Source organism: Mauremys reevesii, linkage group 2 (genome assembly GCF_016161935.1).
Source record: "Mauremys reevesii isolate NIE-2019 linkage group 2, ASM1616193v1, whole genome shotgun sequence".
Taxonomy (NCBI): domain Eukaryota; kingdom Metazoa; phylum Chordata; order Testudines; family Geoemydidae; genus Mauremys; species Mauremys reevesii.
Genome location: NC_052624.1, coordinates 259988439 through 260132617, shown reverse-complemented (window position 1 = coordinate 260132617; position 144179 = coordinate 259988439). Strand labels below are relative to the sequence as shown.

General features: G+C 41.9%; 1 long non-coding RNA gene across 2 annotated transcripts; it reads right to left on the bottom strand.

Annotated features, from left to right (window-relative positions):
- Positions 1 to 29275: 29275 nt before the first annotated feature.
- Positions 29276 to 99387, bottom strand: LOC120399034. Of its 2 annotated transcripts, none has more exons than XR_005594892.1 (5): positions 99260 to 99387; positions 98195 to 98435; positions 81316 to 81416; positions 80060 to 80163; positions 29276 to 29732 (listed from the first exon to the last, which is right to left on the bottom strand). It is a non-coding gene; the product is annotated as an uncharacterized LOC120399034 (long non-coding RNA). The 2 variants fall into 2 exon arrangements; XR_005594893.1 differs by having other exon boundaries at positions 99301 to 99362.
- Positions 99388 to 144179: the final 44792 nt, after the last annotated feature.

Genomic DNA, 144179 nt, shown 5'->3' with positions numbered 1-144179 from the left:
AGTCACAGTGTAGGGGGAGATCTTGGTAGACCAACAAAAAAACTGGACTATTAATGATAATTGTAATATCAATTATCATGCATATTGCCCAAAGCAGCTAAATTAGTAGGTCTTGGGAAGCCTCTGCAACAGCCTTGGTATATCTAAACAAGAAGCCAGGAGGGAAGAGGTCAAGGGGAGAGCCTTATCCTCTGTCCTTCCTGATGTGATCTCTGTTGAAATTGCTGAGGTCTGTGTTTCGGAAAAACAGGAAGTTTATCTATATCTGCCCTTTGGAATGTGTTTGTCATGGCCCTCAAGACACAAGGACTCTGCAAAAACACATTTGTCTAATTAATGGTTTGGGGAAACCTCTTGCTTATACTTTGAAGTTGTTTGCTTAACAATTTTTTTTTAATTGAAATGCTATTTCACTAACCCAATAAATAAGGGGAGAAAGTATAGGGTAGGGACAGAGGCACTTCATGGACACAGTTTACGGTCCCCAACAGCAGCTGGGAGATGGGCCAATCAGACGGCTGTTGTTGTACCACTCAAAGACTGCCCCAGACACCGATAATTATTGATTTGTGAGGTGTTTTACTAACCTGTTGTGGATGTGTAAGTGCTTGAGAGTAAAGTGAAGTGAAGCTTTAAATGAAAGTGCTCTTGTATTGTATTTTTTGTGCTAGCCACTTATCGGTCAAACGGCTGTGTCTCCATTGATGTATTTCCTGCCATCGTCTTGCCAAGATTAATAGTTACCAATAGATTTGGATGTTAAGAACCATGGTAGCAACAGACCCCATTGCTCAAGAGGAAAGACAAGATAGGATGGAAGCCAAGGGAACTCCACATGGTAGGACCCTTAGGTGTGCAGAACAATTGCCCAGTACACCTCTTCATATGCTCAGAAAGGAAGGAATGGAGCCAGCTAGGAGCAGTCCCACCCATTTCCACGACAGACAACAGGCAAGTCAATAATCCCTCATGATCAATGATCTCAAAGGCAGCTGAAAAATCTAACAATATGAGCATGGAAATCCAGATTTCATTCATCAGTGCCACCAGTTTCTGTTCCATGCACAAGTCCATACCCAGACAGAGAAGAGTCAAAGAGGCTAGAAACATATGGTTTACTATGAAATTTGTCTGATCATAACCTTCTCTATAATCCTAACCAAAAATGGGATGCTGGACAATAATCAACCAGGATGTCAGCATTAGATGATAGTTTCTTGAGTTCAACAGCTTTCTAAAGAGGAGCAGAACCTTGCCCTCCCTCAGAGGAGATAACAATCCCCAGCTGCAATAGATAATACATTATCTGTTTTAAACTGGCTCATCTAATACAGTTTTATTACTGCAGACATTGTTATTGTTTGTATTATTTTATTTATTTACGCCATACCCAAAGGAGTGCTACTGGAGGTGCCTCACAGAACATATAGCTACACAGATCCCTGCCCCATGAGGCTTGCAGTTTGGAATTTGGACATCACCTAGAAAGAAGGGAAAGGAATTGGGACTGGACATGGTTACAAAAATAAGACTGTGGAGACTAAGACTAGGTGGAGACAGCCATTTTGTGTACACATGTGAGTAAACATTGTTTTATTTTAGTATAAAAGGAATGAGTTCATCCTCAGTAAGCTTCGTGTCAGAAGTGAATCTTTAGGTGGGATTTGAATCAGGTATGGATGTTAATTTTGCAAGAAGTTTCGGGAGAGCAGTTAGTAGTGTAATTGAGTTTAGTGCAGGTTGTTCCTTCCCTGTACCACAACATATCTAGGCCCTTTGAGTAAGATTTTTCAGGCTCTCTTTTTTCTTAAACAGCATGGATGATTCTTAAAAAAATAAAAATATCTGAATAAATATCTATCTATATGAAAGAGGAAAAAAACCCAGACACCAAAAAGGCTTCCAAAAGAAGAATACTCACAAAGATTAAACTAAAAAAGGGAAAATTCGCATTGATTCGAAAGGGGTAGTGTGAGGCTCATGCTAGAAAAAGAGTAGCATTCCCAATAGATTACGCATTAAAATGTTGCAGTGAGGATAACAGTGACACATATGAGCTCTGATATTTATCACTAGATCCAAACGAGGCAATGACTCCCACATATTAATAAACCATGTGTTACTGCACATATCAAAACAATGAACAAAGCAAGAGGCGTAAAACTCTGCTAAAGCCTTTTCTCAAAATTCTAAATCCAAAAAATAAGTCCTTAAATTACAGGGAAAAGGAAAAATGTCCTAATGTGGCTTTTCATTAGGATAGGAAAGATTCATGACCTATACTAAAATCTTACACTTACCAGCCTGGCTTTTTTATTATGGTGCTTTACAACTTTTCTGAGGCTGATTCCCTGCAGTCCAATTTGTTCTGCTAAGAGTTTAAAATGCAGCAGGTCCAGTTTTTCACTTCCCTTACATGGCCAAGTCAAGCAATACTGCAGTCAATACAGCACCAGAGTTTCTTTGTTAGATATAGGGAAATAATAGATTAAAGAATATTTAAATAAAGTAGATGTATTTAAGTCAGCAGAGCCTGATGAAATTTACCCTAGAGTACTTAAGCTACTAACCAAATCAATCTCTGAAATATTAGTGATTATCTTTGAGAACTCATGGAGGACAGGTGAAGTCCCAGAGGACTGGAGAAAGACAAACATAGTACTGATCTTCAAAAAGGGGAAAAAGAAGGACCAAGAAATTAGAGACTAGACAGCCTAACTTCAATACCTGGAAAGATACTGCAACAAACTATTAAAACACACAATTTGTTGAAACCTAGAGGATAATAAGATAAGTAATAGCCAGCAGAGATTTGTAAACAAAAAAATATGCCAGACCAACTTAATTTCCTTCTTTGACCTACTGGATAGAGACAAATTATACGAGGTTTAGAAAACATGACCTATGAGGAAAGGTTGAAAGAATTGGGCATGTTTAGTCTAGAGAAAAGACTAATGGGGGAAATGAGAGTCTTCACATGTGTAAAAGGTTATCACAAAGAGTATGGTGATCAATTGTTCTTTATGCCCACTGATGGTAGGCCAAGAAATATTCTGTTTAGTTTGCAGCAAGGGAGATTTAGGCTAGATATTAGGAAAAAACTTTCTAACTATAAGGATAGTTAGGCACTGGAGCTGGTTACTTACATATGTTGTGGAATCTCTGTCACTGGAGAACAGGTTAGACAAACTCCTGTAGATAAACTCAAAATATACGTAATCCAGACTCAGTGCAAGGGGATGGATTAGATGACATCTTGTGGTCCATTTTAGCCCTACATTTCTATGATTCCATTATATAATTTGATCCCTTCCACCTAAACTGGAAGTATTCTTTATTCTCTTCACAAGAGGAAAACAAACAACACCTAGCCTACATGAACAATCTCATCCAGGCTGTCTCCACTGAATTCTAAGTGAAGTAAAAAAGCCTCCAAATTACACTGTAACGGGTAACTTCATTATAGATTGTATTTTCCAGTATGAAGCACCATAGTTGTATTGAAAGTGAGTTTCCTGATGCAAAATGAATAATACAATACTATTTAGTAATTTTTCATCCTACTATAAGCCATTTAATAAGTCACTCCCTGCTTCAGTGTGATTAAATTACTATCATAGATCTGAAGTGACTGTCGCTGCTTTCCATATTCAATTTGTCTTTTAAACTGTGTCTTCATAAATCTGTACAGGATAATGTGCATGATTTAATAAGATTAAGACATATGCATGAAAAAGGGTTTTTTTTTTGTTTCCTTTTCAAAATCATTATCTGGCTAAAATGCATGATATGTAAATTTGATTTTATCAAGTTAGATTAAAATGGCTGATCATAAAACATGCAGATGAATTCAAACAACTTTACACTATCAACAACGGCTTTTTATATATAATGTACATAATGAATATTATGGTATATGAAATTGTGTTTTGTTCTTAAATGTACTGCAAACTTAAAAGCTTTTCTGTTATTTTGCAAATGTAGTTTCTTTTTTTTAATGACAAACCTGCAAAAAAGATGTTCAATGTCTCATTCCAAAATTGAGTCCTTTTGGTGACAAGTATATACAATAACAACACTTTTAAATTTACAAATTATTTACAGTAACCATCCTTTGTTCATGACATTCCCCAGACTAGGGCTTGATCCAACAAACCAGTGCTGGCCAAAACACTAGAATTAATTTTGGGAAAATTTTCTATTTTTGTTTTTATTCTGCATCAAACAAAAATTAGAACTTTCAATACTTTTATTTTTGCAGAGCGAGAGAAACACCCCAAACTAGCCAACATCTCACTCGTTATGATACTCACCTGGGAGATGGGAGACCTAGAGTCAAGGCCCTCTGAATCAGGCAGGTCAAGGACTTCAACCTAGATCTCCCACATCAGAGGTCAATGCCCTATTCAGTGGGCTTTTGGCTAATCTGGAATAGGTCTGTGGAGGTCTCTTTTTCACCAGAAATTCCATCCTGGACCAGAGACATCTCGACTAAAGGTTTGTTGATGAAAAAAACATTTCATCAAAAAATTCCCATGCTGCTATAATACAGAGTGCTGAGCACTTTGTCTTCAATTCAGCAAGGTACTTAAGCAAATGCTTATCTTTAAGCACACAAATAGACTCATTGGCTTACATGAAACTAATTGAAAACTTGAAGTTAGATATGAACTTAAGTGCTTTGCTGGATCACATCTAGAATGCTCAGCACTTAGCAGGTCTGAGCCCGTAGTGAACTATTTTTACTCAATATACGGAAGCATGAAAAACAGCTATTGGAGTGTATCTATAATATCTACAGCTTGCTGTAGATGTCATAATATTTTTGACATTGGTCTGTTCTCAAAATTGAAACAATAAGATTACGTTTTGCAATTTCTGGAGAAAAAATTGTATGAAAAATTTTGCTTCAAAGATGGTTGCAAACCTTTTTCTGGGTGAATTCCACATTTCAAGATTAGATTTATTTGGTCACATAAGTCTTTCCCTGATTATTTGAAACTGCCCACTGTGATCAGGAGAGTTAGCTGAAGCTATTTAGACTCATTTTCTCAGGAAGGGCTGGATTGGGTGTGCTCTTCAAACCAGTTAGTAAATAATTAAAAAAATCATCATCAGCAGCAGGTATTTCTATGCGTGCTCCTAGCTGCAGTGTCATCAGAAGGCCTGCTTAACCACTCATCCCTTCTCCAAAGACAATTCTGTATTTTAATGTAAGAGTGGTCCTTGCAAACACCAGTGGGGAAAGCAGTCTGTCCACTAGAGACGCTGGAGTTGAGCATTGAGTTGAGCCAGGCCAGTTTTCCTCATAAGAAGACACCCTTTGGTAGCGTGGGATGCTACTCACATGGTAACAGAGAGAAATTCTGAGAATTAAAAATCAAGGTAAAGTGAATTGGGACAAATATTCAAACAAAATTTCACAAATAAAATTTCAATAATGTTGACCCTGATGCATCTTAACACCCTTCATTCTGGTTCCTTCTAAAATGAAATTATTGTAATATGAGTAAAGATTGTTATTTATCTCATAATTGGATAACAACGCATCTTTCTCTCCTAGTATACATATCAATCTCTCAAGTTCTATGCCACTTTATGTCTATTGAATTCTCATTTGAAAATATCTTTTCTCCTTTGTCTGTGTCTCTTATTTTACTCTGTAGGGTATCATTTATTATGCAGCTCTTTGTATGTAGTGTTTAGCTCACCATCAAATTTTGGAATCCAGATACTGATCTTGACCCTTTACCACCCCAATCAGACAAAAGCCTTCATTGTACTCAACATTTTCAAAAATGACTTGCAATTTTAAGTGTCCAACTTAAGACAACCTAAAAAAGCCTGATCTTCAGAGAGTGGCTGCTCAGTGCTTTCTGAAACACAAGCCCCTTTATGGTTGGGTACTTAAGAACTGAGGTATCCAATACCATTAGTCACCTTCCAATATCTTGACCCTTGGTGTTTTATCTGAGTAAAGACAGTGGTATTGAGTCCACAATATGTATGAAAGATGCTAAGCAAAATAAAGTTTTCTTTTTGTTGTACTGTATTGCTGTGGCGATCCCTAAGCAATCACCCCCAGGTGATATCTCCAAGGAATGCATAAACTAACTATTAAACATTTAGCTGTAAGGTACTGATATGGGTATCTGAATTAAATGTTTATGAACAAGTTGCTGAACATCATGGAATAAATTCTTATAATGGCAGTGTCTTCACTCATGAATTGCTACAACTATTCACTGAAGAAAGGCATAAGGTGCTTATCCTAACTTTATTCTTTCTCTCTATCATGGGATTCAGCCTTGGCTTAGATGACAATTTAAAAGATGTGTAATCTCCCAGTAATATCTGATTCTTGTAGCTTGCTGGTCACTTTGTCAGTCATTCTAGCTTTTGATAGTCATTCAGGATCTTGGAGGACTTTTCAGTGAGAACTATACTCATTCTAATGGCATAGCAATGCAGTAGGATGCTAAACAATTCTGCAAAATATGCAGACTAACTCCTGTCAGGAACAGTTCTACTGCAATTCATTAAAATTGTCAACAAGGACATTGCAGAATGACCCCTCTTGGTAAATAATATACATTAGTTCTATGGGGGTTTGTTAAACATGCTAAAATGTATGTGCTAGTTTACCAATAAACCAGGATTTGTACACAAATTATATTTTTTATGTAAAAAATGATGATTGTGAAGTTTTATCTAACTTAGGAGTACTTGAAATGGAGGATCATAGAAGCACAGAATTCAACATACCACAATAGACCGTAAGCCTTACCTACTTTAGTATCCAGCCTCCATCATTGGCCAGTCCATGACACCATGAAGGAAGGCAATCATTATTCTTGTAGTCCTGGCTTGGCATAAGTAACTGGACAGGTGAAGCATGACTTTGACCCAGTCATCCAGAGCAGGTAACATATACACCCTTTCGTGTGAGGGTCACAATCTAGCATGAAGGGAAATGACAGCAGAAGGATTTAAATATAAATAAGTTAGTACCAAGCTGGAGAAGAAGGTTAAATCCTTCCAGGCCAATGGGGGCTGTGGGAAGTGGCAGCCAGGACATCCCTCGGCCCACACCACTTCCCACAGCCCCCATTGGTGTGTAACGGCAAACCCTGGCCAGTGGGAGCTGCGATCAGCTGAACCTATGCGCTGAGGCTCCAGGAGAGGGGCGGAGCCCACACCACTTCCCACAGCCCCCATTGGTGTGTAACGGCAAACCCTGGCCAGTGGGAGCTGCGATCAGCTGAACCTGTGGATGCTGAAGGTAAACAAACCGTCCAGGCCTCCCAGTGGATTTTCCTGACGGGCTGCATGCCAAAGCTTGCCGATCCCTGCTCTAGGGTATCAAGTACTGGCAAGTGACAGAGTGTGGCCTATAGTGGGCTATCCTGGAGACAATAAGCTTCCATCCTGTGGTTTGGACAGTAAGCTTACTTTTAAGGGTTATACAATTAGTAACCACCATTGTGGGCTTAAAAATATGTTGCTGGACAGGACAGTAAACGTTTTATAAAAAGCACAGAAAGACAAAAATATTCCATGAATTAAACAAAAGGTAATATTAAAAAAAAGGAAAACAAAAGTAATGGAATGTAGGCCTGGCTTGACAGGCGTATTGGACATGGGTAAGGCCTCATATCTTGGGAAACCGAAATAGGGAGGCAAATGGATCAGCTGGCTGTAAACAGAATGTCAGTACTAGCTAAGATAAGCGGAACACCAAGAGAACCATTTACAATGGACAAGATAAGCCTGGAACCTAAAATGAGGTAGAGTAAATCATACAGGGATAGTGTGTGGACAGAATATGCTGTACAGAGACTGGTTCCTATGAAGTGATCAAGCCAAGCCAAAAATGTGTGATGCAATGTATAGTAAATTAATATACAGGAAGAAGTTTGCTGTGTAACTTTGGATGTGTGGCATGCCCTGTACCCACCCTCTAGGCTTAAACTTGATCAACTCAAGTGTAGCTTGATTGTATGCCAGTAAAGAACTACAGTGATGAGGTTGGAGTCAAGCTAAATTCTTGGGGAACCAAGTGGAAGAAGTCTCAGGGGAATCCCAGCAATTCTCCCTATAAATGCACCTAAGCAATGATTCAGTGCTATGTAGAGGGGAAAAAATTACTTGCTGTCCTTTGTAACACCATGAAATATAATTAGAACAATCTTACATTTATATAGTAACTTTCATCCCAAGGCTCCCAACAAGCTTAAAGGGTAAGTAAGTGAGAAGTAGGATTCACCAGTGAAATGCAGCCACTTTTATAGTGAAAGGTGCAAACTAACAGCTCACAGTGACACTACACAATAATTTATAGGACAGAAAAAGAAGAAAATAGAAGGTTATGTAAGACTATGCCATGTGTGGAATAAGAGTCTACTACACAGGGTGTGCATAGCAGGAAAGATTTTTGGAGGTCACACAGATTCTGCAACATTAGAATGTGGCATAGCACAGCTTCTTGTTAGCAATCTGGACCCCAGTACACAGAAAAAGTTTTGAGGAATGATGTGGCAGGTCTTTCAGCAACTACACTGACTACCACTATACTCCACAGGGGATGAGAGTGGTGAAACATGCACAGTGGCTACTGATGTCCTGAGGTTAGGGTGACCAGACACCAAGTGTGAAAAATCAGGACAGGAGTGGGGTGGTAATAGGTATATAAGAAAAAGACCCCAAAATTGGGACTGTCCCTATAAAATCAGGACATCTGGTCACCCTACCTGAGGTTGCAGTAGTTATCATGGAGGGAGAGGATCCTAGTTGTGGGGAGAGGATCCTTCTATGATAATTTCAGAGAACCCTTGTACGAAACCTATATAGTCAGACTTGGTGTTGGGTATAAGGCATGGACCTATATGCTCTATAAAGAAGGATTTTCTTATTGCTCTTCATTTAATTGCGTGTCCCAGGATCTTGTGGGATATGCATATTACGGGGGTGGAGAAGAAGGCGGATGGAGATTATTTCAAAGGATCAAGAGTTTGAAGAAATACAGCCTATTGGCTCTGCAGCAAGAACAATGCATCTTATATGTGATGTAATCGTGAAATCTGAAGACATATAAGAATAGAGGAGATTATAGTATTTCAAAAGATTTTGTATTGATTTGCTGTTGAAGAGGAATATGTAACCAGAACGAGTCATATACAGACCAGTGAGGCTTTTGTCTGGAACTTTTGGTGTTTGACTCTATTCATGAAGGTACCAGGGGAAAATAATATATCCAGATAGAAACCTTAGACTAGATCATAGTAGTGGGAAAACTCTCAAATAACTAACACTCCTGGATGACTTAAAAATGAGACATTAAATACAAAGAATTGCTGAGCTGGTATTAGTTCAAATTCTAGTCACTGAACAGTGTGTGATGGAATTGCTAATTTAACACACTTTTTTTTTAGTTCAATGTAAGAGTGAGAAGAAAAGATAATAGAAAAATACAAAAAGCCCTACAACAGTTCAGTTATCATCCTCTTGAGACAAAGCAACCAAATCATTTAGTACTGTTGGTTCTCTAATCCACAAAGAGTGCCTGTGGTAACTGATTTTTTTCCCCTCAAAAATGACCTTCAGCTTTTCATAGTACATATAGTAAGTACTTGGCCTTGACATATTACTCTGACAACAAACAGTGTCTTGATTAAAAGCTTGGCTTGCCTTTTCGATTGCTTGGATAAGCTAAGATCTGAGAAAAAGAAAATTCAGTTGTTTGGTTTTTACTGTTTACGTACTGAGCCTCTTTTCATTTTTAGCACCATCAAGGTGATAATTTTCTTCCCTCTTGCAGAAGTTATGCATAAAATGGTGTTCACCATTCTTTGGCATAATGTTGCTGATCTCATTTGCATTGCTGCAATCAGGAATAACAGTAATGAAGTCAATGGAATTACAATTTCTGAATTATAGGTGATGCATTTTTTTTTAAGCAAAACTACATGTTTTTTCCTGATCTCATTCTTGGAAACAGATGAACCATTTTAGCTGAAACTTTCCCAGAAAAATTCACCCTGAGGCAGAAACCCAGTGTGGAAAAAGTCAGCCCAAATGGTTAAAGTCTGGCATACCTATAAGCAACTACAAATGGTCTGTAATATGAAGTGATGGGCAACCTTAATCATAGGAGATGCTACTAGCTCTGCCTATAATGAGTTTATATTCAGATGTTTTCCTCTGAAGTCTGTAAGTCCTCATTCTGAATATACAGGGCTAACTGTAATATTACACAGAAATACCTTGAGGAGATAAGTAGAGGTATTAAGGTTGTCTTGGCACTTAGTATTCAGAAGTCTGCCAATACCAACATCATGGGTTGTCACTTGATTGTCAGAAAATATCAAGCAGTAGGTTAGTGCCTTGTTTGGTTTCTATTGTTCTATGTACTCTGAAAGATGATCGATCCTAGGGGTCATATTCCTTCACTCCAAGAGTCACTTGAATTGTAACATCCTTAATACTCCTAATCCAATTCATAAATTATTCCTAGAACTCGTAGTTCATCAAATTATGCATCATGAGTTCATCACAACATCTATTAAATGCTACATTTTAAAATTAAGTTTCACCTATTGAAAAGATAGAACAATTCTAGATAGTCACTGATGACTGCAGAACTAGTTCAGATAAAAGAAAGACAGCCCCAAAGCTTTCACCCCCCAAAATTCAAACCTATGTAGAAACTTATTTGAAGTTTAAACACATTCCATTAATCCTTTTGAATGACCAACTTCAGCCTAGACCTAAAGCAAAAAAATATTAAAATGCCATTCTCAGTATGCTTTTAACCAGGACAAATCCAAGAAGTACTAGTTGTTTTCTTCACTGCTGCCCAGGGCTTTTTGACACCAGTGGTGAGAGGCACCCCCTACCTCCTCCTGCATCTGGCTGGATGGCTGGGCTAGGCGACAAAGCAAGATAGGGAACACCACCTCTTGCTGTGTCTCCTCCAGCCCCAAGCTGGGCAGGAATGCCCACTGCCAGCTGGAGTTCTACCACCCCAAACCCAATCTGAGCCACGAGGATATGGGCTGCAATCTGTAGCAGATCAGCAACTGGGAGAACATAGATGGTAAGAGGGGTCCCTGTAAACAGGAGAGCTGGGGAAATCCCTCTACAGGTTCCCTGGGGCCAGGGAAATCTATGATACCTCAAACAACAGGATTCTGGTTTGTTGTAGAACAAGAACTTTTATATAAGGAGACTCTTTCTGGTGGACACCAGGAAGACTGGCATCCTCAAAGACAGTTGGTAGTTCCAACTAAGTACTGGGTAAAGCTCTTGAGCTTAGCTCATGATCATCCTAGTGGTCATTCTGGGGTGAACAGAACCAAAGACCGATTGGGGAAGTCCTTCCACTGGGAGGGAATGGGCAAGGACGTTGCTAATTATGTCCGGTCTTGTGAGGTGTGCCAACGAGTGGGAAAACCCCAAGACCAGGTCAAAGCCCCTCTCCATCCATTCCCCATAATTGAGGTGCCCTTTCATCAAGTAGCTGTGGATATTCTGGGTCCTTTTTCCAAAAAAAGACACCCAGAGGAAAATAATACATACTAACTTTCATGTATTTTGCCACCCGATGGCTGGAAGCAGTACCCTTAAGCAACACCAGGGCTAAAAGTGTGTGCCAGGCATTAGCAAACATTTTTGCCAGGATAGGTTGGCCCTCTGACATCCTTATAGATTCGAGAACTAATTTCCTAGCAGGGACCATGAAAAACCGGTGGGAAACTCATGGGTTGAACCATTTGGTTGCCATCCCTTACCACCATCAAACCAATGGCCTGGTGGAGAGGTTTAATGGAACTTTGGGGGCCATGATAAATAAATTCATAAATGAACACTCCAATGATTGGGACCTAGTGTTGCAGCAGTTGCTTTTTGCCTACAGGGCTGTACCACATCCCAGTTTAGGGTTTTCACCATTTGAACTTGTGTATGGCCACGAGGTTAAGGGGCCATTACAGTTGGTGAAGCAGCAATGGGAGGGGTTTATGCCTTCTCCAGGACTTTGTAAGCAACCTACAAAGCACCCTCCCACACTCTTTAGCCCTTGCTAAAGAAAACCTAAAGGATGCTCAGGAAGAGCAAAAGGCCTGGTATGATAAACATTCCAGAGAACGGTCCTTCAAAGTAGGAGACCAAGTCATGGTCTTAAAGGCGCTCCAGGAAGCGTCATGGGAAGGGCCATTCACGGTCCAGGAGCGCCAAGGAGCTACCAACTATCTCATAGCATCCCCCACCTCCAAAATAAAGCCTAAAGTGTACCATGTTAATTCTCTTAAGCCCTTTTATTCCAGAGAATTAAAGGTTTTCCAGTTTACAGCCCAGGGAACAGATGATGCGGAGTGGCCTGAAGGTGTCTACTACAAAGGAAAAAGTGAAGATGGCATGGAAGAGGTGAACCTCTCCATGACCCTTGGACGTCTGCAGCGACAGCAGATCAAGGAGCTGTGCACTAGCTTTGCACCAATGTGCTCAGCCAACCCAGGGCAGACCAAACGGGCAGACTACTCCATTGACACAGGTAATGCTCACCCAATTAGAACCCCACCCTACCGGGTGTCTCCTCATGCCAAAACTGCTATAGAACGGGAGATCCAGGACATGCTACAGATGGGTATAATCCGCCCCTCTACCAGTGCATGGGCATCTCCAGTGGTTCTAGTTTCTAAACCAGATGGGGAAATACGCTTTTGCGTGGACTACCGTAAGCTAAATGCTGTAACTCGTCCCGACAACTATCCAATGCCACGCACAGATGAACTACTGGAGAAGTTAGGACATGCCCAATTCATCTCTACCTTAGACTTAACCAAGGGGTACTGGCAAGTACCACTAGATAAACCCACCAAGGAAAGGTCAGTCTTCGTCACCCATGCCGGGGTGTATGAATTTAATGTGCTCCCTTTTGGGCTGCGAAATGCACCCACCACCTTACAAAGACTTGTAGATGGTCTCCTAGTGGGATTGAGAGAATCTGCAGTTGCCTACCTCGATGATGTGGCCATTTTTTCTGATTCATGGGCAGAACACCTGGAGCACCTGGAAAAAGTCTTTGAGCGCATCAGGCAGGCAGGACTAACTGTTAAGGCTAAAAAGTGTCAAACAGGCCTAAACAGAGTGACTTACCTTGGACACCAGGTGGGTCAAGGAACTATAAATCCCCTACAGGCCAAAGTGGATGCTATCCAAAAGTGGCCTATCCCAAAGTCAAAGAAACAGGTCCAATCCTTCTTAGGCTTGGCCGGATATTATAGGCAATTTGCACCACACTACAGCCAAATCGCTGCCCCACTGACAGACCTGACCAAAAAGATACAGCCAAATGCACTTCAGTGGACTGATGAGTGTCAGAAGGCTTTTAACCAGCTTAAGGCGACACTCATGTCTGACCCTGTGCGAAGGGCCCCAGACTTTGGCAAACCATTCCTAGTTACCACAGATGCATCCGAGCGTGGTGTGGGGGCAGTTTTAATGCAGGAAGGACCGGATCAAGAATTCCATCCTGTCGTATTGCTCAGCAAGAAAGTATCTGAAAGGGAAAGCTACTGGTCAATCAGCAAAAGAGAATGCTACGCCATTGTGTACGTGCTGGAAATGCTACGCCCATACATTTGGGGACAGTGTTTCCAGCTACAAACCGACCAGGCTGCGCTAAAGTGGCTTCATACCGCCAAGGGAAATAACAAAAAACTTCTTCAGTGGAGTATAGCTCTCCAAGATTTTGATTTTGAAATACAACACATTTCAGGAGCTTCTAACAAAGTGGCTGATTCACTCTCCCATGAAAGTTTCCCAGAACGTCCTTGAAATGTGAAAAATCTTAGTTTTTACATAAGCAGTAGTATATGTAAAGGTGCATGTGTTTTATTATTAATCTGTTTATTCTATAGTTCTAGGAAGAAAATCACAGCCAGTGTGCAGGGCCAGCTTTAGGAAGTGCGGGGCCCAATTCGAACATTTTCGGCGGGGCCCTGGCAGGGATGACTAAAAAAAAAGTGTAAAAAAAAAAGCCTTTCATTTCTTCCATGTATTATTTACTTTCCATATATAAATAATAAAATTATATATTATGTACATTGCATCATATATGCTGTTGATTGGTTATTAATGACCACCGTTTCACATGTGTGGGTCCCCACCAATCCCAGGGGGTGTGCACATGTGTGGGTCCCAGCTGCTCCCTGCCCCCCTCATTGAAGCAGGTGTGCAGGGTTGCTGCCCTGGGAACTGCAGGGCAGCAGTGGACATGGGGCTGGTTGGAGGCAGGGCAGGGGCTGACTGGAGGTAGGGTCTGGCTGCAGGCAGGGCAAGGGGTGTGGGGCTGGCTGGAGACAGGGGTGTGTGGGGCGGGCTGGCTTCAGGCAGGGCCACAGGGGAGTGCAGCAGGGGTTGGCAGGGCTGGAGACAGAGAAGTGCGGGACTGGCTGGCTTCAGGCAGGGGGGTGCAGCAGGGTTTGGCTGGAGACAGAGCAGGGGGTGCAGGGCTGGGTGCGGGCAGGGGTGTGTGTAGGGCTGGCTGGCTTTGGGCAGGGCTGCAGGGGTGTGTGGCAGGGGTTGGCTGGAGACAGGGCAGGGGGTTTGACAGGGGCTGGCTGTGGGCAAGGGGTGCAGAGCTGGCTGCAGGCACGGGGGGCGGGGCTTGTGCGGGCAGGGCAGGGGATGCAGCAGAGGCAGCTGGAGCCCTGGCCCTTTAAATAGCCCCCAAGCCCCCTGCTATCCCAGGGCTCTGGGGGCTATTTAAAGGGCCTGGGGCTCCCCTGCTTCTACCCCACCCCAGACCTTTTAAATAACCCCCAGAGCCCTGGGGAATGCATGGGGGCGACGGGGCTCTGGGGGCTATTTAAAGGACCGGGGTGGCAGAGGCAACTGGATCCTTGGCCCTTTAAATAGTCCCCAGAGCCCCCCACTTCCCCAGGGCCCAGAGCGCCAACTGGGATAGCGGGGCTGCAGGATAGGGCTTGCCGTGCTCTGGCCGGAGCTCCAGACTGGGCCAGCCGCACTCCGGCCGGAGTTCCAGCTGGGAGAGTGGGGCCACGGGGCTTGCCGCGCTCCAGCCGGAGTTCCAACCGGGGCCGCGGGGCTTGCTGCGCTCCAGCCAGAGCTCCAGCTGGGACAGTGGGGCTGTGGGGCAGCCGCGCTCCCGCCTGGGCTTTGGTCAGGGGAGTGGGGCCACGGAAGACCCCGGAGCAGACAGACGGCAGCCGGAGTAAGTAAAAAAAAATTAAAAAGGCGCCAAAGGCACAGGGCCCTCTTAGGCACGGGGCCCGATTCCCAGGAATCGGGCGAATCGGCCTAAAGCCGGCCCTGCCAGTGTGGTCCAGCACGCTCTATGATTTGGGGTGTGTGTCATAAATAGACAGTAAAAGGCTAAGAAGTTTACCTAGCCTAGCTGACACCTGACCAGAGGAACCAATGGAGGGATAAGATGTTTCAAGAGGAAGGAGGGAAGTTATTCCTTTGTTCTGCCCATTAAGTTCTGTGCCGGAGTGAAAAGATCAAAGAATCACCCAGGGTAGTGAGTATTAGAGAAGGAATGAATTAGCTTATGTTTATTTCCTTTTATGACTTTGTCTTTTTGCATTAGAGCGATAATCAAATTGGGTTTTCTTTTGTGCAATTATGGTTTTCCCCAGAGGAACATCCTCTGTGTTTTGAATTTGTTGTCTGTGAGAGTAGCTTGTATGCTAATCTCTCAGAGGTATTTCTTTTACCCCTTTTCCTTAATTAAAAGTCTTCATTTAAGAATCTGATTGATTTTTTCCTTGTTTTAAGATCCAAGGGGTTTGGATCAGTGTTCACCAGGAAACTGGTGGAGAAGTCTCTCAAGGTTACCCAGGGAAGGGTTACAGTACTTGGGAGGGAGAGAATTTGTGGAAGACAGAGTTTCCAAAATGACTCGTAAACAGCTGTTTTAAACGATTTGGTTAGTGGCAGCAACCAGATCTATGCTGGTAATTAAGCTTAGGGGGTCTCATGCAGGTCCCCACATCTGTACCCTAAAGTTCAGAGTGGGGGCAAAACCTATGACTCCCTCTATAGGAAGGATGGGCTCCACCTAAACCAAAATGGAACCAGATTGCTGGCTTTTACAATTAAAAAAGGCATAAAGGAGTTTTAAACTAAGGGCTGGGGGAAAGCCAATAGGAGCACACTGTTTGGACAGAGACATCCCTTAGGGGAGGATCTATTAATGGCTATTCTCTACATGCTAGTAGGGAGGAGAGGATAGAAGCTGATAAAGTACAGGTAAGAATTGAAGAGAAACAGTCAAATGAAAAAGAGTCCCATTCAATTACATCACATAATGGCAGACAGTTAAAAAGCCAAAAAGCAAATTTTGTAAGTGCTTCTATACAGTTGGTAGAAGTTCAAATACTAAGATGGGTGAACTTGAATGCCTGGTATTAAATGAGGATATTGATATAATAGGCATCACATAAACTTGGTGTAATGATGATAATCAATGGTACATGGTAATACCGGGGTACAAAATATATAGGGATGACAGAGTAGGTCGTGCCTGTGAGGGAGTGGCGCTATAGGTAAAAAAAAAAAAGCATAGAGTCAAATATAAGACAAATCTTAAATAAATCAAACTATACCATAGAATAACTATGGATAGACATTCCTTGTTTGAATAATAAGAGTATAACAGTAGGAATATACTACCAACCATCTAACTAGGATGGTGATAGTGATTGTGAAATGCTCCAGGACATTAGAGAGATTATAACAATAGAAAACTCTACAATAATGAGGGATTTCAACTATCCCCATATTGCCTGGGTACATGCCACCTCAAGATGGGATGAAGAGTTGAAATTTCTTGACACTATAAATGACTGCTTCTTGGTGCAGCTAGTCCTGGAACCCACGAAGGGAGAGGCAATTCTTGACTTAGTCCTAAATAGAGTTCAGGATCTGGTCCAAGAGGTGAATATACCTGAACTTCTAGGTAATAGTGACCATAATATAATTAAATTTAACATCATTGATGGGGGGCAAAAACCATAATAGCATTTAACTTCAGAAAGGGGAACTACACAAAAATGAGGAAGCTAGTTAAACAGAAATTAAAAGGTACTGTCACAAAAGTGAAATGCCTGCAAGCTACATGGAACACCATAACAGAGGCAGAAATTAAATATGTACCCCAAATTTAAAAACTTAGCAAGAGGACCAAAACAGTGCCACCAGTGTTAAACAACAACGTAAAAGAAGCAGTTTGAGGCAAAAAGGCATCCTTTAAAAATTGGAAGCCAAAGTTTACTGAGGAAAATAGAAAGGCACATCAACTCTGGAAAATCAAGTATAAAAACATAATAAGGCAAACCAAAAAAAGAATTTAAAGAGCAAAATAACCAAAGACTCAAAAGCTAACAGCAAAAGAAAGTTCAGTACATCAGAAACAGGAAGCCTGCCAAACGGTGAGTGGGACCACAGGTTAATCATGGAGATAAAGGATCACTCAAGGAAGATAAGGCCATTGCAGAGAAGCTAAATGAATTCTTTGCCTCGGTCTTCACTGAAGATGTGAGAGAGATTCTCACAGTTGAGCCATTCTTTTTTAGGTGACAAATCTGAGAAAATGTCCCATATTGAGGTGTTAATACGGAGGTTTAGGAACAAATTGATAAATTAAACTGTAATAAGTCACCAGGAGCAGATGGTATTCACCCAAGAGTTCTGAAATAACTCATATATGAGAGTTCAGAACTACTAAATGAGGTATGTAACCTATCACTTAAATCAGCTTCTGTACTAGATGACTGGAGGATAGCTAATGTGATACCATTTTTTTAGAAAAGGCTCCAGAGGTGATCCTGGCCGATTAAAGGCCAGTAAGCCTAAATTTAATACCAGGCCAATTGGTTTTAACTATAGTAAAGAACAGAATTATCAGATAGATAAATGAACATGATTTGTTGGGGAAGAGTCAACACGGCTTTTGTAAAGGGAAATCATGCCTCACCAATCTACTAGAATTCTTTGAGGGAGTCAACAAACATGTGGACAAGAGTGGAGAAGAGATGTGGTGAGCAGCCAGCAGGGTGGCTGGCAGAGAGGGGCAGAGCAGAGCCCTTCAGAAAGGGGTGGCAAGTGAGTGTTCAAGCAGAGGAGTAAGGAGCCTCTTTACCCCTCCTATACCCGGGGTGGGAGGTGAACTCTGCAGATGCACCTCTGAATTCTGCATCTGCTCTGACCAAGGACAGCAACTGTGAGTGGGGTGCAGAGAAGGATTGGGCACATGAAAGGAACTTTTGGGTTGCTGGACTTAAGAACCTGAGGAGAAAAGGAAACTGCCCAACTTATGTGGGGGTGGGTCTTTTTCTCTTGGCTTATGTTTATGAACCCTGTTTGTGGTGTTTTCTCAAATTAATGCTAAGTTACTTCCCTCCTTTTATAATATGTTTCTTTTCTATGCTCAGACTCTGTGCTTGCAAGTGAGGAAGTATTGCCTCTCAGAGCCACCCAGGGGTGGTGTATAATTTTCCCAGGTTACTGGATGGGGGCTCGAACCAGTCCTGTGCCAATCAAAAGAGAGAGAGAGGCATTTTTACAGCTTGGAGCACAAACCCATGGATTTTCAGATATGGCAGATCATGCTTTTAGCTCTGAAGGTCCTTGATTTAGTTCCTGATGTGTTGATCAAGAAGGTGGCTATCAAGCATGCATGTAAGCACACATCACACATTTCTCACCAATTTAGTGTTGTGTATGACTTATTTGGTGTGTGTAAAACAATTAAAATGTAACATAGTTTTCAGTTTGTACTATAAGACTACAAATACAAGGTACTCTTACAAACAAGGCAAAAACAAAATCTTTGTGTAATTCTTTCAAAGCAGATAATAGTTATCACTGCGTTTAACTCCACTTCCTACTGGAACAAAAGGTAATTATCTGGAACCAAATATCTGGTCCACACCCTGCTCCTCTAATGGTTGAAAAGTGGGTTAAACAGCATTATTACAACACCATGAACTTTGCACAAAGTTACAAGGATACAATTATGGTATCTGTTCCCAGAATCTCAGCTACTGAGCCTAGCTGCAAATTATCTATCCTGCAATATGGTCTTTCTTTCTTTTCCTTCTGTTGACTGCCAAGGTCCCCTATTATGCTTTTGCATTATTACAATTATAGGAAATCCTATGCAAAGGACAGTGAGCCAACAAGGATGGAGACAAATATTAGGATTTTTTTTCTAAGTGGCTACAACTTTATTAAGCCTTTATTTTTTTGAAGAGGATAACTGCTAAAGGCTGCACTGGAAGGAGGAAAAGTAACATTCGCCTTAAACTGTCCCCCAGACCTTCCTCCTTTCGAGGCTCAAATCCAAAACATACTTTGCTCAGGTTTAACCAGCCCACATAAATTCAAAGTCCCACCAGGCCCACATCATTCTAATGTGTAACCAAGGCCTTCAGTCATTCTATGGCCTGAGGGAGCAGGAAGAGGCCTGTTCCCACTTGGTTCTAACTTTTATGATCAGTGCAGCAACACTTGCCTTCCAATCCCAGTGCTTGTTAGAAGCGCTGGAGTTGACCAATACCATCCATCCTAACAGGGGAAGTGCCTTTGCCTTTGACAAGCAAGCACAGCAAATTAGATGACAGCAAACTCATCTGACACCAAATTAGTTAGATAAGGCTCCTTAATTTCTCAAGTCTGTTTCTCATTTCTCAAGACTGCTAACACAAGTCACACCTAGCTTATTAAAAGTGAAAAAAAATCAAAACAATTCATCTAAATCATGAAATTTCAATATATGCTGGATGCTGCAAAGTGCTGAATGCCTTGTGTGAGATATGAATGCCCTCAAATCACATTGAAGTCAATGGTATTTCAGAGTGCTTAGCATTTTGAACGGTTCTGGCATTCACAGAATTGTAGAAATGTAGGGTTAGAAGGGACCTCAAGAATTCATCAAGTCCAGACCCCTGTGTTGAAGCAGGACTAAGTAAACCTAGACCATGCCTGGCAGTTGTTTGTCCAACCTGCTGTTAAAAACCCCAATAATCGGAATTACACAACTTCCTTAGAAGCCTATTCCAGTGTTTAACTGCCTGTATAGTTATAATGTTTTCTAAATGTAAACAAACCTCTCAGAGTAGGCTTATTGTGTTATAATTTGAAATACATCTGAGGGATGGTGTACTTCATTAGGAACCTGATGCTCGGGGTGGGGACGGGGGAAGATATATGTGATAAAAGATTATTTCATGGTAGATGAGATGATAAAACTGGTTGTCAAAAAATAACATAACAGGGATTTTATTTCAACTGGAACAAATGGACCTTGATTCCACCTACCTACAATAACAGTAGATGAAAATATATAAAAATTATAACAATACAAATATATATAGATATATACTCTAATTTACTACTCAGTGCACTTAACTAAATATAACCGTCTAAATAAAGAAATATATCTATATGTATCTCTGTGTGCAAAAACTTCTATCTTATAGGTTATTCATTATTATGTATTTATTATTTTGATTCAAGGTTCCCCTTTCCCCAAATGTCTCACTGGGTATTAACCCTGAAGTCAGTCATTAAGGCTCAAGTGCCTCTCATGACTTCCTGAAGCCGTGGACTCAACTTCAGTGGTGCTTGCTTGCAGGGGTGCACAGACCCATGGGATCTGAAGGACTTTGGGTTCTCCTGTTCCAGATCTCCAGGGTGGCATGAATCAATGATAGGGAATGACTGGAACCAATGGTCAGGAATAAACAAGAGCTGATGCTCAGGAACATGCCATCAAACATGGACTGACTTGACCAGCCAACTTTAAACTGAAGGGACCCTCTTCTGTATATCTGTCTGTCCTGCTCAATCTCAACCTCTCCACTTTAGGTTTCTCTCAGTCCTGGTTTCCCCCGGCTGTCCTCTCTCTTCACCCTGTTCTTTCCATTTAATCACAGCCTCTTTGTTTCTTTCTGTCACTCTCTTTTAGACTCACCCTACCTGTCTCTGACACTCAACTGCTCCCTCGTCTCCAACTGTCACTTCTTCTCCCTCTGAGGGGAGCAGCCTCAACCTCCTTTCACTTTCTCGGAGGGAGTGGCTACCTCATCTCCATAGAAAACTGACAATTTATTCATCCTGAACACATCATATATCCCCAACCAAGTCAAGTCCCTTTTGCGTATTTACACTAATATCGCCTTGCTGCAGAATAAACCCATTACTTCTGTCCTACTTTCAATGGACATGGAGAACAATTGATCAAAGTCCTCTTTATAGTAACCTTTAACATATTTGAAGACTGTTATCAGCTCCCCTTCTCTCTTTTCTCAAAAATAAACATGGCCAGTTTTTTTAACCTTTCCTCATAGTCAGGTTTTCTAAATCTTTTATCATTTTTGGTTGCTCACTTCTGAATTACCTCCAATTTTTCCACATTTTTCCTAAAGTGTGGTTTAGAACAGGAAAATAACCTCCTGTGTCTTACATACAACACACTTGTTAACATGCCCCAGAAAGATATATGCCTTTTTTTGCAACTGCATCTCATTGACTCATATTCAATTTGTGATTCACTATAACCCCCAGATCATTTTCAGAAGTACTGCCACCTAGCCAGTTATTCCCTAATTTGTATTTGCACATTTCATTTTTCCCTCCTAAGTCTTTTGTACTTGTCTTTATTGAATTTCATGTTGTTGAATTCAGACCCATTCTCCAATTTGTCAAGGTCATTTGAATTCAAATCCTGTCCTCCAAAGTTCTTGCAACCCCTCTGAGTTTGGTGTCATCTGTAAATTTTATAAACATACTCTACACTCTCTTATGCAAATCATTAGTGAAAATATTGAATAGTACTGGACCCAGGACTGACATCTGCAGGACCCCACTAGATACGTCCTTTCAGTTTGACAACAAACTATTGATAACTGTTCTTTGAGTACAGTCTTTCAACCCCTTGTGCACCCATCTTATAGTAATTTCATCTAGACCTCATTTCCCTAGTTTGTTTATGAGAATGTTATGTCAAAAGCCTTATTAAAATCAAGATGTATCATGTCTACTGCTTCCTCTCTATCCTTTAGGCCAATAACCAGATCAAGAAGGAAAGTAGGGTGGTTTGTTATGATTCATTCTTATTCTTAATTATATATTCCTATTTCTTATAAACATATAGTCCCTATAGGTGCTTACAAATGAATTGTTCAATAATTTGTTCCAGTACATTTCCAGGTATTGAAGTTAAGAAGACTGGTCTCAAATATCTCACATCCTCTTTGTTCCCTTTTTAAAAATAGGTACTATGTTTATCCTTCTTCAATCCTCTGGGATGTCATCCACCCTCCAAGTTCTCAAAGGTAATCTTGAATAATTCTGAGATTGCTTCAGCTAGTTCCTGAAGTACCATAGGATGAATTTCATAAGGCCCTGCCAACTGGAATACATCTAACTTATCTAAATATTCTTTAACCTTTTCTTTCCCTGTTTTGTTTACATTCCTTCCACCTTTTAGTAAAATGATACTGTAAATTAGTAATGGACAGAGGTGGAAGAATATTCAGTACTTAGCAGTGAGCCTATAGGAGGTAAAACAGGAAGAAGAATGGGGCTTATAAAATGAAAACAAGGGAATCCTGCTGTACAGAACATTTGTGTTTAGAGAACATTACCTCAAAAAGCTATAAGAAGCTCATGAAGCTAGGAAAATGCCCCATAGGACCAGAAAAGAGTTAAGAAAAGGAGTAGGCAAATAAGTAAAAGACATTTGGAAGGAACCATTCTGACTTTGGGTCTAGGGCAGCCTCTTTGCTCTTTTATATTTTCTTTTCCAGGTGAGTTGAATAGCCCTGTAGCCTTATTGGAAAACTCAGGAGGTGGGTGGGCTTGTGCCCACCCACATCTAAAGGCCCCTCCCCCAGCCTAAGGGGAGGGACCACTGGACCCAGGGACCATATGAGTATGGGGAACAACAAATGGTTCAAAACGAGGGTACCGGATGGGGACACCGAGCAGAGAACCCCGGACAGCACCCACTGCTCCTCAAAGGAGTCGAGGGAGCCAGTGGACACTGCCCAGTGGAACTCTGCCCGGATGCATGAAACTAGAGAGGAATGGAAATAGGCCCTACAGTTGCAGAGCACCCCTCGTCCAGCATCCTCCTCCTGGTAGTGTAGATGGAGAGTTTGGCGAGGGCCAGGAGGAGGTGGACGAGGAGGTCTTGCGACTTCATGGGGCCATTGATGGGGTGTGCAAAAAGGAACAGGTGCAGGGAAAAGTGCAGCCAGAACCTCAACAAGAGGAAGTCTCCAACTCTAGTGGTTTCTGCTAGGACCAACCTCCGGCGCATCGAGGGAGACTCCGCCACCTGCACACGTAGATCGGGGTTGTGTAGCAGGGGCTCCATGAGGCGGTCTGCCCCCTCGGTAGCCACAAAGGACTTGGTCGCTGAAAAGAGCTTCCAGGTCTGGAGGAGGTCTGGGTAGAAGACCAGCAGCTCTGAAAGGTCTCGCAGAAGACTCCCTGGGTGGAGAAAAAAGAGCTGCCGGTCATATCAGAGCCCTCAGAGGTGACGGAGGAAGGTGTGCACCAACGTGCTCCACGCTGGACTACCTGCGCCGTAAAGGAGTCTCTGCAGGGCCTGGAGGCAGAAGACATGGACCTGGCTGTGAAGGCAGACCAGGCCCTGCCCTCCCTCTTCCATGGGAAGACTAAAAACCCCTGCAGAGACCCAATGCAGCCCCGGACAGAAGAACTCCAGGGCCATCCTGTGGAGCCTGGCCAGGATCCCTGGGGCCGGGCTCAGGGTGTTGAGCCGGTGCCAGAGCATGGACAGGACTAGCTGGTTCAGCACCAGCGCCCTCCCTCACAGGGAGAGACACCGGAGAAGTCCTGTCCATCTCCGCAGCCGGTCACCCACCCTGGCCTCCAAATCCTGCCAGTTCTCTGGCAGAGAAGGATATGTGGCAGATAGATAAACACCAAGATAGAGCAGCGGACCCACGCTCCACTAGATGGCTTCAAGCGCGGGTGGGAGGGAGCTCACTTGCCACCTGTCCCCAATCACCAGGCCAGAGCTCTTGACCCAGTTGACCCGGGCGGAGGAGGCCGCCGAGTAAATGGCCTGGCAGGCCTTCACCCACACCAGGTCGCCTGGGTCCTGGACCGCGAGGAGCACGTTGTCGGCTTATGCTGACAGGACCAGCTGCAGCTCCGGCTCCCAAAGCACCAACCCCACCAACCTCTGGCGGAGGAGACAGAGGAAGGACTCGATCGCCAGAGCATACAGCTGACCTGAGAGGGGGCACCCCTGCCGTACTCTCCACCCAAAGCTGACCGGCTCGGTCAGGGTCCAGCTGAGCCTGACCAGACACTCTGCATCAGCGTACAGCACCAGGAGAAAGCCCACAAACTGGGGCCTGAAGCTGAACGCCCACAGAGTGCCCAGGAGATACCTATGGTCCATCCTGTTGAATGTCTTCTCCTGGTCCAGGGACAGGAGGGTGAACGACAGACCATCCCTTCGCCTCAGCTTTAAGAGGTGCTGGACCAAATACAAGTTATGGAATATGGTCTGGCCCGGGACAGTGTAGGTCTGGTCAGGATGGACCATGTCTGCCAGCATGGATCCCAGCCACAGCGAGATGGCCTTCGCTACGACCTTATAGTCTGTGCTGAGGAGCGAGACGGGACACCAGTTCCATAGGTTGAGGAGGTCCTCCTTCAGCAATAAGGCAAGCACGGCTCGCTTGCATGAGAGAGAGGGAGGACCCCGCTGTGCAAGGACTTGCCCCAGATGGTGATGAGGTCCAGGTCGAGGACATCCCAGAACATGCGGTGGAACTCCACGGTCAGCCCATCCATGCCCGGGGATTTGTTGGTGGGCATAAGACAGAGGACTTCCAAGATCTTGGTCAGAGAGATTGGCAGCTCCAGCCGGTCTCGGTCACCCGCGCTGACCATAAGGAGTTCGGTCCAGAGCATCCTGCAGGCTTCGACGTCGGTCGGATCCAGGCCCAGATCTGTGAGAGGGATGCCGTCCCCCGCCAGGAGGCAGGTGACTTGCTTTTTGGGCCCCCTCTTTTTCTCCAGGGCATAGAAGAAGCGGGAGCCGTGATCCATCTCCCAAAGGAGATGGATGTGGGATCGAACGAAGGCACCCCAGGCCCAATGGCCCTTCAGGGCCCGGAGCTCCTCCCACTTCTCCTGGTATGCTGCGCAGAGGAGTGGGTCCTTGGGGCTGGAGGCCAGATGCCTCTCTAGCTGTAAGACCTCCCGCTCCAACTGCCCTATCACCACATCTCTCCGCCGGCTGGCGCCTCGGGAGTAGTCGCAGCAGAAGAGCCGTGCGTGCACCTTCCCCACATCCCACCGCTGCCTTGCCGAGGGAGAGGCACGCTGCTGCCCCCACGAGGCCGGCCAGAACTCCTGGCAGGACGCCACGAAGCCCACGTCCTCCAGCAAGCTGTTGTTAAAATGCCAATAGGCCTCCCTGGCCTCTCCAAACTGAGAGAGGTCGTCACAGTTACCAGGTGGTGATCCGGCTGTAGTTGGATCTGGACCTGCTGGCGGAAGGACAGGATGTGATGGAGGGTGGGGTCCTTACAGTCCAGCGGGAGAGGGCTAAAGATGGAAATGGGCTTCCCCAGGGTGGAGAGGGAAGGCAACAGGGCAGCTTTAGGAAGGAAGGGCAGGATGGAGGTTAACACCACCCCTACGCCCAGTTCCTCCAGGGGTTCCAAGGAAACAAACACCCCCCCCCCACCGCCAGGCCCTTCTAGACCACCTCCCACACTGCGGCCTCCGACGCCAGGAAGAATACGACCTTCCTGTACAATGGCCCCACCACCCTCGCCCACGCCTGCACGTACATTTCGACGTGGGGCAAGGCGGGCACCAGGAGGCAGCGGACGCCGTGCCTCCTGGTCATCGAGGGGAAGGGGCCCTGGCCACCAGGGATGGTACCGGCGGTGGGGGTGGAATGCCCCCAGAGCTGGTGGAAGGAACGGCAGGGGAAGGAAGGGCCGCAGCAGGTGTCAGGGCCGCGGCAGGGAGGGTGGCCCCACTGGCGGGAGGTTTCTGTTTCCAGGCAGGGCCTTTGCCCTTTTTATTCCCCTGCCCCTTTTTGCCAGTGGAAGGGGCGGCCATGGCAGCGGCAAAGTCGAGGCTAGTGGTGACCAAGAGGCCAGCCGCTGTGGAGGGCAGGGGCGGTGGCAAGGGGGGGAACCACACAGTCATCGGGGGAGAGGGAGGAGTGGGAGTCAAAGCAGGGGCTGGGACAGGTGCAGGAGCAGAGTCCTCCTCCATAGTGGCAAGAGGAGGCCCCAATATGCGGGTCAGGCAATGGGCAGCCACTCCTCCCCGCTAGGCAACACGCAAGGGAAGAAGGTCCAGCAGGAGGGGCAGAGGGGATGGGGGAGAGGGAATGGGGCTAAGCACTCCTCCTTGCTAAGCTGTGTACAGGGAAGGAGGGCACCAGTGGACTGGGAACTACGGGGGGAACCAGGGGAAATGGAAGAAGCAACCGCTCTTCCCTGCTAGGCTGCAGGCAGGGGAGGAGGGCACCAGCAGTGGGGTATGCAGGGGTGAAAGAAGGGGGCACAGGGAAGGGGAGGGACTACAATATCAGTGGGGAGGCTGCAAACCATGTGTGTGGGGCAACTAAAAGGGGGCACAAGCACTTATGGAGGGGACGTGGGTACACAGGTAAGAAGGACCAAACTGGGGGGAGGGGGACAAGGGAGGGCAGAGGAAAAAGAAAGGGCCAGGCAAATCACAGGGGAAGGGCGGGGCAGGCAACTAAACCAGATCCCAAAGTTTGGGGTGGGGCAGGTAACAGACACTGAAGGGCTAGGATGGGGCAGGAAAACCAACAGAAAGGGAAACCCCTAGAGGGTCAAAGCAGGTGGCGGGCAGGGCACGCTGCAAGGGGAACGGGGCAAACTGACACAGGTGGCCCAGGGGGCACAGCAGGGAGGGGGCCCCACCAGCCAAGTGCAGCTGGGAGGGAAGGGTAAGTGCAAGGTGGGGAGGTATGTGTGCCCACGTGTGCATGTGTAACTCAGTCCTTCTGCTCACTGCTGCAAACAGTCCCAGGTGGTAAAAAGAGGGGGGGGAAACAAACATCCCCATCAAGGGGCAAAAAGCAGGTCCAGGTGGCACACAGGGTGATGGAGGGGGTGGCATCAGGGGTGGTGGCAGGTGAGGAGCAGCTAGGCGAGGGGGAGGGCTCCACCTCTATCCTCCATGCTCCCCGCAACAGCAACAGGTGTCACCACCACCCCAGGAGCAGAGATGTTAAGAGTCACTCAGTTTGTAAACAAAGCCCCTCTACAATGTCCCTTGGTAGGAATCCTCTTCTTCCTCCTCAATGGTGGCAGCAGCTCCGATGCAGCAGCAGTGAGCAGCAGTCAGTCGGCCAGGCAGGAGGGACCCCTAGGTGGTGGTGGGGCCCATGCTTCTCCCTCCAGAGGTGAGGGGGGGCAGCAAGCCCCCACCTCCCACATTCAGCAGCAACAGCACCTGTAGTCCAGGGAGGGGGAACACCAGCCAGCAGAAGCAGCAGCCCAGGAAGGGAGGGAGAGCTCCAGCCAGCAGGGTAGCCTGAGTGGACTGACCTTACCCTATCACAGGGTGGCTGCCTCACTCCCACAGAACAGGGGTTGAAAACAGCCTTGGAGAGGCCTATGGCTGGGATAAAAGGAGTGAGAACAACTGAGGAGTAGCTGACCACAGGTGTGGCCAGCTCAATCAGAGCCCAGCTGGCCCTGATAAGAGGGCTGGGGGAGTCTCACTCTAGCCTTGGAGTGGGCAGGGCTAGTTGCCTGGGAGCAAGGTACTTGCAATGGAGCAGTGCTGGGGAAGGGCAAAGGAAGCTGGGGAGCTCCATCTTGGTAAACCTCCAGGCTGCAGGCCTTGTTGAAAGCCTACGAAGGTACTGGGGCTGCATATGGGCAGCCCAGGGATAGGCAAAGGCAGCAGGCCCTACTCCCTTGCCAATGATGAGTGGCCATTACAGACTGCTGCTGGCTCATCTATGGGAACTGTGTTAATCTTTAGTGCAATATGCAGCCAATAGAAAGCTCCATAATCCCTCCCGCACAGACAAGGGAAGTATTGCCAGAGGTCAGAAGAAGTCAGGTGCAGGTAGGTGCTGGAGGCTACCTGAGTAGGAAGGGTAGGTCAGAAACAGCAGCCGGGGAGTTGGCTGTTGAGAGAGAGTGCCAGTTTAGGAGATAGCACTGAAAGGATGAAAGCTAGGCTGGGAAACACCCTGTTCCTGGCAAGGGGGAAAATGAAAGCAGCAACAGACAGATACGCAGGAGTGGCTTGCAAACAAGGGGGCCATGTGGATAGCTCTGAACAAGACAGTGTGGATAAAAATCAAGGACTTTTCTTTGGATTTCTTTAATATATCTTTTTTTAAATTTTATATTGTAAGTTTTTTCTTTTTAAAAATAAACCTTTTGAAAAATTAAATTTGGATTCATGACAATCTGTGCTATAATCTATTCAAATCATTTAATTAAATAAAACATGCAGCACCAATGAAGCCACCTCATAAAATTGTAGTGAGTTAAAATATGCTTTTTTAATACACAGAATTAGGAGAAAAACATCTTTAACTAATTTTTCAGGGCATACTTTATAACCATTCCTCAAATGGAAAACAATTATTCTTGGTTTGTTGATCTGACCCAAAAAATTTTGTTTTGAGTCAGTTCAACATTAAATTGCATTTTTTCCTGATGGCACATTGCCTCATGGGAATTGTCGTTTGGAAGCTTGTTGCCCCCATTCTCTCCAATGTGCCAGGCTCCCTGGCCAGACTAAACCTCTCCCTTATGGAAATGCAGTTGAATATTTTATTAAATTGATTTGAAACAAAATACTTTGCATCAGTTCAACAAAAACAAGATGAGCTTTCGTGGGTGAATACCCACTTCGTTGGATGACGAAGTGGGTATTCACCCATGAAAGCTCATGCTCCAAAACATCTGTTAGTCTATAAGGTGCCACAAGACTCTTTGCTGCTTTTCCTGAGTTGTGGCTCAAGCCCTCCTTGCAGTTTGCTACTTGGAAATGCTTCTTCCCTCTCCATGCATGGGTTGGGTCCTGGGTTCTTTTTTTGTGATGTCTGGTGCCTCCACCCAAGGTGGTTCCTCACTGTACCCAGGCCACAAGTGGTGCTGTCACTTTTGAAAATGAATAATACTACCACTACTTGCAAGGAGTATTAAAAACCCAGCATACATGTAACAATAAAATATATCAACATAAATCCCAACGAAAAAATGACGCACCTATCAAGAGTTAGCAAAGGGGGAGCTTTATTTGGAGAAGGAAAATAGGATCTAGAGAAGAAAATTGTAAGGTTAATTAATAAGTACTAAAATATCATCATATTCCCCACCTCCTAACACTCAACTGTTCCCAACACCAAGTCTTTTCCCTGGCACCTTCCCAGGCAGATAGCGTGCTGCGCATGAGTCAATAGATGAGTGCTGTAACACTGTGGATGTTGGCTGGCTTAAAGAACATGAGGGGGTTCCCTTGCTGAGGCTTTGTCACTGGTGCGGCAGGGCACTCTCCTGGCTCCCTGGTCTGACATCCTGTGGAGGTCTCAGCTGGACTGGAGATGCCATCAGATCAGATCTCTGCTACTCTGAAAGCTGGAGGGCCAGAGCTGACTGATCCACACACTAGATCCCACAGCAGTTGAAAGAGCTCTATGGGAAAAGGAGAAGACGGGAGGGGGGTTAATCAGAGACTCCTTGAGCTATTTTGCTTCTCTCAACTCCCAAACTCAGTGCTCAAAATTGAAATTAAAACAGTTTTTGTCTCTGAATCAGGCTGTGCTCTCCCACAGAGGAGTTGAGCAGCCTTGGCTCAGCATTTGCCCAGCAAACTGCTTGTGCTGATCACCTCAGGCAGAAGCCACCCTGTTGGCCCCAATAGTAGTCTCCGTAGTCTGTTGTGTCCCCACCCCTGACACCAGTCATGCTGGGAAATGGTGTCAAAGGGCTCTGGTGCCCATTATTATTATAATCCATAGGGTAGGACCCCATAAAGGCTCAGTCCAGAGATCCAGGACTGGCAATCTCCAAATGGAGGCTGAATGTCTATATGAACGAGTGAGAATGAATCTCTCTTTGGAAAATAACTAAAAAGTACAAACGGAAAACATATTTAAAACTGTGGTTTACATTAATCTACTATGTAAAAAGATGGACAAAAATAACTGAACTCTGTCTGGGGGATCTGTAGGTGAATGCATAATTGTTTCCTAACAGAATTCCTAACCCCATTTCAGCAGAGCCTAATGTTAAAAATGGATATAGCTCAAAAGCTCATCCCTAAGCACTGATGAGTCTCAGAAGAAAGCACAGAATGAGATTTACTGGAGCAGAGGGAAGAGGGGGAAAATGTTATTAAGTAAAGAGGAAAAAAGACTAGCATTTTCAGATGTTTTCACTGACTTTGACTTCATTTTGACAATAGAAGCTGTAGACCTTTGGATCCTGTAAAAAGTGGGTTGAAATCCTAATTCCATTACATTCAGTGGCCAAACTCCCACTGACTTTAGTAAAGCAGGGTTTTCACACTGGGTGTCTCAAATACAGCACAAAAATTCTGGTACACAAATTAAGATTTTTCTGCATGTAAACAGATAATGAAATACATTAAGTGATAACATTTAAAAAAATAAAAGGAGGAAGACACTAGAGCAAAAGAGAGAAAAACTCCAGAGGAAACAACCTCAGGAGAAGAAAAATCTATAATAGCAAAGAGATCAAAAGGATGAAGGAACAGGAATTTAAGTGAAGTATAACTTTAGAAAAAAAATGAAGGACAATATAGAAGTACAGGGATAGGAGAGAACAAATAAAGAGACAATGTAAATTATTTTATAAATTATAGTAAATTCAGTTAATTATTCACTTTAAATCAAGTCTGTGAAATTTGTCTTCACTTTACAAGTAGTGGAAAAGGGCATTAAAATCTATTGTTTCCACACTGTGTCCCGTGTTGGCCATTTAGGGTGTTTAGAGATACATTCAGGCCTATAAACTGTAAACACTGAAGGAGTGCAGTAGCAGGTGGCTTCCTTTTATGTTGGAAAGCACTGTGTGGTATTTTGAACTAGATAAATTCATGGAGGTTAAGTTCATTAATGGGTATTAGCCAGGATGAGTAAGGAATGGTATCCCTAGCCTCTGTTTGTCAGAGGGTGGATATAGATGGCAGGAGAGAGATCACTTGATCATTACCTGTTAGGTTCATTCCCTCTGGGGCACCTGGCATTGGCCACTGTTGGCAGACAGGATACTGGGGTCGAAGGACCTTTAGTCTGACCCAGTATGGCCATTCTTATGTCTTATTTTGAGGCAGAGCACCTTCTCATTACATCCTCCTAGAACAGTCCACCTTTGCACTGTTCCCCGTCAGGGTCAGTGCACATAAAGGATTCTTTTAGCCTGCAATTTGTGGTCAGTCACATCTTTCTGACAGTTATTACTTTCAAGCACAAAATGGCGTTGGTTTACTTGCATTATAAAGTGAGCATATTATAGCAGAGTAATTGAGAAGGCTCAAGAAGCCTAGTTCTAAGATCACACTTCTTAGGGCTTGTCTACATGGCTCCTAGTCTAAACTATTTGGGATGTAAACTCTAATGCATGCCAGTATGGTGCGCACTAACTGGCCAACGTTGATGTAGATGGTGTGCACTAAAAGTTCACTAGTGTGTGTTTATGTAATTCCTTTCAAATAAACAGTACTATATTCATAAGTGGCATTGCATGCTCTTTAGTGATGTCACCAGAATAGACAAAAACACCTCAGCACACCATGCTCTCAAACTCTCCATCAAAGCCTGAAGGGACCCTGACCCTACCTGTGGCCGCCCATAGGGCCACCCCAGAGAATAGTAGATTCACAAGATTGAGCCAGATCTTGGAACCTCCCTAAACAAGGTCTGGTGTGACACCATCAAACATGGTCACTCTGGCTAGCGCAATGGTCCTTAGTAGACTATGCATAATGAAGGATATGTTAACCTTCATTAGGGAACTTTTAGTGCATGCCAGAAAGGTCTATGTGGGCCATTAATTGTCAAAACACAGCAGTGCATTAGACTTTATACCCCAGCTAGTGAGAACTAAGACTCAATGTAGACAGGCCCTCACTATCACTAGATGGCACAACAGAGTAGGTTATATTTTGCTTTAATGAAAGTATACTCTTTGGTAACAATTTAAGGTTCTTACATTATGGTAATTTTATGTTATGGTACTCTAAAATGCCTTGTATCTGAGCTCTTTATCTGTGTCTTTAAAATCATTTGTATGATTAGAATTATAGAGTGTTTTCTGTATAATTTTAGGGTGGCAGAAACACAGCAGGATGCTGCAAGAGGGCAAGGGAGAAAATTACTGAGAATATTGAACAGTCCAAATTGGAAGCTAAGATCTTTTCATTGACATCTACAGGTTATAAAAGACAGATTGCCTCTGATTTTAATTATTATTTGTGTTTATTTGAGGGGAATAAAACCACATTATTTTTTCCATTGATGAGTCATTGCCTAACCATTTAAATGATGACAAATTGGTGGAGTTAGTTTAAACTCTCCAAGTAAAGTTTCAGAGCATCTATAAATATATTTTGCATTGACCCTTTCAGTGATTTTGAACCAGAGGCCACACAAAAGGCTAGGACATTCGAAACATAATAAACTTTGCATATTCCCAAGAGGAAGCAGTATCATTTAGAATATTTAATAATATATAACATGAGCATACGTGGGAGATCCAGCATCCAGGCATGATGGGTCTAGAGAAATGTACTTTGTCCTCCCACCACCACGCTATGAAAGTTAAGATGGCTCGAGGCTGTATTAATTGGCATATGCCTCCCCTCCACACACTGATATCTTCCTTAAAGGGAACATTATAAGGGCAGATGCAGACTCTGGAATCCCTATGTGGTGCTGTATGACTGAATGTGACCATTTATATAATTGATATTACCACTGTTATACTTTACACAAGATTTGTTGCAATTGTATATCATGTAAGGTGTCAGTGGAAAAGCTATGATTTGCTATTATGATTATCCTGTTTATATATGTACGTGGGGTCTGAATGAATGCTTCCCTGACAGCTAATTAGGAGAGGGGAAAGAGCACCAGCACATCATGCTCTCAAACTCTCCATCAAAGCCTGAAGGGACCCTGACCCTACCTGTGTAAATACAGTTTGCTCCTGTTTTCCTTAGATTTGCTAGATATTCAGCTGATGGATCGGTGATTTACTCATTGTAATCAACTTGGCTGGTGTGAGGTCACAAATTGTGTTAGTACTGAATCCAGGGGTAGTGAAATATGGTCATGGTAATGCTGGATTACTTTTATTAAACTCTTTCTACCTCAGACTCTGTGCTTGCGAGAGGGGAAGAATTGCCTTTTAGAGGCGCCCAGAGGATAGCGTGAAATTTTCCCGAGTTACTGGGTTGGGGCTAGAGCTGGTTTTGGTTATATTGTTGAAAAGAACCCCCTAGATACTGAGCCCAGCCCCTCTCGCTGTCCACAGCTACTGGCAGAAGGGTTACATATTCATCTTTGTATTTGAACTTATGAATATTGGCCCTGCACTGCTATTTTACATGTATTGTATTCCTGGGTAACAGCCACCAGATAAGATTTACTTCCAGGTTAGACATCTATGTGCTGATAGCCTATTAAGGACCACATAATAAACTCATCCGGCCCAGTAAACCTTCCTCTAGATGCCTCTGCAAGAATATGGGCAATGGCTACCCCTGTGAGTCATCAAGCCATGTAAGGACATGTGATATGCTCATGTGACCCTGGCCTCCATCTTGTGCCAGTAACTTTCCACTAACTGGGCTGTGAGCTTTGTTTTAGACAGTAAATTTCTAGGCACATGGCAAATGATATAAAAGATCCCTGAGATATCTACATTTTGCTTGTTTCCTGCCCTGACTCTCTGGACTGTGGATTTACAACAAAAAGGAGCATTTTGAACTATGGACTGAGGACTTTCCAATCTTTTGTAAGTTACCAGAGAGACTTTATAAGATAGCAGTCTGTTCCATCACTGCTACAAACCTAAATATAAGAATTTTGCAATTATTTGCATGTATATGATCTAGTAACCATTATCTCTCTTATTCTTTCTTTTATTATTAAACTTTTAGGTTTTAGTTACTTAAAGATTGGCATCAGCATGACTATTGGGTAAAATCTGAATTATATATTGATCTGGCTAAATGGCTAGTCTCTTGAGATTAGAAAGACCCTATATTTGGTTACCGGTAAATTGGTTTTCAGTAGCCACTCATCATAGAGTGCAGTGTCTGAGTAGTGAAACAAGGGCTGGAATGCCTAAGGAAACGGCATTCTTGACTTCTTGTTAACCAATGTGGTAAGACAGAAGTTTACTTTTGTTACTGGCTTGGTATAATCTAATGACAGAATAACCACCAGTTTGGGGTGCTTTTGCCCTGTTTCTCAGCAGTTTGTCCTGAATTTGGTATTCTCAGCTATGATCCACCCTAGCAGTGTGACTCAAAGGGAGCTGCGCTGACATTGAACCTGAGGCGGGCAAGAGGCTGCAGAGCTTTTGGTGAGGCTCAAGGGCTCCATCTGGATGGGTTGGTGCCTACATAAAGGGCTGTTGATCCATACAAATTTTGAGCAGCCAATGGAGCTTATTTTTCAGATGGGCAAACCTTGTCCCCCGATGGAAGAATTTGGAGGAAATCCTGCAAGGAGAACCCGAGAGCTTTCTTCCTCTCTAAACCGTTAGGGATACGCTAGTTCTTAGATGTCACTGTTCCAAGGAAATTGCTATTTCACTATGTAGTTATGGCTTTGCATAGATATTCTAATACCAGTATGTGCCAGGGAAATCCAATCTTGAACTGCAAATAATTATTTATTATTTATGATTATTCTGATTTTTCAACTATTAAAGTTCAAAGATCTGGTGCAGGAATTTTTGTGTAGTTATTTGATTTTAATAAACCAGGTTAAATGTGCCTTACCAGAACCCTAAAGCTAAGAAAAATATATTTCAGTGCTATATATTTTGCCAAAATGATGTACTTTACACACTTATTCCCTTGATTTTTTACAGCATGTTTTGCCTCATTACCTTGCCAGTTATAAATTCAGTCATGGTCTTGGTCTCACAAGGAAATGTGGACTGACAAATATAGCCTGTGTTACACTTTTTATTTAGATTTGATTAAAGTCAATTTAGCATGAATAATTTTGAAGGGAAAGTGACAGGCACTCACTGAGGTCTCAATACTCTTACATATATTATTGGCATTGGGTCTATTGATCCATCACATCAGAGTTGATAGACTATATAAGATTATCATTTAAATCTTATATTTCAGTGGGAGTCCTATAAAATAAAGCTGACTGTTCCACAGAAATGTAAATAGTTATTCTATGTATATGTAGCCATACATGCCTTGTAAATACATAATAATAATAAACAGAAATATTACTCTGTTAACATAACAAAATGAACCACCCCTGCTATTTTCGGGGCTTACAGGCAGTAGTTTCCCAGATAGTGCCCTAAGCACCAGACTATCTTAGGCCTTGGAAGAATAGGCTTCCTCTGTGATGCTGGGCAAGTCACTTAGATAACAGGCACAGAGAGCCTAACTTTACAATGGATACAATGCATTTCTCTACCTCAAAAGGGCATTGTAAGGATGAATATGTTAAAGGTTATGAAGCATTCAGATACTATGGTAAAGGAGGGCATATAAGTACCTTAGATATAAAATGGCAGAGAATGGGAGACTGACATTGCCTTCATAGCCTGTTCTTGAGACTCAGACCAGCAGAGGGCTGGGACAGAGAAGGAGAGGAGGAGTTATAGGACCAGGGGCTTGACTGACAGGTCAACATACCATCAAAATGAGAATAGCCAGCACAAGTCCCTAAACATGTGATCCCTACCCAACCCAACATTGGTTTTGAGGGAACAAGAGTGTTGGCTTGTACCAGCAGACAAAGTTGCAGCCCCTGAGTTGCTCTCTGGAGAAAAGAAGAAAATCTCCATTTTGCTATTAATCTGCTCTGATCCCAAGCAGATCAGAAGCACCTAGCTTCATGAAAGTGTTCCTCCACATCTAGCTTGTCATAAAAGAGAATGATTACTGAAGGCAACCCAATACCAACCAGCAGCCAGAACCAGCAGGGAGAAAGGAGAATGAGCTTGCCGAGGACTAGGACTAGGACTAGGAACAGAAGACCCACAAAAATCGCTAGGAGGAGAGAACTCTCTACCATGCTCACCCATTAGGCTGTCTTACACTGGAAGCCAAAGAAAGGCTGAGTTTGAGCGTTCACTATAACAAAGAGCCACCGTGGCTTAACAACCATGTAAAAGAAGCAGTGAGAGATAAAAAGACTTCCTTTAAAAAGTGGAAGTCAAATCCCAGTGAGGCAAATAGAAAGGAGCACACACACACTGCAAGTTAGCAAGAGAGTAATAAAGAAAAGAAAAAAAGAGAGGAGTTTGAAGCGCCAAAAAAAAAAACCAAAAAAAAAACAAAATGTTTTTTTAGTACATCAGAGCAAGGAACAACCAGTGGGGCCTTGTGATGAATGAAAAAACAAAAGAAAAAATGAAGAAGATAAAGTCATTGCTAAAAAACAAATTGGATTCTGGATTTCATTCTTTCTTCTTGACTTCATAGGGATTCCCCCTGAAGATTGGGCTGGCTTTTGTAGGTGACAAAGGTGAGAAAACTGACACAGATTGAAGTGTCAAGAGGATTGGAAACAGAATAATTGGACTCAACATTAACACTCAAGTCACCAGGATAACAAGTCACCCAGACCAGAAGAACTTCAGAAAAATGAAATGTGAAAAAACCAAAAAGGTAAAACACCTGTCCAACCTTTGTAACCTCGGCTGACTGGAAGTTAGCTAATGTAACCAATATATAAAGTTAGCTAAAAAAATCTCTGTGATTGATCCTGGGTTATAAAGTCTAAGTCTAACGTGTCAAATAAAGGCAAATTAAAAAAAAAATAGAAAAATTAAAAAAAATTGTCATAAACATAAAAAATAAAAAAACATAAACTACATGGTTTCACATCTGTAAATTCTGTAAAGGGAAATCTAATCTCTTACTAATCTATTAGAGGTCAACATAGAACACAAGAAACAGTAGGACAGACATAGTTAGATTAGATTTCCTCCTTAGATTTGGTCCTAAAGGTAAGGGAGGGTCTCAAAAATTAAGGTCAAGAAGGAAAGGAAAAGGGAAGGTAGGGATAAGGATGTTGGTTAAGGGGGAATGGGAAAGGGGGGTAAATGGTAAGGAATAATGGAAAGAAAATGAGGGGAGAGGTAGGTGGTGTTCCCTCAGTCCAAGGTCCTAGGACTTATTCATTATTCATAAATGATCTGGAGAAAGGGAGAAGTGAGGTAAACAGCAAAACAGAGATGCTTAAACTGATTCTAAAGTACTTCAGAAGGCAGAAGAGAAAGAAAAACAAAAAAAAAAACTAAAAAAAGTGATTGGGCAACAAAATGGCAAATGAAATTTAATGTGGATAAATGTGTAAATGAAAACAAAATGTAAAAAAAAAAAAACATACACAAAAAAAAAATACATACAACATGACAACAGAGTCAGGAAAAAGTCAAGGAGAAAGATAGGAAAGTTTCTCTGAGAGTATTGTGGATAGTGTTCAGAAGCAAAAAAAATGAACAGCAAAAAAAAAAATAAGAAAGGGGATAGAGAAAGGGGATAGAGAATATATTATTAATATTATATAAATCATATGTACGCTTACATCCCGAATACTGTGTATGGATGTCTCAAAGAAAAAAGAAAAAGAGATTCTAGCAAAAAAAAGTAGAGAAAAAAAAGAAAAAAAAGAGAAGAAAAAAGAGAAGGAAGAAAGAGAAAGATTAAAGGAAGAGAGGAGGAAAGAGAGGAGAGATTAAGAGAAGAGAAGGAGAGGAGAAGAGGGGAAGATGAGGAGAAAAAGTAGTAGAAGATAGACAGTAAAAGAAGAGAAAAAAAAATAATTATTTAAAGTTATTAGAAGAACTAGGGGAAATAAATGAAATTAAAAAAAAATAAAAAAAAAAAATAAAAGGAAGTTCTTCTTCTTCAACAAGGTGGAACTTACCTTGGGAGAGCTGTTGTGGAGGGGTTAAAAAACCAGGGGAGAGGGGGGGACTGGATAAGAGACTATAAAAGTGGAAAAAAATGGTATATAAGATTAGAGGTGGCTATGAGGATGGCAGGGTCTGAGTAGGAGGGGATGGAGTGGATGAGATGGAGAGAGATGATGGATGATGTGAGGATGTTAGCATCATTGATTCACCTCAGGGCCACCCACAAAGCAAGTCCCTCGTGTGATCTGCTTGCCTTAGAGTGGGAAATTAATACCATGAGTACTGTCTGCACCCACACTTAGCTAGCTTTTTAAAAAAAAATCCAGGATGAGTTAAGATATTGTCTGTGTACACAGGTAGGTGAAGGATATGCCAGCAACACCCCATGCTGTAGCGAGTCTGCAACTTCTACTTAAATAAAAACAACGAGGAGTCCAGTTTCACCTTAAAGACTAACAGATTTATTTAGGAATAAGCTTTCATGGGTAAAAAACCTACTTCTTCAGATGCATGGATGCTATTTACATACTAACTTGAAATTTACCTTCCTTTGGCAATTTCTAAAGCTCTCCAATGCACAGAATAGTATATCTGTCATAGTCCAGGGTGAGCTGTATCTTTGAACCCTCTCCAGTCTCTCCATGGTCACCTCATCCAAATGAGAGGCACAGGGCGTGCATGTCTCTCAGAGTGGAATCCTGCCATTCACCCCACTTTTAGACTGGGTCTCCAGGTTACAGCAGGCTTGTTCACCAACTGTTTTTCCTCATCAAGGTTGAGGCCACTAGAGAAGAACTTCCCTTTGCAAGTTATGATTAGTAGGAAAATGCAGTGATACCAGACAGGTTTTTCAAAATAAAGTATTTATCTATCCATAGGACCATAACAATCAGAGAAAAGGGTTAAAACAGCAAAATGCTTGTATACATATTGTCTTACCTAAAGCTCAGCACTATCTCCAAGACTTAGACCCAATTTAGCTCTCAGACTCTTGCTTTTCTGGGGGTGAATTACAGTAAGTTTTCCTGCAGTCTCTGCCTTGGATTCTCAGCTTCAGGGCTGAGGCTGTTAACAGTTTCCTACTTTATTGTTTAAAATTTCCCTCCAGCAGGTCCCTGGCTTTGTCTTCAACTGGGGTTGGTTATGTCCCCCTTAGAAAGAGACAAAGCAACAACAAAATCTTGGCACCTATATTGTCGGTTGAACTCTGGTGATGCAGGTTCTCTAAAACCACTGACACTGGTTTCCTGCAGATATGAGGGGAAAAACAAACAAACAAACAAAAACCCTACCACCCAGGTCCAAGTTATCCATGTAGCAGTCAGCATGATAAAAGTCAAGTTGAGAGCAAGATTGTAAAGGGTTTCATTCACCCCAGGAGCATCTTCTTATGGCCAGGCATGGCAGCTGTATTTCACTCTGGCCCAGTTCCCTCTGGTAGTGACTCTTCTCTAACTTGGCGTTCCAGCCAGGTCACAATATCAACGTCCGAACTGGCTCCAGCTCACCACTGCATCCGTCCCTTTTTGGGTAACAAAGTTCAACCCAGGCCATCCCTCCACACTGGGTTCCAGCCCAGGGACCCTATAACTAGAAGCCAAGGTTTGCACAGGTCCACCCCTTGCTGCTGTTTTCCTGGACTTCTTCCTACCCAGCCTCTCTCAGGCTTTCTTCCCCACAACTTCTCTAGGTTGACCCTTCTTTCAGAGCTAGGATCCCAGGGCTTATTCTCCCCACTGAGTTTCCTCCTCACGCCTACCCCTTTTCCCAGAGACAATGACTGCAGACTCCTTGCAGCCCTTTTCTACTACAAGCTTCCTCTCTTTATTAATAACCAGCCTGCTCCTGCCCAGTTCGGCTTCATGATCAGTTAAGCCTGGCTCTACCTCTAGTTGCAGCCAGGTAACACGACTGCCTCTCAGGGCCACATTAACCCCTTCAGGGACTGTGTGGAATACATATCTTGTCATGGGAGCACATAATAGTAATAAAAAATAGTACAGATCTCTGCAATGTTCTTCATACCATCCACCTGAGGTTCTTCTGGCAGACTGGAGTTACACCCCATTTATCATTTTTTCTGTTGTAGGATTCTGGTTATGTTTATTCATTTAAAGGAATATGACAATTTCAGACAGGCTCAGATTCTTGCTGTGGGTTAATTTATTCATTCGTTTATCTTTTCCCCATTTCCCCTCCCCCTCCGTCATTTCCTTTTTTACCAACTCCTATTATTAACTCTATGCTTTTTCTTTAATAAAGTGATTGTTCCTTCTTAAAACAAATAAAACAATAAAAAGTAAATTGGTCCATTTGGGATATCAGATTGTGCAGTAACTACCTTACTTTTTACTATCTAACTTATGATTGGAAGCAGATACTGTGATAATGTAGGCACCATCTACTAGAGGGGCCTCTGAACTTTTTTGGGCGTTCTGCCATCCAGCCTTGTTATCCACCATAACTGCCATGGTGCCTTGTGGAAATGAGAGGGAGACTTCCACTTCCAGGGGATATAGGGAGGGCATACACTGGGTTCCATCTTGTATGTGAGGAGCTGAGATTGCTTTGTGGAGTTCTGTCCAAGCCAGAAGCTGCTGTTAAGCTAATGACAAATTTGGAAGCTGCTGCTGACAGTCTGGAGGTAGCCTCAGAGGCTGTTGCTGGACTTCATTGGTGCCAGGGCAAAGAGACTGTTTCTGTGCCCAGAACTGACTGAGGTTGGTCTGCAGTGAAAGCAGTGTGAGTAACCACCACCATTTTTTTGTTTAGAAAAGTGCTTGCAAGGGAAGGGGGGTAGCAAAGAAACTGTAAGGGATTGCCTGAGTGTGAGAAGAGACAGGTGGTCTTATGGTCTAACCGGGATCCAGGGTTCCTGACCTATGGTTAAAACAGCTCCCATTTTCAGAAGGGTTGTGCAGCTTGGAATGATCCCAAGTTAGAATTGCTCTCCCTCTTGTTGGGGTTAGACTGTTATACTGGACCAGGAGAGTGCTGTCCCCAGCTTCAAGATCTGCAGGCGTGCCCATGCAAGTGTTTAGAACTCTGACATTCAGAGGCGTGCACACTGAAGGGTGGGGTGACTGGTATTGGTGTAAATGTAAATTGTTGTAAACTGCATTTATTAATTGATTTATCAAAGTTCCCCCTGCTGATTTAAATTGCTTATGGCATTTAAATTAATCTCAATCTGTTATTTTTTAAGTTAAGTAAGGTGTGTTAACTCTAATCTAGGAGTACACTGGATGTACATTGTTTTTAATTGGTACTTTTGAGTCAGACTCATTGCATAGATTACCTCAGACTTATTCCTCGAGGCTCTCAAGGCACGCAATTGAGTGTGTACGGGGCCCAGCTAGGTAAAGGCATTGCCAAGATTAATTTCCTTTACACATAAAGGGACTGAAGCAGAGGGTGGTTAGAGGATACCCACATACTCAGTATCGCCACTGGGACACTCCGGATCTCCTTTCTTTTCAACAACATCATGTGGTTGGGTATACAGGTGAATGTTGCCTTCTCCTGAGTAACCCAGGGACGAAAGAGCGGAAGTTACAATAATATATGAAGTCACATTGATTTCAGTTAGGCATTTTGTTTGTTTTCATAATGGCTTAGTGATACCCATAATTTCTAATATACACCAACATCATTTCAAATGTTGTCTCAGACAATGATATCTGTACATCAAACAGGAATTATATGCAAAACCTTTGTGAAACCCACAATGAATGACACACAGTTATATTTCCAATTTTTATTGATTTGGTGAGAATAATTCCATTTATTTTGTCAGAAATATGCTTAAGAATCCCCTCTTATGTGCTACGGCACTTTAAACTGAACTTATGCTCATTTTAGCTCATATAAAGATGAATGGAATTTATCATACAAGCCATAAACGTCCAGGCGTTTTTGCAGCTATATCCATCACCAAGGATTCATTCACTAAGGCAGGGGCTAAATTTGCAGAATGAAAATAGAAACCGGTACATAATTACCAAACACTTTTGGATGGAGCGTAGATATGTTCTTAGCTCTTTCAAAAAAACCCCCAAAACTTGACAGCGTTGGATCAGGCAGACATCAGCATCTCCTGAAATGCCATTTGTAATCTTGGCCAATTACCTCTGCTACAAACAGAGTGAAAAACCCAGCACACTGCATGAGATTTAAATGAAAAATGGCCTAAAATGCCATCTGCAAATCAAGGAATTTGAGTTAGTAGTATTGATATAATAATGATCCTCTTGACTTCATCTCAGGCTTATAAAAAATATGTGTCAACAAAATATCAGATTGCCTCTCTCAGACAATGTTATCTCCAGGTCAGATTTGGAATGGTTCATTTCATTCTGAAGATGGCCACTGGATAGTTTCTGAAAGACACTAAATTCTCTTCTGTTCCTCCTAAAATCTATGCAACATACATACAGTACCAGCTATGGAAAGCTTCCAGTTTCCCAGTGTCACATACCCAGGAAATTAGGTAATGTTTTAAGAGTGCTAGGGGTGGAGAAAGTGTAGATTCCATGCAGTATACATGAACTTCTGTGATGCAGCCTGTAACTGCCTCTGCTTTAGTACAGAAGTGTGGCCCTTGGAGACCATAAATTCTAGCATGCAGTCCTTCATGTGCACCACCTTTACAGTTCCCAGAGTTAAAAGTCTCAGCTGGTCCATGGAATGAACGATCACTTGAAGACAGTCTATCTTTTATTGCCTAATTCATTCAATCCAACAGGTCAGACACATTTTGCAAATAAGTTTATACTTTACATGACATTGGGAGAGTTCAACTCAAAGATGACATTATCTCTCTGCTCAGTTAATTTAGGCTGAATCAACTGTTTCTGCATTCCAGACGTGCTCAAATGCCTTAAATGTTATGAAATAATGGGAGAGTTAAGGCCAGAGCAAGAGCTTTAGCTGGGAATTTTGATACTTCCAGTTTTGTGTCACAACAGTAGTAATATTATGATATTGCAGTAGGATTTAAATATTAACATAACATACATGTTCTGTCACATACAGTTTTATGTATCAAATCAATCCTGTTTTGTACAAATGTTCAAACCATTACACTGGAGAAAAGCATGTAAAATCCATCAAGCAAATAATCTTGCATCTCTAATGTAATGTTTTGAAATTTCACCCTCAAGGTCTTTTAGGGAATTTAACAGTTTTGTGATTTGAGGCTTCAGAAGGAAAGCTCTGCAAATAAGCCCAAATCATATTTCTCAGCCATAGAAAAAAATATATAAAAATATTCAAGATGAAGATCTTATCTGAAGTGTTAAAGACTATAATATTGAAGGTATATTTTATTACTATTTGCAATTTAGGCAGAAAAATAAATATAAGATGTACAAAAAATAAGATGCATTATAAAAATAAATTTGTAATCCCATGAAGTCTGCATTAGTCATCAAAACTGGCCGTGGGACAAATGGATCTACTAGCTAAAAATATAGGACCAGATCTTTAAATCAACTTAATTCTATTGAATTCAGTGGGCTAATCCTGGAAAGATTTATTACTGAGCATGTATTACTAAGAAAAAAAAATCACATTAATTCCAATGGTACCACTCACAGTAGTAAATTCTATACTCAGGAGAAATATATCCAGGATTTCAGTCATAGGTATTTCTTATTGACCTGAATCTTTCAATTTCAGCATGAAATAATAAAGCACAAACTGAATAACAGGCACAACTTGAACACACTCCTGGGCAAAAAGTAGAAGAAAAATAGCTATTAGCATAACAATACCTACCTCTTATGGTGCCTTTCCTCAGTACATCTCAAAGCAGTGTAGAAATAGGTCAGTATCATTTATCACAATTTCACAGATGGGAAAACCAAGGCACAGAATGGGGAAAGGACTTTCTAAACCATCATCAGTGGCAAAGCCAGGAATTGAACCAGGTTTCCTAAATCCTAGACTGATGACATATGCAGAAGGGCTGATATTTGTGTTACCAAGTCTACGTGAAAGACATCATACAACAAGAACATTTCTTTTAAAAATAAAATAATTCAATAATTCATATTTGTATGCAATATTTATTGTTAAATGTATCTACAAGTTAACAGCCTTTTCAAGAATAATCTGGGCAAGCTGTAGTGAAACTGAAGTGCCATTTTGAGTTTTCCAAGAAGGATATGAGCAATGGGTTTTTTACTATCCCATTATTTTTAGCTCTCTTTTTTTCAGCTCATTATTATTTCACTTGCTGTATTCCTCTCTCATTCCTTATTTCTGTCTCCTTGGTCTTCTTATCAGAATAAAGGTAAGAACAATGCCTTGCAGTTGGGTCACTCCTGCACTATTTGTGGTGCAACTTTGAGGTTCAGTGGTGCCAGAACTTCTGCATTGAAAGGGAGCCTCAAAAGCAGTTGCTAGGGAAAGTGTTTAGTACAAAGGCAAGTTCTCATTGAAGCTTTACTATTGAGGAAAGCACCATTGGTCTCAGTGGTCCTGCTGGCAGAGTTCATCTTTTTTTTCCCGCTCTTTGTCTTGATCTTTCTAATTTATTAAAGAATGAATGTTGCACTTACACTTTTGTATTAGCTGGGCAGATGGGTCAGTGAAGAACAGGAAAGATAAGCAACCATCAGAGATGTGTTTAAACAAATATATTCCACTTTTTTTTCTCAGTAATAGATTCCTTAGACATTTCTTATTAATAAAGCATAAAAAAAGTAAATAATGTCTTTATATTTGTCAGATCTGGAAAATGCTTCTTCTCTATACTTTTGTACCCCAAGGAAAAATCCACTGTGCTCTCAAACACACTGTCCTTTTTTTCTTTGACTTTACATGTAATTGCTTCATTGAGTGCAACAACTCAAGAAGATATAGTGCATATTTAGTAATCTGTAGCAACTAGAACTGAGGAAATAATGCACATGAAAAAAATTAAACAAGAAATTGAACCTTTTTTTGCTTCTGGAATGATTGCAAACACAGCCTGATTCTCTCATGTTTTAGTTATTCAATCTACTCAATGTCATTATTTTGACAATATTTTTTTTCTCTCTGTGATTTGATCACAAACTGTTCACTGTGAGTATTTAAAAGATGGCATTAAAAATTTAAGCAAAGTGGATACTCTGTAATTGCCACATAAGTCACATGGGGAGATGTTCACACATATTGCTGGTAAGATGGAGAAGTCCCGTATTAAATGTTGACACTGCAGTACACAAAAGTGGTAATAATACATTAATGTAAATGTAGCTTTTGTGTTTAGAGTAAAATGTTTGTTTTACACAGAACTGGTTGGAATGCCAGAACTATATTTTCATCCCTCTGTCTCTAATGATAAGTAGCACGCAGCTATGATTGTGGCTGTGGCTAGAACTGGTCAGAACATTTTCAACTAAATGAAATTTCATCAAAGTCAAAACTTTTTGTGGACACATGTCACTTTCAATGCTTTTTTGTTGGAAAGGTTTTCAGAAAGAGACTCTCCTTCACCCTATGGCTTGGTGATTAGAGAAGTGGTGTGGGATATCTGAGAGTTAAGTGCAAGTCCCTGCTCTGCTTAATTCAGAGTGATCTGTGGCAAAAACCTCTGCTCGGAGCGGGGACTTGAACACTGATCTCTTCAGGTTTCAATCTGAAAAGGGACATTTTGACACAATTCTGTTTTGGCAAAAATGTTCAAAAGGTTTGTTTTCATTCCAATGTGCAACAAAAATAAATTTTAAAACCCCCCAAATGGGACTGTCATCCTCGAGCCTGTTCCTTGTCAGCAGTGGGCTGTGCGAGTTGTGGTATTTGATTTTTACAACTGCAGGATTGCCAACTGCAAGTGTTCAAAAATCAAGAATCAATGCTTTCTCAAACTCATGAGATTGTATTTAAAAATCATCATATACTACTAATAATGTGCGGGGGAAGGGGGAGTTATTTATTTGCCTTCTGGTTTTTGAGCTTTTATGGTGTTGTCTGGTCATGTGTTCAGCTTTTCTCCACAACCAGAGCTAAAAACTTTTTTTAAAAAAAAGTGGTGGAAGCTGAGATCTTGTTCTATGAAATCACTTGCCTCTGGGAGCAGGGACTTTACAAACACCAAATATTGCAAGATTTATGATAAAATCATGAGAGTTGGCAACATTGCAAAATATTCCTGTTTCAACATCATGCTCATCTGTGAGTCAGATCCAAGCAGAGCAGCAGGAAGGAGATGTGCCCTTTCACCCCTACCTAGACTTAGGAATGAGACAGTAAGAGTAAGCAGGGCTAATCAGCCATTTTCACCTTTCAGCGCCAGGAGAATTAGGTAGTCAAAGCTCCCACTGTCCAGTGCTGTTACAGTCCAGGAGTAAATTATGGACCACTGAGAGCAAGAAGGGAGGAAATGTGAATCAAAGATGTCTCTCTGAATCAGAGACTCTTGGAGCAATGCAACTTGCTTAGGGCTGTGCCTGAAGTTGCAGTCTATCCCATACTCATTCTATGTGCATGCATTAGACTAGTGTAAAGGGCATGGATGGTCACATCTCATGAGAAATTCCTCCTTCACTTCTCTGTGAATGTACTATCCCATATAAAATAATTGTAAGTACATAAGCTTAAAATTGCTGTCATAAAAAGATTAATTGTGAATATATACCATCAAAGCAATGAATGCTTGTGGAAGCAACTTCATTTTAAAATCTCTATAAATATTGACGTACAGAAAAGTGTAGGCAAGACCTTTTCATCTTTCTCATTGGCATTGAATTGTCAATTATCCTGAACATGTCTTTTTGCATGGCAACATGATGTACTGGCTTGCACAAAGCTGTTCCAACACAGGGTTGAATTTTAATATACAGTTACCAGAATAGGGAGATTACCGATGCAATTTCCTAAGTACTATAAACTTATTTTATAATAGTTAAGTGAGTTAGGAACCCCATTTCTCTAGGGAAATAATGACAGTTTGAGTTATTAGGCAATTCATGTTTTATTACTAAACATACAATAACGCACAGTTTATGTTAAATTAAAAAGAATAGGAAAGTAGGAAAACTATCAAGACAGAATCAGTTTCACATATTAGATTTTGAAGGGCTGTTCAATTTAAATCACTTGCTGTAACTAAATAACGGAGGTACTAATTCTTTAAAAGTTTTCTCCTTTTGCTACCAAATATATGACGCCACAGAAAATGAACTAGCAATGACGCCACAGAAAATGGCTATTGTCATAAACACCCTGAAAGAGATTTCACAGTTATAGCATGGTGTGGTGGGGCATACCAGGTCCTTTGAGTCCCCCTTCCTCCCATCCATTCCCTACTGGAGGCCTCATGGTCCTGCCACGCCACACCCCAGGAAAAGGAGCAGTGAAGGTGAGTCCTCTAGGAGTGCCTAGAAAGGCTGCAGGGAAGTGGCCAATCAGGGTGAAGCAGGCTCAGATAAAAGGAACTGAAGAAGCTGAGCAGGTCAGTTCCTGGTAGGGACTTAGAGGAGAAAGGAAGGTGTGCCTTGCTGGAGCTCAAGGGATCCAGAAGATGCGTTCTGGTGACACTGGCATTCTGTGAGGAAGAACTTCATCCCTGAAGTAAGGGTGAAGATGAAGGGGCTATGTGGGAAGTGCCCCAGGGAATAGCAGCAGCAACTATTGCAGGCATCATCACTTGGCTGCTATTTATAGGGTTTCTGAATTGGGACCCAGAGTAGTGGGTGAGTCCGGGTCCTCCCACTGGGGAAGTGGCCTAAGCCCCGAGAAGGAGATAAGACTTGTTTAGAGGCCCAAGTGATGGGCAGGACTTAAAGAGTCTCCAGGGAAAAAGCCCTGGGCGCGCTGCTTTATACCAGGGCAGACACAGACTTAATTCCAGAAGGGGCTGAGCACTGTGCCTAGAGACAGGGCTGCAGACACCAAGAAGGGCACAGGGACTGGCCTGTTGGACCTTTTACCCCAGAAGGGGTTTGTTCATTCATGAGTTAGACTAAGTGTGACTTACCTAGAGGGCTGAGCCATTGAAGACCTACTTGATGAGGTTAACAGCTTACAGGGGGTGCTGGGAGCAGAGAGAGAAAGTGCAAGTTCACACCCTGACAGGAGTTGCTCATGAGAGGTGAGTAGCTGCCATCACAACAGGCCACTGAATGTCACACAAATAAGCAGCTTTCTTTGTGAGTAATTGCTCAGTTGCTTCACGGGCTGCAATTTTCATATATCCAGTGTCCTATTGGTAACTTAGCCCCCTCCGCCTTCTCTCCCCCCGCTCCCCCCATCTCCTGCACATGTTTGGCTTCAGGGTCCCTTGTGCCATACTTCAACCATTGAGTGGTGTTGCATCACTGTCATGCTCACCATTCCTCCTGTTGCCATGAAAGCTTATTATGGGGACGCCAAAGGGGCAAGGTCCATGGCTGGGAGTGTGAGAAGGGTGCAGGAGGCCAGCCAAGCACTTTGGATTGTAACTCCACTATATATGCAGAGAAGGACTAAACATGAATTAGTGCATTAACTCATGCTGCTCCCTGCTCTTGGTTTTGTAACACCACCATGGCTGGGGACAGGTCCCACGAGCAGCTGTGGCCATGGGAATCTCTGCAGGAGCTGTGCTGTCCACAAGTGAGTACTGGAAGTGAGACCGGGTAGTAATGAGGACACAAGGGACCTTTACACTGAAGCTCTTTGCCTCTGGTGGATCCATCTCAATGCACAGGAAAGAGAGAAATCCCCAGCTTCTTTTGGAAGAGGAGGGGAAAGCACTTATGCTAATTCTCCCACCACAGGAAGCTGAACCCCCTTTGCTTATCATTATTCCCTTGTAGGGGAGAATGGGCTCCTGTTTTGTTTGGTACCAAGGATTCGATAGATTTATTTTGACTGCAATAGTGCTTTCAGTATGCTAAGTGCCTTCCAACACAGAGGAAGACTGAAGAACGTACAGTCTCAAAAAAAAAGATGAATGGTGGGGGAAAGGGATACAACATACAAGGAAAGGGATAAATGTGATGATAGGCACACCGCTTATTGAGGTTATTTTTTGGTTTGCTGTTTTAAGTACTTTTGTAATTAATATAATTCAGCACACTGAATTCCTCTCTCCTCAACAGTCCTCAGAGGAAACTTTGGAGACAGATCCTCCCACTCTGTTTTTTTGTAGACAAGAAACTTTTGGATCCGGATAAGGGAAGAGCCACCTCTCATTCCAACCTTAGCCCAGAAAAGTTCTTCCGTGGGGAAGTAGCTCTGCAGGGGAGGCAGGCTAAAGTGGGAGATGGGGTCAGTGAGAAAGGGAGTCACCTGGTCTCAACATTATTGTTCACTCGGCAACCTAGTGACGACCTGCTGAGTAAATTAATCATGACTCTCTACAGATCTAGGGGGACACTGTCATTTGGTCTAAATCCCTTACTTGTTCCACGGGGAGAGTGGGATGAGCCCTGCACTCCCACCCCTCATAGAACAATGAGGAAGAATTGTGCAAGGGTAAATTTGTGGAGTTTCCTGCCCCAATATGAGAATAGGTTACACTGGAGACAATTTGGCCCATAATATAAATATTTTTTCACTAGTCTAATGAAGACAGAAATAGAAGAAAACATTTACTTAGCTAGTGTTCTGTTGAGCAAAATCATAACTTTTTAAACAGTAGCACCTGGAGAGGCACAAGCTAACCATGTGAAATACTGAGCTCTAAATAACGTTTTTTAATCTCCTGACTGTGTTTTTTCCCTATCTTTTATTTCCATCTGGCAGACAATGCAATATTCCTGCTATGAGAGATGAGATAATACAGATGCAATACATTGGCATGAGGAAGCCATTGGTATGTGTGAGAGCTCCAGGGTATTCTCCCATGGAAAAAAAACTGGAAAGAAAAAAATTACATAGCGAATTTTGAAGCATTTCTAAAATAATGCATATTTGGGGTTTTGTTTGAATCTACTCTTTAATAACAAACAATCTCTAGGCTACATTGTCACCTGTGAAGATAAAATCAGAAAATATGCATTCTGCTAACCCTGTATTTTTGTGGTTAGTGGCTATAAAAATAATCAGAAATATTCTTATTTCCAGCTCACCATTTTCCTCTCTACACCTCATATAGATATTCCCAGTACAAAACAAGACTTCTGCTTCATGTTGGGAAAGTCACAACTTTTGGCTCATGCTGCTCTGACCCCCTATGTACTTTTCATTATCTTCTCATGGAAAAAATCTCACAGAAAAGAATCTGTATCTATATTGCCTTCATTACTGGAGTATATGTGAGCATCACAATCTTTAATGTATTTATCCTCACAACATCCCTGTGAGGATACTGTTGTTAGTCCCATTTCACAGACAAATAATGCAGTCACTGAGACTTAGCCAAGTTCACACAAGAAGGGAGTGGTGGAACAGAGAATTAAACTTGGGTCTACTATGTGCCAGGCTAGCACCCTAACTACTTTGTGTCTCGTTCATCTGGCACAAAAAAATGTGACCAGATTCAGGGAATTCCTACTGAATGGTCGTGTGAAACCCCTGTTGCAGTTGTTCCTACAGGGGAAAAATGATGAGAGAGAAGGTGGAAGAAAAGAAGAAAAAGGAGCAGGGCTATCACAATTAGCTATGGAAGGGAGGGAGGTAGCAGGGGGCACCAAGAGATCTGAGGCCTTGTCTAGAATAGGATTTACTGCTGTGACATTAGCTTATATGCTAACTAACACATTTTAAAAGTCTAGTGTAGAAAAGACATGCTCTTTAATATGTGCTAAACTGGTTGTTTTAACTCCACCAGTTTAGCACATATTAAAGGTGGTGCACCTTATATCTACACTAGACAATTAAAACATGTTAGCTTAATGCCTAAACTAAGCAAGGTCTGAAGAAACAGCAGGGCATGGTAGGAGTCAGGACACAGTGAAAGAACTGAAGCAAAAAGTAGCATTGTATTGAAAAACAATATTTGAATTAAATCTACCACTGGAGGAGACCAGCCAGCTGGTATCATGCCCATGGGATAGAAGCAATGAAGCATCTGAAAGCAGAACCTTTATTTCTCTAGAGAGATGGAAGCCTTCCCAATAGGTTCACACAAGTGTTCCCTCAAAATATCTTCCTGCCAGAAGGATCTACACAGTTAGCATAGGAAGGTGCTCTTCAAGTTGTTTTTGGTGCTGGGAATATACACAGAGCAGTTAGATATAAACATAAAATATTCTTAATGGAGGGTTGCAATGTAACACTACTTAATTTCTTAGAATTCAGAACAACTGCACAAGAACTCATAAACAAAGAGTAATAAAGCAGGCCTCTCCCTAAAACAGAGAGGCACAACTCCTCCCTCCCTACTTGGCCTAAGCAGCACTCTGTCTACAGTCAATCTCACACACTACCCTGTAGAGCCTCCACTAGCTTGCAAGCAGGACTGGGGAAAACCCCTGAAATGTAAAGTGACAGCCTACAATTTTAATACTGTTTTACTAGACTACAACAACCTACACCACTCTAGGACCTCCAGATAGTGTTTAACAATGGCTTTTTCTTACTGGGTCTTCTTGTTCTGTTTTAGACGTTACCAGAGGGAAAGAGGAGCTGGATTCAAAGAGCTAAGAGCGTAACACAACATGGAACTTGGTGAGGCAATCAGTTAGACTCTATGCTTTCCTAAGGTCTGCAACACAGGATTTCTGTTTCTGTGGACAATATGTTCATACATAGCTCCTGTCCTGTGGCCAGCCATGTATGGACATATGTTACTGTTTAAGATTCTCACAGCTAGATGGACCATAAATCCAGCTACACAATTTGTCACGCCTAGGCCAAAATAATAATGAAACTCCTAGAATCGGTAGTTGTGTATACATTTCTTTTTATTATTTGTTATTACAATAGAACTCACAGGTCCAAATCACATTGCTGGGCTGGATGCTGCAGAGATATAGTAAAACAGAGTCCTTGCCCTGTGACACTTACAATTCAATGTAAAGACAAAACACAAGAAGCTGTTTTAATGAGAGCTGGTTGGGAATTTTCAAGTGACTTTTTTTTTTTAAATGCAGATTTATCTAACTGAAAGTGTTTGCAGGAAAGGATCAGTTTCAACAAAACTCCAGATTCTATTTTTTAAAATTGTCAAAACTGAAACAAAGAAGGGAAAAGAGGGAAGTAGGATGAGGATACCAGTAATGATATTATCCAGTAACAGAGGTTAGCTAGTGCACAATCTAATGACGCTGATCCAATTGCTAGTTGTTGTTTTTTCATAATCCTTAGCCTATTCAGTTATTTTGACTATGGTTTTTATAAAAACCTGTACCTATTTCCATTGTGGTGGTGTTTTTTATTTATTTTATTTTATAACTGAACTCTGCCTTTGTATATTTCCTTAAATCTTTCCCAGACACTGGGATGTATTTATACTATATAATTGATGAGGAAATGAGGAACAGTGTATATTAAGTGATTTGCTCAGATCAAACATGGACTTTTTGGTAGATCTCCTTAATACCAGTCCAGCATCCTAGCCACTAAACAATTGATCCTAACATATATCAGGTACGGTGATCAAATGAAATATGGATCCTAACATATATCAGGTACTGTGATCAAGTAAAATATGGGGCATAGATACCTTGAGACTCTTGGCTTAAATTTCTGGCACTTTTCTTTGCAAAATATCTTCAGATATGGAAGCCAACTCATGGAGAGTGGGTGCAGTTGGCAGTCTGGCAAATTGTTTTGCATTTACAATAGAAAAGGAAAAGGCCACAATTCTGAGTGCATGTTGCCTGATCACTCCCCTACAACACAGAGTTATGACTTAAAGGTACAGTCTAGTTCTAAGAGTGATTTTTTTTTTTGGAAATCAAAGTATGAACAGAAAAGAACAAGCTGCAACACATATTCCTGACTTTTAGTGCTGTGATAGTGTAAGGAACTATATCTACAAACACACCCACACCCACACACACACATCAGATCAGCAGCAGTGATCAAATTTGCAACCTTTAACAACAGAAACACAGATCACAATCACATGAGCTAAAGTAAGAGTTTATGCTGGTCAGCCGCTAGAAAGTATCATGATCACACCCCCTAGAGGGGATCATGATCACACCCCCTAGGCTATCAGATTATACCAGGGATAGGCAACCTATGGAACGGGTGCCCAAGGCGGCATGCGAGCTGATTTTCAGTGCCACTCACACTGCCCAGGTCCTGGCCACCGGTCCGTGGGGCTCTGCATTTTAATTTAATTTTAAATGAAGCTTCTTAAACATTTTAAAAACCTTATTTACTTTACATACAACAATAGTTTAGTTATATATTACAGACTTATAGAATGAGACTTTCTAAAGACTTGGCTCACCACTTCTGAAAGGTTGCCAACCCCTGGATTATACACTCCTCTTCAAACAGGAGTTTGAGAACCAGAGGAGCTGAAATCCCATCTGGGTGCCATTTTGCAATTTGGCTGTATTCACATATGCACACCTTGGATGTCCATGGAGACTGACCCCAGGCCACTCCCAATGGAGCTAACTCCCTAAGTCTGAGAAAGCTGGAAGCTGTCACTGGGGCCAGCCACAACAAGCTGCCAGAATCACACTATAGGCTAATGTACTGCAAGAACAGTCATCTTTAATGACCAAGGGGAAACCCTCATTTAGTTAAGGTCTTCAAAACCGCAAGCCCATAAATACAAATGTAGACATGTAAATACATGTTTTTTCAAGTGCTGGTTTCCCCAGTTCCTGTTGTAATTTATATGGATTTGAGAGCCTAATTTCAGGCACTCAGTTTTGAAAGTTTTGGCCCTTTAGCTTTTGCTCCTTTGTGAGGACAGTCTGACACGGGTACGTATAAAGAGCCCCCAATGTTAAACAGTATTAATAAGTTGCACGGTCAGATCCCCCAAACCATCACACTTATAGATTTCTGTGCAGCACAATAATCTTCCTGAGACTGTGACAATGTGTGATCTGCTATAATATCCAGCATTAACTTTAGCTGTGTTCAGATACAGTTAGAACAAACAAACACATTTTTGTCAGGTTGGTTCACTAGCAATTAAAAAAAATAATCAAAAAAGTCATTTGTCTCCCACATTGCAGCAAGTGCCCTAACCCCTGGGCCATACGGAAGGCTTGTATGGGGATTTCTCAGTGTCTCCTGTGGAAGCTGTTCCACTTTTTGTTGATAATCATGACACTAAAAAGAGAGCACATGAGACAGACTGATTCTATAGCCTTTCATCAGGGTCCTGATGTAGGAGACCCAAGTGCATAGCCCTACTCGAATAACTATTTATACACAAGTTTCAGAGTGGTAGCCATGTTAGTCTGTAACAATGCTCCAATAAATGTGTTAGTCTCTAAGGTGCCACAAGTAGTCCCTGTTCTTTTTATTTATACACAGTAGAACAGCTTCAGCAGGACACAGATTGCTGCTGGAGAACTATAGGATGCTGGGCTAGGATGCTGGAGAACTATAGGATGCTCCAGCAGGGTCAAATACCCAAGTTCAAATCCCTGTTCCTCCCCAGGCAGAAAGGGGAAATTGAGCCTGGGTTTTCCACACCCCCAGAGGAGTCCCATAACTACCAGGCTAAAGCTTGAGTAATACCTACCACTCTGGCTTTGTGACTGGCACCCCAGAACATCTTTTTAGCCAAACAAAACTATTCAGCAAATTTGTGTCAAATGTGCAGATAGTTTCTGTTTGCCCCCAAATGCATTTTTTCCCCACAAATTTTAATGTTCATTGAAAAAACCTGCCCAGCTCTAGGAGAGACGCTGACAGAATGGAGAGTGAGTCAGTCTGTGACATTCTGCATCAGAACTAGATCTGCCTAACTCCCAGGTTTAGCCAGAGGCACCAGTCTTCTGGCCCAGCCTGTCAGACTGTCATGTGTCATGGATTTGTCATTTTGTTTGTGCATCTGACTTAGGGTGACCTGATGTTTCGATTTTATAGGGACAGTCCTGATATTTGGAGCTTTTTCTTATATAGGTTCCTATTACGCCCCACCTCCTGTCCCAATTTTTCACACTTGCTGTCTGGTCACCCTACACTGGTTTGCTGGAATGGGCTGCTATTGCTGCTGACAGACACCAGAGGCTGCAGTATGACCTGTTCTACCAGAAGCCATACATGTGCTCTGTCTCCTCTCTCACTGCTCCCCTGCTGGATCACAGCACTGAAGAAGCAGACAATGGGAGGAAGAGCAGATTGCTGTGGGGAGAGATAGAGACTGGGGGTCTGTATAGGCTTAAGAATCCCATACCTTCCCCAGACACCATTTTACCTTCCAGCCAGTCTGACCCCTCAGCAACACTCCTAAGTTTACCTAGACAGCATGCCCCCAGTTTAGGTTTGACAACCCTCTCCGCCTTTCATCTTACACCACTCAGAGAGACTCTAGCCACCTCAAAGAGATGGTCCAGAGGTGCCAACTTATCCACCAGACACCCAGTCCCTTAAGAAAGTCCCATCTGAAACCCCTACATGCAGTCCTCAGTTTCCACCTATACATTCACCACCCACCGAATCCAGCTCTCCCAGTCTGCCAATTTCCGTTCCCCCACTTCCTGTTTGACCCCAGTTGATCTAGTAATATTCTCTGCCATACCTTAACCAATCATTTTACTGAAATGTAACTAATCAGTTCTAACATATTGTAACATAATTCTCTAACCAATGATATCCCACTACCCTAATTAACTTACACCTAGCAAAATTAATTATACAGCAGACAGAAACAATTAGAGAAGCCAACAGATTAAAAATAGAAAAGTGGGGGCCATAAAGATAAAAACAATACAGAACTGAGGGTTTCACAACCACAACCATGGATAAGTGATTTCTTGCCAGACAAGATGCTATCAAACTAAGTTTTCTGTAACCATCTTAAGATCTGTTTCTTTATCTGGTGGTGATGGGCACTATGAGGACAGGATCGTCTTCCTAACAGCCCAATACCACCTTATTTCAATGTGACTGGTTTGGAATGTGAGCGTGTGACTGACCCTACACTTCCCAGCTTGTGGCTGCCCCTGCTGCTTAGCCAAAGGCCTTAACCTAAGAACAAGGCCTCAGACTACCCTAGTGAGAGGAGGCCCATACACAGGCAGACTGATTTTGATTCTTTATTTTTATACGCCTGTTAACTAGCTAAGTGATAAAGATACACCTAAGTTCTTAAAGTATAGGCCTTTACAGGCAGGCCTGAATATCTATATTCTAACAAAACCTCTCTCACCTATCCCTGCAACTCCACATCCTTCTCCCACCCCTGTTTGCGTTGTGGTTGGATATGGTGACCATAAGTTTATGGCCATATGCAAATTACAGACAAATATTTACATCCCATTACTCTATACTTATACTCTCATCAGTATCTCTCTCAATTATCTCTATCAAACACACATGCATGTGTGGAGCACTTGCAGAAGCAGACCCAGGAATCTACTAGGAATATAGTACTATTTGGATGCTTACTGGATCACAACCATGGTCCATTTAGTCCAGTATCCTGTCACTAACGATGGCCATACCAGATCAATAGAAGAAGCTGTAGCCTCCCTACCCCAAATAGACAATTAGGGAGTATTTGTCCATAGGGAAAGTTTCTTCCTAATTTCATTGATAGTGTTTAGTTTATGCCATGAAGCATGATAGTATAAAAACAATATATGTGCTGTAAACTATCTAATTTAACTGCACTTGCTCTGTTTCATAAATAGCTATATCCTTCTACGTTTTCCACACTCGCGCGTCTTTTGTTATCAAGCAGAGCCTTTGCTAAAATCCTGGATCCACCATTTACTATATTTCCACTGTCTTTTAATTTATTTTTGTTTACAGTAAAATACATGTAAAAAGGACCAAGGGGGGAATGTTAAGGATTGATTTACACTGCCTTAATATTTCACATGTAAATAATTGTAAATTAACCACAACTCCATTAGGAAGCCAATAATGGGCAATTATTTTAAATGGAAATGTTCCCACTACTTTACAACTTTGTCATGTGGTCTGGTCCAGGCAGCATGTTAAATCACCAAGTTATTCCAAAAAGCTATTTGAAATCTGCGGCAGTCTGATTTGATTGATTCAGTGTACCAGAGAACATAAGTATAGCAGAAAATGCTATTTCAAAGTTCAAAGCAGTAGAAAAATTGCTGTTTAATAATTCAGCAGTGAAATGAAAATAATGTAAAGAAGATTAGCCATGCTCTTTTATTGGATGGTATTCATAGCAATGTTCTCATTTTCAGACCTGGTTTTTCAAGTGATATTTTTAATCAAATACTTTGAATGGAAGCTTTGTTCTTATGTTTTGGCGAAGGAAAAGGAAAAGAAAAAGAAGGGGGACCTCTTCTGAAAAAGCAACCTATCCTTTATTTAACATTGTGTCAGAACTAAACATTAATCTGGGAATCACTCTTGCCTTTTGTTTCTGTTACAATGGCTTGCAAACAGTTGGGCAGAAATGTGGATCTCTCTGAAAACTATAATATCCATGGTAGGAAGTATTCATATATATTTGTAAGCTCTCCTCAGCTGCATCACAGCTTCATTCAGTGTTCTTGAGGAGCAGGATGTGGTGGGATGGGGACAAATATGGCTTTCATCCAGATCTATGTTCCCCTCTCTCCCGGGTGCCAGAGGCCAGTTTAGCCCCTAGGCCAGGGGTCGGCAACATTTCAGAAGTGGTGTGCTGAGTCTTCATTTATTCACTTTGATTTAAGGTTTTGTGTGCCAGTAATACATTTTAACAGTTTTAGAAGGTCTCTTTCTAGAAGTCTATAATATATAACTAAACTATTGTTGCATGTAAAGTAAATAAGTTTTTTAAAATGCTTAAGAAGCTTCATTTAAAATTAAATTAAAATGCAGAGCCTTCTAGACCGGTGGCCAGGACCCAGGCAGTGTGAGTGCCACTGAAAATCAGCTCGCGTGCCGCCTTCGGCACCCCTACCCTAGGCCATTATGCTGGCCAGGAATCACTGGAGTGCAATGTACTCCAGTTACATCCCTTTCTGATACTGTCATACCTCCTATGATAGCAGTCACGGAGGGCCCATTTATTCCAGATCTATGTTAGCCATGGATTCCTCAATGCCTGGGGAATCCTCAACTAACTGTTTAGCGCACTGCCAGAACAGAAAAGGGGGCCTGTTGTATTGATCTGAAGGGCCAGAAGAGTAAAAGGTGTTATAAACTCTGTCACTGTCCAATAGTAAAACAGCGATATAAAGTTTTGGCTGTTGACGATTTAGGAGGGGTTCTCCAGAGACCCTAGTTTACTTGTTTTCTTGGCAAGCAGCCAATGAAACAGGCATTTACACTGAAACTGAGTAATTGTGCAAAACAAACTTAATAAACCCCAGTAAAATTTCTCTCTCTCTTTCTGGAGGCAAAATATCAATATCATTGATGAAAAGGAAAGGGTTAATTTTACTCTGTCTTGATATATGAAGGGAATTAACTTCTTTTCTTAACCGCCAGACAGGCACGAGGTGGAGGAGACACAGGGCAGAACAGGAGTGGGGAATACAGGATTTTTTTGGTTTTTTTTTTATTTATAATTTTTCATTTACTTTTCCAAATACACCACAATACCAGATTGATCATAATACTTAAAGTAAATAAACAGGGTTAGGATAAAGGGAGATAAGGGGAAGTGACATATCTATTTTCAGGGTCTATGTTAATTATAGACCTCTAAAAAGTCCATCCACATTACTTTGAATTTTTCAGGCATTCCTTTCTGCAGAATGCCAGGGCAGTCTGCCAAACCACTGACCCAGGAAACAATATTTGGTGGAGACTGACTTTTCCATTTTTGCAGGATGAATATTTTAGCACCCACAGCTGCACGTTGGAAACACTGCCTTATTATCAGGTAATCTCCAGGTATCACGAATATATCCAACAATGAAACTTAAGGAGGAGGGCTCCAATTTAGTATCCAATATAAAATTGGTCCTTTGACTTACCTCATACCAGAAATTCTTGATACAGGGACTGTAGTGGGGCAGTTCCCCCACTCCAGCGGAAAAAGGGTTAAAGTCAGCCCTGGGAGAAAGTTGTGGCTGAAAGCTGCTAAGCTGGGCTGCTTGGGGAAGGAGCCACAGCTGGGCCACATCCCAATCAGGCCATGTCATGGAGTTCCCGTGCGATGCTCTGAAACTGCTCCCTACGAAGCCAGTCAGGACTCTGGTGAAGTCTACTCTGTGAGCAGACTGTCTCCAGGGCAAGGAGCTCACACGGCTTCAACCTTCCTGGGTCTGACCTTGGAGCATTCAGCATCCTCTGCCCCTCTGTGCGCTTCCCACAGCGCGTCTGCCCTGGTGGGGTCCTGGGGAAGCCACAGGGTCCTGCACCCCAATGTCACAGTCAGACATGACTCCTAGCCAGCCAATAAAACAGAGGTTTATTAAATGACAGGAACATGGTCTAAAACAGAGCTTGTAGGTACAGAGACCAGGACCCCTCAGCTGGGTCCATCCTGGGGCAGGCAGCAAGCCAGACACCCACGTCTACACTCACTCCACGTCCCCAGCCAGCCCCAAACTGACTCACCCTCCAGCCCCTCCTCTCTGGGCTTTGTTCCTTTCCCGGACCAGGAGGTCACCTGATCTCTTTGTTCTCTAGCACCTTTAGCTATCTCCTTGCAGTGGGGAAGGGCCCTGGCTGGCCATTTATGCACACTGGCCCTTTGCTCTGCAACAATCTCACCCCCTAGACATTACGAAATGCATAGGGGAAACTGAGGCACCCACACAGTATTCAAAGGAAACATTAAGAACAGTCCCACTTCATCACAGGCCACAGGTGGCCTGTATAAAAAGGCTGTGAGCCAGAAGCTCAAGAGAAGTCTCTTTCCAGGCTGGGAGAGAGCAGGGCCTGGCTGCCTGCAGAAAGGGTACTGGAAGTGAAGCAGAGGAGACCCAGAGGTGATGGGGAGCTCGAGGCTGGCAACTCCCCAGGCCGCAAGTCCTGGGAGGCAGAGGAAGGCAGCAAGTCCAAACCCGCTTGCCTATGATGAGTGGCTTTTACACTACAGTCTGCCCCAGTGAATGGGTGCTTGGTGATGACTGGCAGTAGCCCAGACTGAGGCAAGGTGGGAATTAGAGGGTTGGTGTTTCCCCAGGGAGGGGAGACCCATAGAGACTGCTGGGGTATTGCCAAGGGGCAGCCCCAGGATAAAAGGGCACCGGGGTCCAGGAGGGACATGGGGCAAGCTACAAGCAAGACACTGGCCTGCGGAGGGCACCCAGGCTGGAAAAGAGCTAATTCCCTGAGACGACCAGCAGGAGGCGCCACAGGGGTGAGTCTGCACACTGTTACAGGGACACTCCCAAGCTGATATAACACCAAAGGAGTTACACTTTCAACAGTGGTCAGAACTTATGAGGCCCATTACTATTAGCCTACATGGGGATCAGTATATTCTTCTGGTGAATAAGCCATAGTTTCAGGTCTATAGTTGCTTTTTTAACATTAAATACAATTGCATTCCACTGGGTGAGGGATAATTGTGATATTCAGTCAGGGATATTCAAACCTATATTCTGAGCAAATCTCAAATTAGTGTTTTGGACTGAAAATTGTAAAAGGATACCACTGGCCAACAAAATCCAGGAAGTTTTCTCCAAAATAATAAAAGTTCTGAAGCTTCTGCAGCTTCTAATACAAATACATCCAAAAGTAAATGCTTTAACTGGAGGAATTTCCATGCCACAGAGCAGGGTAAGCCAAATTGTTGGTGAAGATCTTCAAAGGGTTTAAATTTAATATTTGCAATTAGCCGTGCCATAATCATAATTCCTTGGTCCATCCAATCCCTCCACATCAAGGTTTTGCCACTGATTTTATGGTTCTCCACTGAATCTCCTCTGCATGGAAGGATGGACGGAAGCAGAACTTTTTTGGCCTAGTTTGACCAAGCTTGCCTCATTGTCATTATTTGGGAGCTCTGGAGCCTCAAATCTATAATAATTTGTTCCAAATCTATAATGATCTGTAATAACAATGCCTGAAAGGGAGAGAGATTATATCAGTTCTCATACAATATGAACCCAACATGTGGTCATATCTAAGAGCCACAAAGATGCCTGGCTTAAAAAAAAAAAGAGGGATGATATTTTTCCAAGCTGGGAAAACAAAATCACCCTAGAGATAGGGGGTGTTGTAATTTCTTCACAAACAATCTTGGTTTCTTATCTGCACCCCAAAAGAATGTTTGAAAATATTATTGGCTCTCTTAAAATAAATTTGAGAAATAGATAGAGGGAGATCCCTCAGGATATACAAAATTCTAGGAAGGACATTCATTTCCAGTATATTATTTTTACCCCACAAACTGAGCATTAACAAACTCCACCTCCCTAAATCATTAGCTACTGGGCAATAATTGTTTCTGTATTGTTTTAGGAATGTCCTGAATATTGTTGGAAATCAGTATTCCTAAATATTTCATATAAGTGGATTGCCATTGAAAGTCCCAATTTGAGAAAAGGCTTTGTGGGCATATTTGTTAATGCCTATGATTTTCTGACTTACCCCCAATTAACTTTACATCCTGAGAAGAATCCAAACTTATTAATAGTGGTTAGAAGGTTAGGAATGGTAGCATTAGGTTTAGATACAAATACAAGAGCATCATCTGCATAGAGCATAATGTTGTGACCTGTTTAGCCCACCCTGATATCATGAATGTGTTGATTTGCTTGGATGGCAATGGCTAAAGGTTCTAGGATTAAATCAAACAGAAGAGGAGACATGGGGACAGCAGTACCTCAAACCTCTCTGCAACGGAAATAATACCATTGGTAACTATCCTGGGAGACAGAGTATAAAAGCTTAACCCAAGCAATAAATTGGTTACCAAATCCAAATTTTGCTAACACATGCAAAAGTCCCAGGGACTTTTCAGCTTCTAAGGAAATGACAGCAAAGGGTCCTTTAGAATCTCTTGAAGCACCAATAATACCAATCAGTTGGCACAAATTTTCTGAGCCACATCTATTACCAAACAAGCCTACCCGATATATGTGTGTAACATGTGAGAGAACTTTGTCCAACCACATAGCAAGATTTTTAGATAAAATCTTACCATAACAATTGTCTAAAGAAATAGGCCTGTAATTACTGCATAATCCCAGATCTTTCCCAGGTTTAGGAATAACTGAAGTTACTGCTCCTGTTAGAGTAGGTGAGAAAGTTTGCTCATTCTTGGCCTCATTGAACATATTCAGTAATCTAGATGTTAAAGTTTCAGAGAATCTTTTGAAAAATTCAATCGGGAACCTGTCCATGCCTGGCATCTTTTCAGACTTCATTTCTTTTATACTCTGAGTCAGTTCAGTGATTTCTAGAGAGGCATCTAAAAGTTCCTTCAGGGAGTCAGAGATCTGTGGCAGAGACAATCCACTAAAAAACTTATCTAAGGCATCTTTACAAATTCCCTTTTTAGCTAAAGACAGTTCTGAATAAAATTGTTGAAATTGTTTATTAATCTCCGACTATGTTATATATAATTTGTTAAAATCGTAAATAGCAGCAATCTTATTTCTGTTGGCCTTTTTCTTAAGTCTATATGCCAACAGCTTGCCAGATGACTTGCCAGATTCCAAGCAGTTTTGCTTAAACAGAATAAAGCAAAGTTAGCCTTTTGGGACAGAAGTTTATCTATTTCATAACTTAAATTGAGGAGGGTTTCTGAGTTTCTCTAGGTCAGGGGCAGAAGCATAGTCTACCTATAAAGCTTTAATTTCCTTCTATGTTTTCACCATTGTTTTAAAGGTAGCATAAAAGATTATACAGCCTCTGATGAAGGGTTAAAGGTTTCCCAAAGTGTAGCAACTGAGGAAGTAGTGGGGACATTTGTTTAAAAAAAAGGTTCTAACTCCTGCTGAATAGAATTAACAAATAATGTATTAAGCAACAAAGAGGTATTTAATCTCCACCTTTGGAGCATGGTCAGATATAACAATAGTACCAATGCCCCAGTCAGTGACAGAATTGATAGTCTTGTGACACTAAGAAATAGTCCAAACCTGACTAAGTTGAATAAACTGTAGAAAAAAACCCAACAACCCTATAGTCTCTGACATAGGGTTACCCAATCTCCACACATATTGTGAGCCTATATCAGCCATGTATGTGTGTGATACCTGACAAGTTTTTGTGGTTTTATATGGAGATGGAGATAATTTATCAAGGACTGGGTCTAGAGTATTGTTAAAGTCTCCAGCTATAATACCAGAATGGTAGACCAGGCCATTTATGCTAAGAAAAATAAATGAAAAATGTTGGGATCATCCTGGTTTGGCACATAGAGATTGTCGAAGATAATTATAGAATTGTTCATTTCAGTCCTGAGGAGAGTAAATCTGCCCTCACTGTCAGACCTTGTGCTCAGAGTATAAACATTCAGCTTTTTATATATTAGTATAGCAAGGCCCCTTGCATTACAATTAAAGCAATTAAAAACTGAAAGGCCTCACTTAAACTACTTGCTTACAAAATTAGACATAAAACTACAAAAGTAACCCAGCACATTATTACTGAAAAATTGCTTGCTTTCTCATTTTTACCATACAATTATAAAATAAATCAATTTGACTATAAATATTGTATTTACATTTCAGTGTATAATATATAGAGCAGTATAAATAAGGCATTGTGTCTATGAAATTTTAGTTTGTACTGACTTTGCTATTGCTTTTTATGTAGCCTATTGTAAAACTAGGCAAATATCTATACCTAGATGAGTTGATGTACCCCCTGGAAGACCTCTGTATACCCCCAGGGATACAGGCACCCCTGGTTGAGAACCACTGGTCTAGCATCTCTTCCCTGAACCTTTTGGGTGCTACCAAAATACAACTCATAATCACCAGGGTTAAGGATAATTTATGGTATAATTTATTTCAAAGTTCAACACACATACATATGCAGTAAATGAAATTAGCCTTGTATGATTTAACAAAATGTTTATACTACTAAAGAGTGATAAAGATTGCGATGATTCAAACACATTTGCAATAATCTAGAATTTTGCTGCAGAATATACCCGCAACTGTGGAAACCATCCCGAAAGCCATTATGAAATTAAATTAGTGTATTACTGCTGTTTAAAGGCAAGCACCAAAAATCTGAGTTCTGTTTATCAGACTGAAGCAGTCTTATGTAGCAGGTTCTAATCCATCATTCTAGTGTTCCACAAAGGTTCTGAATCCCACGGCACTGATGTCATTCTCCCTGGATTCAGCTCTCTGGCTCACAATATAGTTCTTATTTCAGGTACTTCCAACCTTATGTCATGCAACTAATTAAAAAGCAAAGCCCTAATATACAAATATGAAATAGATTTTCTGCAATGTTTACAGTAATTGGGGGTGATTGCCAGGTAAGAACAGCTTGCCAGAGTGGGTGACTGTGACACTCTGTACCTCAAAATAGCACCCAGGATCCCCTATAATCACCACTGTTATATGATTATAATGTTTTGTACATGGTACGCCTTGTGTGGTATCATTTTGTAAGTCTTGATCTGTTGAAGAATAATAACCTATTGGATTGAATGTACTATCATTGTATATGAATTTATGAAGTATTACTATATGTGTTGTGTTATGAGGCTGAGAATGCTCACAAGCCAGTCTTTCAGTTACAACAAAGGAGAAGCCATCAATAGCCAGATGGTCATTAATGGCTGGTCAACACAGAATCCACTATCCCAGAGATTCCTTATAGAAGCACATACACAATGGAGACTATTAGAACAATAGGGACTGCCTAATCCCCATGTCACAGCAAGGAACTTTCCAGCAAGCTGGAAGAAGGTATAAAAAGAAAGACAGTGACATCATCACTTGGACTCCCCTCCTCCAATCTCAACACCTGGAAGCACATCTGGATGACACAGGTTTTGAACTGGGGACATTTTTCCCAGGATGGAAAGGGAGTCTAGCCAGTGTAATGAGCAACTGTAACCTGCTTGTACCATCTGTCAGCGTGAGAAAAGCTATTTGATTCAATACTTGCTTAGACTAAAAGTTTAAGCTTTAGAATGCATGTTTCTATTTTTATCTCTTAAGGTTATTGTCTCTGACAGTGGTATGCCTACCACTTATAATCACTTTTTATCTTTCTGTAGTTAATAAACTTATTTTAATGTTTTATCCTTACCTGTGAATTTGTCTTTGGGAAACCTCAGCTCATTTTACAAAGGCTGGTGTATGCTCACTTTTCTATGAAGAAGTGGCAAACTAAGTAATGAACTTACCCTGGTCAGGCTTCTGCAAGATGTTACAGTTCTGGAGTGTGGGGTTGGAGCTGAGGGGAATTGGTTGGAGTCTCTCTATTGTTGGTTCATGGGTGGCTAGGAGACCATTCATGTAATTCAGTTGGGTGTGTCCCTGCCTGTGGATGGCTGTGTAAGTGCAGTTCCTGCCAGAGGTTTGTAGCTTGACATCAGCATCACAGTGTGAGAGGCAGCCCAGGTTGATGGGTTTGGAGGGCTGAAAGGTCCCACAGCCCAGTTGCACCCCGGGGACCCCGTGTTAATAGACGGAAGTAGAGAAGCAGCCGTCAATATGCTTTGTTGTGCTTATGAGGGCACATTATCTGTCCCTTTGATCTAATTACAGAGAGCAAGGAAGAGACTCCACTGGAAAACTCTGAGTTTGGACGAGGTTTAAATCTGACCCAAAAGCATGAGATGTTAGCCCTGTTAAAACACCACAGGCAAACATTCTCTGATCAGCCAGGTTTAACTAACAAGATGGTGCACTCCATTCAAACCACAGGGCCCTGCCCAGCACCTAGCAGAGCATATCAGGTCTAGGGGGAAATGCAAAAAGAGACCCAGGAGTAGGTTGAGAGCATGTTGGAAATGGGAATAATTACTTATCAAACAGCCTCTGGGATTCTCCAGTTGTAACTGTGCCCAAGTCAGATAAAACCATGAGGTTTTGTGTGGATTACAGGAAGCTAAATGCAATCATACAGCCTGATCCACACCCCACACCCCGAATAGAGAATTGCTTAATTGGTGGGTGCAAAATTCATAAGCACACTGGATTTGACTCAAGAATACTGGCAGATTCCCTTAGGTGCTGATGCCCAGGAAAAATCTGCTTTCATAGTGGATTCTGATCTGTATGAATTCAACGTTCTACTGTTTATTCTACTGCTCTGCTAGGTGCTGGGCAGGGCCCTGTGGTTTGAATGGAGTGCTCCACCTTTCTGAGACTCATTAATGAGATTTTGAATGGGTTACAGACCTTTTCCAGAACCTATATGGATGATAGCTATTTTCAGCAGTTCCTGAAAGAACATTTGTACCACATGGAAGTGGTGTTACAAAGGCTAAAAGAAACCAACCTCACTGCCAAGGTGTCCAAGTGCATTTTAGAAGCTGCAGAGATATCGTGCCTGGGTGGACAGTGGGTTGGTACACCCTGATCCTTTGAAAGAAAGTAGCAGGCCTAATTCTTTATTGGGCTGGCCAGTTATTACTGCAGTTTTGTAAAGGGGTCCCCATAACAGACCTTTACAAAGATGGGCAAATCAGACGAAGTGAAGTGGACTGAGACCTGGGAAAAAGCCTTCCAAAATATAAAAGAAGAGTTATCTAAACAGTCTGTATTAGTCAGCCCGGATTTTGAGAAAACATTCTTGCTATGCATGGACACTTCTAAATTGGGTAGGGAGTTGTGTTGATGCAGGATGGAGAAGGGGGTAAAAGGCACCCCATTGCATACTTAAGCAAAAAACTAACACACACTGAACTACACTATGCTACTGTTGAGAAAGAATGCTATGCAATTGTCTGGGCTGTGAAGCAACTTAAACCCTATTTGTATAACAACAAGTTTAACATGTTCAGTGATCATGCTCCATTGGTATGGTTACACTATGCAAAGGGAACAAAAGCTAGATTACTCCATCAGAGTTCAGCCTACAGGAGGTGTACACAGGGGTGTATCCTTGAAGTATATACAGGAGCTCTGAAATATTCCCTTCTGCACCAATTTAACATTGGGGATGTGACACTGAGCCAGTGAGGGTTAAGCAACCAGCAGGCTAAGTGACCCAAAATCAACCTTTAAGAACATGTTAGAAAAGTATTGAGAATGGTAATCAGGGCCATTCCTTATAAATAGTTATCAAAGCCATGTTAAATAGACAAGAGTTCTACATTGTTAGAGAATTAGAGGTAGTTTCTAATTGTGTTTGCCTATATCTCTTAGAAGTTTAACAATGTGATCTAATTATCTTGTTGATGATAAACTTCTGTTCACGTTTATGATATTTCATTACTATAGTCTATTGATTCAGAGATCAAAAGGGGATATTAACATTTAGATAAAACTTGTAGTGTAATAATCATTGTCGTTATTTCTCTTTGAAGTTTGTAGTAACCTGCCTATGAGCCATTTGAATGGCTAATTGCCTTATGCTAATCAATGTATGCCTAGGAAATAGAGATTTATGTCAAAGCAACCATGTATATTACCTATTCTTCCTCAGGAGGAGGACCTGCTGTGACAAGAGGCTTCTCAGTCTGCTTGGGAACTATAAGAAAAGGTCTCGGGCCTGGTCCTTTTTTAATACAGATCTGCTTAAACTTTGTCAGGGGAAGTTCAAGCCGCAAGACTGAGGTCTCCAGGTATGTCCTGGGGTATTCCTCTATTTCTCATGGAAGAATTTGAACAAACTCTGCACACGGACTCCACATTGGACAATAACCTCTTGAACCAATTCTGAAAGGACTTTTATAAATCAGAAGCTTACCATCTGCTATGAAACTGACCCAAGAAATGTATTCATATCTGTGTGTACAACGATCTTTTAACCATAGTAATTGTTTCTTTCCTTTTTTAAAATAAATCTTAGATTAGTTAAGAATTGGCTGTAGGCAAGTATTTGGGTAAGATCTGAAATATTCATTGACCTGTTGGGTAATGTGTCTGATCTCTTGGGATTGGTAGAACTTTATCTATAGTGAATAAGATTTTAAATAATCCTCATTATATAGACTTGGCTGTCTGGGTTGTAGCCAAAGGCTGGATTCCTTAAAGAGAATTGTATTTTAGCTTCTTGGTAACCAGTAAAGTATTGCAGAAGCTGTTTTGTTACTGGCTTGGTGAATTAAAATATTAGAATAAACCACCAGTTTGGGGGATAATCTGCCCTATTCTTTGCAGTTTGCCTTTATTGAGCATTTTCAGTATAGCCCCTCCAGTGACCATGGTCTCATTGACGTAGGGACTGCTTTTGTTGCCTTGCAAACTCCTTGCTAGAATAATAGACAGGTTCACTTCCAGCCAACATATTGGTGCAGAAGCAAAATTAAGAACATAACTTGGTTGGAAATGCTTGCCTGCTAGAATGGGTGCCCTTAAAAAAATCCTAATAAGCTTTCCGGTTAGCTAAAGTATGATCGTTATCAGCATTATTTTCCACTTTAAGTACAAGTCACCCAATGTACAGTTCCCAGAAGTTCATAATACTAATTTAGCCCCAAATCCTGCAAATAGCAATGCATGAGGGTAAAGTTAACCACAGGCACAGATATCTGCAAATTTGGACTCGTAGAATACATAATATTTTAATTCAACATAGAGAGCAGAGCAGAGAAGCTTAGTGCAGTTCCCCTTTCTTATCACAGATACTCCACTCATCTTACAATTGTTAACAAACTGCTTACAAATCAGTCTAACATTTATCCACGAAGTACAGATACTTCTCCTTCTCCAAATATAATAAATTCAGACTTCAATGGGACTTCTCACATATTTCAAGTTAGCCATGTGCTTAACTGCCTGGCTGGAACAGCGCCAGACTCTCAGCAGCACCTTGCAGAATCGAGCTAATAATACATACAGCTTAGAAGATAAGAATGGCTGTACTGGGTCAGACCAGAGGCCCATCTAGCCCAGTATCCTGTGTTCTGACAGTGGACAATGCCAGGTGCCCCAGAGGGAATGAACAGAACAGGCAATCACCAAGTGATCCATCCCCTGTCACCCATTCCCAACTTCTGGCAAACAGAGATTAGGGATACCATCCCTGCCCATCCTGGCTAATAGCCATTGATGGAGCTATCCTCTATGAGCTTATCTCGTTCTTTTTTTAACCCTGTTATAGTCTTGGCTTTCACAACATCCTCTGGCAAAGAGTTCCACAGGTTGACTGTGCGCTGTGTGAAAAAATATTTCCTTTTGTTTGCTTTAAACATGCTGCCTGTTAATTTCATTTGGTGACCCCATGTGCTTGTGTTATGAGGAGTAAATAACACTTCCTTATTTACTTTCTCCCACACCAATCATGAATGTATAGACCTCTATCATATCCCCCCTTTGCTGTCTCTTTTCCAAGCTGAAAAGTCCGAGTCTTATTAATCTCTCCTCTTATGGAAGCTGTTCCATAACCCTAATCATTTGTGTTGCCCTTTTCTGAACCTTTTCCAATTACAATATATCATTTCTAAGATGGGGTGACCGTAGTATTCAAGATGTGGATGTACCATGGATTTATATAGAGGCAATATGATATTTTCTGTCTTATTATCTAACCCTTTCTTAATGAATCCCAACATTCTGTTCGCTTTTTTGACTGCTTCTGCACATTGAGTGGATGTTTTCAGAGAACTATCCACAATGACTCCAAGATCTCTTTCTTGAGTGGTAACAGATAATTTAGACCCCATCGGTTTATATGCGTAGTTGGGATTATGTTTTCCAATGTGCATTACTTTGCATGTATCAACATTGAACTTCATCTGCCATTTTGTTGCCAAGTCACTCAGTTTTCTGAGATCCTTTTGTAGCTCTCTGTAGTCTGCTTCCGACTTAACTGTCTTGAGTAGTTTTGTACCATCTGCAAATTTTGCCACCTCACTGTTTACTCTTTTTTACAGATCATTTTTGAATAAGTTGAATAGGACTGGCCCCAGTACATACCCCTGAGGGCCACTACTATTTACCTCTCTCAATTCTAAAAACTGACCATTTATTCTTATCCTTTGTTTCCTATCTTTTGACCAGTTACCAGTCCATGAGAGGACCTTCCCTCTTATCCCATGACAGATTACTTTGCTTAAGAGCCTTTGGTGAAGGGACCTTGTCAAAGGCTTTCTGAAAATCTAAGTACACTATAGCCACTGGATCTCCCCTGTCCACATGCTACTTGACTTCCTCAAAGAATTGTAGTAGATTGGTGAGGCATGATTTCCCTTTACAAAAACCATGTTGACTCTTCCCCAACAAATTATGTTCATCTATTTGTCTGCAATTTTATTCATTACTATAGTTTCAACCAGTTTGCCTGATACTGAAGTCAGGCTTACTGGCTTGTAATTGCAGGGATCACCTCTGGAGCCCTTTTTAAAAATTGGTGTCACATTAGCTATCCTCCAGTCATCTGATACAGAAGCTGATTTAAATTATAGGTTGCAAACTGCAGTTAGTAGTTCTGCAATTTCACATTTGAGTTCTTTGAGAACTCTTGGGTGAATATCATCTGGTCCTGGTGACTTATTACTCTTTAGTTTATCAATTTGTTCCCAAACCTCCTCTAATGGCACCTCAATCTGGGACAGTTCCTCAGATTTGTCACCTAAAAAGAATGGCTCCAGTTTGGGAATCTCCTTCACATCCTCAGCCGTGAAGACGGATGTAAAGAATTCATTTATTTTCTCTGTAGTGGCCTTATTGTTCCTGAATGCTCCTTTAGCATCTTCATCATCCAGTGGCCCCAGTCGTTGTTAGCAGACTTCCTGCTTCTCATGTACTTAAAAAAAAAAATTACTTTTTTTTTTTCTTTTTGGTTATTTATTCAAATTCCTTTTTTCTTCTTTCTAATGATTTTTTACTTTTTTGCTTAGTTTAGTTTTCTCTTCTCTTTTTCCTCACTACACTTAAACTTTTTTTTTTTTCTTTGCTGCTCTTTTTTACTTTGTTGTTTTTGTTTGGCACTGGCACTGTTCTCTCTTACTTTTTTTTTTTTTTTTGGGGTATGTGTGGGGTGTACCCACCCCACTACTGGGCTGGGAGGGGCATCCATTGAAGAGACCAGCGCCCATGCCCCCTTCCCCCCCTAGTGTGCTTCAGGTGCTGAGGAGAAGAGAGAAGAAAGAGTCCTCCACCTCAGTCAGGAGTGCGATGTGGAAGGAAGGAGGGTTTCTGCTGGTTTCTGCAGAGGTGCCTGCGATGCTTCTGGAGGTAGAGCCCAAGGACAAGTGACAATGCCACAGGTGACTAGAGACTGCAGAGACCACCGGAAAACACTGCACCCACCCACTGTGCTGGCTGCCTGCTGCCTCCAGAAGAAGAAGAGAAAGAGAGGCCTTTGTTTTTTGTTTTTTGTTTTTGTTTTGGGGCTGCAGCAGCTGCGCTACTTTGCACTGCTAGCTTTGCAACTCCAGACCCACCCCAGCCCCCCCCCCAGCTGCTGCTGGCCAGTGGGCTGGGTTTGCCTTTGATGCCCCGTTGCTTGCCTCAGCCCGCTGCGCTGCCTGCCTGCCCCCTGCCATCCCCACAGCTGCCTGCGCAGCTCCAGCCAGGAGGCTGCAGGACTCTAGACCAGCCCAGGCCTCCCCTTGAGCTGCCCCTTGCCTGCCTGGGGCCTCTCTGCCCCTTGCCTCCCCCCTGGGCCAGGGCCTAGACCAGAGCCCTGCCCTGTTGTTTTCTGTCCCAGCTTGCCCCTGTTTGCTGCTAAAGGAGCCCTGCAGCCCCTGCTGCCCAGTGCAGGGGCTGCTGGGCTCCAGATGTTTGATGCTTTTTTCTGTGAGAAATCACCCTGAAAGCACCCTGGGACGGGACCCACCCATGTACTGGTGTGGCCTGACCCCTCCCCACACTAGGCTCCAACCCAATAGCCAGGGCAATAGGGCCAGCTATTTATAGTATGGTATACATAGTTTCTTTATTAAATATTTAAATATTTTTTTCTATCATCTTGTTTTTTTTCTGTTTAATTTTTTAATGTACTTTTTTAATTTCCTTTTTTTTTTTTAATTTCTCCTTAATCCCCTTTTTTGCTACTTAGTTCTGAAATTTTTAAATTAATTAGAATGTTGTAATGTTATTCTTTATATACTATATTATACTAAATGTTATTATATTATGGTCATTATTACCTAAACCAGGACTAAACCCTCCTGACCAGACCACCACTAGCCACTTGTCTATTTCCAACTAATCCAACTAGCTACTGTGGGTTCCAGGACTAGCTGCACCTCAAAGCTTTGTTTCTCATAATTGTCCTGTCAATCATCATTTGCAGTCAATCCTTTATTCAATTATATTCTCCTTTATTTTTTTTCCTTTTTATTCCTTTTCTCCTTTTCATTCTATTTTCAGATCCCTAGTATATCCTAGTGGTTATATCTATATCCCTAGCCTTCTTATTATTATATATTCTTATTATCCCTTATTATTCCTTGGAATTATTATTCATAGAGATTCTTTGGTACATTTTTTTTTTTTTTTTCATTTTTTTCTTTACTTTTTCATCATTTTATCTCATCAGCCCATTCATATTCATCATTTCATCCTTCATTTGTGTTCTGTCCTGTGTTGTGCCTTTGTGCCCTGGTATCCCTGTGTCCATTGAAGTATCCTTATCATCTATTATATCTTGATCCTCATCATATCATTATCACTCTCACTATATTTATTATTACTATGAAATCTTGTCACTTTTAATCTGCCTGCCATTACATGATGTAATTGAATAGGACTCTTTTTCATTTGACTGTTTCTCATTAGATCCTCCCATATTTTAGCATCTTCCATTCTCTCCTCCTTACTAGGACATAGAGACTCTCCATTAATAAATCCTCCCCTAAGGAATGTCTCTCTCCAAACCATGTGCTCCTCTGCACCTGTTGGCTTTCCCCCAGCCCTTAGTTTAAAAACTGCTCTAATACCTTTTTATTTTTAAGTGCCAACAATCTGGTTCCATTTTGGTTTAGGTGGAGCCCATCTCCCCCGCCCCACGGCAGCTCCCGGCACCCCCCTCCCGCGGCAGTTCCCCCCACCCTGGGGAGCCGTGTGGCAGTTCCCCACCCCAGCTCACCTCTGCTCCACCCCCTCCCCGAGCCCTGCAGCAGCTCCCCCCCCCGAGGCACCTCCCCCGCAGCAGCTCCCCACCCCGGCCTGGGGAGCTGTGCAGCAGCTCTCCGCCCCAGCTCACCCCTGCTCCGCCTCCTCCCCGAGCACGCCGTCGATGCAGCGATGGCGTACTCGGGGAGGAGGCGGAGCATGGATGAGCTGGGGCACGGCGTTCCCCTGCATGCCACCCCGCCCTTACATGCTGCAGGCGACCCTCCCGCGCCCCCCTGTCCCAGCTCCCTCCACCTAAATGCCGGTGGCAACTGGGGTGGCCGAAGATCCATCCGCCACGGTCCCTGCCGAAGAAAATGCCACCCCCCAAATCCTAGCACCCTAGGTGACCGCCTAGGTCACCTAATAGGTTGCACTGGCCCTGGCAGACTGGCAGCCTCAGAGGGTAATGTCTACACTACGGGATTATTCCAATTTTACATAAACCGTTTTTTAAAAACAGATTGTATAAAGTCGAGTGCACGCGGCCACACTAAGCACATTAATTCGGCAGTGTGCGTCCATGTACCGAGGCTAGCGTTGATTTCCGGAGCGTTGCACTGTGGGTAGCTATCCTGTAGCTATCCCATAGTTCCCGCAGTCTCCCCCGCCCCTTGGAATTCTGGGTTGAGATCCCAATGCATGCTGGGGCAAAAACAGTGTCGCGGGTGATTCTGGGTAAATGTCGTCACTCAATCCTTCCTCCGTGAAAGCAACGGCAGACAATCATTTCGCGCCCTTTTTCCCTGGATTGCCATAGCATGGCAACCATAGAGCCTGTTTTGCCTTTTGTCACTGTCAGCGTATGTGTACTGGATGCTGCTGACAGAGACGGTACTGCAGTGCTACACAGCAGCATTCATTTGCCTTTGCAAGGTAGCAGAGACGGTTACCATCCCTATTGCACCGTCTGCCATTGTAAATTGGTGATGAGATGATGGTTATCAGTCATTTTGCACCGTTTGCAATTGGTAATTGGCGATGACAGTTCTCAATCCTTTTGTACCATCTGCTGCTGTCATGGGTGCTCCCGGCTGGCCTCACTGAGGTTGGCCAGGGGCGCATGGACAAAAATGGGAATGACTCCCCGGGTCATTCCCTTCTTTATGTTTTGTCTAAAAATAGAGTCAGTCTTTCCTAGAATATGGGGCAAGTGTACTAGAGAACCAGAGAGCACAGCTGCTCTGGGTCAGAGCCCCAGAGATCCCGCAGAAATGATGAGCTGCATGCCATTCTAGGGGGTGCCCCTGCAACAACCCCACCCGTTGCTTCCCTCCTCCCCCAACTCTCCTGGGCTACTGTGGCAGTGTCCCCCTATTTGTGTGATGAAGTAATAAAGAATGCAGGAATAAGAAACACTGAGTTTTTAGTGAGATAAAATGAGGGGGAGGCAGCCTCCAGCTGTTATGATAGTCCAGGCAGGACATTAAAGGGGGGCGGGAGAGGAGCGCAGCTTCCCACTGCTATGATAGTCCAGGGAGTACAGAATCTTCTTTAGACATGAAAGGTGGAGGGGGGGCTGATGGAGCTCAGCCTCCAGCTGCTATGATGAGGACGGTTATCAAGCCTTTTGTCCCGTCTGCCAGGAATGACTGGGAGTCATTCCCATTTTTACCCAGGCGCCCCCAGCCAACCTCACCGAGGCCAGCCAGGAGCACTCACGGGCTGATGATGACGATGGCTACCAGTCATTTTGCACCATCTTCCACCAGGAAGGGGATGCTGGTGTTCAGTGCTGCAGCACCCTGTCTACCAGCAGCATGCAGTAGATATAGAGTGACATTGAAAAAAGGCGATAAACGATTTTTTTCCCTTTTCTTTCGGGGGGGAGAAGAGTGTAAATTGATGACATACACCCTGAAACACCCGGGAAAATGTTTTTGACCCTTCAGTCATTGGGAGCTCAGCCAAGAATGCAAATGCTTTTCGGAGGCTGCGGGAACTGTGGGATATCTGGAGTCCTCAGTCCTCCCTCCCTCTCTCCATGAGTGTCCATTTGATTCTTTGGCTTTCTGTTACGCTTGTTATGCAGCACTGTGCTGAATCCCTGCTGTGGCCTCTGTCTATCATAGCCTGGAGATTTTTTCAAATGCTTTGTCATTTTGTCTTCTGTAACGGAGTTCTGATAGAACAGATTTGTCTCCCCATACAGCGATCAGATCCAGTATCTCCCATACGGTCCATGCTGGAGCTCTTTTTGGATTTGGGACTGCATCGCCACCCGTGCTGATCAGAGCTCCATGCTGGGCAAATAGGAAATGAAATTCAAAAGTTCGCGGGGCTTTTCCTGTCTACCTGGCCAGTGCATCAGAGTTCAGATTGCTTTCCAGAGTGGTCACAATGGTGCACTATGGGATACCGCCCGGAGGCCAATACCATCGAATTGAGGCCACACTAACTCTAATCCGACATGGCAATATCAATTTCAGCGCTACTCCCCTCGTCAGGGAGGAGTATAGAAATCAGTTTAAAAAGCCCTTTATATCGATATAAAGGGCTTTGTTGTGTGGACGGGTGCAGGGTTAATTCGGTTTAACGCTGCTAAATTCAGTTTAAACGCGTAGTGTAGACCAGGCCAGAGTAGCTGGGAAGATAAAAAGGGTCAGAAGCAAAGAGGTGGGGCAGCTACCAGAAAAGTTAGCAGGCCAGAGAAAGGAACTCCTGTCAGCAAACTACTAAAGGACCACCCAGGCACAATATCCCAGGAAGGAATGAACAGACCAGCAGACTGACAAGCCTTAAGGGGCCTTCGGGGAGATAAGAAGGAGCTTAGGTCACTGTCAGAGTCAGCAAACCCTGATTCTGCTTTTCTAGCTTGAGGGCCCTTTTATGGAATTCAATGGAGTAAGTGGGCCTGGATTCCCTTACCCATCCCTGATGGACCTGAGATCAGAGAGGGTACCAAGAATAGATGGATGGCCTGAGTGAGGTGGGGCCATACTCTGTTTAGCCAGGAGGGGCACTGACTCACAGAGGGGTTGTGATGTTAAATTTGTTAATATTTTTAAAGTGCTTTTAGATCCTCGGACAGAAGGTGCTGTAGAGGGGCAAAATATTCTAGAAGTGTAAAAGTAACTTCACCTCTAAGACCTTTAGGGAGGAAGATTATATTTGTTTATCACGTCTAATAAGGCCACCTCCCATTTGCCTTTTGGGAAAATCCATTGTCAATATTGAACATTACTTTCTAGTCTGAGAAAAAAGAAGTCCATCAATATGTGCATTACAAAACAAGCAACACATTTTACAAAGCAAACAAGAAACAGCTGGAATATTAAACTGCCTAACCCTTCATTTTCTGATATGGCACACTGCAAAAATCCTTGCTTATTTCACAGGTTTTTTTGACCTTTCTCAAGATGATGCCATTTCATCCCTACCTTTCTTGTCACTAGAACTTGCAAACTGTCAGATTTTGATTCTCTCTTTTCCCTGGTGCTATTTTGTAAATTTTGCCATGAGGGGAAAGTATATTTCACTAACAGAACTGGTTTTCACTCAGAATAAATGAAAGTGTGCATCACAGCAGAGCAAGGAAGGAAAAGGAAAGTTCAAAAGAAAAATCTATGAGCAGAACCTTGCAGTAACATCTTTTGCTGTAGCATATCACCTCATTCAGGGAGCCTAACAAATGTACAAGCTCTGGGAAACATGCATGCGTCTTACAATGGGAACTTTGCCTATGTATCCAATAGCAGTTTTTGGCCCAAGAGTATCAAAAATGACACGGGTCAGTGCTTGACTGCAAAATCTCCCAAAAAATCTACAGTGGAATGTAGTTGGTGACCAAATACACCACTACCTCGATACAACGCCACCTGATATAACACTAATTTGGATATAACGCGGTAAAGCAGTGCTCCAGGGGGTGAGGGTGTCAGCGCACTCTGTTGGATCAAAACAAGTTCAATATAACATGGTTTCACCTACAACGCGGTAAGATTTTTTGGCTCCCAAGGACAGCGTTATATTGAGGTAGAGGTGTAGTTCACATTCCTTTGAGTCAGTACGGAACCAATGCCAGGTTGTGCGATACAGCAGAATTGCTGCAGATGAGACTAGAACTTGGGGAATATTGCAAAACATTTTCAGCATATTTATTGGAACTTTGAAAACAAATTCATCTCAGCTATTTCCCTGCATTTTTTATGTTTGCATTCTGCTAATGTGTACTGAATGACCTTAATGTGAGAAATGTTAATGAGAAGAGTTAATTTTAAGTGGACGTTGAGGAATATTCAGAGATTGTGAATGTGGATTTAATAAATGTGAACATTTTGCCACAGAAACCTGATTGTAACATTTATGATTTTCCTTCATGTGTCGCTGCACTTTCTTTCATGCAGCCCGACACATGAAGTGCCCTTTCTGAACTACCCTCTAAGCTCCTAACTTCCATTGAGCTCTGTCATAAACAGATAGTTAAGGGTTAATTCCTCTTTTACCTGTAAAAGGTTAAGAATTTCACATAGCCTAGCTGACACCTGACCAGAGGAACCAATGGAGGGACAAGATGTTTTCAAAGAGGAAGGAGGGAAATCAGTCTTTGGTCTGTTCTGAAAAGTTTGTGCCGGAGTGAAGGATCCAGGAATCAGCCATCTAACATTTCTTAAAAGTAGTAAGTGTTTAGAGAAAGAATGTATTAGATTATGTTTATTTTCTTTTGTGACTTCGTTTTGGCATAGAGGGAGAATCAAATTGGGTGTCTTTGTGTAACTAAGGTTTTTGCCCAGAGGGATATCCTCTGTGTTTTGAATCTGTTGTCTGTGAGAGTAGTTGCATGCTAATCTCACAGTCGTATTCCTTTCACCCTTTTTCTTTAATTAAAATCTTCTTTTAAGAACCTGATTGATTTTTCCTTGTTTTAAGATCTAAGTGTTTTTGGATCTGGGCTCACCTGGAATTGGTGGAAGGTGAATCAGTCTCAGTCCTGCCAGGAAAAGGGGGATAAAGACTGGGGAAATATTTGCGGGGGAAGACAGAGTTTCCAAATGACTCTCCCAAACATTTGTTTAAACTATTTGGTGGTGGCAGCTACTAGATCTAAACTGGTAAATGAGCTTAGGGGTTATCTCATGCAGGTCCCCACATCTGTACCCTAAAGTTCAGAGTGGAGGTGACACCTTGACAAGCTCAGTGGAAGTTAGGAACCTAAATGGCTTTGAGGATCAAATCCGGTAGTTGTGCTCAGAGGATGCCTACGTGGATCAAGTTTCTATTCAATATCTGGCCAGAGGAGGTGTCCACCTTCTAACTTTTAGCCCAGTGGTTAGAGCACTCATCTGGCATATGGAAGAGCCAGCTTAAATTTCCCCGTCTAACTGAGGCAGAGAAAGAATTGGAACAAGGGGGTCTCCCAGCTCTTCTGAGTGTGCTCTAGCCACTGAGCTATGGGATATTCTGGTGTGGGATTCTCTCTCTCTCTCCTTCTGAAGCTATTCCACTTTGGATAAATACTTAAATAGTCATTGGGTCAGAGACAGAATGAGCAATAGAGGGAGAATGACAGTGTAGCATGGTCGTCAGAGCACTCTCCTGAGATGTCTGGGAGACATCTATTCAAATAGCCTCTTCCCCTCAGGCAGAAGGGGGAGTTGAACCTGGGTCTCCCATGTCCTGGTTGAGTGCTCTAACTAGTTGGCTGAAAGTTAAAAGGTGAAGTACCTCTTTCACTGGCTCTTTGGTGTGGATTAAGCAGGCACCTAACTTATTCTTGCTAGAAATGACTTAAATGCCTAAGCTACCTGAGTCCAGAAGAGAGGTTCCTAACTGTGGCCCACAAGCAGTTACAGGTTGCTCGAGAATAAGGAGGGCAACCCAGAGGCAGATTGAGTAAATGGGTTTCTTTATTGTGTTACTTGTTCCCTTTGACCCAATTGTCAAGTAAGCACTGAATTAATCACATCACACTCTTTTATCTAAGTTAATATGTAAATACCCTTATTTACTACTGTCATAAACAGACAGTTAAGGGTTAATTCTTGTTTTACCTGTAAAGGGTTAAGAAATTCACAATACCTAGCTGACACCTGACCAGAAGGACCAATAAGGGAACAAGATACTTTCAAAGTTGGGAGGGGGGAAAACAGTCATGTGTCTGTTCTGTGTGTGCTTTTGCCGGAGTCAGAGATCCAGAAAACAACCATCTAACCCTTGTTTAAATTAGTGAGTATTTAGATAAGAATGTGGTAGATGTCTTTATTTTTCTCCTTCTCATTTCTTTTGCAAAAATAGAGGGAGAATCAAATTGGGTTTCTGTGTAACTTTAAAGTTTCACCCAGAGGGAAATCCTCTGTGTTTTGAATCTGTTGTCTGTGAGATTATCTTGCTTTCTTATCTCACAGAGGTATTCCTTTCACCCTTTTTCTTTAATTAAAAAAAGTCTTCTTTTAAGAACCTGATTGATTTTTTCCTTGTTTAAAGATCCGAGGATTTTGGATCTGGGCTCACCAGGAATTGGTGGGGGGAATTTTCTTGAGTCTACCCAGGAAAAAGGCAGAGTTCCAAGTGGCTCTCCCCTAAGATTTGGAACATGCTTGGTGGTGGCAGCGACTGTTTTGCCTAAACTGGTAAAAATAAGTTTAGGGGTTATTCATGCTGGTCCCCACATCTGTACCCTAAAGTTCAGAGTGGGGGGGACACCTTGACAACTACAGCACCCCCTAAACCTTTTTTTGATAATATGAACACCCATATAATGAATATTAATAGCTATATACTGAATATAATTATACCCACCCCGGTTTACTGTTTACAGCATTAAGCATATTATACAGACATATTTACCTTGAAGATACATTTCATTGCAGTAATTGTAGCCACAAGTTCCCCTAGTCAGCAGTTCACAGGGGAGGGAGGAAGGAGCCATGACCCCGAGCTCATTTATGTAGCTGGGAGAGGAAAAGAGGGGTGAGATAAAACTTCTTCACACAAAGGGTATCCTTCAGACAAACACATTCTTTATGCAGCTGCAATGCTTATCTATCCTTAACAAAGCAGAAGGGAAGGGAAAGGATGTGCCTTATTCCCTATTACCATGACAGCGGTTACCCAGGTATTTACTTAACTCTACATACCCCAGCATAGGTGTGTCCCTGCAGCCCACAGTTAGAATGCTAACTCCATGCGACGGATGACATACAGGACACACTCTTCTGGTTGACGTGTCTCATTGGCTAGATTAGGTGGGGAGCCACCTAGGATGCTGGCTTTTGCGGATCACAACTTAGGTGTGAACAAATTGGAGAAAGTCCAAAGGAAAGCAACAAAAATGATTAAAGGTTTAGAAAACATGACCTATGAGGAAAGATTGAAAAAAATGGGTTTGTTTGCTCTAGGGAAGAGAAGACTGAGGGGGGACATAAGTTTTCAAGTACATAAAAGATTGTTACAAGGAGGAGGGAGAAACATTGTTCTCCTTAACCTCTGAGGATAGGACAAGAAGCAATGGGCTTAAATTGCAGCAAGAGAGGTTAGGTTGGACATTAGGAAAAAAATTCCTAACTGTCAGAATAGTTAAGCACTAGAATAAATTTCTTAGGGTTTGTCTTACTAAAGAAATCACCAGCAAGCAAAGATCAATCATGGCTAATTTCAGCCAAAAAGGACCCCCCCCCCAAAAGATACAGGGTATTATCAAGGAAGCAGTTTTGCAACTTTCATGATATTATAGAATCTACTACCAAGTGTTTCAAACAGTGCTGGGGATAATGATAGACCTAACTAACTAACTGTTGCAGTGTGTAGAAAGAAGTCCACATTAAAAATGCCACAATTAGCATTAAGTAGCTCCCTCGATGGAAATCTCAACAGAATGGGCCTGGAACCTGAACTACCTTCTCATCATAGAGTTGGTCTCTACAGGTCAGGGCAGGAACACGTGCATGTGTGAGAAGAATACCTGGATGCTGCTGCATTTTCCCCCTTAACAATCGCTAGCCTTTGTCTGTTGTGTAACAAATGATATTGATCCTATTCAGCTGGATCTATATTAAAGACAGACTTTCACAAAGGAGAAATATTGTTTATTTCACAAACCTTACCATGGTCCTGTCATGTTCAGCATTCCTTACACTGATTTCCAATCATTTTGCGTGAGTAAGAACTTTCCTGTCACATACTGTCTCTCCGTTTTTGCTTATTTCTGCAATACAGTCACAATCCAGTATTAGTAACATAGCAGGTTATTGTCCTCTGTTTGAAGCTATTAAGAATTACATGGCATTTTTACAAGAGTAGAGGCTTTACTTCAGTCTTCCAGTGACAATATTCCTTTCCCAACACTGTTACAATGCGCTTTTAGCTCTGTCATAGGCATCAAAGCAAGCGGATCAGCTTCATAAAGAAAACAAGTGCTCCAGTTCGCATTAGTTTTTCAAACCACCTTGGGGAAAAGGACCATAACATCACCCACCCCGCAAAACAACAACAAAGATTACTATTATAAGTTATAGTATAATCAAGATAAGGCTTTTAGGCTCAGATCCTCAAAGGTATTTAGGTTACTAGCTTTCATGGAAGTTAGGAACCTAAATACCTTTGAGGATCTGAGCCTTATAGAGTTTGGTGGTAGCAGCGACTCACATGAGGATTATTAGCCAGCTGTAAAACAGAAAGACTCATTTGCCTGATGCTTCTGATTTTTATACTGACACACATGCCCTGGGTTTTCATTTGATAATCTGTTGCCAGCGCTGCCCAGAGGATTCAGGGGACCCGGGGCAAAGCAATTTCAGGGGCCCCCTTCCATTCAAAAAAGTTGCAATACTATAGAATACTATATTCTCATGGGGGCCCCTAGGGGCCTGGGGCAAATTGCCCCACTTGCCCCTCCATCTGGGTGGCCCTGCCTGTTGCACTTATGCCTGTAGCAGGGCTTGATTAATCTGGTTCTCACACTCACTAGTGCTCTGACAACCTTCTAATTAGCTTTTTAATGAGGAGTAAGTAAGCCCTCTCTCTCTCTCTGGCCCAGTTACTATTCAAGTATTTTATACAAAGTGGAACAGCTTCAGTAGGAGTGATTGAAAAAGACTCATCCCAGACTAGCCCATAGGCAGGTGGGCATCCACATGGAAAAAGAAAGACCAAAGTTCAAATTGCTATTCCAGATCAGGGATTTGAACCTGTGTCTCCCACCTCCCTATAGGAAAGCCATAGCCACTGGGCTAAAAACTATAAAGTGGGTGTTACTGGTGCTCTCGCCTCCTCCAGCCACTTTTTGAATCTAGTGCTTATTGTTTTTTAAGATGCCCCAAATTCTTTGATTAATTCATTTCAAATTTGAGAATAGGGGTTGATCAAATTGCATTTTTGACAAATAAATTATTCATCAAAAAACAAAATCCACCCAGAACAAACGTGTTTCACTTTCCCATCTCTGCCTTCTTCTGTGTGACAGAATTGGAGTAAAATGTTGAATTGCAACCATGTGCTCTCCTAGTTCACTAGGGGGGAAAAAAATCACAAACCAAACAAACAAGATGCCCAGGAGAAAATAAACTGTCTTTAAGTACTTAAACTTTACAAGAGTAGCTGATAAAATTGGATGACATTGAAGCCAAACGTGCAAAATAAGAGTAAAATGGTGGTAAATTTGCAAAACTGCTTTCACCTTTTTTTCTCTGAGTCATCAGTGAAGGAAAGTAATATCTTTCATGCCATAGTCACATGTAACAAGCAAGCAGTTCTCTCTGGTATGACTCTAACCCAAAGAAGCCCTTAAGCTAGTGAGATTTGAAGGTATCAGCCAGCTCTATGATACTGAGTTCCTATATAAAGAATTTGAAATATCACAGGGAGTCCTGCTGGGAACAGAATAAGTCTTAGGTCAGGAAGGGGGGTAAAGTAAGAAAAAAATGAGGTAAGAGAGAATGAGAATCATAAGTGCCATAGCAAAAGGCTCAGCCAGACATCTCATTATATTCTGAGGAAAGGTGGATGAAATTGGCACACTGATGTAATGGAGCACTGATTTTTAATGTCCATGAAAGGTGGAAGACCAGGAAATTCCTCCTAGCTAAATTATCTGTTTCCAGGCCAGGCAATATCTTTTCTCTTCCACTCTATATTTCTTAGTGGTTTTCATTGTTAGTTGCTATATATTACAACATCCACCCTTCTCTGCAACTCTGAGACCTTTCAATCCCTCATTTCTAGGAATTTTATGAATAAATCATTGACAAGAAGCAGGATCAGGGATCAGGATAGGTCATACAGTTAGCTGAAGAGAAAGATATCATAGGAAACAAAGATCAGTTTGGGATGAAAGGAGAGAGTAGGAAAGAAAACAGAAAATGTGGGTGGTAGGGAGGGAGAAGATCACAAAAGGTTTGTGTAATCTTTGGATAAGCATTAACAAAATCTTTGGATAAGTTATTAAAATTTATCTGAACCAAACCAATGAACCTTCTAAAGTGTCACCCTTATTGTGATTAAAATTAAAACAGTTAAGGCCAAGATTTTCAAAGGGGATAATTTTAGGAAGACACTTTAATGTGATCTGATTTTCTGAGGGTGGTTATAAAAAACTTGCTGAAAACCAGGGCCTTTTAAGGTGTCTCAAATTGGGTACCCAAAAGCTGAGGCACCCAAAATGACTAGTCACTTTTGAAAATCTTGGTCATAATTTCCTTTTGGCTAAACCTAACTTGCTCTGAATTAAAAACAAAACAATGCTGAGTACCAGTTTTTACTCTGGTTAATTTACAACAACCAAGACAACCAGACAGTAGCATACTTAGTATAATACTTATTGCAAAATTAGACAGCAAAGATTTTTGTGTAGATGTTAAGAGCTCTGCTTGCATCCGAAGAAGTGGGTATTCACCCACGAAAGCTCATGCTGCAAAACATCTGTTAGTCTATAAGGTGTCACAGGATTCTTTGCTGCTTCTAAAGAGCTCAAATAATATTCTTATATAGCATTTCCTACCCTCCCATTTAAAGTTGCATGGGAGAGCTCAAATTCAGAAGAAATTTCTGGGAACTCTAAGCCACAGAGCCTTCACTGAATCTTTGATGCAGATAACAGTACACTTCTCCATTTAGTGAGTAAGGATATGACCCTCCAATCCCACAGATTTGAGATTCACTGTAAATCTTCATAGTATTCCCCAAGCCTCCTTGCTGCTTTCTAAAACATCCACCTGTTATGACAGTACAGCTCCTTATGCACCAGTGTGCATTATAATATATGGGTTAATATTGTTTTACATGGTAAAAAGCAGAGGGGATGATGTATTGTATCACTTTGTGAAGGGATAATTCTGCCCTGCGACATTCTGGGACCAGAGAGAGCAAATGAAATGTTGAAGAGGAAGCAGACCATCAATAGCAATGCTGTAGCTCCAAACTCTCCTCTCTAAGAGAAGTCTATGGACGATGTCAGTGTATAGGATAGTGAACCATTATTGAAGTGACGATAAGGAAAAAATATTATGCTACATATAGATGGGGAAAGGACAACTTAACAGAATATTTACTAATTTGCGGGTTCAAGGTATGAAGAAGATCCTGTTTGTTAAGTGTCTTTACTGTTATTTGTAGGACAAGTCAATTTTTTTTCCATTTAATCTATTTTGGAATGACAACTGGGTTTTCAACTAAACAAAATGTTTTGTGAAAAGTGTTTGCTTTCTGCCGAAAATTTCAACTTCTCACTGAAAAACAGAACATCAAAAAAATGAAAAATTGCAGCCTATAATAAAAAATATTCAGTTTGAAAATATAGCTGCAGTATCTTATGGGAGTTCTAATTCATCTCTTATGCCCCATTCCTTTCTATGGGCGGGTTCCCTAGTCAAATTACATCTGTTATGACGCACCACAGTCAGAGACTCTCATGGTGCACCATAGTGATTCAACACGAGAGGAAACTTTGGTATATCAAGGGAGATATCATCTGGTCAAGCCACCTAGTCCATAGAGGTTGACCATGGGCATGAGACACTTCAGCTACACTTCTCATGAGGAACCGCTGCAGCACCTCTGAATCAATTTTTTTGGTTTTCAGCTGAAAATTTTCAGACAAAAAATTTTGGTTTTCAATTTTTTTGCCAAAAGTTGAAATTTTCCATGAATGGGGTGAGAGGAAATAATTCTTCTGGACGGATCTAGTTGTTTATATTCAAGTTTGTAAACAGATTACTTTTATTTATTCTTCCTTGTAATGTGTGTTTGGGAAGGATTTCTTGTTACCTATGCCAGCACACTCGCCATAATTTATAAAGGATTTTAGATTATGGACACTTTGCATAACTACCACTAGCACTCGCTTTTTTTATCTTAGAAGATAGCAGGGTAGATGCTGCAGTGGAGAATGGAATTAATAGCTGGAGCTGTCTGGAGTAGAGCAGAAACTGTTTGGGATTTCCCAAAATAGGCCTTAGAAATCTCACCAAAGCTTGAGTTTCAGGCCAAAAACATGAGAACTGTCAGCTCTGCATTAGCATGTTAGTGACTCAAGTAACAGCTACCACAGTGAGTGGTGAAATGTTTATATTTCAATTCTATTTCTACGTTGGTTATTTTCCTTATGGAGTGATTATTGGCAGCCTTAGAGTGAATTCAGGAATTCCTTCTGTATATAAGAAGGACACTGAGGTAAAATCTCTCCTAATATCATGATTAGGGCCTCCCAACTCTTACAGATGTGGGAGTTGAGATCCCTCTGGAGCTCATCTACAGAGGAACTTTAAGGGTGGTATATAGCCCAAAAAATGCTTATGGCCATTATTTGTGAATGGGAGCTACTATTTTTGACACATAAGGATCCTGTTATTGGATCTTCTGCTTTTTTTAAGAGTGGGGACATATTTGTGTTCCCATTGCCTTCTCTTCCCTCCCCCATGTCTGTTTTGCAGGGGAGAGCTACTGCTCGAGAGTGTAGAAGCCTATTAGTGTCCTCTATGGGATAACACAGGGACTTGTGCAGGTGGAAGGGTGCTCAGGAACATCTCTAGAACCCTGCAAATCCATGGATATCTGCTTTATATCTGCAGACCATTTTTGCAGATTGTGGATTGGATGCAGATATACATTTTTCTCTAAACATCTCTACAAGTCCCACAACAGAGGGGATATGGATCCCCCTTGCAGGCTCTCATGGCCTCAGAATCAGAGTGGTGCAGAGCTGGCGTATACAGGAGTATAAAGTCTTACTCATACTTAACTAAGTTTGGAATTTGGCTCCAAATTTGTACCTGGTTGGCATCTGTGACCATCATGATTTCCAGCTTACTACGTAGCAAACTGATCCATACTATCTTTTGAATGATGAAATCTTTTTCTCTGTGTAGCTTCCAGTCTTTCAATAGGAAATTCTGAAGCCAGCTAATGTGGGAAGCATGCAATAAGCTACTGTTTGCACTGCACTTTCAAAATGACTTGGAGGGATTACAGGTCTCAAGTAAAGATTGTATTGATCGGGGTGGTGTAAAACAAGAAGCTCCTTGATTTCCATTTCAAGCCTTTGTGCAAGAGTTCCCAATATGCAACGAGGCATTCAGCCATCTTCTTTTATCAGGGTTAACCATACATGGAGAGGCGAGGAGTGGAAACTAGGTGGTGGGAATCAGAAATAGTTATCTGGAGAATAGCTCCCTTTCCAGCTGACGGTGATAAGGGGAGACATGACTGGAAGGACATCTAAGTCTATTTTACTGTACAAACAAATATACAAATTAGAACAGGTCAAAAAATTTCCAATGAAACATTTATCTGGCAGAAAAGTCACTTAGCTGAAATCAGTACAGTCCATGGGACTATATCGAGTTAGAAAAAAATGCATTACAAAAATAGAAATGAAGCATTTTATATAAGGCATCCCACTTTATTGGAATGGAAAATTTTGATTTTTCATTTTGAAAATGACTTTTTGTTTTGAAATTTATTTTTATATTATATATTAATTATATCTATATATCTATCTATAGATATAATATCTGTATATATCTATTCTATATAATAAAAATAAACAAGTTGAAATTAAAACAAAATGTTTCAACAGACCCAAAACAAAATTTCTTAAAAATTTGTGTTTCACAGAAAATTTCAAAATTTGATTTTTTTTCTAATTCAGAACAAAAACAAATTTCAAAATAAAAGAATTTCCAATGAAATTGAAATTCCAGCTTCTGACAAACTCTGAACACTGGTATATGTGGGACAGAATCTATGCTAGCATATTCACCTAATGTTGTATATGCCACAGCAAAAGCAAACTTGAATTGCTAATTCATGCCAGACAGAGAGTTGATTTCTGACCAAAGGTTTTCTTATGTAATTTTTATACTATGTTATGCTGACACCACTATGACTAGTGCATATTCAGTAGGGGTTTCTCCCCTCTTCCTTATTTGTATTTCCTTAATCTAATAATGTTGAGGTGTTCTCCTTCTATACGTTAGTATATTAGTGATTTCAACTCATTATCGTATATGTAAATTCATTGCCATGGCGCTCTTGTGGTTGGATGTTCTTTATAAAACTTTCGAAAAGCTGCTGTTAGGTCATGTTTCTGTGATTGGCGGATGTTATTATGGACAAAATCCCCCCTTACACTCTACTTCCAGTTCCCCAAAACTTAGAGGTTAACTAAGTTTATCTATGCCAAAGTTCGTCTCAAGCCTCATCTTAACTGCTGAAGCTAATAGATATAAGCCTGTATGTTCCTTGCATTCTTGCTGAATATAATGAAGGCAGAATAGTAAAGGCAAGCTAGCCCTATGGGCTACATCTTTCACATACAATCCCAGCTATTGGATGGTAATACACTTTGCCAATGTATGCAACATAATGTTACATGTTTCATGGAGGCTTCTCTTCTGGTTGCATCATATTTCAAATATTCTTATCCCAATTTTAGCTTAGGGCTAGCTTTCTCAGCTTCATGTAGGATTTCAGAATGGCCCCGGGCCAAAGTGATGTAAAAAGAAAAAAAGGCACAGAAGCATACTAAAAAATTACAAAGTGAAATAATGGTTACAGATAACACAGCCCATATTCAGGTTTATTTTCCTTAAAGGGGAAGTATTCCATTTAGTGGACATCATGATAAAACCAGTAGCAGCAAATTCAGTATTACTAGTATAGTCATTTGACCTTATCTAATAAGCCTCAGAAACCTTCAATTCACAAGCTCCTGAAAAGGCTACAATTTTTTGAACTAGTGAATTGGAGCTCTAACAGCATAATGTCCTTGCAGGAACTTGGAAATTAAATGTGAATGCCTTCTCTTGAGTTATTACCAACTATTTTGGATATTCTCAAAGTGTAATAGAAATAAGAAAAATGCACTTGCATGTTTTCCAAGATTCCAAGCTGGTGTTATTTACAAAATATGTATTTCTCTTTCTAGGGTACTTTCAACTGAATTACATCTCAAACGAATATTGCAGACTACCTCGACGTGTCATACATGGGATTTAGAAAAGGAAGCGCAAAGAAATAAAAATAGCTATTAATTTGAAATACCCCTTGTCTGTCTTAGGTTGGACTGCCAAAGAAAGGCATGCATAATTAGGCAACAGTTTTGAAAATTTAGATCCAAACATCTTCTCAAATGTCAAATTGCATAGCAGTGTCCCATGCTGATTTGGAAATAAACCGCAGGGTCCTTGACTCCAGTATCTCTTCTCTAACAGTTAAGACTTGTCTACATGGTGCGTTAGTGTGAGCCAGGAGAGGTGTAAATTCCAGTGAACACTAGCATGTCATGCACTAATTGGCTCGGTGGACCCTGCTGGCAAGCACTAATAGTTCCCAATTCCCAGCAGAATCCACATGACCATTTAGTGCATGACATGCTAGTATGCATTGGAACTTACACCCCAGCTGGTCTGTGCTAACACACCGTGTAGACAAATCCTTAGACCACACTGTCTCTCCCTTTGACAAAGGGATTTTGTATGAGGGATGTGCATTATTATTGTGATGTATTGATTTGTATTGGGGTAACACCTACAGGCCTCAGCTGTGTGAGGTGCTGTATAGCATAAAGATGAAGAGCTTGCAATCTAAATAGTCAAGACAAAGATGGGGGAAAACAATAGAGAATACAAGTCGCTTGCCAGCATCATGCTTATCATATTACAAGTTCCACAATTTTTTGGTTGGTTGATATTTTGTTGTATTTTAAAAAAGGGGAGGGGGGCATTTGGTTAACTGTTTATAAAATTGGGGAGGGTGAATGAAGGAAGGAACATATGGGGTGAGGAGGAAGAAAGTGATGGAGAAAAAAATGAGTGGAATTCAGAGAGATAGTGAAGTGAAGAGTCTGTGGAGGAAGGAGCTGGATTCAGCAGCCAATCAGCAGAGGAGAAAGAATGTTCACCCCAAAATCCTTAGAAAGCAGTCTGATGACATCATCTACAGGCACCCACTTCTCCTGCTCTGTCCTCCAGCCCCATTCCCACCTGACCCCTTCTTCCAAACCCCCACCCCACCTCTTCCTGCCTCCGCTCCACCCCAGGACCTGCCCCCATGCCACCCTTTCCCTCAAGTCCCTACCTCTGCCCCACCTCCTCCCTGCATCTTCCTGCCACCTCCTCCAAGTGTGCCCCATCCCTGATCCTCCCCACTTTCTCCCAGAGCCTCCTGCAAGCTGCGGAACAGCTGATCGTGGCACGCCCTGGGAGGGAGGGGAAGGAGTTGATTGGAGGGGCTGTCAATGGGTGCTAAGTACCCATTAAATTTTGTCCAGGGTGCTCCAGTCCTGAAGCACACATGGAGTCAGCGCCTATGACATCATCAGTGTCCATAGGTCCCTGTTTAGGCTGTTTCTTTTGTTTGCGTCCATTGGCGGGAGTTCTCCTATCCCTCAGACTGGCTCTGCTCTGTAGTTTCTTTCTTCTCCTACCACATGTGGCAAGGAGATGAGGTTCTGGATGCATCCTACTGCTCTCTGAGAGGAGGGCTCTTCCCTACATCCTTCTAAGCCTGGAGGTCACTGCAGCCTATTAGTGAATAGATGTTTATGGAACATTCACTGACATTGTATCAAAGATAAGTAGACAGTAGGTCCCTGTGCTATAATAAGCTCTGTGGGGGTAGACCCATGCTGATCCTCTTTGAAGTCAATAGAAGTTGATTCAGGTATAGGGCTCTTTCCAACAGAGATGATTTCAGGATCAGAACCTAAGGGTATGTCTACACTACGAAATTAGGTCGATTTTATAGAAGTTGATTTTTATAAATCAATTTTATACAGTGGATTGCGTTTGTCCCCACTAAGCGCATTAAGTCAGCAGAGTGCATCCTCACTACCGTGGCTAGCATCGACTTACAGAGCAGTGCACTGTGGGTAGCTATCCCACTGTTCCCTCAGTCTCCGCTACCCATTGAAATTCTGGGTTAAGCTCCCAATACCCGATGGGGCAAAAACATTGTTGCGGGTGGTTTTGGGTACATATCATCAGTTGCCCCTCCATCCGTGAAAGCAACGGCAGACAATCATTTCATGGCTTTTTTCCTGGATTACCTGTGCAGATGCCATACCACGGCAAGCATGGAGCCCGCTCAGCTCACCGTCACTGCTGCTGTTGTAAGCATTGTAAACACCTCACACATTATCCTACAGTGTATGTAAAACCGGGCTAAGAGACGCTAGCACGAGGAGGATTTTGATGAGGACATGGACACAGATATTCCTGAAAGGGACATCATGGCGGCAGTGAGGCCGGTTGATACAGTGGAACACCGATTCTGGGCCAGGCAAACAAGCACAGACAGGTGGGACCACATAGTGTTGCAGGTATGGGATGATTCACAGTGGCTGCGAAACTTTCGCATGCGTAAGACCACTTTCCTGGAACTCTGTGAGTTGCTTTCTGCCACCCTGAAGCACAGGAATTCCAAGATGAGAGCTGCCCTGACAGTTGAGAAGCGAGTGGCAATAGCCTTGTGGAAGCTTGCAACGCCTGACTGCTACCGGTCAGTCGGGAATCAGTTTGATCTGGGCAAGTCTACTGTGGGGGCTGCCGTGATCCAAGTAGCCAATGCAATCATTGACATTCTGTTATCAAGGGTAATGACTCTGGGAAATGTGCAGGTCATACTGGATGGCTTTGCTGCAATGGGGTTCCCTACCTGTGGTGGGGCGATAGACGGAATGCATATCCCCATCTTGGCACCGGGCCACCTTGCCAACCAGTACGTGAACCGCAACGGGTACTTCTTAATGGTGCTGCAAGCACTGGAGGATCACAAGGGACGTTTCACCGACATCAACATGGGATGGCCAGGAAAGGTGCATGATGCTCACATATTTAGGAACTCCAGACTGTTCAAGCAGCTGCAAGGAGGGACTTACTTCCCAGACCAGAAAATTACCATTGGGGATGTTGAAATGCCAATAGTTATCCTTGGGGACCCAGCCTACCCCTTGCTCCCATGGTTCATGAAGCCTTACACAGGCAGCCTCGACAGTGGTAAGGAGCAGTTCAACTATAGGCTGATCAAGTGCAGAATGGTGGTAGAATGTGCCTTTGGATGTTTAAAAGCTCGCTGGCGCTGTTTGCTGAGTAAGTCAGACCTCAGCACAACCAACATTCCCATTGTTATTGCTGCTCTTATCTGTGAGAGTAAGGGGAAGATGTTTATGGCAGGGTGGAAGGTTGAGGTAAATCGCCTGGCATCCGATTTTGAGCAGCCAGACACCAGGGTGATTAGAAGAGCACAGCAGGGTGCACTGCGCATCAGAGAGGCTTTGAAAACCAGTTTCATGACTGGCCAGGTTTTGGTGTGATGAAATAAAGTAACTATTGTTTTGAAACCATGCATTCTTTCTTTATTAATTAAAAAAAATGAGATAACAGACCAGGTAGCCTGGGTGGGGTGGGGGAGGAGGGAAGGACAAGGCCACATTGTTTTTTGTAGCCACACTAAAAATCAAACTGTTTGAATGACAGCCTTCTGTTGCTTGGGCCATCCTCTGAAGTGGAGTGGTTGGGTGCCTGGAGGCGCTCCCCAATCCCTCCGTATTCCTGGGTGTCTGGGTGAGGTGGATACGAAACTTGGGGAGGAGAGCATGCGGTTAGACAGTGGATGCAGCGGGGGTCTGTGTTCTTGTTGGATTTCCTGCAGCTCCAACAGACACTTCATCCTGTCTGTTTGCTCCCCCAACAGACGTTTTATCATGTCCATTTGCTCCCCCATTAGCCTCAGCATCGCGTCCTGCCTCCGCTCTTTGCACTCACTTAATTCTTTCCTGGCCTCTGCCACTGAATGCCTCCATGCATTAAGCTGTACCCCCACCCCTACCGCGTGGCTAGTCTCTGAGATGATCCCTTCTCCCCTCCCCCTGTGGCATGGCTATTCTCCAGGTTGATCCCTTCACCCCTACCTCCCGCCGTGTGCCTATTCTCTGGGATGAGCCCTTTTAGCCAAGCATAAACAGCCCAGCATGAACGGGGTCCTCTTACTCTTCCCTTACAAAAATTCCCCTATTTCAACCAGGTGACCATGAATGATATCACTCTACTGAGGCTAACACAGAAAGATATAGACCAAATGTTGCTTGAATGTGACCAGAACCTAGGACATTTGCTGCCATGCTTTGTGCTGCAATGATTCCAGAATACTTGCTGCTGGCTTGGCATGGTAAAATGTCCTACCGTGGAGGATGAAATAAGGCAGCCCTCCCCAGAAACCTTCTGCAAAGGCTTTCAGAGTACATCCAGGAGAGCTTCATGGAGATGTCCCTGGAGGATTCCCACTCCATCCCTAAACATATGAACAGACCTTTCCAGTAGCTGTACTGGCCACGAATGCATCCCAGTTCTTCAGGACAAATAAAACATTGAACACTATTGCTTTTAAACCTTCTACTGTAGTTACATATGTGCACTCACCAGAAGTGCCTTCTCCAGCTTCAGGGCCGGGGATCCCGCCTTGGGAGGGTATTGGCTCCAGGGTGATGAAAAGGTCTTGGCTGTTGGGGAGAACGGATTCACCACTTGCCTGCTGCGCATTCTCCTCCTCCTCCTCTTCCTCCTCAAAATCCTCCTCCCTATTGCATGAGACTCCCCTCTTGCAGGTGTCCATGGACAGTGGTGGGATAGTGGTAGAGTCCCCCCCCCCCCAGAATGCCATGCAGCTGATCATAGAAGCGGCATGTATGGGGCTCTGACCCAGAGTGACTGTTTGCCTCCTTTGTCTTTTGGTAGGCTTGCCTGAGCTCCTTAACTTTCACACGGCACTGCTGTGTGTCCCTGTTGTAGCCTCTGTCCAACATACCCTGTGAGATTTTGGCAAATATATTTGCATTTCTTCTTTTTGATCAGAGTTCGGTCTGCACAGATGCTTCTCCCCATACAGCAATCAGATCCAGTGTCTCCCTTTCGGTCCATGCTGAAGCTCATTTGCAATTTTGGGGGAACTGCATGGTCACCAGTGCTGCTGAGTTCGCCACGCTGACCAAACAGGAAATGAAATTCAAAAGTTCCTAGGCCTTTTCCTGTGTACCTGGCTAGTGTATTGGAGTTCAAAGTGCTGTCCAGAGTGGTCATAATGGAGTACTCTAGGATAGCTCCCAGAGTCCAATACTGTCGATTTGCATCTGCACTACCCCTAATTCGACCCAGCAAGGTCGATTTCAGTGCTACTCCTCCCGTCAGGGTAGAGTACAGAAGTCAATTTTAAGAGCCCTTTAGGTCAACTGAATGGGGTTGGTTTAGTGGACACAGTCCTTTTTAAATTGACCTAACGTGGCTGAATTTGACCAGGCGTAAGTCTTTACAGAAAAAATAAAAGGAAGACAGGAGTTCTGTCCATGGTGAAAACAATTGATTCTGTACCTCTGGAATCACAGCTGTTCACATTGGCTCCAGTTTATTGCAGTATGCCCAGAGGCGGCTCCAGGCACCAGCGCAGCAAGCACATGCCTTGGGCGGCAAGCCAGGGAGGGCAGCCTGCCGGTCGTGGTGAGGGTGGCAGTCAGGCGGCTTCGGTGGCAATTCGGCGGCGGGTATGCTGAAGGCGCGTCACCTGCAAAATGCCACCGAATCCGCATGACCAGTGGACCACCCGACTGACTGCCGTGCTTGGGGCAGCAAAAACCATAGAGCCGCCCCTGAGTATGCCCCTTTCTCTGCTACCCCACTTTCTTGCAATAGCTTTCCACCTATTTCCATTACTGTCTATTGTCAAGAAATTAGCTCATCATCCCACCGTTTATCAACTGCCTCCTTACAGTACATACTTCTTCATATCTTAGATTATTTCCTGAGCCCCGTAGTCCCTTATGACTTTCCAACTGTCTCAGCACCTGTTGGTTAGTTAGTTTTTAGGCACATTTATTTGTTTCATTTCTTGCTGATAGTACATTACTAAAGTATCTCCTACAGCAGTTTTCAAAATATGCTAAGGGTTATTGCTTGGTAAAATTCCACTCTCTAATCTTAGCTTCATTTTAACTGTAAAGCAACATCAGAGTCTTGCTTCCAGGAAAGCCTTAAAATCTTTCTTGACCTATCTTTAAGTGCTATTACACTTAATACTCAGTTACCAGGTTTATATGGTACAGTCAGTGTTTTTTTCTGAGCCGTCAAATTGGACAAAAATTTCTGTGCAGTTTGACCACATATAGTTGACTAAATTAGGGCTTTTGTGGCCAAAACAACTTCTTTTACAGAAACTTGAAAAGGCTTGGTTGAGCTAGATATATTCCAATTGCAAGAAAAGCAAACCAGTATGGAACTTAACCCCCTGCATGTTATTTTTGGTGTCATTTTCTGCACATCATTAGTTCTTCTATTAATAAAATTGCCCTAATATGGAGATGAAAGATAGATTTAAACTAAACATGGTCTCCTGGTAAATAATTTGTATTATAAGAATTATTATGTATCTCAAAGTTAATTTACCCATTTATCAGGGAAGAGAGAAAATTACTAAGCTATGGTATATATTTGATAAAACTAAATAGTGTAACACATTATGAGCCATTGATGTGTAGATAGAGGGATAAACAAGAATTCTGCCCTCTTACATGACTTCCCAGACTCTCTATGATGTGAGGGAAATGTATAAAATATGGATAATATTATTATTAAAATATGGATTCTATTAATATAGAGATTCATAAATAAGAGCTAATTTAGGTATGTCAAGGCATAACTTTCTGCCTAAGGTTGAGAAATGATTCAGAATTTCTCATGTAGCTAAGACAGATTGTTTGTAGCAAGGGCTAGTCGTAACAAGACCTGCAAAGCCAAAGTGTAGTTGTTTAAGCTAAGAAGTTTATTAGTGATCAGTGATCAGATGATCTGCTGGCCACTTGAGCAGCCATAGACATATTCATTGCTGGAAAAGCAAAAATCCAGCCCACTGTCAGAGTCCGTCATATGGGCTATCTGACCCACTGGCTGGAGCCAGGAGTAGAGTCAGGGCCCTGGTCACACAAAGGGTCAAAGCTGAAGTCAGCACCTGGGTTAAGGACAAGGAAGCAGGAACAAGGCAGGGTAATGGGGGCGAGGCAAGGGAGCAGGGGTCTGGGCAGCAACAGGCCTAGCAACTAGTTGCTCAGACAAGGGATAGGACAGGAACACGAAACTTTATATGCAGTGGTGTACAATCTGCTGAGTCATTGGGTGTAGCCAGGGCTGGATTTAGGGTTAGGCAACCCAGGTGACCACTTAGGGTGCTGGGCTTCAGGGGGCACTGGGCTCAGGGTGTTAATTTTCTGCTATTTCATAACTGTGTTCGACTGGGGTGAGTTTTCATGAAAAATATTCATTTGGATGCATCTCATGCTGAGACCCCATTTCTTGGGATAGTACAACCCCAATGGCTACAACAGAGATGCCGGTCTCAAAGATAAAGGGTTGGTCAGGATCAGGGTGGACCAGCACCAGGGCAGATGTGAAAACTATCTTCGGGCATTTGCAGGCCTGGTGAGCCTTTGTCAGCCAATGAAACCTTGCAGGTTTGTAGAGGATGGCAGTTTTAGGAGCTCTGACCTTTGAGAAGTTTGGTATAAAACTGCTGTAAAATTCACTGAATGATTAGTTGAATATGCACTTTTTGTTCAGGTGCTGGAAAGTGGTGGGCCCCATGCCCAGGGAGCTCATTGCAGGACTGAGTGTCTTAATCAATAGGGATGGGCAAAGTGCTTCAAATCAAATATGAAGTCACTCAAATTTCAGTCAGAACTGGAGCTCATCTCACTCTTTTATGGGTGGATGAATGAATAGATACTTTTCCCCCTTCCTTGCCCCTGATTTTAGCTTGACCCAGAAGCTGAAATTCTAGAAGGAGGAATGGCAAAAAGTCTGGCCTGAGATGGACATAGGTAAACCAGGAACTTCATGAGGATCCTGTTATACTGAACTTTCTAGATCTATTTCAAGGTCAAAGAGGATGAAATAAGCTTTGAATAATCATCCAAATTTCTGCAGCAAAAGTTCCTTCCCTTCTTAGATAGAGGCAATCCAAGATGGTGGCCAAAATCTGAAGCATGTTGTTTCCCTGTGACACTTACTTGAGTCAGAAAATTAATATGGAATCAGTACAATTTTTCTGTGGGTAACTGATTATGTAAGGGCTGATAGACTGAGGAAGACTTTTTTCTTCTCTGGACTTGCAAATAAGCTAGCATAGGACTGGTCAATAGTGACTTTTTTTAAAACTTCTATGAAGTAATTTCCCAGCAAGATGACTAGCTGTCAAAACTTCCACTGTTTTGTATGTACAACACTATTTATTCTATTACATAAGATATAGTACAAATATGGAAAAAATTGAGCCCAAATTTGTTCTTGGTATCACCAGTGTTAATCAAGAAGATTTCTACAGCAATCAATGTATTCTGTAGAAATTGTCCTATTGTACAAGTGCATTATGTTATGGTTTCACAGATATAGATTGTAAGGAAGGGTTAGAAAATTTAGCCTAGATATCACATGAAGAAAGAAGACTAGGTGAGTTTTCATAGAGCTCTGTAGGATCTTAAAAGGAAAATGTGCTGTTAATGTTTTTGAGTTAGAGACTAATTTAAACCAAGAGGTCACAGACTGAAGTCAAGAATTAAAATGACATGTAGTCATTTACGTACTTGAGATTTCCAACTTGCAGTTACAATAAAGAACTGACCAAGCAAGAGAAGCAAATATCATGAATTAGTTCAAAGGTTATCTGGGGAAATATTTAAAGAAAAAGCCACCCCTAAGTTATGATGACAATTAGCTTTATGCAGATTAATAGATGAGATGTAGTTTGACTTGTATTTACTAGCTCTACACAGATAGGTTTTGATTAACTAAATCTCCCACTATATGTTTCTGCTATGAATTTCTGACCCTTCAGATTACAACTTCGAAATGTACAATACTAACACAATCAATATCTCTAAACTGCTCTTCCCGCATTGCTTTTTGCACTCCCAAAATAGCTGTGATTTAAAGATCAGTGTAGAAGGTTATTGTTCAGTCTGATCTGACAAAACCAGTAAATTCTGGTGGGATCTTACTATCTTTATTTTCCAGCCACTCAAGCTAAAAACAAAACAAAACAAACAAACAAAAAATCCCAACCTGGAACTCAGGGCTAGAAATTTCAGGTTGCAGTGAAAAACTTAGTATTTTCATATTCATAACACTTTTTAGCTTCTTCTCTGTGACTAAACACAGTAATCCTGTGAGTTGATTGAACAACTGTACCATATTTTCAATGCTTCCTTATTCAGACCTGACCTGGTTCATTCATTTTTTTTGTATGTTTCCATCTTAATAAAAAAAACACAGCATCTTTTAGTTCATTATTTTTATGTTCATGCTTTGATGAGAACATATAAAAAGTGGGCTTTATGAATCACTCAATCCCAAATGCAATGTAAAATTAATGAGTACATTAACAGTAAGTGGGCATTTAATCTGTCAAAAGCCTTGTAGCTGGTTTAGAATTGTGAGGGCTTATAAAACTCACCTGGCAAACAAGCACTCTTTAAAAAATAAAAAACAGCAGAATCTATCCAAGATCACAAGCCAAGGGAGAGCTTTCCAGTCTTACAGGCTGTTGTTTTCAAATGGCTGGTCCAGTGTATGGAAAGGCTCCCACTCCTATTCACTCTCAGTCTTGTTTCTTTGTATTCTTCCAGATGATATGAGTGACACCCACTTACACTAATTGCAAGAAAATTATATTTCTGTTGAGAGTCATTTCTTGGCTGTAAAATTCAAAAGATACATTTCATAATTATGATGCCAAAATGCCATATAACAAATTATCTGGTATGCAACTATGTGTAAGGGGACTATTGGTCCCTTACTAAAACTCGCGGGGGGGGGGGAGGGTTGGGTAACTCCCAGTACCAAAAGAAAGGGGAAGGGTTGATGGGAAATCGGGACCCTGAGACTGACAGTCCCCAGGAAGCAGATCAGTGCTGGGAGCAGAGCAACAGAAGCAGCCCAGAGAGCAGACCTGCACTGGGACGAAAGCTGCAGCAACAGAGCCATAGGGGCCAGAAAAGCAGCCCAGGAGACTTGAGGCAGAGCAGCAGCAGTGCTAGGGCTGTAATTGGGGCTGGAGTTGGAGCAGTCCGGAGCCAGGTGCAGTGAGCAGCTGAGGAGAGCAACGGAAGACCCTGGGTACAGGGGCAGCTCCAGGCCCCAGCACGCCAAGTGCGTGCTTGGGGCAGCATGCTGCGGGGGGCGCTCTGCCAGTCGCCGGGAGGGCGGCAGGCAGGCAGCCTTCTGCGGCATGCCTGCAAAGGGTCCGCTGGTCCCACAGCTCCGGTCTGCCTGCGGGAGGTCCACGTGCCTGCGGGAGGTCTACCGAAGCCGCGGGACCAGCAGACCCTCTGCAGGCACGCCTGCGGGAGGTCCACTGGAGCCATGGGACCGGCGACCGGCAGAGCGCCCCCCGCGGCATGCCACCGTGCTTGGGGTGGCGAAATGTCTAGAGCCGCCCCTGCCTGGGTAGGAGGCCCAGAGCAGGGAAATGCCCCCAGCCAAGAGGCCTTGCAGGCCAGACTTGGAGGGGGATCATAACCCCGACAGGGTGAGGCTGACACTGAAGAAGGGTCTTGCCACCTAGAGCCTGAAGGCGTGTGGCCACCGCCAGAATAAGGTCCGACCTGCAGCATCCCTGCAGCACAGCCAGGGCCTGAGAAGGAAGCCTGGGACTTGTGAGGAACAGACTGTGAACATTCCAGAGACCGCTGGTTGTGATGTCACTGTGCCACAGAATGGGGTGATGTGTTTTCCTTTATCCTTTCCCATTTTTTCCTTATTTTTTTTAATTGATTGCTGCTTAATAAATTGTATTTGCGTTGAACTGTATGTAATTGTCAGTGGGTCAGGGAAGTGTCCAGTGTGGAGAGAGCACCCCTGAGTGGGGTCACCCTAGCCCCTGCCCTAAGTGACCACAACAAGGTTGGGGGCTGAACTCCCCAGGCATCCTGGGCCCAGCTTTGTTGGTGTTATGAGGACTCTGCCACACAGGAGAGTGGCAGGGGAGCCATTGAGGTCAGGCAGGCCTCTGGGTAAAGGAAGTGGGAGCGAGGACTCAAATCCTTTTACTAGCCCGTTTCACCGGGGTAGTGCATTAGCCAGGAAAGTTACTCACAATAGTGGACCATTCCCGCTCCTTACATATGAATCCACTACCCTGTCTGAAGTGTATGGATTCTGAGGTGTTACTGAACCTTCAAGATCTATAACATTTTCAGCTGGCATAGTTCAAAGGGACCGGTCAGCTGGAAGGAGCTGAAAATGGACACAACCCAAGAAAGATGTGTGGCTTTATGTAGCTATTTAATAAGGACCCTCTCATTGTGGTATATGGTGGGTTTTTGTAGAGATTTTTTGCTTTTGACTCAGCATCGGTTAGGTGAGGAGAGTGTTTTGAGCAGACATTTGTGAGAGACCTTCGAAGAATCAAAACTGAGTAGAAAATTGAGAGTAGGAGACCCTGTGACATTGTATTGCAAACTTTATTGTAGTATCAAAGGCTACATCACAAACCACTAAAAAGAAAACTCCTGCTTGTCTATTTCTTAAACGTCAGTTAAGAATTAGCTTCAGTTTGGCCAATTTTAACCAAAGACCCTGATGAAAAATAGCAGAGAGTCCAAAACTCACACCACAAGCCTGAAAGATTTTTATGCCTCGAGCAATGGCTATAGGTTCAAAATTATGGGGGTGGAGGGAGGGGTAGGAGTTGTAAGACCAGAAATCAGCAACATACCTGGTTGAGGTAAATGGAGAAATAATGAAGAAGAATACTGATGAGCTGACACCAGATAAAAGTGAAGGAGGAGAAGGAATTCTTGTTGCTGATGACCATGTAATTTCTAAGGAAGAAAATATTTATCCTCTTCACTAGCCTGAGGGATCATGACACTAATGACAAAGTGAATGTAAACACTCAATTTAAAGCTTAAAATATTACTATAGAAATGGAATCTGTAAAAGATGAATGAGGACTAGAAGAGCAAGTTACAACTCTTCTTAAAACAACCACAGCAGAATCATAAGCCTCTGAAAACACTAAAAAGTTGTGACACGTTGAGTTGTTGCTTGATCTATTAATTCTATTACTGATTTATTTTCCCTAAGTAAACCTCTGTCCCAAGGTCAGGCCCAATATTTTCAGGATTATGGTTTAGTCGGAGGCCCCAACATGCAGCATTGCAACACTCACACTTAGGAAACCACACGATATTTATAATAGTTTATTAATATAGTTAGCAAATTCACAAATGTTTTAACTTGGCATGTCAAGTAGAGATAATACAGAATGAACTGAGCATCCACATACTTACACCACGTTTTCAAAATAACCTGAAGTGTTCATTATCATCTTCCTCTCGTTCCCCTCACCATCATGACCAGTGATTGCTATTCTGACATGTCATAGAATCATAGAGTTAGAAGGGACCGCAGGGGTCATCCTATTTAACCCCCTGTCAAGATTCAGACATCTCCCAAGCTCCCAAAAGCTACATCTCTCAAAGCACGCAGGCTGGGATATAACTTTTATAATGTGCTATACTGACTACACTATGCCTAATGCATATTCACCAGGGGTTTCAGGCCCTTTTCCTTATTTATAGTTTCTCACCCTAGTAATGTTGGGGTGCCCTTTTCCCATAGGTTATTAATCCTATTACCTTGAGCTAATTAACAAAATATGTTAATTTAATTACCATGAGAGAAGGAGGGTGAGGTAATATCTTTTATTGGACCAATTTCTGTTGGTGAGAGAAACAAGCTTTCGAGCTACACAGAGATCCTGAAGAACAACTTTGTGTGGCTTGAAAGCTGGTCTCTCTTACCAACAGAAGTTGATTCAATGAAAGATATTACCTCATCCACCTTGTGTTTCTAATATCCTGGGACCGACAAGACTACACTACAAAACATACAATTAGTTACCATAGCATTCTTATGGTCAGACATCTGCTGATATCCCTAACTTAAAATATCTCAAGCTGATATAAACTAGCATCTCATGGTTAATTGTCAACAGTTTAGTCATTATAGCATTTAAATTTCAAAAGCATCCAAGTTATGTTACATTTATATGAAAAAAAATTCTAAAAGGTAGAAATCTTGAAATAAGCTGTTTTTTTTCCTCTTCAGAGAAGGATATACTTGCTCTCTGCTGATTGTGGTCTCTCTCTTATCCATGAGTAGGGGCCACAGAGGGTGTTGCTAACCAGAAACATCAATATCCTCCAATGGAAAAAATGCAGGTAGAGAGAGAGAAGGACTTGGCAATGGTAAGCTCACACCAAGCCCACACAGAGCACAGGAATGCCTGTGACTAACTACTGTCCCTGACGGCCTACAGTGTAGGAGTGTCTTTGGCTGAAGGCTCTATTCATAGAATAATAGGACTAGAAGTCACCTTGAGAGGTCATTTAATCCAGTCCCCAGCACTCATGGCAGGACTAAGTATTATCTAGACCATCCCTGAAAGGTGTTTGCCTAACCTGCTCTTAAAAATCTCCATGCTGACTATTATTTATCACTTTACTATCTTCTAGGTGTTTGCAAATTGAGTTTCAGATCATTGAAGATCTCCTGGTTAAGCCAGGGTGGTCTCATGTCATTCTTCTTATCTTTCTCTTGTGCCCTTAATACTGTGTCTTTGAAATACTGCCAACTCTCTTGAACTGCTTTTCCCTTTAGACTTGCTTCCCACCAACTCCATGAGTATGCTAAAATTTGCCTTCTTGAAAACCATTATCTTTATTGTGCTGTTTTCCCTACTACCATTTCTTAGAATCATGAAATCTACCATTTCATGATTGTTTTCACCTAACCCGCCTTCCACTTTAACAAGTTCCTCTCTATTTGTCAAAATCAACTTTAGAACAGCTTCTCCCATAGTAGCTTTATTCACCTTCTGAAATAAAAATATTGCCCCTAATACATTTCAAGAACTTGTATAATCTGTGACCTGCTGTATTAGTTTCCCAATATATATCTGGGTAGTTGAAGTTCTCCTTCATCGCCAAGTCCTGTGCTTTGTCATTCACTTCTTCTTCCTGGTTAGATAGTTTGTAGTAGACCCCCTACCAGGACATCACCCATGTCTTTTACTCCTTTTTATCCTTGCTAGTCTTTCAACAAGTCCGTCTCCTATTTCCATCTCAGCCTCAGTTCAAGTGTATACATTTTTAATAAGAACATAAGAACATAAGAACATAAGAAAGGCCGTACCGGGTCAGACCAAGGGTCCATCTAGCCCAGTATCTGTCTACCGACAGTGGCCAAAGCCAGGTGCCCCTGAGGGAGTGAACCTAACAGGCAATGATCAAATGATCTCTCTCCTGCCATCCATCTCCATCCTCTGATGAATAGAGGCTAGGGACACCATTCTTACCCATCCTGGCTAATAGCCATTTATGGACTTAGCCACCATGAATTTATCCAATCCCCTTTTAAACATTGTTATAGTCCTAGCCTTCACAACCTCCTCAGGTAAGGAGTTCCACAAGTTGACTGTGCGCTGCGTGAAGAAGAACTTCCTTTTATTTGTTTTAAACCTGCTGCCTATTAATTTCATTTGGTGACCCCTAGTTCTTGTATTATGGGAATAAGTAAATAACTTTTCCTTATCCACTTTCTCAACATCACTCATGATTTTATATACCTATCATGTCCCCCCTTAGTCTTCTCTTTTCCAAACTGAAGAGTCCTAGCCTCTTTAATCTTTCCTCATATGGGACCTTCTCTAAACCCCTAATCATTTTAGTTGCTCTTTTCTGAACCTTTTCTAGTGCTAGAATATCTTTTTTGAGGTGAGGAGACCACATCTGTACACAGTATTCGAGATGTGGGCGTACCATGGATTTATATAAGGGCAATAATATATTCTCAGTCTTATTCTCTATCCCCTTTTAATGATTCCTAACATCCTGTTTGCTTTTTTGACCGCCTCTGCACACTGCGTGGACATCTTCAGAGAACTATCCACGATAACTCCAAGATCTTTTCCTGACTCGTTGTAGCTAAATTAGCCCCCATCATGTTGTATGTATAGTTGGGGTTATTTTTTCCAATGTGCATTACTTTACATTTATCCACATTAAATTTCATTTGCCATTTTGTTGCCCAATCACTTAGTTTTGTGAGATCTTTTTGAAGTTCTTCACAATGTGCTTTGGTCTTAACTATCTTGAGTAGTTTAGTATCATCTGCAAACTTTGCCACCTCACTGTTTACCCCTTTCTCCAGATCATTTATGAATAAATTGAATAGGATTGGTCCTAGGACTGACCCTTGGGGAACACCACTAGTTACCCCTCTCCATTCTGAGAATTTACCATTAATTCCTACCCTTTGTTCCCTGTCCTTTAACCAGTTCTCAATCCATGAAAGGACCTTTCCTTTTATCCCATGACAGCTTAATTTACGTAAGAGCCTTTGGTGAGGGACCTTGTCAAAGGCTTTCTGGAAATCTAAGTACACTATGTCCAGATCCCCTTGTCCACATGTTTGTTGACCCTTCAAAGAATTCTAATAGATTAGTAAGACACGATTTCCCTTTACAGAAACCATGTTGACTATTGCTCAAGAGTATATGTTTTTCTATGTGTCTGACAATTTTATTCTTTACTATTGTTTCAACTAATTTGCCCGGTACGACGTTTAGACTTACCGGTCTGTAATTGCCGGGATCACCCTAGAGCCCTTTTAAATATTGGCGTTACATTAGCTAACTTCCAGTCATTGGGTACCAAGCCGATTTAAAGGACAGGTTACAAACCTTAGTTAATAGTTCCGCTTCACATTTGAGTTCTTTCAGAACTCTTGGGTGAATGCCATCTGGTCTGGTCCGGTGACTTGTTAATGTTGAGTTTATCAATTAATTCCAAAACCTCCTCTACTGATACTTCAATCTGTGACAGTTCCTCAGATTTGTCACCTACAAAAGCCAGCTCAGGTTTGGGAATCTCCCTAACATCCTCAGCCGTGAAGACTGAAGCAAAGAATCCATTTAGTTTCTCCGCAATGACTTTATCATCTTTAAGCGCTCCTTTTGTATTTTCATCGTCAAGGGGCCCCCTACTGGTTGTTTAGCAGGCTTCCTGCTTCTGATGTACTTAAAAAACATTTTGTTATTACCTTTGGAGTTTTTGGCTAGCCGTTCTTCAAACGCCTCTTTGGCTTTTCTTATTACATTCTTGCACTTAAGTTGGCAGCGTTTGTGCTCCTTTCTATTTGCCTCACTAGGATTTGACTTCCACTTTTTAAAGGAAGTCTTTTTATCTTTCACTGCTTCTTTTACATGGTGGTTAAGCCACGGTGGCTCTTTTTTAGTTCTTTTACAGTTTTTCTTAATTTGGGGTATACATTGAAGTTGGGCCTCTATTATGGTGTCTTTTAAAAGGGCCCACGCAACTTGCAGGGATTTCACTTTAGTCAATGTACCTTTTAACTTTTGTCTAACTAACCCCCTCATTTTTGTATAGTTCGCCCTTTTGAAATTAAAGGCCACAGTGTTGGGCAGTTGGGATGTTCTTCTCACCACAGGGATGTTGAATGCTATTGTATTATGGTCACTATTTCCAAGCGGTCCTGCTATAGTTACCTCTTGGACCAGCTCCTGCACTCCACTCAGGATTAAATCTAGAGTCGCCTCGCCCCTTGTGGGTTCCCGTACCAGCTGCTCCATGAAGCAGTCATTTAAAGTATCGAGAAATTTTATCTCTGCATTTCGTCCTGAAGTGAAATGTTCCCAGTCAATATAGGGATAATTGAAATCCCCCACAATTATTGGGTTCTTAATTTTGATAGCCTCTCTAATTTCCCTTAGCATTTCATCATCACTATTACTGTCCTGGTCAGGTGGTCGATAATAGATCCCTACTGTTATATTTTTACTAGAGCATGAAATTTCTATCCATAGAGACTCTATGGAAGATGTGGATTCGCTTAAGATTTTTACTTCATTTGAATCTACACTTTCTTTAACATATAGTGCCACTCCTCCCCCTGCACGGCCTGTTCTGTCCTTCCGATATATTTTGTACCCCGGAATGATTGTGTCCCATTGATTGCTCTCAGTCCACCAGGTTTCTGTGATGCCTATTATATTAATATCCTCCTTTATCACAAGGCACTCTAGTTCACCCATCTTATTATTTAGACTTCTGGCATTTGTGTACAAGCACTTTAAAAACATGTCCCTGTTTATTAGCCTGCCTTTTTCTGATGTGCCAGATTCTTTTTTATGTGACTGTTCATCATTTGATCCGGCCCTTACATTATATTTCTCATTCCTCTGCTCCTGACTATAACCTGGAGATTCTCTATTATCAGACTCTCCCCTAAGAGAAGTCTGTGTCCGATCCACACGCTCCTCTGCAGCAGTCGGCTTTCCCCCATCTCCTAGTTTAAAAACTGCTCTACAACCTTTTTAATGTTTAGCGCCAGCAGTCTGGTTCCACTTTGGTTTAGGTGGAGCCCATCTCTCCTGTATAGGCTCCTCCCATCCCAGAAGTTTCCCCAGTTCCTAATGAACGTGAACCCCTCCTCTCTACACCATCATCTCATCCACGCATTGAGACTCTGAAGCTCTGCCTGCCTACCTGGCCCTGCGCGTGGAACTGGGAGCATTTCTGAAAATGCCACCATAGAGGTCCTGGATTTCAGTCTCTTCCCTATCAGCCTAAATTTGGCTTCCAGGACATCTCTCCTACCCTTCCCTATGTCATTGGTACCTACATGTACCACGACCACCGGCTCCTTCCCAGCACTACACATAAGTCTATCTAGATGCCTCGAGAGATCCGCAACCTTCGCACCAGGCAGGCAAGTCACCATACGGTTCTCCCGGTCATCACAGACCCAGCTATCTACATTTCTAATAATCGAATCTCCCATTACTAACACCTGCCTTTTCCTAGAAACTGGAGTTCCCTCCCCCTGAGAGGCAACCTCAGTGCGAGAGGCAACCCCAGCACCATCTGGAAGGAGGGTCCCAACTACGGGAAGGTTTCCCTCTGCTCCCATAGACTGCTCTACTTCCCTGGGCCCTTCTTCCTCCTCAACAGCACAGGTGCTGTCTAAGCGGAGGTGGGACAATTCTACAGTGTCCCGGAAAGCCTCATCAACATACCTCTCTGCCTCTCTCAGCTCCTCCAATTCCGCCACGCTGGCCTCCAAAATCCGTACATGGTCTCTGAGGGCCAGGAGCTCCTTGCACCGACTGCACACATACGCCACCCGCCCACTGGGCAGGTAATCATACATGCTACACTCAGTGCAATAAACTGGATAGCCCCCACTCTGCTGCTGGGCTTCTGCCTGCATTGTCTCCTAGTTAGTGAAAGGGTGGTTTACAGAAAGTAGTTTCGGAATGTAGTTTGGTTTATAGGTTTTAGGATTTTAGGGGGGGCTACAGGGAAGGGGTTACGGCCGGCGAGGGACTCCCACTCCCTTCCCACTCCCCTTCCCACTCCCTTGCGAAACTCCCTGTTAGCAGCCCCTGTTCGCAAAGCTCCATGGTCGCTTGTGCGCGGCTTTATAAAGCCCTGGCCTGAGTGAATGCCCCGCCCACTGATTAAGGCTCAGCCAATTACCAGAGGCTTCGAGCTTTCAAACCTGCCTCCAACTGCCAGCCAGAGCACACGGTCCCTCAAACAACCAAACAAACAAACAGACTGACAAACACAAGCTCAGCACACAGCAAGTAACCCCCAAACACAAACAAACACACACTACAGACAGTCACTTACCCCACAGATGCTGTATTAGCTCCTCCTTCACCTGGAGAACTCCTGTTAGCAACCCCTGGTCGCTTGTGCACGGCTTTATAAAGCCCTGGCCTGAGTGAATGCCCCGCCCACTGATTAAGGCTCAGCCAATTACCAGAGGCTTCGAGCTTTCAAACCTGCCTCCAACTGCCAGCCAGAGCCTTAATATATAAGGCAACAACACCTCTTCTATTTTTTCCTGCCTGACCTTCCTGAGCAAGCCGTACCCTTCTATACCAATATTCCAGTCATGTGTATTATCTCTGTAATGCCATCTCTGTCATAGTTGTGTTTATTAACTAGTATTTTAAGTTTTTCCTGCTTATTTCCCATACTTCTTGCATTAGAGTACAGACATTTAAGATACTGATTTGATTTCCTCCCATGTTCTCTCTTGTCTCTCTCTTATCTCTCCTATAACAGCCCATGCTCCCCCTCAATTCTAACCCTTCTCCCAGGTTTCCATATTTTTGACTTAGTGTGAGCGTTTTCACCTGCACCTGTCGAACATAGTTTAAAGCCCTCCTCACTAGCTTACCCAGTCTGTATCCAAATATATTCTTCCCCTTCCTGGATAGGTGGACCCCATGTCTGCTTAGCAATTCTTCTTCCTGGAACAGCATCCCATGGTTAAGAAAGCTGAAGCTTTTCTGGCAACACCATCCTTGCAGCCAAGCATTCGTCTCCAGGGTGCATCTGTCTCTGCTTGTGCCCTTATCTGTGATCTGAAGGATTGTAGATAACACTATCTGTGCCCTCAGCTCCTTCACCCTTAGTCCCAGAGCCCTGTAGTCACTTCTGATCTGCTCATGGTCATACCTCACAATATCATTAGAGCCTGCATGGGGTAGTAGTCAGAAGGCCAGATGATCCTTGACAATCCCTCTGTGACATCTTGGAAAGGGGCCCTTGGGGGTTCATGGCTATTCCTTCTCCACCTTTGGGGATGATTCCTCATTGCTTGCTGCCAGGACAGCATAATGATTCTTCAACACTGTAGTGGGTGGATGGGGAGTATGGTGGAGCATTCCCTGCTGCCAGAATTAACCAGCAGCCAGTGTCCTCTCTGTGACAGAGCCAAATTCTCCTCCCCCAGTAGCATGACAGCAGTCCTCTTTAGCTGGATAGCGGCCTCAGCCTTGGAAGTCTCCATATGAATACTCTCAATAAAATTTCTCATGGGCATGGATGCTCTTCAGCCTAGCTCTCCCACCTGCTTCCTGAGAGATTCCACTAGCAGACATCTTTCACACTGGATGGTCCCCCCAATCTGGCTTTCTGTAAGTGAGAAATGCAGGCCACAGACTCTGCAAATCCACACCAGGATCTGGGTAGAGGAATCCACGGTCAGGTGCTCTGTCTGGATACAGGTGCAGGTGGAAAAGACAGGAGCAGTGTTGGCACTGGCAATGCGGCCATTCCGAACCATAGTGATTATATTACAACTCCCTCTTACAAACTCTGTCTCAAATTCCCCTGTTTGCGGTTCCCTGTTTGCTAGCTTTCATTGGTTGCTTAGCCTCTGGGTTTTAAGGGCTTCTCTCATAGGTCAGCCCTACCCCTTCATTCCTTCCTGAGGGCTCTTTTACAGAGCTATCAGACATCTCCTTGTCCCAGGAGTGGAGAGCCAATGTAAATTACACCTCCAATGTTGCGTAGATGGGGAAACCTCTCCCAGGTCATTTTAGTCACCATATACAGCTTATATCCTGGAAAGTTCAAGAAAGGAGCCACACAGCACCTTCCTTGAGGAGACATCACAATATGTTCTTGCTTAAAATGTGGTTCTGGTCTAAAAACTAGCTATGTAAAAATGAAATTGTGGAATTCCATGTTTATTATCCCTCAATGATTTTCATATCAAATATGCTCAGCTAAGAAGTAAAAATATGATATTTTTCTAACAGCTATCTCTGCTTATTCAGCCTGAGCTCTGAGAGTTAAGCTGGGTTCTTTCTTTTTCATTCTTCATTCTCACTATTTCAGAAGGCCAAATTACACCCAGATTTACACCTGCATGTAACGGGTTGGGACTCATCACCTGGTGCCTCCCACTGGTGACTCCAGGAATTAGCTCTGTCCAGCAGAGCACCCCGTCCTGGTGGTGTCCCGTCCATCATCTCGCCCTCCGTTGGCCTCTCTGGACCTGCGTTTCTCCCTGCTCGGCAGCATCCTCTTCAAGGCCACTGCCCTCCGGCAGTACCACTTAGTCCAGCTGCACCTCCTTCCGGGGGTTGGTGATCAACAGTCCTACATCCCAGCCACCATGTCCAACCACACCCTTTGAGTCCAATCCCTCTTGTCAGGGATCTGGCGTAGTATAATGGCTGCTTCCTACGGCCAATGGCTGGGTGTACTGCAAGGGGGCAAGGGGGGGACCCAGGCCTGCCCTCTAATCTGGGTCCCAGCCCAGGGACCCGCTGGCGGCAGCCTCCCTGTCCTCCTTCCTTCCCCTCCACTGTCTGTTTCCCTGGGCCGCTTCCCCTATGGCCCCTTGCACCTGCTAGGCCCTTCCCTTCAGGGCCTGCAGCCTGGCACACTACGGGCTAGTGCTCCCTAGCCTCGCCAGCACTGTGCTGTCCACAGTGCTGGTCTCCCACCTTTGGAGACTGACCTTCCCCTCTCAAAGGCCTGGGGCAAACTGACTGCTCCTGCTCTGGGCAGCCTTTATATATGTCTGAGCCTGGCCCTGATTGGCTGTGTCCAAACTGGTCCCTGATTGGCTCACAATAAGCCCTTCTGTAATTGGCTCCCTGTCTTCGCAGGCGCACTGGTCTGCCGCAGCCCACACTCACAGGGAGTGGAGCAATTTGCCCCACTACATTGCATAACACAATTTTCTTCAAATTATGCTCTCACTGACACTTCTCTGAACTCATTGCCTTCAATGGAATTTAGTTAACCCCTATGTTGATTCACAAGGTGGAATAGAATCCAGCTCATTCTATCAGGCTGTTTTTAGCTCAGCGGTGCCAATGAGAAGCCATAAATAATTCAATTTATTTTGATCTTGTTTTAATCACTAAAAAAGTAGTTATAATTATTATGACTTTAAATACACCAAAGGAACAGCTCTGTGGAATAAGATGTTGCCATTTTTACATGGTCATTTTTAGAGTTAGAACTACACTTCAAGATGTTTAATATTATAGGACTAATCCTGTAAGGACGGACTACCAGTAAGTAAGAACAACACGATATGGCTCATAGATTGTTTATCTTTGTAATGTCATCCTTTTAATCAATTTATAGCTTTTTCCCATTCTTTAATATTTCTGCTTCACTTCAGCATTTCATTAACTATATCCTCTTTTTCTGGAAAGATCCCCTAGAGTCATGTGTATTATCCCTTAACTAGTCCAATGAGGTCAGATTAAGTTCCCGGTTATATCTACGTAAATCAATTAAACACATTGACTTCAATGAGTTACCGCTGAAGTCAATGTAGTTGCTGTGATTTACACCAGTGTAACTGAGTGCAGAATTTAGCTTTATATCATTGTTACAATGATGTTTCCATAAAAGTTCTTCCCTATGACAACAATAACACGCTTTAGCACTCATGGTATATAGATCTATTTCTCCACTACGAACTTTGCACATATTATCAAATTCAGCCTTGTAAAATAGTCATAAAAATTACCAGCTCAGATACAAAATCTCCTCACCCACTCTTTACATTATGACAATAATGAAAAATCACTGCGTTTATTCACGCATCAGAAAAATCACTCTCCTCCTCCTCAAGTGGGTGAGTAGAAGTTTCCAAGGCTGAACTAATTAATCTAAGTAAGTTAATTATAGCTTGAGGAATGTTACCATAATAATATATATGTTAGATTTCACTTGATTCTGCTGGAACTTTTAAAAATTATGCTCATGGAAATAGTGCACCTCCTTCATTTGGATCTTTCCTTTGCTGTTTTGGGCTGCACAGTGAAAATATATAGCACTAAATCCTGATGCTCCCCTCCTGCAGATGCAGAGTCTAGTCAGAGCTCCCCAGACTGAACAAGCTTTGCAGCTGCAGAGTAGTCGGATCCCAAGGGGAGAGGCTTCCCTGGGTAAAAACTATGTCATGCTAGTCAGTAGGGTTGCCAGGCATCTGGTTCTTGACTGGAACACACAGTCAAAAAGGGACCCTGACAACTCTGGTCAGCACAGCCGACCAGACTGTTATAAGTCTGGTAGGCAGCACAGCAGGGACCCGGGGCTAAGGCAAGCTCCCTGCCTGACCTAGCTCCACATGGCTCCTGGAAGTGGCCACCAGTTCCTTGTGGCCCCTAGGTACATGGGCAGCCAGGGAGACTCCATGCATTGACCTTGCACCTGGAGGCACCGCCTCCATAGCTCCCATTGGTTGCAGTTTCTGGCCAATGGGACCTGCGGGGGCAGTGCCTGCAGGCACAAGGGCAATGTGCTGAGCTTCCTTGGCTGCCCATGTGCCTGGGGGCTGCAGGGACCTGGCAGAGGCTTCTTGGGAGCCACAGTAAGTGCTTCTGGGATCCTGCACCCCCTCCTGCACTCCAACCCCTTGCCCCAGCCCACAGTCCCCTCCCACACCCAAAATACTTCCTGGAGGCCACACATACCAACACCCCAACCCCATGCCTCAGCCCTGAGCCCTCTCCTGTACCCCAGACTCCTCATCCCTGGCCCCACCCCAGAGTCCACACCCCCAGCTGGGGCCCACACACCCCCTCCAAACCCCAAACCCCTGCCCCAACCTGGAGCCCTCTCCCACACCCTGAACCACTCATTTCTGGCCCCACCCAGAGATTGCACTCCCAGCCCAGAGCTCATCCCCCTCTATTCCCCCACGCCCCACCCCAGCCCAGTGAAAGTAAGAGAGCGTGGGGGAGAGCAAGTGATGGAGGGAGGGGGAATGGAGTGAGTGTGGGTGGGGCTTCGGGGAAGGGGCGGGGCAGGAGCTTTTGTGCCATTAGAAAGTTGGCAACCTTCAGCCATCCAGCTCCATCCTCTTTTCAGAGAGTCCATATTTCCTATGGAGTAGTCTTAAATGATGTGATGGAAACCTCATCACATGAGATATTCAATAATAGATTGGACAGCACACTTGAAACTGCAGTTACTCAAAGGGATAGACTAACAGGACTTTTCCGTCTCTGAGCTCTATGATTTTTGTTTGTAATGGACTAATTAGTAGACATCTATATATTTTATATCTATTTAAATACACAATAGACCACCTTTAAATCTAATAGAGAAGAATCCTGCATAATCTGGAGTTGGGATAATCAAGAAACAATAGACAGGGATATACAGAAGAGGGTGATATCATTAATTTTGAAATGGGGGTTTGGATAGCATCAGCAGGATGTGTGTGGGGAGTGGGGGGGTTTAATCAGGTTCCTACTATATTTAAAGATCAGACTATTGAGCACAAAATTGAATTCTATCTAACTGTGACAAAGTGTATGTATACTACCAACCAAGAATGAACAAACAGATTAAATTCATTCACTGGGGTGAGAGAAAATTCTGGTCCTATCATAAAGATTTCTATAGTTGCCATGCTTAAAGCTAAGGGTCTTCAGCTGTGGTTCATTAAGGGGCATCACTAGAGATGACAGGAGGTTCATTGGGCATGAACTCTCTTGAATAGAATTGCTGAGAGAGGATTTGAACTATTATCTGAACCCTCTTGAGAAAGGAGCCTTTTGTATCTGTTTCCCTTTCACAGGGGAGACCAAGAATGGTTTCTTTTGACCCTGATAAAAGGATAAGCTTCTGTTTAACTACACACTTGTGGGGAGGAGCTACGAGAGTTTATTAGGACCCTTCTGTGGAGGGAAATGACTTGTGTATTTGCTTGTCAAGAAAGGGAGCTCTAAAGAACTGTTCCCCGACTAAAGAAAAAAAGCCTTATTTGTGTAAGGTGCTTTTATACATGTTTTTCTTTAAAGGATTAGAAACACTTTATTCCAGGAGTATAGTAAATGATATTTTTTTTCAAAACCATAAACATGCCTACATATGAAACCCCAGGTGTTTATTGTGTCCCCTTTAATCATCCAAGCACTCATTCTGTTATCTGAACCATTTGCCAGGACAGCATATATAATTGAACATCAAACTTAATTGGTGATAAACCTGGTGCTATAGTGATGCATGATAAACAGTGTTCATTTAAAAAAATGATCTCGTGGGGAGTCAGGGGAGCTGCAGGGCCGGATTAATGCAGGGCATCCCAGGGCCTCAGGCTAAGGGAGGCGCACAGGCCTGCAGGCCAGATGTGGCACACTGCGTCTTTTCATCCCCGAGCCTCAGCACCCCCTCCAGCACTGGATCTGCAAGAACTGGCTCGCCGATATGCCCCTGCATCCCATAGATGAAGGGCATTCAGGGAATTTCTGTGCACTGCCCCTGCCCCCGGCACTATCTCCACAGCTCCCACTGGCCAGGTACCATGGCCAATGGGAGATGCAGGGGTGGTGTTTGCGGTGCCCATAGGCACGGGCAGCATGCACAGCACAGAGCGGCCTGGCTCTTCTGCCTAGGGGCCGGACATGCAGGCCACCACCTTTTCTTTCTTCCTCCTTTTGTTTGTCTTGTCTCTATAGATGATAGACAGGGGCTATCCTATTATGTGTTTGCACATACTTTGCATAACAGGGACTGGATGCACTACTAGAAATCTAATAATAATAAAATTCAATGATCTCCAGATTTTTTAAAAGGTTTAAAATTCCTTCAGTACCATTAGAGTTGAATAGAAAAGGCTGATGACTAAGAAGAAAACAAAGCTGTTCAGTTTACCATTTAATATACTCTTTGAGGAGAAGCATTGATTTAATTCAAATTCACTTAAATGTATTACCTATGAGTCCCTTGACATTATGTACATGCATGGCAAACCACCCAATACTGATAAAATGAAAAGAAATGTTTCTTTCATCTAGTTGGCAGTCTGAGGTGTCAAGATTTCTGCTTCAGTGCTGTGCTGAGGTTAGTTTCAATGCACTAGCAAAAAAATGCAAAGCTTTACAACTCAGCGAGGCATTGACAGGGTGCTATGGAATAAATCTTAAGACTAATAACAGGCAGGATTAAATAAATATTCTGAATATCTATAGAACTATTAGCAAAATGCCTACATATAATTTGGTTCCACGTGTGTGTTGTTCCTTATCTGGCTGTATTCTCTTGCTTCTATAAGAAATGTAGCATATTCTTTAAAAAATGGCAAATTGTAGATTTCACAGATGGCGATGAAATATTTTATGATATAAGAGAACATAAAACTCATTTAAAAGAGGGTCATTCATTAAATAAAATCTCAAAAATAAGTAAGGATGTATTTTAGATCTAAAAGCCATAAGGCAACAAATGCTATTAGGTAAATAAATTTAAAAATACTCATATAAAAATGGAAACAAGTTGTTCAATTATGCCACAGAAGTCCAAGGGGATAAGAAGATGCAATAAATGGGGTATTCTAGCCAAGACATTAGAAGCTGTATCATTGTGAAAAAAAGGCACTATAATGCCTGGCCTTCCACTTCTAGAGACCTTATTTCCACAAGGATGTATAGAGAAGTGTAACTGAAGTTATAAAGTCTCTTGGCTGTGAAAATAGGTTGAAGAGCTAGAGTGTGGAAAAGAAAAGGATTCAGAGGATCGTTTTGGTCATATAGAACCTGATCCAAACGCCACTGAAATAATCATAGACGATTAGGCTTGGAAGAGACTTCAGAGGGTCATCTAGGCCACCCTCCTGCTCAAAGCAGAACCAACCCCAACTAAATCATCCCAGCCAGGGCTTTGTCAAGCTGGGCCATAGCATTTATGTCAAGCCTGTATACACCCAAAGACTCCAAACATTTAGGCAAGGAGATAGTTGACTTATGCAGCAAGAAAAGAACTTACGGACACTGTTAGAAATGAAAAAAAAAAGAGGGGGGGGTAAGTTAAATACTCATATTCCCCCCCCCTTTGGTTTTGGAATTATATGTTCTTTGTCACAAGCGGGGCCAGCCCCCCTCCATTTGTTAAACTTTTGAATACCTTACAGTGCCCCAAACCCCAGCATCCCCCAAACCCAGGACCCCAGGTGATCACCTAGGTCACCTACCCCTAAATCCGGCCCTGGTCACAAGAATGGAATTTTCATGTTAACCCTTTTACATTACACCCTCCCATGCATGAGAAAAGCCGGGGTGGGGAGCAGATTTCAGGATTGGCCTCCCACCTCTTAGTTTTGGGCTATTATTCCATACAGTAGTACAGGAACATTTGAACAATAAGTACTCCTTGTCTGCTTATGCCATAAATTCGCGCAGCCTGACATTTGGAAACCACTGTCAAGGCTCCTTCCCCACTCTGAACTTTAGGGTACAGATGTGGGGACCTGCATGGACACTTCTAAGCTTAATTACCAGCTTAGATCTGGTATCGCTGCCACCATCCCCCAAGTACTACCTTTTTTTCCTTGGGTAGTCTTGAAAGACTTCACCAATTTCCTGGTGAACACAGATCCAAACCCCTTGGATCTTAAAACAAGAAGAAATTAACCATCCCCCCTCCTTTCTCTCACCAACTCCTGGTGGATCCAGATCCAACCCCCTTGGATCTAAAAACAAGGAAAAATGAATCAGGTATTAAGAAAAAGGCTTTTAATTAAAGAAAAGAACGGTAAAAGAAAACCCTCTGGGAGAGATTAGCATACCAGCTACTCTCACAGACAACAGATTCAAAACACAGAGGATGTTCCCTAGGCACAAATTTAGTTACATAAAAAATACCCAAATTTGATAATTCCCTTAATGGTACCAAGACAAGTTACAAAGAAAATAAACATAGACCTATTTATCCCTTTCTAAAACTTACTACTTTGATAAGAGGCTGGTTCCTTGATCTTTTTCACTCCGGCTGTAACTGAAACTCTACACAAAGGAAAACTTCCCTCCTTCCTTTTGAAACATCTTGTTTCCCCATTGGTTCCTCTGGTCAGGTGTCAGCTAGGCTAGGTGAACTTTTTAACCCTTTACAGGTAAAAGAGGCATTAACCCTTAACTATCTGTTTATGACATGCCCCCCAAATCTCAGACAGTGTTGAACCACACTGGTGGTGATTTCTTCCTAGAACTTTAGAATAAACAGATTAATAAAACACATGCACCTTTACATATACTACTAATTATGTAAAACTACAAGATTTTTTACATTTTAAGGCCTATTTAACCAGTCAACTCTGGGAAACTTTCACGGGAGAGTGCATCAGCTACTTTGTTAGAAGCTCCTGAAATGTGTTGAATTTCAAAATCAAAATCTTGGAGAGCTAAACTCCATCGAAGAAGTTTTTTGTTGTTTCTCTTGGCAGTAAGAAGCCACTTTAGCGCAGCATGGTCGGTTTGTAGCTGGAAACGCCATCCCCAAATGTATGGGCGTAGCTTTTCCAGGGCATACACAATGGCGTAGCATTCTTTTTCACTGATTGACCAGTGGCTTTCCCTCTCAGACAGTTTCTTGCTGAGAAACACGACAGGATGGAATTCTTGATCCGGTCCTTCCTGCATTAAAACTGCTCCTACACCACGCTCTGTGGTTACTAGGAATGGTTTGTCAAAGTCTGGGGCCCTTAGCACAGGGTCAGACATGAGTGTCGCCTTAAGCTGGTTAAAGGCCTTCTGACACTCATCAGTCCACTTAACTGCATTTGGCTGTGTCTTTCTGGTCAGGTCTCAGCTAGGCTAGGTGAACTTTTTAACCCTTTACAGGTAAAAGAGGCATTAACCCTTAACTATTTGTTTATGACAACCACATAGTAAGACCATTTGTCATCTGTATTGCCCAGTGCAGTAATGTTTTATTCCAGAGAGTGCATTTTACTTCAATGACTGGCGATTGTATCCACCATTTTGAATGCAGATTTGTAGGTAAACCAGTCAGCCTCACAGTAGGCCCCTGAGCCAGGTGGGGAATGCATCTTTGCTTAAAACTGAATTCAAATTTCTGACATACTTGATCACCTATGCAATAGCAGACTCCATATGCTACATAGCAAAAATAACTCGAGACAAATTGGTGACATGGTGGCATAGGAAAAACATCGTTCTCTGTCTGTGGCACACAACAACTTAGTTTCCTGAGGGCTGAAATGCTTTAGACTAACTAGCGCACTGGGCTCAACATAAGGTGAAATGTAATAGCCTGTAATATACAGGAGGCCAGGCTAGATCTAATGATTCCTCTGGTGTCATAAATAGAGAGAAAGCAAGGGCCTAGCTCAAATCATTTTTGCTATTTGGCACTTGCTCATTGTATTTGAAATGTCAGCAAAGGACAGGGCTATTCTTTTTAGAAAACCACAATGGTAAATTTATTATTTTTAAACTACTGGTCATGGTTAGTGCATGGTATTTAAACTACATATGTGTCATCTAATCAACAAGGCTGCTAGCTCTGAGTTAAAACCAGCTCCCGTAGAGCTGCGCTTTGCAGGAGTTGAAATATAATGTGCTCTATAAGTGCATCCCAATGTATGTTCTAGTTCCCACGTTATAAAATTGAAAGGCTAAATGAATAATCCAGAAGATTAGCCCATAACAAATGAATCCTTGTAGGTGTTCATTTTCTCTAAAACATGAGACCATAGGCTGTTCTGGTATATGTTACCCATCACAAAACTGTAAATGGTCATATTTTAAATGTGCATAATTTTGTAAAAGACATGTGGACACTAAACCTATTGATCCCTGCACCTGCTGGCATTCTGCCTACCTGTACCTGCTTATTACCCTGATATAATATTGGTATGGTACATGTTGTGGGCCACACAAATGGGAGCCATCAATTAAGATCCAAATTCAGCCTTCATAAAAGATGGCAGACGTGTGAGGGCAGAATTTGGCCCTAATCATTTTTATGATAAAGAACTGCAGCCAATCCTCCTATTGTAAAAGTGGGGCTAGGTGTAACATATGAACCCAGATTTAGCTCTGGATTGAAATTAGCTCAAAGTTTCAGTTTGTTTGGATCTAGACTTTGGTTTTGACTCAGATTCAGGGGTTTTGGTTTCTAACCATGATACGGTATGATATGATTATGGCATAATTATGATGCATTTTGTACAACACAGCTCATGTAAGGTGTCATCGGAAAAGTTATGACTTGCTCAATATGATTATCCTATATGTACGTGTGACAAATTCGGTCACAAAGACCCCCTTTGGGACTGTCACCTGATGTGCTGAGACTACCTCTAAGCCCGTTTTCCCTGCCAGCTTGGGACTTCAGAACCCTATCTTGTTGAGCCAGACATGCTAACTGCTGTAACACACAGACCCAGGGTCTGAACGACATCCTCAAAGCTGCAGACTTAAATGAAAACAGCTTAGCAACTGCTCCTGTCTCCAGCACCCAGACATCCAGCTCGCAATGGGATCCAAACCCCAAATAAATCTGTTTTACTCTGTATAAAGCTTATACAGAGTAAACTCATAAATTGTCTGCTGTTTGCTCCCACAGGTATTAATCACTTTGGGTTAATTAATAAATAGAAGTGATATTATTAAGTATAAAAAGAAGGATGTAAGTGGTTTCAAGTAATAACAGACAGAACAAAGTAAGTTACCAAGCAAAGTAAAACAAAACACACAAGTCTAAGCCAAATAAATTAAGAAACTGAGTACAAATAAATATCACCCTCAGAGATGTTCCAATAAACTTCTTTCACAGACTAGACTCATTCCTAGTCTGGGCCCAATCCTTTCCCCTGGTACAATCCTTGTTAGTTCCAGTTCAGGTGGTAGCTAGGAGATTTCTTCATGACTTTTAGCCCTTTGTTCTGTTCCACCTCCTTTTATAGCTTTGGCACAAGGCGGGAATCCTTTATCTCTCTCTGGGATCCTACCCCTCCTTCTAAATGGAAAAGCACCAGGTTAAAGATGGATTCCAGTTCAGGTGACATGATCACGTGTCCTGTGAGCCCCCCTCCATTCCTCCAGGACTGGCCTGCATGTATGCAGTGGAGACTTGCAGGTAAACAGAGCCATCTACAGTCAATTGTCCTAGACAATGGGAGCCATCAAGATTCTAAACCACCATTAATGGCCCACACTTTGCATAATTACAGTAGGACCTAGAATTATGCTACATGTTCCTAGTTTCAGATACAAGAATGATACTGTCATAGGTTTATTCCCCACTTTGAACTTTAGCGTTCACAAGATGGGGACCTGCGTGGACTCCTCTAAACTAAAATCCTAGTTTAGATCTGGTAAAGCTGCCACCAACCAAAAATATAGTGTTTTGGTACACTTTCCATTCCTCCCAAACCTTCCCTGGGAACACAGATCCAAGATCCTTGAATCTTAACACAAAGGGAAATAATCCATTCCACCCTCCCTTCTCCAAGTCCTTAGGAGAGATACCTGGATTCAAATTCCTTGAATCAAACAAAGAGGGATTCACTTTTCCCCCTCCCCTTCCCCTGAATATCCAAACAAGGGAAGAAATCAATCAAGTTCTAAAAAGAAAAGATTTTATTAAAAGAAAGGAAGAAAGTACATTATCTCTGTAATACCAGGATGGAAAAAAATTACAGGGTCTAACTTATAAAAATTGGAGAGACTTCCCCTCCCTCCTCCTCAGAATAATCAAAGTAACAGCAACAGAAATAAAGATATTTCTCCAGCAAACACACAATTGCAAATGCAGAAATTAAATTATAAGACTAATTCACCTTTCTAATACTCACTATACTGAATAGAAGAAAATACTTCAGGAAACTTTGGAGAACTTGAAGAATATGTCTGGCCTCTCTTAGATCCAAAAAGAGAACGGCAAATCACACAAAGGACACAGACAAAGCCTTCCCTCCACAGAGATTTAAAATTATCTTGTCCCTTGATTGGTCCTCTGGTCAGGTGTTCCTCAGGTTACTGAGCTTGTTAACCCTTTACAGGTAAAAGATACTTTAACCCTTAACTATCTGTTTATGACAGATACATTCATACAAATAGGATGAACACACTCAGTAGATTATAAACTTTGTAATGATACCTTACAAGAGACCTTTTGCATAAAGCATATTCCAGTTACATCATATCCACACTTATAAACATATTTTATAAAGCATTATGGAGTATACATGTCACAGTATGCATGCATCAGTTTTCTATCTGAAGTTATGAATATTGACTATGTATATGTATTTCACATGTAGTCACACCTGGGTAACACCCACTAGACAAGATGCTTCCAGTCTGAATAGCTAGTTGTGAAAGGCCCATTCAGGGTAATGGGTCATTAGGGAAAATAATAGGCCTTAGGAGAAGTTTATCCCCCACCTGGTGAGCCTTCCTGAGAATGCTCCAGACAGCCTGTGGGTAATGGCTGCTGTGGCTCTGCAGGGGCACATGACTCAGGACTCCATTTGGGGTGCCTGTATTATTCCACAAACTACGGTGGGGACTGTTTTTTAAACAAAGGTTTCCCGCCATATGCTAAAGCTACATAAGGCAGCGTGACATCATTGGTTATTCTTCACTCCTCCACAGCTCAACACTTGAGAGAAGCTCCAAAAGAAAAAGACTTGAAAAGGGAGGGGATCTCAAGCTGCAAAGCAAATGCAGCTTGTTCCTTAAGAATCTGCAAGCCTGCTTGTATCATCAGCCACGGTGAGAATTTGCTAATTCATAGCCTATCTTTCTAGTATTTTAGGCTTAGTTTGCGGTTTTGTTTATGTACTAGGTCAGGGATCAGCAACCTTTCGGAAGTGGTGTGCCGAGTCTTCATTTGTTCACTCTAATTTAAGGTTTCGCGTGCCGGTAATACATTTTAACGTTTTAGAAGGTCTCTTTCTATAAGTCTATAATATATAACTAAACTATTGTTGTATGTAAAGTAAAAAAGGTTTTTAAAATGTTTAAGAAGCTTCATTTAAAATGAAATTAAAATGCAGAGCCCCCTTGATTGGTGGCCAGGACCCAGGCAGTGTGAGTGCCACTGTAAATCAGCTCGTATGCCGCCTTCGGCACACGTGCCATAGGTTGCCTACCCCTGTACTAGGTAATCTGCTCTGATCTGTTTGCTATCACTTATAATCACTTAAAATTTGGGCTGTCAAGTGATTAAAAAAATTAACCACGATTAATTGCACAATTTAGAAAATTAATTGTGTGATTAATTGCATTATTAAACAATAATAAAATTTATTTTTTAAATACTTTTGGATTTATTCTACATTTTCAAATATATTGATTTCAATTACAACACAGAATACAAAGTGTTCAGTGCTCACTTAATATTTATTTTTGATCACAAGTATTTGCACTGTAAAAAACCCAAAAGAAATAGTATTTTGCAATTCACCTAATACAAGTACTGTAGTACAATCTCTTTATCATGAAAGATGAACTTTGTACAACTTATGTACAAAATAAACTGCATTAAAAAATAAAACAATGTAAAATTTTAGAGCCTGCAAGATCACTCAGTCCTACTTCTTGTTCAGCTAATCACTCAGACAAACAAGTTTGTTTACATTTGCAAGAGATAATGCTGCCCGCTTCTTCTTTACAATGTCACCTGAAAGTGAGAACAGGTGTTCTCATGGCACTGTCGTAGCCAGTGTTGCAAGATACTTATGTGCCAGCTGTGCTAAAGATTCATATGTCCCTTCATGCTTCAATCACCATTCCAAGGCACGTGCGGCCATGCTGATGATGGGTTCTATTTGATAACAATCTAAAGCAGTGTGGACCGATGAATGTTCATTTTCATTATCTGAGTCTGATGCCACCAGCAGAAGGTTGATTTTCTTTTTTGGTGGTGATGAATGAAAAATGAAGATATCAGGCCAGAAGAACAGTTGCATTCTGCCACTTTTCTATCTGTGGGCAGAACGTTATCATGTTTCCCCCACAACACTGCTAGAGAGTGATTTTAAAGATGATTCCAGCAATTCAATTTTTTTCTCTTGCATAGGTTGAAAACAGTCTCCAGAATTACTGAACTGCACTAAGCAAGATGTCGGTTCATAAACCTACATGTGCAGAAACATGCTATAATCTTCTAATACCTAACTCTGTGTGCTACAACACATATGTTAAGCTCTTAATTTGTATAGCATGAAGTGTTACTGCCTCACATGTGGAATGACAGCATGAAGCTTGTTAATATCGCCATCTGATCAGCTTCTCTTCCTTATAACACTATTTTGGAGTAGTGAAAATGTGGTGAGGAGAAGCATACAGTGCAGTAAAATGAAGATTTCTTGGAAGCTTGATGGATTATTTAAAAAAAAATCTGCTATTCTTGTTAACAATGTAAAGTAAAGTGGATATATGAACCTAAATGCACTCAAAACAGGTACTTCCTATTTGTTAAACTCTGCATTCATGTTTTCCCCTTTGTCTATAAAGTTCTAAAAAACTGAAGTAAGGGAAAATAAGAGCAGTTCAGCCATATAACAACATATATAATGTGGGCCCTTATGTAGAAGAGAATTAGAGTAAAGTGTTGGGAAAAATTCAGCTTCAGATACATATCACACTTTCATGATTCCCACGAATTTTCAATGGGACCTTCATGTTTAACTTGAATGCATCCAAAGTCATAATTCGGTATCTTAAAAAAAAAAGAAGAAGAAGAAGAAGGAAGAGCAGGGCCTAGGCAAAGGTGTACATGCACATCTTCTTTCTAATGATATATAGGTTTCCTTGAGATAATCATAAGATATTTGCAGCATAGCATAAGAAACCTGCCCTCCATCTTAAACCTCATTTCTGAGGCACAGTGAAGACCACATTTGGAAGTTGTGTACATATGGGCGTAATTGGACACAAGGGATCTGCTGCAAATGTCAGAAAGGGTAGACAATAATATGTCTGTTTTCCTTAGATCAATACTCCAAAACTTAAAAACATATGGAAAATTGTAGCTGGCAGCTAATGTACCATCCTCCTGTTCTCATTCAACAGGAATGAACAGTAAAGGAGCTTTCCCATAACTCATCTATTAAGCATAACAACAGCTATGATCAAACACACCAGAACAGAAATTGCTTATATAAAATATGAAATGATGTCTGCAGCATTTTGTTGTATGCATATTGGTGAAGTACAAGGCATGTCACACACATGTCTTCAGGCTATGGTAAAACAGGAGACATTCATGGAAACCATTCCGGCTCAGAACAGCTTTGTCTCCCTTAATGTCTCGTTATGCGTCTGTTCACTGCAGTTAGTGCAATTAGCAATTGGATGATATGTACTCCTTTGAGTCAATAGGAAGGAAGCCCTTACATTTCCTTGTTGAATCGGACTTGTTGAGCAGCAGTATTTTGGCATCACGGGTGATATCAAAATTCCCTCTCCCAGTGTGGAATGGCAGCACTGTGACAGACAAATCAATCCTGACACATGATCATGAAAATTGTAATTTCTCATTCAGCCTTATATTCAGTGAGTTACAGTACATACAAGGCCTTATTTTTCAGCCTGCCCTTAAACAGACAAGCACAATTAACTACAATGAGATTACTAAACACAGGTACATAGATGTCTAAATGAATGAAGTAGTAACTTCAAAATATTTTGGCTGCAAACCAGAGTCCACAAGTTGTGAGCCTAAAAAGGGAGGCCATATATATATATTTTAAAATCTATCTATACTGTCTCCAGAATTGCCTTGATTTTTGTCTGAATGAGATCTATAAATAAATATTAAAAATAACAACTACTGGAACTCAGTAATATCGTCAAATGGTTAATCATGCATCAGTAAGTGTCTAGTGCAAAATTTCACAATTCAAACAATTAAATGCATGTCAAAGGGTAAAATATTTATTATTATTATTTTATTTATTTGTATTATCATAATACCTCAGAGCTCCAATCAGGGACCAGGACCCAATTGATCTAGATACTGTACAAACTCAGAAAAAAATGACAATCCCTGCTCCAAAGAGCTTACAATCTAAATGTGAGATGAGCTAACAGGTGGATATAGACAGATGGATGGGAAAGTATAAGGAAAGAATGAGACAATATTAATGAGCGTAATAGACTAGTGTCTCAGCACAACAGCAGCCTAGCCATTAAGATTTCTGTCAGCTCGATGGCAAAGGAGAGTTTTAAGAAGGCTTTGGAAGGATGATAATGGGTTAATTTTGCAGATGTTTATGGGGAGCATCTCTCACGTGTGAGGAGGGCAGCCCGGGAAGAAGCAAAAAAGTGTTTGCTTGAAAATTGAACAAGTTGGTAATGGAGGCTGACATCGTAAGCCAATCAGGGGCAGGAGCTGACCTTTCAGTGTTGAATGAAGGATGATAGGTAGGGTGGAGATAGGTCGTGAAGAGCCTTGAAAGTGAAGACAAGTAGTTTATGTCTGATATGATTGAGAGAAGAAAGACAGGGAAGGTGTGGTGCTGCCAGACCAGGTGCCAGCTCTTGTCAAGACCCCAGGCCTCACTGAACACTAACAAATGCATAGCTAGAAACCAGTCTTGTTTACTTGTGTGTTAGCATTATCAAAACAGATATTAGCTGATAATTTGATAAGAATGTGTTTAGTGTTTATACTTTATAATAGGGGTAAGCAACCTATGGCATGGGTGCCGAAGGCGGCACGCGAGCTCATTTTCAGTGGCACTCACACTGCCCGGGTCCTGGCCACCAGTCTGAAGGGCTCTGCATTTTAATTTAATTTTAAATGAAGCATTTTAAACATTTTAAAAACCTTATTTACTTTACATACAACAGTAGTTTAGTTATATATTGTAGACTTATAGAAAGAGTCCTTCTAAAAACATTAAAATATATAAAGGCACATGAAACCTTAAATTAGAGTGAATAAATGAAAACTCGGCACACCGCTTCTGGAAGGCTGCCGACCCCTGATTTATAACATTCTTGTAGGATGCTGCATGTATTGATCTCACAATCTCTATAGCCCATGGTATAAAGTTAGAGAATGTTTGCAATATAAACCTCTGTAATTGTGTAACTCACCAAACAGGAAAAGAAGCACTGATTAAGATAAAGTGCTCATCCATGACCCATTTAAGGCAAATGAAGTATTGTGTTGCATCAAAGCACAGAGACTTTGTTGATCACATTCCTAACTCCCTCCAGGAAGGGAAGATCTATAGATGAACTCATCCTGTCAATTTGGACTCTGGTGTGCAGGGGATAAAGTCCCTGACAAAGTGAAACTGAATCTCTTTTATGCTGTCTTGATTTTGAGGTGTAAGGACTCCTAATCATAAGCATAGGGATCTCCTATGTATAGGTTGCCTGTTGCCTGTTTTAACCTGTAAATAACTCTCTTCTTTCTTTTTTAACCAGTTAATACATTTTTAGTTAGTTAAAAAGGACTGGCTGCCAGTGTTGCCCTTAGTGTGAAATATAAGGTACAAATTGATCAGGGGTAAGTGGTTGGTCTCTTGGGACTGGAAGCAATCTGAATACTTTGTGATGGTTTGTGTAAGTGACCATTTATCACATAGTCCAGCTTGCCTAGGTAGCAAGATAGACTGGAGTGTCTAAGTATCAGAGGGGTAGCCGTGTTAGTCTGGATCTGTAAAAGCAGCAAAGAATCCCGTGGCACCTTATAGACTAACAGACGTTTTGGAGCATGAGCTTTCGTGGGTGAATACCCACTTCGTCGGATGCAAGTAGTGGAAATTTCCAGGGGCAGGTATATCTCTAGCTTGCTTCTTGCTTGCATATATATACCTGCCCCTGGAAATTTCCACTACTTGCATCCGACGAAGTGGGTATTCACCCATGAAAGCTCATGCTCCAAAACGTCTGTTAGTCTATAAGGTGCCACAGGATTCTTTGCTGCTTTTGGAGTGTCTAAGGCAGTGGTGGACAATCTGCGGCCCGCGGGCCACGTGCAGCCCATCTGGATCATCTGATTGTGGGCCACGAGACATTTTGCTGATCTTGACCATCCTCAGGCATGGCCCAAGGCAGTTCCCAGTGGCTGCGGTTTGCCATTCCTGCGGCCTGCTGCTTCCTGCAACTTCTATTGGCCGGGAATGGTGAACCATGGATACTGTGAGCTTTGGGAAGCCATGCCTGTGGATGGTCAATGTCAGCAAAATGTCTCGCAGCCCACAATCATATTACCCTGATAGGCCGCATGCAGCCCACAGGTTGCCCACCACTGATCTAAGGGAATTGTGTGTGACTTCATTACGGCTATTGTAGTACTATGGAAGTTCACATTTGTTGTGGATTTGGTTTAATCTAATTATAGAACCTACCACAATTTGGGGGTCTCTGCCCTGCTTTTAGACTGTCTGTCCTGAGGTTGGCACTCTGTTGTGAGCCACTCCAGAGAATGTGACAGAAAGGATGCAAAAAGAGGGGTGACATGGCCAAAGTGACAGGCTGGGGAAATGATCTTTGCTGTGGTATTCGGAATGGATTAATAATTTATATTGCCCGAAGAATTCCTATGAGTTTACAGAACAGGTAAAAAGACATGCTCCAGGAACTGAACAGCTTGCAATCTAATTTTAAATGGGAAGAGTGAAAGGTGTTCCAGGCATAGGAGTAGCATAGAGCAATACACAGATATAAAGTAGAATAAGGAACCCAATATGGCATTGAGGCTGAGTTAACTGGCAGAGTAGACTGTGGGGAGGAAAGAAATTAGACAGAGCTATAGGCTAGTCAGGACAGAACAACCACATTCTCCTTGCAGTACAGAAGATATGCTTATTAGTGCTGGTCAGGAATAGAGAATTAATGTATTGCCTGATTTCAGCACTGAAGCCAGTCAATTGACTCTCTGCATCTGAATAGTATCCATAAAAATAGGATTAGAAAGAAGGCTATTCATTGTATCACTGTGTCTTGGTTCATGTGCACATTTAATAATGAAAAATAACAGTTTTATTTTACCAGAGAACACACATTGAGTCCAAGACCTTATTTTAACAAACCCATTTGAGAAAGCATAAAGCTCATATTTTATTGGCTCTCACTAAACACATAAAGAATACCAGGTTTTTCATATTTCATGTTAAATAGTTTTGGCAGCTTTTTCTAACAAGTATTATTAGTGAAAAGATTGTTTTTTAAAAAAAAGTTGGAAGACTGAGTATGAAAAAGTAAAACGAATCATAATTCTGTGATATGGGGAATTATTGTAATGCTGACAGAATTAAATTTGTTTCATTAGTGAGGAATCATTTTAAAGGGCAAAACATACAAGAACATTTATTGAAATTAATCAAATTACTAATTAGATATGACAACAACTTTCAGTAAATTTTTGCATTTTATAGGTATTATATATAAAAGGATATGAAATGCTTTAAACTAGTTATATGAAGATGACAAGATCGTGGCTTCATGTCCCAATATCTCAGTTAGATCCATACAGGCATATCAATCCACTGTGCTTAGGCCATTAAATTCAGTGCGACTGTATGCAAGCATAAATGCCTGCACAGATTACAAGCCCTCTTTCTGCAATAAGATTATAATTCTGCAAAGTTTACGCACCTGCTTAACTTTATGTATTAAGAGCAGTCCCATTGGAAGATGGAAGCAGTCTTAGTGTGTAAAGTTTTTGCAAGATTAGAGCTGGGGGGAGGGATAGCTCAGTGGTTTGAGCACTGATCTGTGCTAAACCCAGGGTTGTAAATTCAGTTTTTGAGGAGGCCATTTACAGAACCAGGGTAAAAATCTGTTTGGGGATTAGTCCTGCTTTGAGCATCAGGTTAGACTAGATGACCTCCTGAGGTACCTTCCAATTTAAAAAAAAAATTTTTAAATAAATAAAGCAGTATAACTGAGGGAAAATGCTATCCTAGAATGATAGAATCACATCTGTGAGAGATGGGAAAGACCTATTTGACCATCTATCCATCACTGTGGCAGTGCAAAATTGTCCCTTCGTACATTTTCTGGTGCTCTCTCTAATCTGGTTTTTCTGGGCTTACGCAATAAGTCTTCCACTACTTCTTTTGGAAGGCTATTCCCCAGCTAATGAAATCTCATTGTCCAAGAATGTCTTCCTGTTATTCAGCCTAAGTTTTCCCCTATTTTAATGTCATCATGTTACTCCTATTTATATTCCAGTTTGGTACCCAAAATAGTCTCCTCTTCATCTTTTGGGGGCAAATTCTTGTCAGCATTGCTAAAGTAAGTGTGCTGGCTTGTACATGGCTTTGTAACCACTATTCCAGGCTCAGACAGAGCTGTCTGCTTGTGTAGGAGGATGTGTTGTAATGGAAGGTCATGTGTCCGTCTTCTTGATGAAACATGAAGTTGGGCATTCAGGTGAATGCTAGAGTATCACTTACTCTTGTCCATTTTGTCATAGTTGCTGTATGGGGCCCACAACCACTGCTATTCCCTTTCCCATATTTGATGAGTCAAAAGTCAAACATAAAGGAGCTATAAGTTACTTGTGATACAGAACTACATTTTTAAAAGGGCTAAAAAGGCAGATCTGAGTACTTTTACCTCCACCTACCTGTTTTACACTTGCAGTCAGATAGTTAGAAGGCCATATGTTCGTATTTGCTCCTGCAATTTAGTTCCTGGACCAGATTTTGAAAGTTCACTGTATAATTTGTAAGATCTCCTGTGCCCTTTTGTGACATCTTGGCCACAGTTCAAATACCCAAGTACCATGAATCACAAGGCTTACTTGACTTTTATTGTTTTATCCTTGTAAGCTTGGTACCATTCTGTTTTTCTGAATTTTTGTCTCATTTTCTTTCTTACATTCATTTCCTTTTATTCTAGTACTTTTTAAAAACCAAAACTTTTAATGAGTTATTTATCAATGTGACAATCTAATTTTATATTTATAATTATCCTATAAGGGATGGAGTTTTTTGCATGCTATATTACTGCAAATTAAATAACATAAATCTCAGTTTATCTTAACAGAAGTCAATATCTGCTTAATATTTACTACTGCATTATTGAATATATCATTGTCATCAACAGGTCTAGACAATCAGATGAAATGTGTAATTCTCCCATGTTGCAAATTTGGTAATTCCACAGGCTAGCATAGTTTGTGTCTATACAATGCATGGATCAATGACACCTTTTGTGGACATCCCGTGTTTATTGGGTCTGTTGGTAGCACAGTTCTTGGAAGGATTCCATTTTTCATTTTCTGTTACTGCCTGTCAGAGACCAGGACATGGGCAGTCATGTCTAGTGGTTGGAACCATAGTTAGCCCCACTGGTTAGAACAGGAGTCAATAGCCAGGAATCAGAGCCCAGGGTCAGAGACTGAGTCAAAGGCCAGATGCCAAAGCCAACGTCAGGAATTGGAGCTGAGAGTAAGAGATGGGTTAACTGGAGTGAGCTCAGTTCAAGGCAGGGTCCACGGCTAGAACAAGGCAGAAGCAGGATTAAAAATACACAGGAGGCAGGATCAAGGCTGTGAACAAGCAGGAACTATCACAGTAATGGGCTACTGCAGTGGTCCCCAACCTTTTTCATCTGGCGGGCATGAGATGACGAGCCACGGAGCACCGTGGTAGCGGACGAGCATCCGCCAAAATTCCACCAAGCGGCAATATCAATAGGTATCACCGCCGAAATTCCGCCGACAAACTGCGTCATCCAGAGGCATCACTGCTGAAATACCACCGAAAATTGGAGGCATTTCAGCAGCGATGCCTCTGGATGACGCAGCTTGTCGGCAGCATTTCGGCAGATTCTTGTCCGCCGGCCAGAATGCGTGCGCACTTAGACGCCCCGGTGGGCACCATGGCGCCCATGGGCACTGCGTTGGGGACCCCTGGGCTATTGCAAACTGCTGCTGCTGGGCTTAAGAGCTGGTCTGCTGACTCTTCTCACCAATTACTTTATGTAGTAAATCAGGCAACCTACTACAGGCCAGATGCACTCATTATGTTGCCTGGAGACTGGCTCATGAATGGTGAAGCCACAAGTAACTTATATAGGCTATTGCAAAAAAGCCCCAGTAAAACTTTACTGTGATCACCTACTGTGTATACAGAATGCTCTATATTTCATAGGAAAGGTATTTTATAAATATTTTAGGGAATTTTGGAAATGTGTATTGGTACTATGTTTTATATCTCTCTCTTGCTATAAAATCAAACTTACTTAGTACCATAAGTCCAGCTTTAGAGCCCTAGGATAGAGAGAAAAATCTAACTAATAATCTGCTAAAGTATACCTGAAGTCAGAGGCTGTGGAGCACCATTTAAAGAAAGGAAAGCACAGATCTGCCTCTCCTCGCCTGACCCTCCTCTTCCCCTCTCAGGTGCCCCAACTCAGCAACAGCCTGTCCTCTGTGGTCCATAAGCCCCTGCACCAACCCTTTCCAAATCTGATTTAATGGCACTGTGACCTGGTGCTTGGGGTCACACTGCCACTCAGGTTTGGTCCAGATGAAAAGTGTTTGGACCATGGCCTGGGTGGCCCCTCCTGGCTCTGCCCATCCCCAAATAATGCCCGTCCACAAATGGGTGGCCAGACTATGGGTGAAGTGCCTATAGAAAAGAAAGAAAGAAAGAAAGAAAGAAAGAAAGAAAGAAAGAAAGAAAGAAAGAAAGAGAGTTCTCCCTTTCTTTCTCTCAAATAATTAATATTGACCAAGCTAACACTAAAACAGTTCAAGTTACTTATATACAGTAGAGAGAACATTTCTCCAACATTTTCATGTAGATATAATTGTCTTTAATAATGGACCATCCATCCATTACTCAGTCTGCAGATCATATCTTATTCAATGTACTTTCCCATAATTACTGAGGAACACAGAGCAGGATTCATACATAGGTCTCCAATTCTCATTCTTTAGGACCCATTTCTATTCTGTGAGATGCTGAACATGTTAAATTCCCATTGGTCTTGATGGGAGTGAAGGGTGCTTAGCACCCTGAAGATGGACTTAAACCCCTTAATGTCCAGCAGAAGTTTAAAAAGTCATCCAGCCCAGTTACAGTTGTAAAGCCATCCAAAATAATCCAGAATAAAACTGGGATAGATCATGGGAATTCCTGTTGTGGATGTAGAGATGAGCCCTATGCCCCCCAGCATAGCATAGTATTTAAATTATGCAGTCATGGGGATCATGAGAGCTCTTTTATATAGCTATTAAGGGATGTTTTAACATCTACAAGTCAGTGAGACTTGCACATATGCATACAAGGAGCCATAGCCTGACACTATGTGGATGTCTAACCGGATATTGCCAACATTCTGTGTGCTAAAATGCTCTGAAATATCAGGCCCAAATTTCCTCTTGCACCAAGGGCTTATCTACACACAATTTTTGTACCACTATAATGTTTTTGGTTTAGAAACTGACATAGTTTTAAAAAAAGTATAAATCCTTAGTGGTGATAGAATATATCAGTAAAAAGGTGCTTATATCAGACTAGCTTATTCCTGTAATGGAACATGCATATGTCCTCCTTTAGAATCTGATACATCCAGTTCTGGCTCCTAAATCATTTTTTACAATTACATTATAAACCTCTGAAAGGCAATGATTTACAATGGAAATGCTGACAATCATACTAGACCTAGAGGGTATGGACATAATAACTTAAATGTACGTCCCTCTAAATTGTTTTGTGGTTTATAAAGAGTCGTGAACAACTTTAGTTTTCTCATGATTCCATTTTATTGTGAAGAAAAACTAAAATGGACATTAAACATTACCAACTTTTATTATAGGTTGAAAACAATGTAACAGATGCTTCCCTTCCCTCACACACACACTTTAGTAATACCATTGTTGTTAATACCATTAATTCATTGATATTTCTTTAGATTTATGATATCATGCAAAAAGCATGTATGCTGAAGAAACAGATTAAGATAAGGAAAATCATAATCTAGTCTGTTTTGTGTTGCATCCTGAAAGTAAGCATATGCAATAATGAATGTAAGCTGCACATTTTCTCATTCCTAAAATACGTTCAAGATTGAGGGGTGATGTCCAAAAAAAAGGTTATGCTGGGACTTGTCATACAATATGCTTTGTTGCCATTACCCTTCTTTTGTAGGGGTTGCCAATTTGGGTACTTTCACAGCTCATAGCTGTAGTGTATCACACAGAGAGAGGCAGGCTCTCAAATAACCAAGTTCTAAACCATTTGGCCCTTATAGGCAAAAACCAAGCACCCTGAACTCCATTCACAAGCCATTAGATAGTAAGTGCAGGTCATGGAGCACCACTGTTATATTCTGATTTAACTTCATCTTCTGAATGGTTTCACTGTCACACATTACTGTAGTGTAGTCTTGAGATGAAAAAGGCATAGTTAGCTATGGTTTTCTGAGAGAAAATGTGGCAAACTTGTGTCAGGGACAGATTTTAAAAAGTGCACCATCTTCTAGGAATCAAGTTCAACATGCAGATATAGTCTTGCACAATCTTTCTGGTTGCTTCCCTCTTCCTGCCAGTTCTACCTCAGTACTGACTGAAATGGAGCTCAGCTAGCTAATTCCTATCTGAGTTCAACGTCTGGATCTGAAAACATGAGCCTCTATTGCTTGAGCTACGGAATCAGGTTCCTCAGCTCAAATACTGTAGGTAACTCAAATCTCTATGCATGCTAGCAGATACAGGAGGACAAAGGTCTCATAATATTGGCAAAGGTTACACAAGCCCCAACATCCTTACAGACAGTTTGCCATACATTCCACTGCCCCAGATGTGGTATTCCAGTGGTTAATTATCTTCAATGTTAAAAATGTGCACTTTATTTCCAATTCAAATTTTTCTAGCTTAAATTTCCAACCATTGAATTTCATTAAAATAGATGAAACAACATTCTAGTGTGTGATATCTTCTCCTGGTGTAGATATTTATAGACTGAACAAGTCACTTCTCAACAGTCTCATCAATACATTACATTGATAGATTTCCTTATATCTCTCATTGTAAGGTCTGTTTTCCAGATCTCAAGTTTTGTATGATCATAGTGTCTAGGAGCTTCAATCATGTCCCAGGACACCATTGTGCTACACACTGGGCATATAGCTATTTACTATATCCTCTCCAGTTTTCTGAAATTCTGTTTTAGAGTGTGGACATCAGACCTGGAAAGATTATTCAAGTAATGGTTGTTTCTACTGGTTCCCTGTTTATACATCCAAGGATCACATTATGTCTTTTAGTTACAATATTTCACCGAGAACTAATGTTCACTTGGTTATCTATCATGGCCTCTGAGGTCTTTTCAGAGTCACTCTTTTCCAGGGTACTCTTGCCCCTCAACCTATAAATAACTTGAAGAGAGAGTATCCAATGAGTTTAGATGGTAGTTGAGAAACAGGTTCAAAGGTACATCTTTTAAGGATGTGGAAAACCATGGCTTGTTTGTATATCAAATGGAAGAAGCTAGAGGTGATGGAAAAGCTCAGGCTATTTAGGGAAGAAAGTTAGCAGTGAGGATTTATAGGAACACATTGAGTGGTGGGATGTGGAGGATAGAATGAAAATCAAAGTCAGTGATGACACAGAAGAGGAGGAGGGGGATGGGTTGTTAGGGAATCAAGTTCATCCTTGGTATAACTCCTTTAAACCCTTCAAACCTTCAAACATGATGTTACGTTACTCTGGATATGCTGTTACTAAAATAATAAGAAGAAAGACTACAGTTACCTTTGCTTCCTCATTTCGTTAGCTAATTTCATTCACTTTGCCTCACTCATTGTAGCAAACTAGGCATGAAATGTATACCTGCTATGCAACCAAAGAGACCTGTTTTAATTCTCCAGAGTATAATGATTTAACTACTAATAGACTAATGCATCTAAATAAATCAGTTTGAGTTACAGAAAAGATTCCAGTCTTCATACCTGAAGTGTCTGATCCAAAACATCTGTGAAACAGTAAGAAGAAAATGGGGAGGAATCAGCAAGATAGAGTGGTAAAAGGCTGTAATGACCAGAATCAAGAAGTATCTTGGAGAAGGTATTTCAACAACATATGGGCCTTCTACTGAGTATTTCTTAGTGGTGGAAAAAATCAAAGTTTGGGGAATGGTCTGAGGATATTCTTTCCTTCTCTCTGCATGGAAGCCTCTTTCTCCTTTTCTCCTTACTTCTCCCGTGCCTAAACCCACCTCCATCCAATTTGTCCCTTTCTTCTAGCTGACATGTAGATTGGGATTTCTTGCCTCAGAGTTACAAACACCCCAGAAAGGGAGGTTGTTCGTAACTCTGAAATGTTTAGTATCAGAGGGGTAGCCATGTTAGTCTGGATCTGTAAAGCACCAAAGAGTCCTGTGGCACCTTATAGACTAACAGACACATTGGAGCATGAGCTTTTGTGGGTGAATACATGCATCCAACGAAGTGGGTATTCACCCACGAAAGTTCATGCTCCAATATGTCTGTTGGTCTATGAGGTGCCACAGGACTCTTTGCTTCTGAAATGTTTGTAACTCTGAACAAAAAGCTATGGTTCTTCTTTCAAAAGTTTACTGCTGAACATTGACATAATACAGATTTGAAACTTTACTATGCAGAAGAAAAATTCTGCTGTTAACCAGCTTAATTTACATAAAACAAGCACAGAAACAGTTTGCTTACCTTGTCAAATCTTTTTTAAACTTCCCCTTTATTTTTTTAGTAGTTTACATTTAACACAGTACTCTAGTGTATTTGGTTTTATTTGTTTGTTTGTTTGTTTATCTCTGCTCCTGCCTGATTGCTTAATTCTGGTTCTGAACGAGGTGTGTGGTTGACCGTTCAGTTCGTAGCTCTGTTGTTCATAACTCTGAGGTTCTACAGTACTATCTTTATTACATATATTTACTGTTCTTAGCACAATGGAGTCCTGATTCTGGATTGGGGTCCTAAACCCTATTGTATTACAAATGAAAAATTATAATAATCCTTAACTGAAAAGGGGAGAGTGACAGAAGCTTGGGGAAATACCCTTAACTCTCTGATAACACTAATTATTTTCAAATAATAAAATATTTTAATTTCAGCCACTTTATGATCAGAATAATTTAAGATTATTCCATCTGGTGCCGAATTAATACAAATACTGCTGCTTTCACCACATGTCCTTGAGTGACATTGTAGACAATGAAGTTTTGTTGCATATGATAAAACTCAATAAATATTTTCACTCAAAAAAATCACTGATTATCGTTGTAAGAAGGAAAAAATGTCTAGCAACCCTAGGGGAAATGGTTTTGTTTACAATAGAGGGATTTGGGTATTTACCTGAAATTTAGGGTTATTTTTCTGTTAAGCGTGGATAAAATTGGTGAGACCATGGCAGCTATTTAGGAAAATTCTGAAATGATCTTTTTAAATAAACAATAAAAATGAAAATGGCCACAACAATCCTTTTTGCAATAGTTCATTTTAGTTATGTGAAGGAGATGTGGAAAGTAATTTTCTAACAGCCTATATTTTCTTGAATTGGACAAAAGTATTATAGATGGTAAATTATACAGTTCACTTACAGGCAGCAGGTAGTTTTTGTATGCTGCTATTTGAATTACTTTAAGGTGGTTTGTCACATGGCTTTTTGGGGGTCAAAAATAAGAATTGTACTTGTAAGGTCATCTGATAGAAAGAGCAGCTTAGTCCCTGATATTACACTTGTAGCTCAGAAACCAGTTCAGGAAAATATATATTTCAACCCAAACTTTTATAGTTAAAGGACATTGGTTATTTTGATATCATAGTCAATATAATTTCTTACCCAAAATGCTTGCAATTGTTGTATAATCTCACATTCAATAGTGTGTTATTTCTCTCTTTTTTTCTTTAATCTGTGTTCTAAAGGCCATAGATCCATATGTAAGTTGCAGTGCAAGCTTATAAATAACTTTCACATTGTCAAAGTATAATATGGCTGCTGGAAAAGAGATGGAATCCATCCATCAAGGATTAGCACTCAAAAACAGTTTATAAAAAATAAAAGACAGATGTTATGATCTTTTTAAAGTATCTAAAAGCAGAACTTGGTAAAGATAAATACATGCATATGGATGTACTTTCTTTAAAGGAGAAATAAAAGGGATATTTTATTATTCTTTCACTTTGTGAATTAGTTCACAAAATATATAAATTCTTGTAGATAATGTAGTTTAACTATTAAAATATGGGGATTGTTTTCTGTTTCCACTTAAAATATTTTTATATTGAAATAAAAGAAGAACGTTGCCAAATATAACTAAGCCCAGTTCACAGAAAAATAAATCAACATGATTTTAATAGAAGTAAATATGTGGAATAGTGAATAGAGCTTTGGCCTATCTCATTTGTTATCCTCATTGGGAGACACTCAAAAAGTGTGTGGTATTGTAGCCACATGATTCCCATTAAAGTCAGTGGAAGTTGTGCAGTTAAATTAATGCTCGGTATTATGATTATAGATCTTGACCCCCATTCCACCTACTTTACATTGCTATGGCATCACAAAGTTAGCCTAACTAGTCATTTGGGAATTCCCCTATAATGAAGAATCCCCAGGTAGAATGAAACAAGTATAGCCATTTTATGCCACCATCCCCTTCTAGCCCCAGCATGTTATAAATAAACATTACTGTTATTTATTATTAATTATGTTTATTATGGTAGTGCCCAGGGACTAACCAAGAACAGGATCCCATGGTGCTAGGCACTGAGCAAACACAGTAATTGAAAGTCCCTACCCTGAAGAGTTTACAATCTGAAGAACAAAACTGATAAAGGGAAGGGAAAAGGTATGTAAGATACAAGTAGAGTGATCAACTTGGCTCCACCAAATGTCACATTAGGTCTATGACTTCTCTTTTGGGGAGAGTGGGCTTAGTTTGGCAGGGATAAGCAAATGGGAAGATAAAGGAAGGAGAGGGTACATTGAAGGGAAGGCCAGGAAGAGCATAGGGCAAGGAGAGGAGGAAAGAGGATTGGTAGGTGTGGAGTGAAGCTGAGGTGAAGAAGCTGTGAGAAATGGGGTTGGAAGCAGTTGGAGCAATTAGCCAATCAGCACAGTAGAGAGGATGCCCAGTCAAAACTATAGGAAGTAAGAGGTGTGTAAGTGGGGAAGAAGATGTTACCAGCCAGCACAACTATGCTATGAGGATGCTGTAAGTTGAGGCTGGGGCCAAAATGGCTCCTAATCACCCTTAGGGTCTTAAGGTGGGTGAGGTGGACAGCAGGGAAGGGTGCTATGAAATGTCATGTAAAAGTGCATACTGATGAATCTTGCCCAAAATATCAGAAGTTTATTTTTAATGCTGAAGTAGTGATACTACTCATGAAATCTACTTACCTAATTGAGTTTTGGACACTAAATGGTAAGTGGAGGAATCGTTCAGTCTCAAAACTGAAAACTGAGAGACTATAAAGGGGTGAGCAATTTCAGTGCCGGTAAATAACTGAAATTATTTGCTTTTCCATTAATAGGTTTGTGGTTTCAATAGAGATTCATATAAAGATATGGGCTACAGGCTGTTTTACTCTTTTGAAATATAACACTGATTATAAATAATAGAAAATCTCATAACAATAGCTTGTGCTGTTCAACAAAAAATGGAGTTAAAAAGGTATCTGATGCCATTGCACCTTGCTAATAAGCCATCCGGACTCCTAGTGTTACTGTAAGTATTGAACCCAAGTTCTTTGCCTGAATATTAAACACTTGTTAAACAGACATTTACAGACAAAGGAAATTCAGTATGTGCTTCAGAATTACTAAGCATGATATTAATATTCAATTGGTGAGCTGCTGTATAAAAAGAGAGACCTGCTAGAGGCTTAAAATGCTAAATGTATGTATCCATTTACTGTAACTGCATACTAAAAGCATTGCTCTGTCATACATTAGAAAGAAAAGTTCATGAGTCATTATAATGTAGGAGAAGTCCAAATGGAAGGTATGCAGGTTGAGTTCCTAGAATTAATTAAAAGAACAAGGAGTACTTGTGGCATCTTAGAGACTAACAAATTTATTTGGGCATAAGCTTTCATGGGCTAAAACCCACTTCATCACAGTATTAGAAGGGAGTGGGGGAAGGAAACCTGTCTCTGCCTACATACATTTATATTACTTTGCTTCATAAAATTAATGCACTCTCTCTCTCTCTATCTTTCAGACTAATCAGTGTTTGAAAGGTTTTCTGTTAGAGATGGGTGCACTAGTCTGGTTAATTAAGAGCTGATTCAAACCTTCTGCCATCCCTCATACTGATTGAACCAATTTTATTCATGTTCAAAAATGTTCGGTTAAGGATCCCCACTCACTCCATCCAGGAAAAGAGAAGAAAATGGAGGAACACCTTATTCCATTCCACTGGTCTAATTGTGACCAATGTCTGTTGGTCTGTCTAATCTGTATTATCCATCTAATCTACTGTGTTTGTCTGTCACTGTTACCAGCATACATATCTAGCTGGCATTTACACCACACTCCGCAGTGCAGTAGCAAAATGGATTCAAATGTTACAACAGAAAGGCTTAATTACTAGTTAGTACTTAGTGTCACCCACAGCAGAAGAATTTTTTTTCTGTTTCTGTCGAGCTACATTGTTCCTTTATATGTAGCCTTGTTTAAGGGGAGGCACGTAGCTGCACTGCCCCAGGAAAGAAATATTCTTATCAAAGATGCTTAATTTCTTCTCCATTCCCTCATCGGTCCTGCTATTGGCTATTAAAAAGATTGACTGAATTAGAGCTGGATGGGAATTTTTCAACAGTGTGTGTGGGGGAGGTGTTTTTGTTTTGGTTTTTGGTTTTGGTTTTTTTGTTTGTTTGTTTGTTTGTTTTTTCCTGAATGGAAAATGCTGCTTTGTTGAAAATAAAACATTTTGGTTGAATGTTCCAGTTTTGACAAAACTTCCACTGGGTCCAGCATGGAATTTCTGATCAAGAAAGAGTGATCCCAAAAAGCCAATGATCACCTGACGCATAGAACATTCACCAGCAATATGTGAGAATCAGGTTCACGTCCCTGCTTTGCTAGTCTCCCACATCACAGGGGAGTGCCCTAGCCAACAGGCTGTTGGATATTCTGAGATGGTTATCTCTCAATCTCTACTGTTGGAGCTCTTCCACGTTACATAAAAATTGAAATGTTTCCTACCAAACTCTATAATGAAATATAATTTACACACTAGTACTTTTTAGTGTATAACACTTTTCTATAATTATTCAGATTCTAGCAAAGGTTTATAGATCTTTCATTAACCAGTGCCCATTTTCTATCTTATTTTTTAGTAAGTGTGTCACAGGCCCAAGCACTCCATACCTCCAGGGGTCTCATGGGGAGGCAGATCAGCATTGTATGTTGCTAACACGGCTGTAAGCATTGCAAGGCATTTTGGGGAGGGGGGAAGGAAGGTCAAAGGTGTAAGTGTGGAATGGAAGATTCCTTTGCAGGGAGCGAGAGGCCAAGAGGGGGAAGGAGAGAAAGAGCAGAGAACGGGTTATGGTCATGGGTGTGATGAAAAATCTGCAGCTGCCCAGCTGTGAGAAGAGGAGAATGAAGTTGAGCAGGGCTGAAGAGATATCAATGTGAACAGTGAGAGCGAATGAGACGGCGAAGGCCAACGGGGGGAAAACAAAGTCTCTGGAGCCGGATGCTTTGGGAAGCCGAGGAGACCACAGCGAGCCGGTTTGGACTGGTACAGAGAGCACCAGGAACAGAGGGCCCTGGACGAAAACACTCCCAAAGGAATCCAGAACTTAAAACCCTCCCGAGAGCCAAAGCAAGGCAGAGATTGCAGCGGACCCTGGACGATCCGTTCATGGGGCAAGAACTCCTGTCCACCACCCCCCCTTCTTCTTACATTACACCCAGGCTTGGCCAGCCTCAAATCATGCGTGTGTGAGTATGAAAGTGGGTTAGGGCTGGGGTACTAACTCTTTCTTGCTTCCTTTGAATGACATGGGAGCAGTCCCAGCACTCACCGTTATTTTATTATTGTATTAATAAAGCTCTAAAACTTAGACGCTTGGTGTGTTTTGTCATCTCCTCCCCAAATGATCCTGTGGCCTTAGCCTGATCACCTGACACCTCACACAGATTGGTAACACAAATCTGTCACAAGTGTACTAATGGTCTCGGGTGTTACTTTTATTACAATGGACATTGGATGAAAGTAAGGAGTTGCTGCAGGGATTAGTTTTCCCATTGTACCTAAATGACATTAAACTTAGGGTGGGCCTGCTTTGAAAAAAGTGACTATAAACTGTCATTGTGAGTGTCAGTGTTTATTGTCTCATAATGATTTCCAGACCATGTCTGCTTAAGTTAAAATAAGCGTAGGCCCAGATTCTGAGTTCTGGCCAAGCTGTACTCAGTGTCAGTGCAATGCAGAAAGGGTGGATGAAAAGGTGGCTTTAAGTCTCCTTTGCACCTCCCCAGTCCTGGGGCTAGACAGCCATTAGGCCAATCTGTGGCATAAAACCTAAAGGCTGATCTATATTTAGGATGCCCTTTGCCCAGCTATGGAGAGCATGTGCACTAGTAGCCACAACAATTGCTCTACATGGGGAACCCCTACAGGGGGGAATCCTCCACTGATCAGATCCAGTGTCTTTAGTCTGCTTGTGCCAGCCAAGCTACATTAGTGGGTCTATCCTAGGGTGACTAGATATCCTGATTTTATAGGGATAGTCCTGATATTTGGGACTTTGTCTTATATAGGCACCTATTGTCCCCAACCTTCATTCTGATTTTTCACCCTTGCTAGCTGGTCACCCTAATCTATCTCATGGTTTGTTTGTTTTTTCTAACTGTGAGGCTTATAAATTTAACTTGAGTTTTGAAAGTCAAGCTGGGTTCTATCTGGCTCATTCACTACCAACTATAAAGATGCCCCAATCAGAATTTAACAATCCTGTTGCTGATTAATGGGCCATTATGTACTGCTGCTCACTCTCCCAGGAGTATTGGCTCCGCTATACCAACAGGAAAAATTGTATAGTGGTACATATTTGTCACTAAGAGAAGCAGATACAGCACTGAATAACCAGGAGTACCAAGTTATTTGAGTAAGACATTGCTATTTTACTTTTCAGTGCAAAGCTACATAGTTCAGTTTTTAAAGTATATTTAATACAAAGTTTGGAAACAAATACAATTCTTTTAAAAGGGTCCGTTGTATTAAATAGTAAAGAAAAATGTACAGTTTTTAAGTATAATATGCCATGTTGGGGCTAAAGCTTTATCAAAAAGGTGTAAAATAGTTTGAGAAAATTGAATGGATGGAGGGGAGTGCTTTATAGTTCAAAAACATTTGAATGGATGAAAACTGACAATTTATAACTCAGATTTGGAACCATGGAATTTTATGTCTAAACCATGACACTAATCCTAAACTAGCATTGCATGGAAACATCCAACTCTACATGGTTAATACAGTGAAGCGCACCCAGTAAGGAGCCTAGTACAGTTGCATGCACTCATAAAGCTATTATTATTGTAATACACTCAAGAGTACAGGCTGTGACAGAACAGTGGCTTTGACTTAGAGAAGTCAGCCCACTGGAAATAAGATACAGTTACCAGAGAGGGGGGGTTTATACAAACAGAGTGAATGAATCATGTTGCGGGGGGGAGAGATTTTCCCCTGAGTCATATTAAATAAAGTTCTGATCATTTCAATATGACATGCAGCGCTTCTGTGGGCTAGCAGCTGTGGAGGCAAATTTAAAATGAATTCAGATTATTTGTTTGCATTGCAGGTGTGAGGCATGTAAAATAGCTTATCTTATAAACTTTGAAAATGCTACAAAATGGTGTGAAATTGGTGCAAAGACAATAATTAAGGGAAATCTGGCTATTCTTTTCTAGTCTAATTGAGGTTGTGTGGCTGCACCTCTCACTAGGGTATCTGAGCTACTCTTAAAACTTAGTTTTCAAAACAGATTTAATGCTAAAAATAGCTGATTGTTTAATATGTCTTATAAAAAAACACCCTCTGCTGTGAATCAGAATACCTCAACCTACTGCTTTCATTAGTTCTTAAATGCACACTAAGGGTTAAGTATCAGGGGGTACCCATGTTAGTCTGTATCCACAAAAACAACAAGGAGTCCGGTGGCACCTTAAAGACTAATACATTTATTTGGGCATTAGCTTTCATGGGTAAAAACCCCACTTCTTCAGATGCATGGAGTGAAATTACAGATGCAGGCATTATTATTCTGAAGGGAGTTACTTCACAAGTGGAGAACCAGTGTTGACAGGGCCAATTCAGTCAGGGTGGATGTAGTCCATTCCCAATAGTTGATGAGGAGATGTCAATGCCAGGAGAGGTAAAGTTGCTTTTGTAGTGAGTCAGGCTCTCCCAATCCCTATTTAAGCCCAAATTAATGGCATTATATTTGCAAACGAATTTTAGTTCTGCAGTTTCTCTTTGAAGTCTGTTTCTGAAGTTTTTTTGCTCAACTATGGCTACTTTTAAATCTGTTATAGAATGTCCAGGAAGATTGAAGTGTTCTCCTACTGGCTTTTGTATGTTATTATTCCTGATGTCCGATTTGTGTCCATTTATTCTTTTGTGTAGAGACTGTCCGGTTTGGCCAATGTACATGGCAGAGGGGCATTGCTGGCACATGATGGCATATATCACATTAGTAGATGGGCAGGTGAAGAATCCCTGATGGTTTGGCTGATGTGGTTGGGTCCTCTGATGGTGTCGCTAGAGTAGGTCTGGAGATAGAGTAGGCAATGAGGGATTGGTTACAGGGATTGGTTTCTGGGTTAGTGTTTCTGTGGTGTGGTGTGTAGTTGCTGGTGAGTATATGCTTCAGTTTAGGGGGCTGTCTGTAAGCGAGGACTGGCCTGCCTCCCAAGGTCTGTGAGAGTGAGGGATTGTTTTTCAGGATAGGTTGTAGATCGTTGATGATGTGCTGGAGAGTTTTTAGCTGGGGGCTGTATGTGATGGCCAGTGGTGTTCTGTTATTTTCTTTGTTGGGCCTGTCCTGTAGTAGGTGACTTCTGGGTACCCATCTGTAACAAACCTCATTGCCTTTGCAGTGCTATTTACCCGAGACTAATAACTACAGGCTAAGTAAAACTTCACTATCAATGTCTGGAATCTTGACAAGGGTGGATAACTGTATGACCATCAATAACATGTTTAGTTATGCAAGCTAAGATTGTATCCTAAAGTATTTTTCAGTATCCAAGATGGTTACCCCAGAAAGATAGAAACTATTTCCTTGTATGCAGAATTACCCAACTAGGTAGGTAAGAGGATTGCAAGCCTCAAATTTTGGTAGAGCTATTAAAAGGAAGTCCAATAAATATGTTTTAATCAATTTTCCAGTTTTTCAGTGGAAAAAGAAAGGAAAAATAAATATTTTTCAGGATTTTTTTTTCATCAAAGAAAATTAGAATAATCTGATATGTCCACAACACATACTTACCATTTTTAAAAAACAAAAACAGCTCTAGGCATTGGCCACTGCTACAGGAAGGATAATGAACTTATCTGGTGTCCTTTCACTTAGACCCCTAATTTCATTGACTTGCATCAGATCTGATTTACACCAATAGAAGCACAGAATCAGTTTCCTTCACTTTATGATTGCCTGTAAAACACTATGTACACCTCTGTTGCAATACAGCATTGCCCTATGAAAGGGGGAAGGAAACAGAGTCAATACATCTTCAAAAATTAGTAGAATCTAATCTAGGACCACAAAAACAAATCACCATAATATGATTATTGCATGGTTCCTGAAGAGGCCAGAATTAAGGTTATTTGGGTGCCCTGTGTGTTTTCAGTCTTAATAT